This window comes from Daphnia carinata, chromosome 10 (assembly GCF_022539665.2).
Source record: "Daphnia carinata strain CSIRO-1 chromosome 10, CSIRO_AGI_Dcar_HiC_V3, whole genome shotgun sequence".
NCBI classification, from domain to species: domain Eukaryota; kingdom Metazoa; phylum Arthropoda; class Branchiopoda; order Diplostraca; family Daphniidae; genus Daphnia; species Daphnia carinata.
Window position 1 is genome coordinate 1,200,547 of NC_081340.1, and position 143,682 is coordinate 1,344,228.

The window sequence follows — 143,682 nt, forward strand, 5'->3', positions numbered from 1 at the left end:
CTTCCAATTCCTAGATGAAGTTATATTAAAACTTATTTTCTCCTTTCAAACAGTATAATGACTAAATAAACAAAAAAAAAGACGAAATAGAAAAAAGTGGAAATACACCGAAGTATAAAAGGTAAAAGCAAATGTACGCCCCAACTACAATCACAAGTGCGTGTCAGTCGCCCATCCTATCGTCTTACGTCTCGAAGTCTCGTCCGTTCTTTTTCCAGTCCTTAAGTGATATCGTCACCATGGGCAGTGTCATGCTTCCTTCTCTCGTCGTCTAATTCACGAAGCACCCGCCTTTCTGGTGTAATAAGCAGGAGCAGCGTATGTTGTAGTGTAGTACTCGGGCGCCTTTGTGGTGTAGTATGTAGGGGCTGCATATATTGTGGTGTAGTACTCGGGAGCCTTAGTAGTGTAGTAGTTAGGAGCAGCATGTGTTGTGGTATAGTACTCGGCCGTACCAGACAAACATTTGTCTACCCGACGTGAAAAGCCCTGGGAATGTGGCATATATCATTGTTTTCCAATGGTGAAATTTAGGAAGCGGGATCATTGAATTATTATGGTTCACCAGACGCACTGAGCTGGATACAGGACTACGTATACGTGTATAAAGACTAAGTTACGATGAAAGGCGAATGAATAGCCATTTTTTTGCCAGTCTTGATATCAAATTTTACGCCTTAAATTTGATTTAACCGTATAATGTCTGTTTTTAAACGAATATGCGCTATTCACGTGACGTCAAACTTGGCGTGATTTCCGATTTATGGACGCACAATCGAGAATGGAAAGAGCTTCCCTTTGTCGAGCGATTTGTACGTTGTTGACCTCTCTACTATAAGGAGAAAAAAATAGAAAGAAAAAGAAAACTACCTGATCAGCCTCTGCTATTGACATTTGCGTCTCTCAGAAAATTTGAATTTGGCGCGCTCAAATCAATTCAAATATCAAATCCCTCACCCCCCCCCCCCCCCCCCCCCCCCCCCACTTCACGTTGTCGGTAAGCCCCCCCGTTGTTGATTCTCGCGCAAGCGGAGAGATATAAACAAGGGACAGTAAAAGAAAAAAAAAAAACACAAAACATTTGCCCTGTTCGTTTTTATTTGATTTCTTTTGCCCTACTGGCTAGAAGGTCCGTTCTCGTTCTGTGCTGGACATGAATCTTTGACCGGATTATTATTTATATTTTTTATTATTGAGTTTTTTTATTTATTTATTTTTATTTTCAATAATAATATCGAATGGGGCAAACAAACTGCGTGACTTTGAATCTGAGAAAAGAATTTTTTTTGTGAGCGTCTTTTATTTGCAACTATAAAAGAATTTCTTTGAGAAAAAGAAAATGGGTCAGACTGGATTTGAACCTCGCGCCCGTTTGCATGTCATTTATTGATATCGAAGATATTGGGCACGTATTTTGTGGGCTGCGTCATATTTCGAATGGCACACACACACACACACACACACAAAGTACACGGACGTAAAAAGAAAACGAATGTTCAGTTGCATCGTTTTCAAAAACATCGCCTCCACCCAAAGAACTTTGCTCTTTTTATTTATTTCCACGGAGATTTGGAATGGGTCTGTGTTCGTGAATCATTCAACACACGCAACTTTCAACGTACAAGCTCACGAACCGCATCAAAATCTCATTCTCTTTGCTTCAACTGTATCGTTTTTATTTCCACACAAAGGAAAGAAGAAAAAAAATGCATTTGATAGTAGTTTTGTATATGCCATAAGTACTGACGTGCAACGTTCTATCCTTCTTGTTTCGACATCTCCCAGTCCATCCGTCTCTCGCGAAATCTATTCAATGTTACGAAACGTCTATACGTCATTTGTCAGGCCGTCCTTTTTTTTTTCTTTGCCACCCTCGCCCTTGTGGCTAGTGGTGTTAATGCGATACATAGCAGATCGATTTATTGGCCCTTCACTTGTTTTCTCCTCGTTCTTGGCTGTGAAACAAAAAACGAAGAGAAAAGAACGAGATACGTTTTTGTTTGCTACACGCTCTGCCGCTAAATTTCGTGTCGTGTTTTCTTATAGGGAAGCAAAGAAGCCAATAGCCATTTGTTTTATTGAGGCCGGCCAGACACGGCCACATATCTTTGCGCCCTTCCCGATAGCCAGCAACGAACACTTAAATATGGTGTCAACCTTTAAGATAGAGAGCAAAGCATAAGCAGACAACTATAGTTGAAGAAAACGCAATAAGATAACACATATGCGCATTATACATTATTATATTTTTGGCGACCGGGGGAAGGGGCGGGAGGGGAGTGCCTCACTTTTCTGGAGGATACTGTACGTCTTGGGGCATTAGAAGTTATGGTTGAAATCGAGGTCGTTATGGCTACGGAACCGCTGAGCTACTTCAACTGAAGGCAATTCTGTACAATGTTCCAATGTAGATTATCCAGGTTTCTTTTGATCAATAGCAATTTTTGGCGCATGGTCAGCAATAATTTTATGCTGTGCATTCGAGTGCATAACTGTGTATTAGAAAAATACGTACGTACGTACATATATGTGTAACGTGTCGTTCATTTTCCCCCATCCCTACCACCAGTCATAAATTTTGATTATGGATAATTACAAATTTAGATAACTACACCATAATATTATAATCGCATCATAGAAGTTTGGTTACTCTTAAGAGATGTGCTAAGGAATTAAACAATATTTAATGTAATAAGCTTGCTGTATGTGGCGAAAAATTGTTTGCAATCCAGATAAGTAACAATACTTCAGGATACAATACTCGATAAATACGGATTCTGGAATCCATTAACAAGATTAAAAGCATCTTTGAGCAGTTTGTTATGAAGAAATAATGCAGCAAAATGACAACACAAATGGCAATTGTAGATGAATAGTCTTGCCATATTAAAACGTTGGATTAGGTTAGAAAGAGTTGAAAGACAGGCTTTTCAGGTTTAAAAAAATGTAATATTTCTTTCTTATCTGACAGAACTAAAATAGTGTTGGAATATTGGCATGATGCCATGAATGTTCGATGGTTAAACTTGAATGTAACCTTCATGTGCTTGTCGAAATTTACCAAAACGCACTTGGTAGATTGATTGCATTTATATTTACACCACGCTTGCGATCAACGAGATATACAAAAATTATCGGACATACTTTAAATATTCAATCACGTGTCGGAAAATCTAGTAAATCTTGTAACCCTTTCCATTGAAGGGGATGTGAACGGGGGCAACGGGGAGCTCGTATTCATGGACGGGAGCAACTGGGAGCTCGTATTCATGGACGGGGGCCACGGGCAAGTGATCACCTTTGGGCTGGAATCCAGCATCATCAGCGGTCCAGGTCAAAGTGACTTTCTCGCCTTCAGGTGAAACCCAGTAGGAAGATCCCTTGTTGGTGTTGCCCATAACATCTTCGTAGGTGGCCTTTCCGTAAGAATCGTAAGCGACTCCTTGCATCTTCTTCTGGACTTGAGATTCTTCACGGGTTATGTAGTCAGACTGGGCGTAGCTGTGGGGTTAAAGGAATTTCATGTTTTGAAATATGAGAATCTATAGTCTCTTTGTTATTATGCATAAACCATGAAAATGATTTACCTTCACTGGCTGCTGCCATCGATGTTGCGGTCGTCGGATTGGCTAGTGACTGTAATGTCAGCGTATTTGTTATCCTTGTAGCTTGGTGTGGGGTAGGCTGGTGTGGGGTAGCTAGGAGTAGGGTACTTGGGTGCGGAGTAGCTAGGGGTAGCGTACTTTGGTGCAGCGTAGCTGGGAGCTTTGTATTCCGGCTTATAGCTGGAAGGAACGGCAGCGGCACCAGCCAAGACGGCAGCGATAACAAACTATCGTCCAATGTATTAATTAAATAAATATCTAAAATTTTTAGTTGTTCAGAAAATATAAGCAATAAAATGCCTCACGAGCTTCATGTTGTACTAGGAGGGTTTGATAAACAACTGATGGTCTCAGTCCTTCCATCCTGGACTTTTATAGTCGAGTGAGAGGCAAAGACATTCAGTTGACCTAGTTGTTTTGGCAGCTAGATTTCGCTAGAGCAAATTAGGTTTTGGGCGTTGAATAAAATACCTTACTTTCGCTTTTCACGTTAACCACGGTGCATTTTTGATTTTGTTTGGCTGGTGAAGAATTTATTTTGTCTCCTGGTCTATGATGATGAGAAATCAATATCTTGTTATAGGAGTATTCACACGTCTGGGTCTATGGAATACAAATAATATAATTTATCTTACTAAAATCAGGTTGGTGAACGATAATTTGCTCGACTATATAAGGCCGTCTCAAGGTGATAGAAGACATCAGTTGTTCAACTCTTCAACCGCTCTCCACATGAAACTAGTAAATATAATTTCTTTTGATTTTTCTTTTGTTTACAATTTCATAGCTTGTTGAAAAACTCTTTCCGCAGTTTGTTATCGCCGCTTTCTTGGCCGACGCTGCCGCTGTTCCACCCAGCTACAAGCCGGAATACAAGGCTCCTAGCTCCCCTTGCCCCAAGCTACCCAGCACCGGCCTACCCTGCACCAGCCTACCCTGCACCAGCCTACCCCTCACCAGCTTACCCTACTCCCAGCTACAACAAGGATAACAAATACGCTGTTATCACCATCACAAGCCAATCTGACGAGCGAAATCTCGAGGGCAGCAGCCAATGGAGGTAAATCTATTTAATTCTTTGTATTCATTACTTTAAGAACTAAAGATAACCATTCAAAAAATTTTATCGTTTCAACCCATAGCTATGTCCCAGTCTGACTACACCACCCGCGAAGAGTCTCAGGTTCAGAAGAAGATGCAACGAATCACCTACGACTCTTACTGAAAAGAATCGCATGGCCAAGTCCTTGGCAACACCAACAAAGGATCCTCTTACTGGGTGGGTTTCTCCTAAAGGCCAAAAATTCACTTTGACCTGGAGCGCTGATGATGCCGGATTCCAGCCCGAAGGTGACCACTTGCCCGTCGCCCCCGTTCATGAATACGGGCTCCCAGTTGCCTTTGCTCTCCCTTATTCACGCACTGGACCCGCTTACTAAGTTATAAACTTTTCCTCCGTGAAATTTGAATGGCGTGAGCCATCCAAGTGTAATTTATTGATGAGAAATAAGCGCAAATTATCTTTTGATTTCCGTAAAAGCTAATTATCTGAGTAGTCTAAACAAATGTTTCATTATACGAATGGAACTTCTTTACTTGTAGAAGAATGACGTAGCCAGCGCAGTTATTACCTTCGTTTCCACCGATTCCTGTCATTTCCATTCGTCGAAAACAAAGCGACGAAGGTGACCGGTTTCACACCAATTAAAGCAACTAAGCTGCTAATCACGTTTTCTCGGATAATATTGCCAACGTTGCAAGATAGGGGCAGTTACAGGAATGGCAAGGTTTAGTTATGCGTGCTAATCACGTGCCACCTAGTGACGACCGAGGAGAAGCTTTCCGGTCTTACGGCGGGACACAATCCAATCACGACCCGTTATTACACCATCCGACTTTTCTTTTATGGCTTTCTTCGCATGTAATTATTTTTCTAGCATAAAATAAGTTCTATCCAGAAGACATCAAAGGAAGTAAAGAATGAAGTTCATTTATTAAAATTGCCAATTTTGTTTATTTTGTTTCCTAAATTTAACTTTAAACGTCAGCTTGTGCCATAAAGAACAGTAGCCTTTTACATCACCGATGGTACAGTACAAAAGACTTGATAAGACAATTTATGTTTGGTACCGGTGATGGTTCGCTAGCGCCGTTACTGCGTGTATAGGCCTTACTAATGTTTATCTAATTCTAATTGCAGGTCTGGGAATGGCTGGAAAGAGTGACGCAAAGGACGCGGCAGGTAAAATAACGATGGATTGTGACCACGCTGGCTGGCTCCATGGAAAACAAACGCTATCAACTCTAAATGGAAATTAGGTGTCCACATGAATTATAAACGGTGGATTAATACGGATATGGCGGCCAAACCCACTCTTTTCTCATGTTAAAGGTAAATTAAAATTCAACTATATTTTTTATGGTTGTTTAATAATTTTATAGTTGACACTAATGCGAACAATCCATCACGGTACATTTTGTTTCGAATTTAAATTTCAGATAAAACACTTGCCTTCAATTGCGTTAATTAAATCGTCTAGTACGGTTCCATCAGTGCCACATTGTAATTCAACGGTGTCGACTTTTCATGGTGGGATGACAAGAACGGAGAACAGCAATACTTTCGGTCTGGGAACAACAAAAGCATGCCCACTTGTTTATGCGAAATGTTAGCCAGTTTGGTGGTACCGACCGGCATATAGAGCGGGTGCCAGCGGGCCGAAATTGTTCGGTCATTACCTACATCACCCAGTTAGTTTAATAGTCATCATTCAATTGCCATCATAACAGTAGTTTCATACCTCCTTCAACTAGGAACGTGTACGTTTCACCCCCTTTCGAAATGGATTTCGGGAATTAGGAGGTCATTAATGTACCAAGTGATACTCCAAGATGGTTAACCTGCAATAAAAACGTGAATTGAGCGGCCTTATAGCGGCAATAACATTCACCCGACCGACTGACGGGATTACTTGATCAAATTTCTCTTGCTGGGCGTTAAACGAACGCCGATAAGCAACGGTAGTGACGCCGTTTAGCCTCTGGCCGTAAAGCATGCTGACATCGTTGCGTCCTCCTATCCGGCTTTCGGGGCACACGCCGTTATTTTCATCGCACTTCCATTACAGACAAATATTACAAAAATAAAACAGGATAAGGTTGGTGAATGATCGACGATTAACACACCTGTGATTTGGCATTCGAAATGTAATCTACGACGTAGAACTTGTTGTCCGCGCTACTGAAATAGGCGACGGCAACATCAGCGCCAATCATTTTCGTGCGGCCTTCTGCGTGGCTTATCCCGAACGACATGTATTCGTTCTCGTCCATACGATCAGAAAGTCGGAGAATGACTCCCTCTAAGATTGCTTCCAACTGGACCTGCATGAAGCCGTTGAACAATTGGATGCAAGAGTCAAATTCGTGACCCGCTCCGTCCATAGCGCCGGACCACCTCGGGAATTTTATAGTCTAAAAACATACGGGCGAAAAAAAAAAAAATACACATTGTAAGGAACGGCCCGCCGCTACTGTTTCCCCGCACCGACCTTGGTTCCCACGGAGGGCTCTAACCTCCAAGAACCGGCCATGGCCCTTTTCGCACCTCTGTGTTAAATTTACACGGCAAAATACCCTACCCTTCCCGAAGTGTTAATCAAATTGACCTTCCATTTTCCTATAAAATGTTTTCCCTAAAACCCCGTAAAAGCAGTCAATCTTGAGAGTTGAAGTGAACCGGTACTCTGTACTAAGTGTGCGTGTTTAAATACAAACCTTGTTATTATTTTTACCATTGTGTGTTGTGTTACTTCCCCGCCAGTCGCCGCTACTACCATGAGCCCACTGTAAGTAAAACATACTCCTACCTATCTTTATTTTGTTTAGCTTGTCTCCACTATTTGTGGCCAAGCTTTACATTGGTGACAGTGAACTTCGAACACAAAGCCTCCGCGGTAGACATTTTTTCGCCACCCACTTTTTTACTTTGACACATCAGACAGCGCCATCTATTGAGTTTTTAGACACAATTTTTTTCATGAACAACAAAACGCCGCCAAATAGCTAAAATTTAAAAAAGTAGATGGATAATTTAACAAAAGTATTTCGAAGTGCCGGAATCGAAATCGAATCGAATCGGACCGGACTCGCTTCTAAAAGAAACCTAAAAGCCCAAGGGCCAAAAAGTGAAATAATTTATTCCCCAATCCAAAACTCACAAAACACTCAAGAAAGCGACACACCCAACACCAATCTACTAACTGACGACGAAATAGAAGAACATCACCTTGCTAGCCAGTGGAACAAAATTAGAGAGGAAGAAACCTCTCACCTAGTGGTCGACGAACTTGAAACACCCCCTTTGGAGGTCCTAATAAAAGCCCAATCAATAGTAGTAAACGATCGCAAACAGCAAGAAACAAAAAACGACGCCACAGAATTATTTTTTCAAGAAACCTTCTCAGCAAATTTAGACCTAATCGGAACGCCAAGTTTCAATAAACAATACGCCGATCTACGGCTCGAAGACGTCCCAGAAGAAGAAATTTTACTAGAACTACAATTCCTTAGAGCCTTGAATAACCAACCTGAACTTCCGTACGAAAAGACTCAACAGTTATATCGATCGCTCATAAGGGCACACGGAGAAAAATTTAACACGCCAAGAGAGCTCTTCAATTTTTTGAATCTGCGAACACTTCTCACACCTCTATCGGAAAGCGTCTACCCAAGGCCTACACCGGCCAACGCAACAACTCGACCAGCACCGATCGAGCCCACCCCTCGATCAAATCCAGCAGAGTTAGCCAGCTTTAGCTCGGACAGACCACACTCAGCCTTCGCGCCACATCCCATCAGAGCAACAGGAAACCCGTTCGTGCCAAACCAAGAACGAGATACCGGAGCCATTAACAAACCTATCAAGAAAACCACGGAGGAAGAAACCTCAAATACGGGAGCTGTGAACAAAGAAACGCCAAGACCGACCGCAGAGTACCCTCAACCACCGATCCCAAAGAGAGTATCCTTCACCCCTCAACTTATAACTACACGACACGACGCTACAAGCACGATGGAATCGAACCATCGCCCCGAAACCCACAGTAGCAACGACCCAGAAGACGACTTAGTCACAATATTCCGAGCCCTAACCAGGAACAACTGGACAACAGACGCGGCAGCAAGCTTCGTGGCGACCCTAAGGGGCAATGTAAGTCAACCCACGCCTGCACCTCAATATACATCCACGCCGAACCCTGCTCCGTGGCAACGGCAGACAGCCGACCTTACTGCGCCTACACGGCAAGAATATTCCGCTGTGCCAACAAGAACAACCCCTCAACCCAGTTATATGCCCACGAGCGCGTACCAGTCGCAACAATTCTATGGCCAACGTCAGTCAACCATCAGCGATCTCGACATCCAAGCAACACGGCTACTATCACAAATTAGTGTATTCTCCAAGCCAGGAGATAATGTGGACCTCAATTCTTGGATCAGGCATTTTGAAAACACGATGGACATCGGCGATTTCGAGGAATCCAAAAAGATTAAATATCTACGGTCTAAACTGGTAGGACCTGCGGGCGACTTCATGGAACAATTCCAACTCGATCACCCAGTCGAAGCCACCTGCTACGAGACCGTCAAGCGAGCCCTAAAAGAAAGATTCATGGGAAAAAACATGGAACACAAATACAGAACGTCGTTCAACAGCTGCAAAAGAGAGCCTGCAGAATCAATAAGGAATTTCGCACATCGAATCCAAAAACTAGCGAGAGGTGGCTACCCCAATGTAAGCCAGGAAGTCATCGAGCAGTTAAGCAGGGACAAATTCATGAACGGTCTGGCGCCTCAACTACACGACCGACTATTTTGTCTGGACTTCTCCTCATTCGACCAGATGATTGAAACGGCAGAACGACACGACCTAGCGCTGGAACTCACCAACGCAAGGGGCCATTCAGGGAACTTCGACGTACCACCTCCACCCGTAAAAAAGGACGATATCGCATCCCTCGTTAGAGAAGCAATAAGATCAGAACTCACAAAAAACCAGGAAGGACGAAGGTACCCCGAAAAAAAGGAACCACGTAACCCCGAGACTTCGGATAAATATTGCACCTACCATAACATGTACGGTCACGACACCAAAGACTGTGCGGCAAGACAATACCAAATGAGGCTTGCATGCGACAACTGCGGACCCAGGGGGCACACCAGCAACACCTGCCGCATTCCACCCAACCAACCCCCACCGGCACAGCAACATCCGACTGCGAATAACCAGCAGCAAAGAGAATATCACCAGCAGCCACCTAGACAACCACAGCAACAGACGCCGCAGTACCCCCCACCGCCGCCAGGCATCCCGCCAACAAGTAACCCCTTCGGCGAGAAGTTAAACGAGTAACCACCGATAGACATGTCGGGCCAACCGGTGGAAACGTTCCCAAGCCCCGCCAGTACGTGAAAAGTGTGCAGAATAAAGTCGGACCCCCCAGAATCACCCTAAAAGCAGACGAAGTGATCTTCGAAGCCCTTTTTGACAGCGGTGCAGGAAAAAGCCTGCTAAGTAACAAATTATATTCAGAACTTTGTGGAAACGTCGTAAATTTCTCTCCAGAGGTTGCAGTAGATATAAATAACAGGCGCAATATGATATAAATAACAGGCGCTTAAAAACTCAGGGCACAGTCACCCTTACATTTCAACTAGTGGACGAAGAATGTCCCGATCTCTTAATCCAATCGTTCATCGTAGTGGACGGTATCACCGAGAGCTGCGTACTAGGTTTAGATGCACTCTACGGTCACAAATTCATATTCGACGGCAATGAGCGAACGATCTATCGGATGAGAAGACCCGAACAATCGCCTCATGAACCCGTTATGATTACTCCGCAAAAAATCACTATCTCTCCATACACCGCACAAGTGGTGGAGAGCGAACGGGGGGGGCGGGAAGCTACCCCCGAACATCGCCTGCTCATTTATATCTGTGCCGGAACTCCCGAAGGGAATCCGACTCGACCCGTTTGTTTCGAAGAAACAGGGAAATGGATTATTCCGCATAGTTGTCATCAACGAAACCAACAAGCAAGTCACCTTACCCGCGTTTCAAGTATTAGGAAAATTAGTCTTTGGTGAAGAAAAGGCACAACACACCATCGCCTCCTGCTCCTACCAAAACAACCCCGCCGACCCTAACATCTTTGAAGAAACCCTAACAACCATCCCAGACCGAGAAAAACAAGCATTACAAAAATTTCTTACAAATCATACACATTTTTTTCGCTTTCAAAACAGAAGATCTCGGGAAAACAGGGCTAGTCAAGCACACGATCGACACGCAAGGCAAAGGACCCATCCGCTCACGGCCCTATCGAAACTCTCCACGGCAAAAAGAAGTCGCGGAAAAAATCATCCAGGAGTTACTCAAAAACGACATCATCAAACCCTCTGTTTCACCATGGGCATCACCCATCGTCTTGGTACGGAAGAAATCAGGAGAAGAAAGACTGTGCATCGACTACAGGAAATTGAACGCGTTAACAAAAAAAGATTCATTTCCACTACCTAGAATCGACGACGTCCTGGACCTGCTGCAAGGTCAAAAACTTTTTTCCACCCTCGACCTAGCGTCGGGCTATTGGCAGATCGAAATGGAAGAACAATCCAAAGAAAAAACTGCGTTCATCGTCGACAATAACTTATACGAATGGAATAGACTTGCATTTGGGCTAACCAACGCTCCAGGCACGTTTCAACGGTTAATGAACTTCGTGCTATCTAGCGTCCTCGGGAAGAGTTGTCTGGTCTACCTGGACGACATCATAGTCTTCTCGACTACCATCGAAGAACACGTCAGGCATCTACAAGAAATCTTTGGATTATTAGAAAAAGCTAACCTAAAACTTAAATTGTCGAAGTGCAAATTCCTCCAAGACGAAGTACACTACCTAGGACACATCATATCGGCTGACGGAGTTGCTCCCGACCCTAGCAAAATCGAGGCAATCGCCAACTACAAACGTCCATGCACCGTAAGAGAGCTAAAATCGTTCCTAGGATTAGCCTCATACTATCGGCGATTCATCGAGAAATTTTCAACTACCGCGCATCCACTTCTAATGCAAACAAAAGGACAACCAAAGGATGAAATTAAGTGGGGACCAGAGGAGGAAAAATCTTTCGAAGCCTTAAGGAAAAGTTTAATCACCAAACCCGTGCTGGCATATCCAGACTTCAGCAAAGAATTCATCATCTTCACCGATGCAAGCGACTACGGACTAGGAGCCGTCCTCTCCCAAGAAATCAACGGTAGAGACCAGCCGATTGCCTATGCCAGCAGGCACCTGAACGACAGAGAAAGGAAATATTCTACTGTGGAAAAAGAAGCAGCCGCCTTAATCTTCGGAATCAAACGGTTCAAATACTACCTACAAGACGAGCCGTTCGTGATCGTGAGCGACCACCGCCCACTGCAATGGTTACAAACCTTCAAAGACGAAACAGGCAGATTGGGAAGATGGGCAATTACGCTCGGCAACCTCAAGTATACGGTACGATACCGACCTGGGCGAGTCAACGAGAACGCCGATTTCCTATCACGGATACCAGTAGCAGCCGTCCAAGTGCAGCCAAAAGACGCCGACAGCATAGTTCAGGAACAGAAGGACGATCCGCTATGTCAAGACATCAGATCATACCTAGAAAACGGGCTCCTATGGGAAGAAGATCGATGCCGGTTGCCAAGTTGAGCCAAGGAAATTGAATTATTCACCATCGAGAACGAGGTACTCTGCAGATCCTACATTCCACATTCCGAAAAAAGGCGACGATTCGTGCAAAAACAAGTGGTGGTACCAGCATCACTCAGGCAAGCTCTAGTAGAGGAATACCACGATTCGCCCCTGTCCGGCCACCTCGCCTACAGAAGGACCTGTCAAAGGCTGCGTGACAAGTACTATTGGCCCAGCATGCTCGAAGACGTCAAAGAATACTGCCGGAAATGTGAGGTGTGCGCCCGACAACGTCGATCCAACAACCGAGCGCTCCTGCACTCGCTCCAACTTGCTCAAGCCCCCTTCGAAACCCTGGGACTTGACTTCCTGGGTCCTATAAATTCTACGTCCTTCGAAGGGAACAACCATATCCTGGTAATAACGGACTATTTTTCCATGGGTAGAAGTGGTGGCACTACCAGATCAAACGGCCGTAACGACGTGTAAAGCCTTAGTCGACAAGATCATAAACTATCATGATCCACCTAGGGTAATCATCTCGGATCGCGGAACCAATTTCACATCAGAGTTATTCAAGCAACTATGCCGAACACTCCGCATCAAACACTGCACCACCACCGCGTACCACCCACAAACGAATGGCTTAACGGAACGGTTCAATAAAACTGTCGTGGAAATGCTAAGAAAATACATCTCGGAGGGGTATGAAGATTGGGAAGATATGTTGGGACATGTAGCCTTCGCTTATCGACACTCAGTCAACTCTTCAACGCAAGAAACGCCGTATTTTCTAAATCACGGGCGAGACGCAGTAATGCCAATCGATCGATGGTTACAACCAGTCGCTACCGACCCTATCACGCCACAGGACTACAAAAGCGAGACGATGAAACGACTCTTCAAAGCGTTCGACCTCGTTAAAGAAAACCTCGAAAGAGCCAGAACGCAGCAGAAAGAACAGTACAACAAACGGGTAAAAATGTTTGAGTATCAGATAGGAGACAAAGTACTCCTCGACGTTCGAACAGTCAAACCTGGCACTAGTCGGAAATTAAACCCGAGATACCAAGGCCCTTACCGGATCACAAAAATCAACCCCAATCATACGGTAGAAATCCAGTCCACACCAGGAACGACCCCCCAGCTAGTACATACGAACCGGATCAAACCGCTCCTCGAAGCAATGATTTGGAGAGACGACCCTTGCCCTGTTTTCGAAGACCTCAGACTAGACCCTGAAGACAGGACGACCGAAGAACCGACTGAAGAAGAATCCCTAGGACTAAACGACCTGATCCCCGATCCATGGGAACCGTCCACGCTAGAACCGATAACTGAGGAAGACGAAATAAACATCACTAATCCATTTTTCGGATTTACCCCCCCGGAGCACAACGAAAGAATAGCCCGACCTGAAAGACGGGAAGGATTGCGCCCCTGGACTAAAATCCGGGCGCCCCAGAAATTATAAAAATGTGTATATACTTGTAGCATGCGAATGAGCCGACCAAAAGGACCGCCCCAAAAACAAACATCTCATGTATCTCCATCTTATAGTTTTTTTCAGATACTCGTTTTAGCCACGATGTTCAGCGGAACCTTTGCGTTCAACGCCACGGTCTGCGATTGTGACAACGCCCTCCACAAGGGATTCCTCCAGTTCGACGACGAAGGCTGCAAACACAAAATCAGTTCAGCAGCACCCGTTCGAGTACACTACAACGTGTACTCTACACTACCCGTTACGCAGAGATTTCTAGGACATACGTGTGTTATGTGGAAAATGAGTAAAACAGTCTATTGCGACTTCTTTCAATGGGACCACGTGCAAGAACATCGCACTCCTTTGGACGTCACTGCCGACGAATGTCGAAGATTACGCGATTCACGATTGTGCGACAGACAGCCGATGAACAACCTGGGTTCCAATAAGTGGTCCTTAGAAACAACACCCCATGTGCAAGGAAGCTGGCTACAAACCAGCTCTGACTACCTGATCAATTGCCGACTGGAAGAGGTAATTTTGGAGACCGAGTGTGTCAGATTGCGTCATCAGCTCGCCTTTAGGCGACATCCCCGCCTCCGCTAACGGATCACTAATACACAACCTCGTGACAATCGTATGGGACGATTCGCTGAGGGAATCCCAAAAGTGCCAAGCAAAACAAGTAGAAGAAGGGGTGGCCCTGTTGTACCAAACATCCGACCCGAAAATTTTCCGAATTCGTGACTCCAGTAAACAATTGGACTTCGTGGTGAAGAATATCAGTGTCGGACTTTGCAAACCAGCAACGAACTACTCCAACTACCGCCCAGTGTTAGGAATGGACCGCGTAGTAGCCTCCTGGATCCCCTTGAACAATTCAAAAAGTGAAGCAAAGCTAAACAACAAAAACTTAACCATTCCGACAATGCTCCGCGCCGAGATAGACGCAGTGCCACACACACAATATATCCGGGATATTGCCGTAGAAATGTCAAACGGACTAGCAGAAGAAATTCGAGCACTTCAGTGTCAGATTCGGGAAACAGCGCACAAAAACGCCATCGCCACGGCACAGTATAATGGTTGGCTAGCCGCCAGCTACTTGAATCTGCCGAAATGCACCAAACTCCAACCAACAGGCAAGAACTTCGCCGTTCTCCAATGCGCTACCCGAGAAGTAACATTTGTAACAACCATCACGGCCTGCGGACCTCAGCCAAAGGTAGAGAACTCCACCATCAATATAGAAGGATGGGAACTAACAGAGTAACGTTCTACTCAGCGCTTACGACGCCCCCCGCACATATCCTTCATGGCCAGATTGGGGAGCTGGCTTAGGAATTTCGGATCCATTTCAGGCATAGGCATTGTCATGGCACTAGCTTTCCGTTTTTGCGGATTGGGATCCCTTCTGTCAAGATTCATCCCATGTTTGCCGTGCTTATCGACGTGCAACCCCTTTAATTGGTTAGCAACCGGGGCCACAAGAGAGACCGATCTAGAGTCTGGGGGCCATGGAAACGCCAACAACACACCCTCAGCTCCGATAAATATCATCAACGTACCACCCGCAGTGCAGCATATCGAAGAACAAAAAAATAATAATAATAATAAAGGGTCAAATCTATAACCTAAACCGGGGCAGGTGGCGCTAACTGCAGTAGTGCCCACCAGCCGCAGGTGGCGGTAGTAGACATTTTCCCTTCAAAAAAAAAAAAAAAAAAAAAAAAAAAAAAAAAAAAAAAAAAAAAAAACAGAGAGTACTCCCCCTTTGGAAGACTCCCTGTTGGGTTTTTGAAGCTGTGGCGCCACCAGCGGCACTCCGCTGGCTGGAATTACTCCAAGCAACAACGCTTGCCCACTGAGAGGTAGCCTCAGTGTTATTTTGGCCCGCAACCTCCAACGCGCATCTTTCCCATACCCCCCGGCGGCGGGGAAGCAGAGGCGATTACACATCGTCAGTTTCGGTTTTCAGTTCAGAGCACTCTAGCGGCCGCCCAACCATGTTTCCATGGTCGCACCAGAGCACTCCTCCCCTCAGCACAGGTACCCGCAGGAACATTTGGCCGGGATTTGAACCCGGACCGGTTTTGTCACCAGAACCCATGTCAACTTGGGTGCCTTTGCATCTGGGACACTCCTCCAAATTCTGGAAACCTATGCCAGTCCAGTCTATTAATATTTACCTAGACAGGCCAATTATTATGATTTTTTTCTATTTCGTTCTTTCCGATTATCATGGTTGTCATGCTTTGGCCCATGTTTAAGCCCCCTAAAATGCGGTTTTTAGCCAATACTCCTCCCGCCATTGATTATTATGGATACCTTCGGCTCTTCTTTATATTTTTTGCGTTCCCTTGTGGTCTGAGGTGCATTTTTTTGCATTTCTTTGTATAACTCTTTGAATTTCTCGCATATTCTTGCATTTTTTTGCACTTGTTGCCTGATGCCTAAACCTACCCCCTACACCCAGGTCGACTAGGACCTACACCGACTCCGGCATACAGTACTACCGACCTAGCAGTAGTATTAGCAGCCATAACTTGAAATATCACGCCATAACAAACAATCAGTTTTTTTAAAAATCACAGTGTCATTTTGTGAAAGGGTAGTCTTGAACCCACCATCTCCACGCAACCTCCATTTCATGGTGTCCCGCCATTTTTGTTTTCTTAAAAATTCGTAATGTCGTTTTGTCGAAACTGAGTCTCGAACCCACAACCCTCCCGCAGCTTATCTTCCGCCAGTTTGCTTTCATTTCCCACGATCAACCGTTTTTCCCTTTTTTCCTACGATCAACCCCTTCGTTGACCTTGGCCACCATCGTTATCCTTTTTCCCACAATCTATCACCTTTTTCACCATTGGTCAAACCCGAAACAATTCCCTCCTTGCCCCTACCTGCCGTGTTATTTAAGCTACAGCCTGACGTCAGCAGAATCAATGTATCTTCAACAGCAGGAAGAACCATGGCAAACGCTTACGACACCTGCCCTGTTTGCGGCCACAGCCACACGGAAGAAACCTGCCCCTGGTGCCAACCCGCTGAAAATAATAAACCAACCGTCTCCTACCACCGCACTACCCTCGGCTGGCGTACACCCCAAAATTACCGGAACTGTTCGGGAGCCAGTTTCGTCTTCATCCGCTACCATGGCGAAGGAACCGAAGATGACGACCCTCAGCTTCCCATTGCCGGCCGGGACCTGCATACGGCAGCGTTGAACGACAGCATCGAGCGACACCGCAGCAAGAAAAGGTAGTTGGACGGAGCAGAAGAAGACCGGGCATCATGGCGTGTCGGAGTTACGCCAGGACATTTCGTCGCCGACGACGACGACCATCGCATCAGAGAATATATCCCCACCCAGTATTACGTAAACACCGGATTTCAGAAGGGGTACGACTACGGCGACCACTTCCCGAGGTGCTCCACCCCGACGTTCGGAGACTACAGGCCCGAAGAACCCCTCGACGAAACCTTTTTGGCTCCACCAGTATCACCTGGTCCAGCGCAAGAAGAAAATTGGGCGCATAACGAAGTAGAGGTAATCAACATATCCGACTCTCCAAGTGAGACATCTGGATATCACTCCTACGACAGCGAGTCAACTCTACCCCTCGTCATTACATCGTGATTGCGGGACGCAATCTCCCACGGCCGTAAGATATGTAAGGAACGGCCCGCCGCTACTGTTTCCCCTCACCGACCTTGGTTCCCACGGAGGGCTCTAACCTCCAAGAACCGGCCATGGCCCTTTTCGCACCTCTGTGTTAAATTTACACGGCAAAATACCCTACCCTTCCCGAAGTGTTAATCAAATTGACCTTCCACTTTCCTATAAAATGTTTTCCCTAAAACCCCGTAAAAGCAGTCAATCTTGAGAGTTGAAGTGAACCGGTACTCTGTACTAAGTGTGCGTGTTTAAATACAAACCTTGTTATTTTTTACCATTGTGTGTTGTGTTACTTCCCCGCCAGTCGCCGCTACTACCATGAGCCCACTGTAAGTAAAACATACTCCTACCTATCTTTATTTTGTTTAGCTTGTCTCCACTATTTGTGGCCAAGCTTTACAACATTAATTCGAATTCGTAAATGAAAATGTTTAAGTTGAATGTACTTTTAAAATGTGAATGAATTATCTTTTCTACCGATTGGTACCACCGAACTGGCTAACATTCCGCAGTAGATTACGTACATGGAACCACAGCCACCTAACGTACAATCTAAACAATATGTCGTAGAAAATGTGGGCTAACTTGTTGAACTGAAGTGTTTACCTGGGATATCTTGCACTCCAATGTATTTTGCTTTGGGATACTTTTGTTTCAATACCTCAACAAGTGATGCCTCTGCAGTTGGGATAACTCTCGGCTGATCTGTGTCTGAAAATCTAACAGCCTGATTTGATAAACCTGTAACATCAAAATGTTAGACCTATGAAAAAGACATTCAAGAACGTTCTGAGGAACCTGAGATGATGGCGCATCAAGCGGTTGGCTGCTGATCTCAACATCCCAACTGGCTGGAAAAAAATTTCGCAGAACTATACGCTAAGAAAAGTACTTAAGGCACCACAGAACTTTGGGAAAATTCCGGCAAAGTGTTTTGATTTAATTATTTAACAGACAACGGCAGAAGGCACCAGCCAACTAAGAATTCTCTTTTTGCCGTTCGTTGGTTTGTTTACTTTCGTAACACGTTTCATCGTCTGCTTGAAGTCTAGATCGTTGCCAGATCCAAAAATAATGAAAATAATTTCCTCTAATTTTTAAAATCAAGGCGGGGTTCTATTAACTTTAATACACACATTACCTAACTTGTTACTGTTGTTAGTACAATTCATGCCCACACGAAGCAGATTGAAAAGACGAGCCCGTATCTTTCAACTCTTTTTAAGACTACTTAATAGGCCGAAAAAATTCTAAACAGCCATTTCGTGAAACGAAAACATACAACGAACCTAAAAATGTAATAAAATCTAAAATTGAAGATGAAAAAATGTTTTGGTGTGGGTCCCGATTCGAACCATTGACTGGCGATCGTCTGGATGGACATAACATTGCAATTTACCGTAAATTATTGTTAATTATTAATAACATAATTACGTCGAAATGCTAATTTTCACATTTTGCTTTTTCCTTGTTTTATTTTATTTCTCAAATGCCGTTAATTTGCAAAAATGTGATCATCGACCGTAGACTCGCGCCCCAAGTTCAGGTTCCATGTCCCATGTTTCCATGTACATTACTTTAATCCCTCTAAGCCTCATCTAGGGTCATTGATGATCACCGGACGCCATAACCACTAGGCTATGGACGCCAAAATTAATGTACTTTCGACGGACTTTTAACGTTCCTTCCACAAAGTACTTTAATTTTGCAAAACCCGTTAGAACATTGTCAAATCCATTTCATTGGTTTTCAAATGAGTTTTATTTGCCAATTTATAAAACAATATTGTTTTTTAAACAAATGAGAAAATAAACTTAATTTCACAACTGTTGTGGATTTTAGACTTGGTGCTAATAGTACATTTGTTTCTGTTTGTTGAACATTTTTCCAGGTTGACAGAATTTTGAAAAATAGCGGGGTTCCCGCCGTTGCCCCGAAAACCCGCCCCGCTTGAAAAGCATGCATGTTTTCCCCGAAACGACCGTGTTTTCGCGATGCCCCGCGGGTCAAGCTTGAATATTACATTGCCCCGAAACTAAAATAAAACAATTGAATTAAAGTGAAATTATCCGTCCTAAGGAAAAAGGAAAAAGGAGGTTGAAAACAAAGTCTGGCAGGACGCACCTTCCTCTTGATAAACATTTAACACCAAAAATAGTTTTCGTTTATCGCCTTGGGTTTTAGAAGCAATCCGGCTATACGATACGAAAGTGGTTTCCGTTTTTACGCAAAGAGCAACGGACAGGCTTTGCGGAAAAACGTACGAGCAAAACTTTTGTTTAATTTACACGGGTTATGCTGTGGAAATGCATCACTCAGATCAAAGAATCAAGACAAGGAAGCTGTAGATAATAATGATGTTGGCAGACTATTAATACTTGTAAGCTTAATCAATACAGCGGGACTCGAACCCGCAATCCTCGGCTTAGGAGGCCGATGCCTTATCCATTAGGCCACAGAAGCTGTAAAATTATACCTGCCTTCCAATTTGCAAACCGCCAATTTTTCATTTGGATCAGGTCTGGGTTTATTTTTATTATTGCCTTTATTCCACAAACTATCGCAAGAACCCAAGCGCAAATATGTCCGATTTCTTCTGGTTATATTAATACACTGGCGGATACATTTACAGAACCACTTATTAGGTTAATATTTCTGTCTCCAGTTGCGCAGCTGGTTGGCGAATGAAACTTATACGACAGTAATTTCATTGTGTTTCGGGATTGAACGATTCTCTAAGTAATGCCGAGGCCGCGAGTTCGATCCTCGCCTGGAGAATGTGTTATCTTTAACCTGCCCGATCCCGACAGGTTTAATAAAATAGAGGAAAGTAATTGAAACTTCGTTTGCTAACCAACTGCAACACTCATCTTCACACATTCACAACGCAATTTTCACAATTAATAGTACTTCGGAGACTCAGTGTAATAGTTGGGAGTTGCATACGTTGTCGTGTAATAAGCTGGAGCCTCGGTGTAGTACCTGGGGGGTGGGGGTGGCGTAAGTGGTAGGCCTAGTGTAGTATTTGGGAATAGTGCTTTGGTGGCTCGCTGTAGTAGCTAGGAGTGGCAGGTGTTGTTGTGTAGTATGTTGGAGCTTCAGTGTAATAACTTGGTGCCGCGTACGTTGTGGTGTAGTACTCGGGAGCCTTTGTAGTGTAGTATTGTGGACCCTCCGTCTTGTAATACATGCGAGCCTCAGTATAGTAAGCTGGGGCAGCGTGTGTGGTAGGCGGAGAAGCGTAGCTTGTCGTGTAATAGTCAGAGGCGTATAGTAGGTGGGAGCTACGGTGTAGTAACTTGGAGTGGCATATGTTGTTGTGTAATACACTGGCGCTTCTGTGTAATAGCTCGGTGCGGAGTAGTATTTCAAGGCCTCCGTATAGTAAGTCGGAGCTGCATACGTAGTGGTGTAGTATTCAGGTGCCTTATTGCTGTAATACTTGGGCGCATCGGTGTAGTAAGTGCGGGTCACATATGTTGTGGTGTAGTACTCGGCCGCCTTCGTAGCGTAATACGACGCAGCAGTGGTTGTCTGGTATGAATAACTACCGTATCCACAAGATGAACCCATCGGCACACTTAAGGTCGATCTAGTCATCAGAAGACGACAGCTAGTAGCAGCATAATGCCATCATAATTTGACGAAAAAAAAACAAATGTTAATTTTCATAATTCCATCATGACATTGAAATACTTAAAACGACAATAAAGAATCATTTCACCTCGTTCAAACATAAATTTAATCAAAAATTGCATCATCACATTAACTAAAATCATTAAACAAGTTGAAGTGTGTACGTTACCCATGATTGTAGGTTGGAACTGGAAGACACTATATGAATTCAGCTATTGGTATTTGAAAGACTACTAAGTACTTGAAAGACTATACGTACTAGTTTTGGTGGTCGGTTTTTTGGTAGTTACTGGATAGTCGTCGGTTTTTTGGTCGTTGTAGATTTTTTAGTGGTCGTTGGTTTTTTTATCGTTGACGGTTTTTTGGTAGTAGTGGGTTTTTTGGTAGTTGTGGGTTCCGTCGGTGGTTCTGTCGGCGGTTCCGTTGGTGCAACCGTAGGGGAGTCCGTAATAGGCTCCCCGTCGTCCGTTGGAAGAGTGACAAATTGGATTTCTGTCACTGGTTCACCTCAACACCAGTAATGTGACGTCATTCATCTGCAAATTAACGGGAAATTTAATGAACACGATAGTCCATTAAACAAAAAATGATGAGTAGATCACCTGGGAGTCGAAAGTATGTTTCGCAGACAGAAGAATCAAATTAATCGTTAAACATTTCGAATTGGATAATATAGTGGAAATATGTCCATTTTTTTTATGGCAAACTTGTAAGCGTGCTTCTAATACTATGCTAAACACTCAAACTTGCCGAAGGAAATTGAACGTCGCATTTCTATTTTGGCATTTAGCTTTAAATGATCGCAAATAAATGTTTCAAGTAGGAATCAGTTTTCTTTGGAAACGCTTACCTGAGTCGCATCGTCGTAAACTTCGTGCATCACAACTGACGATACTTGTCTGCTAACGGAGCCCTCCCCTCCACCAGAAATTGACAACGTGTTAAGATACACAACAAAGCCGGTAGCATAGGCTAAACTAAAATCAAAGTGGATCCACGCGAAGGGGAACCAGTAGTTCGAAAAAAACAAAACAAAAAAAAAAACAACAAGCATGCATTAGAAATTGAAGTTATTGCTGGAATATTTCCTCAATATGCATTGTAAAGGGTTTTCATCAGTTTACCCATACAGACAATGAGCCGCTGTCAGGATATGTTTTTCTCCAACCAAAGTTCCACCGCATACATCTCCATTCAAATCCAGACTGGCTTGGCAACGAAACAAATACATAAATAAATTTTAAAATTACATGACGGTGAACCGTATGGAAAAAAAAATATTAACATTTAACTGATTAAAATAAAAAATTGCCATCAAAATAATACAGTTGCATTGCAGGCTATTAGCTTACCACGTGAGGGAATTCACCGGCGTCAGCGGGAGTTCCACCGACGATGTAAGCTATACGGTTGGCAAACCAGTCCCTATAGTCCAACGAAAATTATTGTGGGTTCCAAAAAACTAGGATTTCGAACAAACAAAATAAGTTTGAGCTTTTTTAAATGTTTCTACTTCATATAAAATACAAACAAAACATAAAAAAAAAAAAAATGTTGCGAATCGCGCACGTGTACTGTACATGTGCTGAAATTCTATTAGACATTCTCGTAACACGCAAACATACGCGTGAAGAACAAAACAAAGTGTGTGAAACCAGTAAATTGGAAGAACGCACATGTGTCTCCCTCCTGTCAGTTTGGCCACTTTCGCTGACGTAGATGTCAGACAGTATGCAGAAGCTACCTAAGTGCAATGGTTGGAAGTTTGGTTACATTTTCAGTAGAGTTTTAGATTTAGGACTTTGATAAGACGGGAGTGAGGGCGGAAAGAGAACGGGTAATTTTCTGTGTACGAGGCGCGGTTTTCGAAACACTTGGACATATGCGTTCGCGTTTCGGCTGTGTTTCTCAGAAACAAACGACGAGCGACGAATGGAGGCATCCAATGGTATTCGAGGAGTACGGGACAAGTTCCACCCAACCACTACCTTCTCGAAATTTCATTGCATATTTTATTGGCTTAGTTATACTGTATCGGGGGTTCACGTAAGTCGTGTCTTCATCACTTTCCGGTCACGACAGGTAATTTGTATCTGAAATGGAAAACAAGGTAAATGGAACTTATTCATATAGGTACTGTATGAATAAGAAAAACATCTGTGGAACGAGTTCTTGCCCGAGTGCAATCAATGGGCATGTTGCAATCATGCTGCAATCACAACTATAATTAATAACCGTATCCTTGAATTGAATGATGGCAAAGCGATGTCTCATCATCAACTATAGCAAACGTGCATATATTTGTCTACAAGGGTTGCATAACCGAGCTGCAGCGGCAAGGTCAGTTCTTTTGCACATCATGTGTCCATCGATGCCGAACACTTTGGAGGGCCATTACAAGCATTTTCACGCAGGGACATTCTGGCACTGTCATTGTAAAAAGCGTGCAAATAAATTTCAACAATCTTTGATACGATGTTTGGGCTGATTGCGGGTTTATTACGTACAGTAGATACAGATACCAGCTGATGAAATATGCATCCTATTTGGGTACGGCAGTATAAACTGCCGATGGGCTTGCATTGTGAAACCTGAAATCCCCAAATTCGCCCACGAGTCATGGTTGGAAAAAAAATGCGTAAACAAAGGCAGCACTATTTAAAAGTACTCCATTATTTTTCGACGTTTTAGCGTAGAGAAACAAAACACGGTAGTGAGGCTACTCGAAAAACAAAAACGAAAATCAAAAGCGGATTTTCCAAACAAGTTCAATGGAAACGCTGAAAGTCGTGCCTTAGAAAATTTTATTGGCAAACGCCAACGAAAATATTTAGGACATTGAGCCAAACTGTTTCGCTTCGTGTTTTGCAATCCAGCCAACGTAAGTGCTGACTCGTGTATAAACAACGGCATAGTTGGGGATCAGCACAACCTCTGCCATAGGACCGCCACTGTCACCCTTAGATTTCAAATTGACATTTGAAACCATTGTCTGTACATGAAATGCAACGGGAATTTATATTTTAATCAAGAGAATAACCTGGCAGGTATCTATTCCGTCTCCGCTGGCACACAAGCAAATGGTGGCATTGAAACCTCCGTATTGACTTTTGCAAACTGTGTTATCCAGATCAGTAACGTCGGCCTTCAGCAATATGTTTGACCCCCCGATTTTGCCTATTGAGCCAAGGAAAGAAGAAATCGTTCGTTAGGACAAGGCAATGGCAAATAGATTTTCCAGTAACTTATCAAAAGGAACAGGAATTGTTTAACTCGGAGTGGTTGATCCCCATCCAGCAACGACGGCCGCCGCGTTGGCGTAGCCTGGGAAAGCTCTCCTGGCTAGTTTCTTGGTGGTCTTAGGTTTTGTTGTTGTCTTCACTGTTGGTTTCTTGGTAGTTTTTGGCTTTGTTGTTGTTGGTTTCGTCGTTGGTTTTTTGGTTGTCGGCTTTTTCGTAGTCGGTTTCTTAGTTGTCGGTTTTTTGGTGGTCGTCGGTTTTTTGGTGGTTGTTGGTTTTTTGGTAGTAGTTGGTTTTTTGGTAGTTGTGGGTTCCGTTGTGGGTTCCGTCGGTGGTTCCGTCGGGGGTTCCGTCGGGATCCCGTCGTCCACCGGAAGCGGGGCGAACGCGAGAGTAGTAACCGTTTCATTCAAAAACAGCAGCGCGATGTCGTTTTTCCGGAATCACGTGATTGTTAGCAAAAAGGAGACACATTCAGAGATAGGAAATATTCTTCTAGACGTGCTTCTATTAGTATGGCGTGAAAACTCAGAGGAACTCAAACATCATATTTCTTTTTTACGAATTCACAGCTTTAATTTCAGGAACATTAGAGTAATCCAGCAATCGAAGGTAGGATAAATATTTCACGTTTTTTCTACCATGTTCCAGGATAACCACTTTTGGCACAGCCTCAGAGAATGTACTGCCATTGCATCGTACGTATCATTTTACATTTGTTTTTGTAAATATCTGATTATATATTCGTTTACTTGTTTCAAGTGACCTGGCTTTGTTTCTGCTTTCAATCCAAGAATCATGAGGCCATTCTCTAACCACAACCTGTCAGCCTATCGAGAATTGGTATAGTAGAATTCTAGTATATTTGCAGAGGCACTAGTTTTTTATTACAGAATGATCAGAATTACAAAAACATTGGAAACATGGCTCAGAAGATGGAAATGTAATGCTTACTTCTTTAAAATTATGTAAACACACAGTCAAATTCTAGGCATATGTAATTACATGTAAATATGTACAGTATGTACACACAAAATTGCTTAGTTTATCATCCTTACCATACCTAACTCCTCCCCGTTTCAATTGACTTGGTTATTTTGCGCTCTAGTGTCTCTCATCTGCTCCCCGTCTCGTCTTCCATGCTGCCCTTTAGTGTTTGACGAATACACAATGGTCCGAACAGTATTTGGAATTGTGGTAATTCTCCCTGCATCAACCATTGAAAATTTGAGTGTGCTTCAAAAATTTTCACAGCTAAATTAAGGCCACAAGCTTTGCAAGCTAGATATTACTGTTTTAGGTTTTTGATCCACTTTATGGCGCAATTGTTTTTAGAAGTCTAGCGTCTGCAAGACAAGACAATCTGCATATTCCATTTCTGAAGGCATATCTCTACAGGTTATTAACCCAGCGGCTCACAAATTCATTTTAGCTGCCATTTAAACGATATTCGCGTTTTTCACCCTGTTTTTTTCCGGAGAAAAAAAAACGTAGACGAAGAAACGAAAGAGAACTACAGTAACTGAGTTTCATCGTCTGCTTACAGCAGTGCTTCAATGACTGCATGGAAAGCGTCTCTGGCAACTGAATGGGTTGACTGGAGTCACTGCTATTCGAATAAATTTTTACTTAAAGTACATTGAAACTGTCGTCGCAAATGTTTTTATGTTCGATGATAATAGATAGAATGCGATAGGTTTTAATTGTAGAACATGAAATGGGGTTAATACCAGATATGAATTATAAATATCACTTGAATTTTCGAGACAAAGGCGCGAAAATATCTGAACAAAAAAGAATTTCCGCATACATGAAATTTGCAATAGAAGACAAAAAGGCGTGCGTACATTCAGTTACATTCAGTTACATACAGGTATCCCATTCGTCTGTCATTTTGAACACTAGTTTCTCCCTGCCTTTTTATTTTGTCCACTATTGAATCGCTCACTTGAAACGCCCACTGTAATTTTGCTACTTTTCTTTTAATTTGCCTTTAATTCGCCCACTAGCATCGCTCACTGTAATTCTGCTACTTATTTTTTAATTTGCCTTTAATTCGCCCACTAACATAGCTCACTGTTATGAAAGGAAATTTGATGGGCTACCGATTGCTTAATTGAAAAAAAAATATAAAAGTGATATTGACAACTACAAAATGAAAGAAATTTTTTTTTTTGGCACAAACTACCGTTCACTTTGTCTTTGTAAGAATACGAACAACACTTTTTCAAAATAAACTTGGCCAGCAATAAATAACACCCTTAATAGTCAACGCGACTAGCGACAAGATTGTAATGGGCGTTTGTTTCAGTCGGTGATGTCCGACTTTGCCTTTGACAAAACGCCGTGGCGTCAAGTTTTATCAACCTCTTCCTCTCATTTTTTTTTTTTGTGTGTCGATTAGCGCGCCTTGCAAGGGCGAATACGCCCACCTAAAAAATATATATATATAGTTGGACCTCTATTCTTCTAATAGTTTAAAAACAAATCCCGCTGTATACCATTTTTTTCAAATGAAATTTTGGCAAGGCTCCAGGTTTTCCAGTTGCATATATGGCGTTATAGTTGATTTCCAATCATTCATGACTATTCCGCACAATTTTCAAAGGTTAAGTTATCCATTTTTTCAACTGTACTTGTACTATCAAATAATGATTAATAATCACCACCGCTGTGTAATATAGTTACAACGTAAAGCGATAAATAAATTTTTAAAATTCTATTAAGTTGATGCCAAGTAAAATTATGGCGCAAAAGTGATGCCAATATACAGACACAATCCTCACAATGTTGTCAGGTGGGAAATAGTGCTGACGTATGCAGTCCGTAGCCCGTATCTCCCAACACAGTGTTTTTTTTAATTTTTAGCTTTTCAATCACGCCTTTTTTATTATTGTTAATTGATTATGCTTTTCTGAAAGGAGAAAGAAATTGCGACAAAGTTCATTTTTTGCTTTTCCGTTTAATTATCTGTATTCCACGAAAATAAGCATCTTTAGTTCGGGCTGGCATCAACGTGATTCCGATGGAAATAACATGGGTATATAAGACTTGATGGGGACAGACATACTTTGAGGAGTGTCAGCAATGTATGGTCTAGCGAAAAATGGTTACTTCACTAGAAGTAGGCGAAAGGCTGGAGAAAATGGATAAATCTATCAGGCTGGATCATAATATGTGGTCTGTTAAGGTGTGGTAGGTTCGATGCCAATCGTCCCCGTCGCGGCCGCTTGGCCATTCCATGGTTGGCAAACACCAACATGGTTTGGCACAAAGTTCAAGTTAGATAGGTGGAGCTAAAAATAAGCCGAACAGACATTGCTCGCATTCCTCTTTTGTCATTTTTGACTGGCCGTTTCACTTATTGCTATTTAGATTAGATATGTTCCCGACAGAATTAACTAGATGTTACCATCTCCATATTTTCTCTTTATGGACGGTCAAAGCTACGGCTGCGATTAATACTTACACGTGGAACGATGAAACGCCAAATTATTCAAAGCCCAAATACCTTTGGCGTGGAGGGACAGCCTTATCAGGTCATCTTGCACAAGTTTAGCGTGAGGGGTCTGTTTCCTATGCTCTTACCATAGCCGTTCATTCAGGAGTTTATCAAAACGCTTTCATTCGTTTTTCTTTTGCAATGCGATTTAACTTTGTTTACATTTTGTGCCTCATAATTAAATTTACCTTATAACGACTACAATTTTTTTTAGAAATCTGCATTCACCAGCATAAAAAAATTGAAAACTAAGACTTTACAATTTGAGACAACGCGCAGAAAGTATTGGCAACCAAGGTCAGCGCTTACACTAATTTATTGAGCAACGACTAACAAGGCAGAATCGAAGAATTGTTGAACCTCACGCTAAACAATTTGATTTTGATTGAGCTTTATATGCACGATTGGTTTGGGCTTGGAAAAAAAAGGATTGCGTATAGTTTTGGCGTCACTGCTGCCATAAACTACCTCCTCTTCAAAATTAATAAAAGTGCGCATCTCTTAGCCACTTAGACAACCATAATGGATTTTTTCTTTCTTTCCTTAGGTACTTACTTCTTACTTCCCTAGATACCTTAGCCTTGAACTCTGATGCAGATTGAATGCAAAAGGCCACATATATCCGTCTTTGCCCTAACGCAAAGTTCCAAAATTATCCCTTTTTTTCTTCTTCTTCGGCTGTAATGCGAACGCCTATGCCATCGACCTGCTGATGACGGGCCTGTTCTTTCTCTTAGACACAGCGAAGGAAAAAAAAAATGGTTTCAATCTTGGCGAGTTGGAAGAAAAAAAAAATATTTGTTTTGTCAACATATGCGCTTGTGTTGAACGCAGCTACTAAACCCCGTTTTCATTTTTTTTTCCACATTATCTCCAATAGGCAAAAAAAAAAACAAATGCGTGCGCTTCTTCAAAAATTCAAAACAGGGGAAAAACATGGCCTCGTCTTTTCTTATTTTTTTTAACGACACATATAGTCCGAAATTTTTTTTTGCTCAAGGCATAAACTGGATTCAAGCCGAGAGTTAGCCTGATCCTGATCACAATTTGCCGCACCTTTTCATCGGCCAAAATTCCAATAAAGTCTTCAAACTGATTATCGTCTGGCCCCAGAAAAAAACAAACAGGCGTACGTGACAAAATAAGATAATAGGAGTGGGATTTGAAAACCATGTTGGTTACGACTGATCGTATACGTCGCTAGTAATGGACGTTAAATTTTGGCTATACAAAACGAAATATTTCCTGACTGAGGTACAACTGCGAGTAGCGCAAAAGACGCGCAACGTTCCCCCGTAGTTTGTTCTTTCGCGAATGGTCGTATAAGGGAAGTGAACGGTGCGAAATGATTAACGACTTTGATGGTCTATATTACATTTTATTTATTACCATTATTTTTATTACAATATTACATTTTCCTGTTTTACACCAACAAAATGTAATATTCTTCCCCAAATCCGCCAACACCGTAGCAAAATACTGGGTTTATTAGAGCGGTTTGTTTGTAAGAATTTAGACCATTTCCTCTGGAGCATATAGCAGAAAAAGATATTGCTCCATTGCTACTTTAAATAAGTTCAGGCGAAGGAGTGGGTTTCTAACCAGGAATGGTAATTCCAGGTGAAAATTTAATTTTTCATTCGGTCTAGAAGTGTGTTTGAATTAAAATATACACTGTAAATCTTTTTGTGCTACCAAATACCTGCTAAATGGTAGATAAATGGAAACCGCTACCACTAGGCAACCAGAAAAGTAGAAGTATCTGCCAGATTTCCATTGTCTACCATGTAGCTACCAACCAGAAGCAGCTACCACGCTTTTAGTGGGATCTACTAGATATGTGGTAGATGTATCAATCAAACCAAATAGAAATCCCAGTTTTATTAAGTTATTTGCCTGTTTATACACAGGCATTCATATAAATAATGAAACAAATTTCAAATTCCACCGTTTATTTCCTTGGATACGGCTTATATCCAAAACACATCACAAGAAAATACAAATATTCTTGATTGGAGGGAATATTAGGTTCCAGTTCAATCTGAAATGTCAGATGAAGATTTGTCCACAACATAATTGCAAAGATCAGTTTGTAAGGTTGAAACAGAAGGGAAAACAATGTTTGGGATCTTGAATACAAACATATCAAAAAATTTGTAGAACTGCCTCAGAAATTTAGGATACTCCAAGTTAAATGCGTGGAACGACGCGTAGAGCACTTGAAAAGCATGGGACAGGTCACTTCCAACAGGAACAAGCGTGAAGTCAAGAACCACAGTGTAGTCCATAACGCTTTCAGCGGAGCCGCGGCAGATGATAAATGGCTGGGAAAGATGCTTTGGCTTCTTTTTGATGAACTCGTCCAGGGAAGCATTTTCCTGCAAAAAACAAACTGATATTAAGATTAAGCGCAATGCGATGGTGTAGTTTCTAATTACCTTGAGATACACGATGAAAGTTTCCAGAATGTCTTCAATTGGGGTATTTTTAACTTTACCAACGTCAGGGGTAAGTTTGATGAGGTAGTACAGCCCGGCAATTATCCCTGAAAATCAAAATATGTACTAACGCCCATACAATTTGAAATGTGCAAAAATTACCTATTGCGTTGTTTTTTGGATTAGGCTTGATGGACAGCTGTTTCTCCTTGAGAGCTCCAATTTTCATGATTTTGGGTAGATATATCTGACTGAAGTTCACGTCGAAACTTTCGGAAGAAGGATAACGAAGCCTAAAGTCGTTGACAATCTAGGATAGAAATATAATTAGAGCATATATTATAACATATTTTATGTTAATTTACGAGTTGGCCCTTCTAGAAGTCGACAAAGCGTGGGTAGGCGATGAGGTAGTCAGTAGCAGACTTCAGTACTTTCCGTTTGCCTTGAAAATCGCGGTACTTAAAGGTGAATTCCATGTACTCCAGAATTTGTTTTGTGTTCGATGGAATAGAACAATGATCGCGGAGCCAGATTACCTGAAACAAACAGTAAATTAAGATAGGTTATTAACAAAATGTTTGTACGAATAGCTTTCGTGCTTTTTGTACGCCAAATTTCGCGTCCTCTTTTTCAAAACTTTCCTCTTCTTTTGCCTTTTTACTTTTTTTGAATGCTTCGGGGCTTGAGTGGTTGCTGCGTCTTCTTTTCGACCGCATTGTTTTCAAACGGACGTCGATGAAGCCCGAACTTCGGTTATTGTGTAAATTTAGCCATTCCGGATGGTTTTCTTGATTGCTCTTCAGGCTGGGGAAGAGGCGGACGATGGCAACCGACAGTTTTTGTTTTTGATCAGACGTTGGATTTAAATGACCAACGTCTTTACAAAGACTGTCAGTGCAAATTCTTACCAAAAGGCTCTTTTCCTCGAGAGACATGACCACTTTCTTCTTCCCCGAATACGTTTCCAGCAGTCTCCTACCATCTTCCGTTGCACTTAGCCTTTCGTGAACATTGTAGTTTACCTAGAATATTAGAAGAAGTTTATAAGATGTTATGTAACTAAAATTCTATCACCAATACTTCACCTGACTAATGTTAAGTGGGGAAAACGATGCAGAAGATCCCTGTTTTGAGGCGTTGGCAAGGCTAGCTACAGGTGTTTCAAATGGTGGTTATGGTGTTGTCAGAGGAGTAGCCTGCACAGTGTATGAGGAAGACCTCCCAAGCTCTTCAAAAAGTGGCTGCGATGAAGTGCTATCCATAAACTGTGGAGAAGGAGTAGCCAATAGGGAAGGATGGTTTTGTGAAGAAGCTAGAAACTGTGAAGAGAGTTGCGGAAACTTCAAGGATTTAACCAGTTTCCTAAGCTTCAGTTTTTGTCCAAAGCTCAACACATTCATTCTCTCGATGTCATCCTCAGTCATCTCTAGGAGAGCTTCACCATCAATGCCATTATCTAATACAGAAAAGAAATTAATAGACACTTAAATCATACAATACAACAATTGTAATACTTACCAAATAGCTGATACACAAATTCTTCATTGTATCCTTTACTCAGTAAATGGTCACTTAGTGCAGCCTTGCTGAGCGTTTGAATGTTTTCTGACATTCCCTACTAATTTCTCCCTAAAACTGCACAATCACACCACACTGAAATTACTTCAAATACAATTTAAAAATTATGGAACAAACTCACCTCAAATTATGCGTTGCAAAATTCAGCCGAAGTGTTTGGTCCATACGTCGAGATGAAAGATTAAACGTGTACTGGCCGCAAAAAATGGCGTGGGGGCGTAGATACACATCAAACTTAAAACAAAAGAAGCACACTAGTCGCCAAAAAAATGCGGGGGTGTAGATATACATCAATGTTAAAACAAAGGATAGATGCCCTACCAACCGTAAAATACAACACTCCCCCCCCCCCGGCGGTTAGTGCCAAATGTGGTAGACTTACATCTACGACACTAGTGGTAGGTATATGGTAGATATGTTCTACCACGTTGGTATACGAGCTACCACATAAAATATCTACCAAACCATATACCATCGTAAAGGTAAGTATATCAACTAAAATGGTAGCCGATTGGTAGTACCAAAAGTTTTACAGTGTGATTGCACCTGTTTCAGTTTCTATTGTAGCATTTTTTGCGTATTAAAAGTTTTCTAGCATAAATTAGGTTCCGTATAATAATAGGACACAGCAAGTCGCGAATACAGCTCATTTTTTATAATCGTCAAATAGTTCACCGTATTGGCGAAATTTAACATTTAAGCTCAAAAGACGCCATAACGTGCAGCAGCCTTTTGTCAGCGATGGTTGAACAGTATAAAAGACTTGATGAAACAACTTCTGTTTGTAGATGTAAGTTAGATATAAGTTAGATGTAAGTTAGATGTAAGAAAAAGTCAGGTTGGTACAGTGGTTCGAGTGATAGGCGGCAACATGGGCCATGCAGCCTATCACTTGTGAATCCAAATCACGAACCAAGCACACGGTCATTCCTCCAATACTGTGACCGTACTTAGTGCTCAATGCAATGCAATGTCCTGGCTTTTTGCGTCAGCTTGGCCAAATAGGTGCACGGGCATGCCTAAAGGGTAGTTCACGGCGGCGCTTAATTTTGGTTAATCTAAATATTTTTTTAACTCGTTCCAAGACCATTTAAGTGTTACGAAAAACTTAATGCTGTTTGGTCTCAGTCTCAGTCCACCATAATTTTAGAACAAAAGCGAGGAACCAAACGAGGTTATTTACGTAGACATTTTTGCGTTGCGCAGTTCACTTGAACCCAGTTGGTAACACATTGCATTCGAACGGATTCGAATGCAATGTCCTGACTTTTTTCGTCGGCTTTGGGCTCGACCTACGGGCAAAAAGAAGCACGACCATGGCCAGTTCCAGACAACACTTAGCCGTGATTTGTCTAATTGTTTTTGTTTTTAATCCGAATATCTTTTGAACTTGTTATCTTCTATGACTCTGAACCATTCGGGACAATTTTACTGATCGGGAGATGCATTTCGGGGTTCGGGTCGTCAAATTTTTTCCCTTCCATTTCGATTTTGATCGGAGCCTATTATCGGGAATGCAACGCCGATTGCGACGAACCAATTTAGGCAGGTTATAATGATTATTGAGTTATAATGGATTATTCCAATGAAATTGACGCTTTACATTTCATCTGAACATCACATCTTTTTGCACTTAATGCACAATGCAAGATAGCAACCTCGCATTGGGAAAAAAATGCAGAAACTCCCGAAACATACTTTAGTCTTGCATTCAAAATGTATCCTGACGAACGACATCATCTTTATTCATAAATCATCCGCCTTTCACATGTAAAAAAAAAAAAATCTTCCTTAGAGGATGTAGTAGTCATTTTGTAGAATTATTTTTGAAAAGCATCAAGAAACGGAGCCTACTCCTAATGCTTCCGTTGGTATTTTTGCCCATCCCTCGAGTACGGAAACTTCCGATAAGATAAAAATTTTTTCAAATACAATTTTGGGGAAACAGTACATTTTAAAACTTACACCAGGACTATTATCGACAGAAGAGAAAAAACATGACAAACGCTTCGAATTTAGAAAAGAATGAAGTATTTATGATATTAAAATTTAAGTTGAAATTAAAATTAAAATTTAAGTTTAGTTACCCTAGCGGGTAATCTATGTACAGTACGAGGCGCGGTTCTCGAAACACTTGGACGTTTGCGTTTGCGTTTCGGCTGTGTTTCTCAGAAACAAACGACGAGCGACGAATGGAGGCATCCAATGGCGTTCGATGAGTGCGGAACAAATTTCACGCCAACCACTACCTTCTCGAAATTTCATTGCACATTTTATTGGATTAGTTATTATTTATATATATATATATATATTGTATAGGGGTTTCACGCAAGTCGTGTCTTCATCGCTTTCCAGTCACAACAGGTAACAGGTTTTTGTTTTGGACTTTTTTGAGCTGGCAACGGATTTGAATCGCCCGGTATTGCTTCTATCAGTCGCATTTTAAGCTGCTGTCAACAGATATCAGCTGTTGCATTGTTTTGTGATATTAGGACTTCATATACTCAGTCTGACTAGGATTCACGCGTTTACAAAAAAGTTTAACGCTATTGATAAGCCGAAAAAAATTGTGTAACAGAACATTCTAATCTTTCCGATAGTTTAGGCCAGTTAGGTATTGTTAAACATCCGACTAAAACAATGTTGAATATTGCCCGACAGTATCGTAATGCATCAAAATTTATTCCTTTGATAAGTCGTACATTTTCCAGCGATAAAAGTGCCCCAAAGAAAACGTGTCTTAATGATTTGAACGTTAAACATCATGGGAAAATGGTTGATTTCGCTGGGTACTTGATGCCTGTGCAGTATGCATCTGAAGGAATCGCTGCATCTCACAAACATACTCGTTCACATTGCAGTTTGTTTGATGTGTCTCACATGCTACAAACCAACATTCACGGGTAACCATACACACAGCTAGTACCTCGGTGATTGTCACAATCCATATTTTCTTCTAGGAAAGACAATGTTAAATTCCTTGAAGGCCTAATGGTAGGTGACATTCAGAGTCTTCCAAGCAGCCATGGGACTTTATCTGTTTTCACCACAGACGATGGAGGAATTGTTGATGATTTTATTGTTAATAAAACCTCGCTAGGTTACTTGTATGTAGTTTCCAATGCTGGCTGCAGGGACAAAGATTTGTCACTTCTTAACTCAAAATTAGCACAAGCAAAGAAGGATGGTCTTGATGTTGATATAGAAATTTTGGAAGGAAGAGGATTGCTGGCTGTACAGGGCCCCTTGATGATGTCTATACTGCAACCTCATGTTGATATTCTTCTTGAACAGCTATACTTTATGACAACATCTGTTGCTACTGTTTGCGGGGTCCCCAATTGTCGAATTACTCGCTGTGGTTACATTGGAGAAGATGGCGTAGAAGTGTCTGTTCCACCTGATGCTGCGGCAGATATTGTTGAAAAGCTCTTGGATTCCTCAAAAGGAACTTTAAAGTTAGCTGGACTAGGTGCTCGGGATTCTTTAAGGCTCGAAGCTGGCCTATGTCTTTACGGAAGTGACATGGACGAGAAAATTGATCCAATTGAAGCATCCTTGGCTTGGCTGTCGCTAAACGCCGAAGATTGGCTGCAGATTTTCCCGGAGCAACCAACATTCTCAAAGGTCTGCAGTCTGCTTCTGTGATTTAAGCAGCCATTAATGCACCCAAACAAAATTGTAACTACTGATTACCTAATTTGCAGAACTTAAATCCACTACCGGCCGGCGCCGAATGGGTTTTGTGTCTCGTGGACCACCAGCTCGAGGACACACCCCTATTCATTCAAAAGACGGTGAACTGATAGGAGAAATCACCTCAGGATGTCCGTCACCTAGCTTGCCGGGATTAAACGTGTCTATGGGCTACGTTGATCCCCCTTTATAAAAAACGGAACCGAAGTGCAGTTTGAAATTCGCAAAAAAATGATTGACGCTCAAGTAACGAAAATGCCTGTCGTGCCTACCAAATACTACATTAAAAAGTGATTAATTGTTGATGGCCCCACGCCTTAGTTAAAAAATTTATGTGTTCAATATAGATTATATATCTTTACTAACGTTAACCTAGCTTGCTTTTATTACTACGTAGAGATAAACCTAAGTGGAAGCGGACAGTTTTAACAGATATTTCCCTCAGTTAGATAAGCCCCTACATTCTTAATTACGGACATGCCAAAGACATGAAGTATGTCAAGTGACTGGAAAGAAAAATAATGAATAACCTTCCTATCACATAGAGCACAATATTTTTTTTTTTTTGCTGAGTTTAGTTACAATCCATCTTCCAGTATCTACAGTGGAGAGAGTTGAAATTCGACGAAAAAGTTAATCAAGTAACAGGTTACACGGAAGAGGAGTCCTTTTAAAGTATTTGCAGAAAAAAGAATGCAAAAAAAAACAGAAATTTTTATTGAACCTTCCTTAAAATATGGTAAATTCATTTGAAAAAAGTCCTGTGGGGCTTCTTTTTCTTTTGACGTTCGATTTTGTCCTGCTGGCCAAAATATTGAAACGATGACTCGTCTGACGCATCTATCAACGGCCGTTTCTTCTGTGTTCGCTGATTAGTTCCCGCCAACCATAGTGAGTTCCGGCGCATTTTGTTTCGATAATATTGTTTCAATATTTCTCGCTGTTCATACCATTTGTTTCTATCGCGGTAGGGTTCCTCCTTTGCTGGTTGATGAATAAAATCTACAGCCTCTGTGAAAAAGCATTACATAAGGTGAAAAGTAAATGTTTTATCTCATGATTACATATGTATTTCAAAAAAGGTTTAATAAAACTTTCTTTTTACCTTTGAAGCGTGTATCTCCAGTGGAAAAAACAGTGGTTCTGTCCACATTCCTGCATTTTTCCAGTAGCTTTGTTGCTCCACCTGGCTTGGTTCTTCCCTTTTAAAGGTTATTCTGTGTGCTTTCTGAGCGACTGGTTCCTATGGCACATCTAAGCATTGTTCTTCTGGTTCAACGCCAAGATTGTTCTGATCGAACAGGGCTCGCAGCGAGAACTCTCCGCCCTTGCCAATGTCTACAATGTACATAAAAAAATATCAACGTGTCCAGAATGAAAGAATGAATGAGTTTTGTCATTTAATAGGGCTTTTGATGTCATCACTATGTTTTGTTGATTAGGTGCATGTGAAAGGTTTAAAACAACGTGACACACTAGGAACGTAATCTATACTCTATAAAAAAACAAGGAAAAGAGGAGGAGCCTGTGTCCGTCACATTGTGCTTTTGTTGTGATTGGCTGGTGCAAACTGTCGTCTGCTAGAGTGAATTGGTGGGATGGGGATTTGGAAAACTAAACTACAGTATGTTCCAAAAGAATCCGACTACCCCCTTAAAAAAAAATGCCCCCTATCAACACTTAGTTAAGTTACTTAGTACTTTATGTGGGTTATGCTAGTATATGGGAAAACGCGGAAAAAACTATACTAGACGTTTCTATGGAAACCAGACATGAATTAGCTCGCGTCCTTACATCGCTAAGGGGTAAGGCAAATTGCCGTTAGGCAAAGACAAAAATTTTTACAAATCTACTACAAATTGTATTTGTATTAGGCTACGAGAGACAGACTTCGGAATGGGAAGTCTCGTCTCCATGGTAACTAATTTAATGAATCATAGCATACGCGCCTTTTTCAAAATCTTTGTTCTTATGCGTTAAATTAGTATAAAAACGGGGATTGAACTACTGAACTGACACAGTTCATTAGTTATTCATCAGTTCATTAACAGTTGTGGAAAGAAGGTCTGTGGTATCGTTCGGCCTAGCCGTGTACTCAATAAATCATTTTTCCCGAAAATTCATTGTTTGCGCTATTTTCGCGAAACATTTATATGAACTGTATCAGTTTTATAGTCGAACCCCCGTTTTTATACTAATAAATAAAAAAAATAAAAAGAATTAAATTTTGATCATTTAACGCATAAGACCAAATATTTTTAAAAAGGCGTGTATGCCATGATTCGTTAAATTTGTTACCATGGAAACGAGACTTCCCATCCCAATGTCTGTCTCCCGTAGCCTAGTGCAAATACATTTTGTAGTAGAGTTGTAAAAATTTTTGGTTTTGCCTAATGGCAATTTGTCTCACCTCTTAGCGATTCAAGACACTAGCTAATTATGTCTCGTTTCTATGGTAACGTCTACTGCATTTTTTTCCGCATTTTCCCATATTCTAACATAACCCCCCTAAACTAGTAAATAACTTAGCTATACGTTAATAGGGGGCATTCTTTTTTAAGGGGGGTAGTCGGATTTTTTTTGGAACATACTGTACGGTTGGAATTACGGATTTGGGCAATTTTTCAGTCTACGGGCTTTGCTTAAAACGGGTGGACGCTACAGTAGGTAAGCCGACGGGCAGAGACTGTACGGTGGAAGATGGGCAACTACAGCGTTTTTTTTGGTGGGCAAAGGGGGTTTACGGGCAGAGACTATTCAAGAAAAGATGGGCAGTGGGAAAAAGTGGGTGGACGGGCAACTACAGCTTTTTTTTGGTGGGCAAAGGGGGTTGACGGGCAACTACAGCGGCCGTTTTCCTAGCTGAGACTGTGAGGGAAAGATGGGAAAAAGCAAATGAAAAGGTTAATGGGCAACTATATCGGTCGTTTTGGCAAGCTGCGAGTGGGCCGACGGGCAGCAAGTGAGTCGACGGGCAGCGAGTGGGTCGACAGGCAACGAGTGGGTCGACGGGCAGCGATTGGGTCGACGGGCAACGAGTGGGTCGACGAGCAGAGAAGGGGCCGACGGGCAGCGAATGGGTCGACAGGCAGCAAGTCGGCGGGCAGAGAGGGGGTCGATTGGCAGCGAGGGGGGCGACGGACAGAAATGGGCTGACGGGCAGTGAATGGGTCAACGGGCAGCAAGTGGGCCGACGGACAGCGAGTGGGCCAGTGGCCAGAGAGAGGGTCGACGGGCAATAACAGCGGGCTTCTTAGCGGGCAGAAGCAAAAAGTGAGTGGACGGACAACAATAGCGGGCGTTTTGACGGGCGGCGACTGTGACGAAAGGGTGGGCAAATGCAAAAAAAAGGTAGATGTCCCCCAGCAGGCAATTTTGCGGGTACAATGTGAGTTGACGGGCAGAGTGTGGGTTGACGGGCAGAGAGGGGGTCGACGGGCAAATAGTGGTATGACGGGCAAAGAGTGGCTTGACGTGCAGAAAGGGGGTCGACGGGCAACTTCAGCGGTTTTCTTGACGGGCAGAGAAAGTGAGGGGATGGACGGGCAGAAACAGCAAATGGGTCGACGGGCAAGAAAGGGGTATTTTTGATTTGTAAAACGAATTAAGAGTAGATGGGCGAAGGAATTACGTGGATCAATTTTCTGATAATAGCTTAAGGATAGGCTAGCGCCACCTAATCCCCGGCCCTGGACGGGCCCAAAGGTACTAGTCTATACTCTATAAAAAAACAAGGAAATTGGAGGAGGAGCCTGTGTCTGTCACATTGTGCTTTTGTTTTGATTGGCTGGCGTCAAAACCGTCGTCTGCTACAGTGATTGGCTGGCGCCAAAACCGCCGTCTGCTACAGTGAATTGGTGGATGGGGATTTGGAAAAGTAAACTGCGGGGTGCGGATATTGTAGGAAAATTGGTTTGTGTGATTTCCCAGCTACGCGTGTTGCCGAAACTTAAAATATTACCCGCCTACATATGAACCTTATTGTAGTGTGATATAATGTGAATAATAAATATATGAATTTTAATTTTGATTACTGGTTTATTGTTTATGGTGGTTATTACATTAAATTTTTGTGTTATTACAAATTATTATTTATTTTGAGCCATTTCCTTCTTGGCTTTTGCAAGGGCTTTTCTTGCGTCGACCATCAAGTTGTGCGCAGTTAGATGATTTCTCTCCGCCCTATAAAGATAAAGACATTAATTGTAAATTAAAACAACTGAACTGCAGAAATGTAAGTATCCATTTAGTTAAAGCAACAATTGTTATGCCATGGAAACGGTTAGTTCAAATTTCTCAAAGTGCAAACTTTTGTAAAATTTTTAACAGGTTTCATTCATGTTATTGATAAAAGTAAAATAGAAAGGAAATTTTTTTAAAATTTTCTCCATCTGCCTTACATCAATACTGAATGGCAAACTGTAAAAAATTTTAGGAAAGACTGCGCTTTCAAAAATTTTGTCTACACGATACCATTTCTAATATACATAATAATATATGGATATATAATATGGAATACAATACTTACAAATTAACTGCAACTTTGGCTAGAAAAGCATTCTTCTTTAGTGCATTGAATTTTTGTTGTAGTTCTTGCAGTTTTTTTTTTTTTTTCCATTTTTTTTCTTTTTTGTTCTTCTCTATTGTTTCCTCTTCTGTTACAATTATATGTTGAGACATGGAGAGCTCAACGTCCTCTTCTATTACCATAATAATTTCTAATTCTAAAACGTTAAAATTATTAATAAGTTAATTAACGTTAATTTTTAAGAAATAAGTAGGCTTACCGCTGGTCATAGGATTGGCGGTGAAATAGGACTGAAACGAAATAGGACTGGAGAAATAGGACTGAAAATTTCCAGTCCTATTTCTACCGGAGAAATAGGACTGGGAGAAACAGGACTGACTTTTAAAATCTTTTAGGACATTCCTATTTCTCCTCGGCATCAGTCCTATTTTTCCTTAGAAATAGTCCTATTTCATGTACCTTGTTCCAAGAGGAACGATGAGCCTCCAATCTGGTGGGCATTGTATTGCGTAAGAGCGCCGGCTTATATCCATTTCTCTTTTTAAAAAACCGATGGCGTTTACTCATTATTTAAATGGTTCACAAATTTTTTATCTCTTATCCTATTTTAATTTGAATTGCTGGGGAACGTGAATTATTTTGAATCAAATAGAGTTCATTTAATAAAATACTATTTAGAGCAAAATCAGAATATGTAAGAGCTGTATATAACGATAGATGTATGAAATAGTAGAACATTAGTTCAATTGGAAAAGTTGGTTATGACCACATAAAGTGCAATATGAGTAATAAATATTTCTGTAGTATGTCTAATAGTATTTTGTTAAATGAACTCTATTAAATACAATATAGTTCATGTTCTCCTGTAATTTAAATTAAAATAGGATAAGAAACAAAAGTTTTGTGAACCATTTATCTGATGAGTTAACACCATCGGTTTTTTAAAAAAGGAAATGGATATAATGCGGCGCTCTTGCGCATGGAGGCTCATCGTTCCCCTTGGAACAAGGTAAATGAAATAAGACTGTTTCTCACGAGAAATAGGACTGATGCCGAGGAGAAATGGGACTGTCCTAGATGTTTTTAAAAGTCAGTCCTATTTCTCCCAGTCCTATTTCTCCAGTCCTATTTCGTTTCAGTCCTATTTCACCGGCTACCGGCCATAGTAGACGATTTTAAGTTTTTAATGGGCTACTGCTATTCTTTACCTTAGAAACTTTCACCTAGATGGCGTAATGGAATGAATGTTGCGCAATAGTAACGGTTTTTTTTTGAACTTTCTTTTGTATTCCCACTGACTTTGCTTTGTATGCTCATTCAAACTGGCTTTGCCTTTGGAAATATTATTTCATTGATTCCAATTTTCAATTTAAACGTGAAAGTTTCAACAATCAACTACAGCAAGTTTCCTCTGTTCCCCGTACAATTATAAGACGGTAATAATTAATTTAAGGTAGCACAAATAGATACTGAAATTGCCCTGACCGTTCCTGTTTTTAAAGTCCATGTTACAGACTCTCGTGCAAGAGCTGTAACAGAGACAGATGATGGATGTTAGATGAAGGTGAATAAAGATGACGATGATGTTTTAACAAAGGAAAAGGGCTTTATTTCTGAACTAGAAAACGCTTGATTAGAGAGTACAACAAAGGAAAGAGAACAAAACGGATTCGGGACTTTGAAACAAACTAGACAAAAAAAAGGAGCGAGACAAAAGAACGAGACGACTTGTCTGGGTGGTTACAAAAACGATACTACCCTTTCCCGTAGAAAGGGTTAAAAAAGAAAACAAAAAAGGCACACAATACATGTGTAGGCCCGTGCCGCTGGCAGCACCGTAGGTGACAGCGGGACCCACCGTTCTAACAGGTGCAAAGAATAGACATAAATACCGACTTCCCACGTACAAACAAGGCATTTCTAATGGCTGGGAAGATCTTTATACGTCTTCTTCGTGCCGCAGAGGATTTGATGATGGTCGCTGGTGTGACATAGTCCGCACTGACGAGGGTGTGAGCAATCCAGGAGTCTCGTGTGCCCAGCCACGGACGTCGGCACGAAGCAGCCGAAGCACCGACGTTGTTGGAATAAGATTTCCAGCCGATCTTGGTTGGTGAGGAGCATGAACTCCTCACACTCAGCAATCTTTTTCTTGCATGGCGTCAGCCCCGAGACGTGCGATTTTAAAAAGCACCAGATGTTGGGAGTTTTCGACGGGACGATTTACGTAGGACGTTCTGGAATGGTGGCCGGCATGGTTACCGAAGCCTCGGTCGCCTTTTCCCGATCCTTACGCAGGAGGGACCCGACGTACTTGCTCAGCAGGGTCTCTCTTTCCGTCTTGAAGTGCACGTGGACGTCGACGAGGTTTTGCTGCATCTGGCTGAGCTCTTTGTCGATGCGAAGAATCGCACTTTGGTACGCATAAACCTTTTTCACGAGTTCCCTTTTTCCCTTTTCCAAGTCTTCCATTGCCTCGTTGATGTTGGACACACATTCTTGCTCACGTTCCCTACTCACTTTTAGTTTGTCTTTCACGGATGCGGCTGATGGAGGTGGATGTTCTGCCATGTCAAACGTTTGACGTAGGGTTCGCACGCGTTGTACTTAAATGAAGTTGGGTCGACTGAATGCCGTCTGCTAACGTAATAGGTTAAAAAGTTTCCAATTTTTCAGTGTTACTAAACAGCAAGCGAACTGACTTTCGCCCTTTGCCCTATATTTGAACTTGAATATAGGTGGCGTTGAGGGCAAAGGTACTTGTTGACTCTTCCACCAGAGTTTAAGTTGCGATTTTCCTACGTTGCTTACATTTGTGTTTTTACATTACGATTTACTTTTACAAGGGGAGCTACTAATTGTAGCTCCATTACAATCAGTATTTACACTTTACAATACTGGAATTGAATTTACGCTGTTGAAGGTTCCATTTTTTCTTCTTTTGCGTAAATTTGTTGTTTTTTGACTGGTACCATGATACATAATTTGGCCACCGGCCGAATACATGGTTTCGGATGATTGGTAAGTTTTACTTTTACCACTCGAACAACATTATCCGTTGCACTGGGGATAACTTCCAACACTTTACCCATCGGCCACTGCCCACGCAAAGTATTTGGTTCGATTACAAGCACGAGATCGCCCACGGTGACGTTAGGCCTATTTTCTTGCCACTTTCTTCTCTCGGTTAAGTGGGGAACGTATTCACGTAGCCATCTGTTCCAAAAGTGCTGAAGGATGGCTTGACTTTGCTGGAACTGCTTGTTGGTTACGTTCAGGTCTTCCACGTCGGCCAATTGCAGGGGCACGTATGGCCGAGCTCCACCGTGTAGAAAGTGGTTTGGCGTTAACGGATCCGGGTCTTCTGGGTCCATACTAAGATGAGTTAACGGACGGGCATTTAATAAAGCTGCCACTTCAGCAATTACAGTTCGTAGCACTTGATCCGTGACTAGGCAATTTCCGATGCTTGTCTTCATTGCCCGTTTGCAGGATTGTACAATCCTTTCCCAAACACCACCAAAGTGAGGCCCATGGGGTGGAGAGAAATGCCACTCAATCTGTTGACAAGCCATTAACGTCTGAAGTTCTTCGTCCTTGGCAACAAGTTCTTCTAGGGCTTGTCGTAACTCTTGCTCGGCAGCGACAAAGTTTGTCCCATTGTCGCTGTAAACGACTTTGGGTTTTCCCCGTAGGCTAACGAAACGGGAGAAGCAGAGTAAAAACTCCTCCATACTGAGCCCGTTGGCCATTTCCAGGTGAACTGCTCGTGTGGTAAAGCACGTGAATAGGCTGATCCAACGTTTTTCGTGTCTTCTTCCCCGACCACCAACTCTTACGGTCAAGGGTCCGAAATAATCGATCCCTGTGTACGTAAACGCCACCAGATGTGGTGTCAAACGATGGACTGGTAATGAAGCCATTAAAGGAGGACTAGGTTTTGCCGACGTGCGCTTGCAGGGCCAGCAGTTGTTGAGGACATATTTTACTACTTTACGTCCAGAGAGTATCCAGTAGCGAGAGCGGAGGTTCGTCAACAATCTCTCCGTCTTGACGTGAATGTTTCTAACGTGATAATCCCAAATTATCCTTTTCGTTAGGAGTTGAGATGCTGGCAGAAGAATGGGGTGCTGGGCTGCATAGTCGATCGGCGCGTGAAGTATACGTCCGCCAATTCGCATCTGTCCAGCCTCATCCAAGAAAGGCTGGAAGGTGCGAAGTTTTGATCTGAGTGGTAATTCCAGATTCTTGCGAAGGGCGTATACTTCCTCAGCAAAGGCCAATTCTTGCGCTCGTACGATGCATTTTGTCAGCGATGTTACCATTTCTTCTACTGTCAGTTCTCCGACAATGGGTTTTACATCACGAAGTTTTGCTCTGGCGTTGTTGGTAAATCTTCTACTCCAGGCTAGCACCCGTTGAATCTTCACCAGGCTGGAAAAACGTGCTACGACTCGGTCGATGACATGGTTCTCATCTTCCGTTTTGACTACCAAGACGCGAATCACGTTTACGTCTCGTTCCTCAGGCTCCGTAATCTCTTCCCAAGTGTACCACTCTGAAGGGTCTAGGTTCAGGAACGCAGGTCCTTGGTGGAAATAGGCCAATTCGTCGACGTCTCTTGGGTCGATACCCCTGCTACAAAGGTCTGCAGGGTTTAAATCTCCGGCAACATGACGCCATTGTCGACGAGCCGTGTTTCGGAGTATCTTTCCGATGCGGTTGTTGACGAAGACTTCAAATCGGCACGTCTTCGAGTGGATCCACCGCAGCACTGTTTGCGAGTCTGTGTGGAAGGTTACTTGCCTCAAATCAATTTCTAGTTCACGACAAATCGTGAGAGCAATGTTGAGGCCTTCTACTGCCGCCTGTAACTCCAGGCGTGGAATCGTGAGACCTTTTACCGGAGTGACGTGCGTTTTTGACATGACGAATGACACGGTGACGGAGTGGTCTTCAAATACAGTGCGGAAGTAGGCTACTGCTCCGAATCCTTTGGAGCTTGCATCCGTGAAGACGTGGAGGTGCTGTTGAGTCCAACGTCCTCGTTTGAAACGGAAGCATCTCGGTACTGAGATCGACTCCAAACTTTCCAGATGATCGTACCAGCAATAGAAACGTTGACTCAATGTTTCCGGTATGATGTCATCCCAACCGATCCGTTCTTCGTTGGTCCAGATGTCTTGGAGTAAAGACTTCATAACGAAGATAACTGGTGCAACCAGCCCCAACGGGTCGTAGACGCTAGAGATGATGCTTAGGAAGGCTCGCTTCGTGAGTGTCACGTTGTGTGGCGGCTTCCGAATCTTGAAAATCAGCACATCTCGTTCGCTGTCCCACATTACTCCCAGCGTTCTTTCGACGGGGAGTTTCTCCAAATCCAGATCCAGAGTTGGTGACGCGAGGCCAAATTCTCGTAGCGCAGCTATCACCATTCGCGATGACGACGTCCATTTTGTCAGATTGAAACCGCCTAACTGGAGAAGGGACTTCATTTGGCGGGACCGTTTGATGACCTCGTCTTCGGAGTCGAATGAGTCGAGATAATTGTCTACGTAGAAATTACGTCGAACGCTATCGGCTACGTCTGGAAACTGGCTGCGGTAGTCGTCGGCTGTCCTGTTGAGGGCAAAGATGCAGCTCGTTGGGGATGAGATAGCTCCGAATACGTGTACCGTCATCTGGTACGTTAACGGAGCTGAATTACTGCCAGGCGTCCGGTAGAGAAATCGGAAGGCTGCCTGGTCTGCTTCCGGGACTTTCACTTGGTGAAACATTTTCTCAATGTCCGCTCCGACTGGTACAAGGTTACGGCGGAAGCGGATGAGCACACCAAGCAGACTAACGAGTAGGTTAGGGCCTCGAAGCAGGTTTTGGTTTACCGATGTGCCACCAAACTCAGCAGCTCCATCGAATACGACACGGACTTTGGTCGATGAGCTGGAAGGGCTCACGACCCCGTGGTGTGGCAGGTACCACGTCTTGTTTGTCTCCGTCTGGGCTTCTTGGGTCGTTAGGAGCCGGGCGTGTTTTAACCCGATGTACTCCTGGACTACTGCATCGTACTTATGAGCAAACTCTTCATCCCGATGAAAACGTTGTTCAAGAGCGTAGAGCCTCTTCAATGCAGCTGCCCGATTGTTTGGGAGATTTACTTCGTCGGCTTTCCACATTAAGCCAACTTGATACTGGTTGCCAATACGTTTTACTGACGATTCGAGGATGCGTTTCCCACGTAGGTCATCCTCCGATAGAACAGGTGGTTCTATTTCTACTTCGTTGGCCTCAAGGTGCCAAAACTTCTTCACCAGCTCGTTAAGGTCTTCGGAACGTTCCTCGAAGGCCAGATGAGCGATGAACGGGCGTCCGTCTTGTGGTGGACCTGTTTGTCCACCCAGACACCAGCCAAACGGCGTCTTGAAGGCGATGGGCCCAGTCCTTCCAGCCGGCGGCTTGATGGAAGCTACATGATCGTGTGCCTCTGCGACGTCGATTCCTATCAGCACGGTCACGTCCTCTTCTTGCACGGTTGGGACGTCAATACCACGTAGGTGTTTCCATGATTCCAACTGTCGAGGGTCGATCGGCGAATTCGGCGTCACCTTCAAATTATCGACGGCGTAAGCGTGTTTGACTTCAAACTGGCTGCTACCATCACGAGACGTTAAGGTGAAGTTTACTACGGAAGCCGTTACGTTAGACGTGGCTCCGTCATACGAGACGACGTTGATGCGTTTTGATGGCCCAACGAGTCCCAACTTTCTTACTAAATCGCTCCGAATCAGCGTGGTGTCGCTTCCAGTATCAAGGAAACCGAAAGTGTCGACCCACGTTTTGCCAACTCCAACACGAACCGGTACGATCTTGAAACGTACACGTCGTTTTACTGTTTCCAGATGGGTCAAGGTCCCAAGGAAAGCTGTCGAAGGTGGCGCTGATGGAGCAGTAGGATCCGCTAACCTCCTTAATGGGATGAATTCGGATCCGTGAAGCAAGGTGTGGTGTCGGTTTCCAGTACAATCAGCGATAGTACAACTGACGTCCCTGGGACATTCCTTGCGTTCGTGTGTTCCCGTAAGACATAACAAACATCTTCCGGACTTGAATACCTTCTCAGCCCTTTTCGTGGGCGTGAGAGACATGAAGACGTTACAGGTTGAGAGATGGTGGCTCCTGCCATTACATACAAAGCATTTCCATCTTTCCGTCTTCTCGGCTGGCATCTTCCCCGATGTTGATCGGCTCCTTTGGGGCATGGTTGCGGAAGATGTTGATGCCGTTACTTTCGAACCTTCCATCGTCGTTACGTGTCCAATGGTCGACGTGTGTGGGAAGCTGGGTCTCTTGACGGGCTTCCTTTCGTCGAACTTTACGCCTTTGGATGTCGACGTGGGTAAAGACTCGAATACATTTTTTCCATGTTGCTTGCTCATGGATTTTAACGTCACCCAGTCGTCTAAGTCTAGAACATTTAGTTCTACTCCTGTCTTTTTACGTTTCTCGTTCCACTTATCCTTGAGGTAGGGCGTAAGTTTCGCTTCAAGGGCCATCAACGTTGTACGGCTGTGCAGCTCATGGGCATACTTCGACTTGGAGAGCGTGGCTACTGCACCATGAAGACGGTTTGCGAAAGTCTTGAGGCTGGCAGCATCTAAGCTCTTCAATGGCGGGACCTGTAGAAGGTCGTCGAGGTACGTCTGATCCATAATTTCCGTGCGACCGTACACCGCGTCTAAACGTTCCCACACCACGGAGTAAATCGTTCCACCTGGAGACATTCGCCGATTTCGTTTCGTACCTCTTCGGCTAGCAGTTCCTCCAACATAAAAAGAATTACCGGAGAATCTTCGTACTCTTCATACAAGGCCTGGAATTTAGCCTTGAATCGCGCGTAGTTCTTCGGATTGCCGTCAAATGGCTGGATCTTGAAGTTGGGAGGTTGTAGTCGGCTGCAACAGCTGCTGTGAGGACGATTTATTTGACTGTGGGGGTGAGAACGTTCGGAGTGTTCATCTTCGTCGTGATCCGTAGGGTCGCAACGGGACGTCATCGTGGCCATCGCACCTCGCCGCGGGTCTCGTGGAGATGTATCGGCGGCGACCAATCTTCTGCGATGACGTACTGCATCTTCCATCGTTCGGAGGGGTGACAGGGTAGAAATGTCTTGACGAGTTGGTAGGACTGTTGATCGCTCGGAAGGTCGTTGATCTTGAATCGGTCGTGGTTGAACTTTCATGACGTCTACCTCCGATCGAAGGTCTTCGATTTTGGCGTTTAACTCCACCTTAACTGCATCAATTTTCTGGTCTAACCCGTCCAACGTGTGGTGTGCTTCTCTGACTAGCGTGTTGTTGGCCGCGATATCTTCGGACGTGACTCTTGAACTATCAATGAGCTTACTAAGTTGTTCGCTCATACTCCTTAACGCCTTGTTGAGGGTTTCTGTGATGGAAGTTGTATTTGCTTCCATCTGGGCCCTTGCCGTTTCCAACTTCAATTCCAGCTTTAGCATATGTGCTTCTTTCTCCAACTCCCCTTGGGTTGCTTGTTGTAGAAGGCTGGCTGGTTTAGAGTTGGTACGCCTTTTTTCAGATAGCGTGGTACTACATGTGATGTCCGAAGCTACTGTCCCAATCGAGCTGGCGGACTGACTTGAGGAAGTGGCGTAGCGATTTGCGAATTTGATAACTTCAACGTGGTCGGTTTCGAAGTCTACTTCCCACTTGTCACATGCTTGACGTTGCTGCTCAGTGAGGTCGGATATACTTTCTGTATATTGGTGGTGAATTGATTTTACTTCGTCATAGATACGAATCAATTCGTCGCGCCATGCTGCTACTTGCAATTTCTTTAATCTGATGGCTCCCATCTTGTGGTCTTCCACTGCTTTTCTGAGCTGTGACGTTAACTTGGTGTGGGCCGCCTTTCTCTTCCCACGTTTCTTCTTGAGATCGTTTTCGGGAAGTAAGGGCCGTTCACTCTTCTGCCGTTCAGGTTTCGATACGTCTACCTTCGGGTTGGGGCCGTGTTCCCAAATGTGGCCAATTTCCATATTTTCGGCTTTGGGGGCGGCTTCACTCATGACGTAGAAACTTTATTTGAGGCTGATGGAGTCACACGTTAACGGATGTCGAGGATTCACGTAGATACACCGATCTTCTTGTCAGATGGCAAACGCGTGGTGGACAGGTGGGTGCCTTCAGGCTGGCGTGGATGTCTGCCAAAGGTTTACAGGGAGAATACCCGACAATTTTACAATCAAGCGAGGGTTTGTTACTAACGGGAACGGGATTTGCACGTGTTCGTCAAATCCCGGGTTTCGGCACCATTTATTACAGACTCTCGTGCAAGAGCTGTAACAGAGACAGATGATGGATGTTAGATGAAGGTGAATAAAGATGACGATGATGTTTTAACAAAGGAAAAGGGCTTTATTTCTGAACTAGAAAACGCTTGATTAGAGAGTACAACAAAGGAAAGAGAACAAAACGGATTCGGGACTTTGAAACAAACTGGACAAAAAAAAGGAGCGAGACAAAAGAACGAGACGACTTGTCTGGGTGGTTACAAAAACGATACTACCCTTTCCCGTAGAAAGGGTTAAAAAAGAAAACAAAAAAGGCACACAATACATGTGTAGGCCCGTGCCCCCTACAGCCCTGCCGCTGGCAGCACCGTAGGTGACAGTCCAGTTTTATTGCTTGTAACCTTTAAGTTATTTAAATAGTTATATGATATTTCTATTTTAGATGTAATTTAAAGGTATATTATAGTTATCTACATACATATATATTTTTGGTAACTGTATTGAAACATTTTATGTACTAGGTGTAACGTTTTAAATTTTTACCTCACCGTTACCTTTTAAAATCATTGTTTTAAAATTTTCCCTCATTCCTAATTTTAAAAATGTTAACAATGTTATATGTTATTTACAAACTCTATGTTATTTACGTGCCTATATATATATTTTATTGTAACTGTACCATTTTCGAGAAACCTTCTATTTACAATGTATAATGTAGTTAAATTTTTTCCTCTCACCGTTCCTTTTTTCAAATTATGTTTTTCAAATTTTTAGTTATTCATTAAATGTAATCATAGCCATATATTATTTACAAAGTTTATTATATCTATGCATATATATACATATATTTTTGACAAGTGTGTTATTTAATTTGAAAAACTTGATTATCAGTGTGTAACGTTTTCAATTTCTTCGTTCCTTTTTTTCAAATCAAGATTTTCAAATTTTTATTCATTCTTATTTATGAAAATATTAGCAAAGTTATATAATATTTACAAGCTTTATTTTATTTAAGTCATACAACATATTTTTTGTAACTATTATTGACTCGAAACATTCTATATACAAGGTATAACATACTAAATTTTTTCCTCTCACCGTTCCTTTTTCCAAACAAAGATTTTACAATTCCAAACAAAATATTTAGCTCATGACTTATTTATTAAAATGTTACATAGTTATATATTACTGACACAGTTAATTTTATTTATGTGGATATATGTATATTTTTTCTAAATGTATTAATTATCTTTAAACACTTTTTTTAAATGTGTAACGTTTTCAATTTTCATCTTCGTTTCTTTTTTCAAATTAAGTTTTTAATATTTTTAGTTCAATATAGTTCAATACTTTTTTTCCAATGTTATCAAATTCATATATTGATAACAAAGTTCATTTTGTTTATTCACATATATATATATCTTAGTAAGTTTATATTGAACTTTAAACATTCTATCAAGGTATAACGTTTCCAATTTTTATTTCACTGCTTACTTTTTCAAATGACTTTTTTAAAATTTAATTGATTACTTATTTCTTAAAATTTTATTTAAGTTATATATTATTTACAAATTTCATTTTATTTATATACATATATATATATTTTCTGTAAATGTATTGTTCATTTTGAAACATCCTATTTACAACGAATAAGATTTTTAGTTTTTTCCCTCACCGTTCCTTTTTCAAATGAAATTTTCAAAACTTTAATTCTTTACTTACTTCTTAAAAGTTTATTAGTCATATGTTATTTAAAAATTATAATTCATTTATGTACATATATATATATTTTCTGTAAATGTATTATTGATATTGAAACATATCTATTCACAAGGTATAACGTTTTCAATCTTTTCTCTAACCGTTTTAAATTTAAATATTTTATTTACAAAGTTCCCTTTATTTATGTACATGTATATATGGTTAGTTTATTTATTTATATCCTGGTACATTTTATTAGCATTGTAAAGCATTTTCATATTCTCCCAATGTTTATTTTAAAAATCAAGTTTTACAATTTTAGTGGACACTAATTTATTTAAATCTTATATAAGTTATTTATTATTTACAAATTCAGATGCTATGCATTTATATATAAATAAATTTGGATTTAATATCTCATTTGTCATTGAATATTCTACCAACAAGGTATAGCAACAGACACACATTAATTTTATTTATATTTTTGATTACAGAGCCATTGGCCGTCCTGTATATTAACGGGAGCTACGAAAGAACTACGAAGGATCTGGATCTAGGTTTCCAAACAAGGTAGTATTCAAATATTCTTTCCCTTCCCCACCGCGTTTCTTTTTTACTTTCTTTCATTACCTTCCTTATGTTAGTCGATTAAGGTGTATTACATTTTCTTTACGTAATTCTTGCTGGTTCTTCAGGGGTGTTCAAGTGTTTTGAGTTATCTTGCGGTGTTGTCTTATGTTTAATAAGCCTTGGTTTACGTAATTCTTTGCAGTGTTTTTCAGGTCGATAAGAAAGTGTTTAAGGTTTTGTTTTCCCGTGTTTTCAGTTCTGACGTGATATTCGTGTTAGAGTTTAAGTTAGTAAAGTTTAAGTTGTTAGAGTTACGTGCGTTTGGTTATACTTGCGTTTGAAAATGCCTCCAAAATGCCCTTCCCTCACTGAAGAACAAAAAGCAGCCAAGAAACTTAATATGAGTGAAAAAAGGGCAGCTGAATTGCCTGAAGTCAGAGAGAAGAGATTGCTGGAAAATCGAGAACGGATTAAAGCAAAAAAACCAAGACTTGATCCTGTAGAACAGCAAACGGCTCTAGAAGCACAAACTGTTGGTCAAAGAAAAGCCCGCGAAATCCAAACTCCAGAAAAGGCAAGTGTTTCGCGCATGAAAGATAGCTTGCAACATCAGAATGTTCGCTGCAACCAAACAACAGATGAAGCAGATGAAAGACGAGAAGTTAACAGACAGCAAATTATTAGTTACGGACGAGTTGAAAATGACGAAGATATAGAACAACTTCAAGAGGAGACTAGAGCAAGGATGGCTCAGATTTCTTTACAAAGAGAGGAAGATAATGATGAAATGCTGCATCTACAACAAGCAAATGAGGCTGAACACCACGCAGAAATGGTTATTGTTGAGACAGAAGAAGAGCGACAACATCGATTGGAATATCTTGCGCAAAATCGAACTAATCGAGCAACTAGAACACACCAAGCTGCTCAGAAACAAATAGCCAACGAATATTTTGTACCAGTTCATAACTGTGGAAAAATGGACGAGATTTGTCTTTACTGTGGCGCAAGACATTTCAAAGGAGAGAAAACGTCTGATTGAAAGTTCCGCATTTGTTGTTCAAGAGGGAAAGTCATTCTTCCTCCACCTAGAGAATGCCCTGAATTGCTTTACCATCTCTTCACCGACAGTCATCCAAAATCTCCTCATTTCTTGAAAATGATAAGAAATTACAACAACGCTCTTGCTTTCGCATCCATGGGAGCACAAATCGACAGTCCACCAGGTCGCGGCCCCTATTGTTTTCGAATCCACGGGCAGATATATCACAATACAACAGCTATTGAATACCAACACGAAGACAATGCTCCAAAATACGCCCAACTGTATTTCATTGATTCTTCTCAGGTTAACGAATTTCGTGCCAGTAATCCTGCCAAAGTTCGCTGTGACCGTTTCCTGATGGAACAATTGGATTGTCTTCTTCGTCAATGTAATCCCTATGCTGCCATGTATAAGAATATGAGTCAAATGGCAGCCGAGGACGATCTTCTTGCCGAAATGGAGGGTAGAAGACCCATGGAAATTGGAATGATTATCCGTAATGACCGTCGGACACAGGATGAGAGGCGTTACAACAGCCCCGCAGGAGAAGAAATAGCAGTGGTTTTCAAAAGCATTGATGGTGCTCCACCCGAAAATAGGGATATACGCGGCCATCTCTTAATTCCACGAAGAGGAAATCGATTCATTCTAATCGACACTCAAAAACCAATGTGCGATTCCATGACATATCCATTACTCTTTCCTAATGGAGACAATGGCTGGGATCAAAATATAATTCACACCAATCCAGCTATTTCAGATAACTACCAAAATAATGAAAGCCATTGCTCACAAGAAGATGATATGATGGATTGTGAAGCTCAAGTTCTATGTGATACTCAAGATAATCCTGTACCAGACGTTGTAGAACCGGAACTGGAACCGGAAGATGCCCTTGATATAGACCCTGATGCACCTGTAGTGAGAAGAGTTGGTCATCGCTCAAGAATCACACAATGCGAATTCTATAGCAGCAGAATGTCCATTCGTGGATACTTCAACGCAGCCTTATACGGCGGTCCACTCACTCAGCAGTGGATAGTTGATTCGTACGTTAAAGTTGAAGCTAACCGAGTGAAGTATCTTCAGACACATCAGGCAGATCTACACGTCGCGCAGTACAATGGACTTATGGATTATTTGAATACTCGATCGGAAAGAGAGAACATGACAGTCGGGACTTCGGTCATCTTACCATCATCTTTCATTGGTAGTCCAAGGGCCATGAAGCAGGGGTACCAAGACACGATGGCTATTTGTGGAAAATTTGGAAAGCCCACCTTTTTCCTTACTTTTACCTGCAACCCGAAATGGCCAGAGATCACAGAAAATATTGAAGCTTACCAAATTCCACCGAATAGGCCTGATATTGTTTCAAGAGTTTATCATCTTAAACTGAAAGAATTAATAAAGGATATTCAAGAACGTCAAATTTTGGGGATTATTGTTGCGAGGATTCATGTCATCGAATTCCAGAAGCGTGGTCTTCCACATGTCCATCTACTGATGTGGGTAGATGAGAATGACGTTCCAACAACTGAAGAAGGTATAGACAAGACGATATGTGCTGAAATTCCGCATCCAGAAGTGAACCCGATACTTCACAAGATTGTAATGAGCAACATGATTCACGGCCCATGCGGGAAGGAAATTAATCGCAATTCTCCTTGCATGGATGGTGATATATGCACAAAATCGTTTCCAAAACCATTTGCGGAAGAAACGATCATCAATGGAAATGGATATCCCACTTAACGAAGGAGAAATAACGGTCGTAGCTACTCGCTCAACCACAACAGCAGCAGTCACCGAGTGGACAACAGCTGGGTCGTCCCCTACAACCCTTACCTTTCACTAAAATTCAATTCGCACATTAATCTGGAGTTTTGCGCTTCCATAACCAGCATAAAGTATATTTTCAAGTACATATACAAAGGACATGATTGCGCAAATATACAGTTAAGCAGAGGAGAGAATCAAGAAGGTCAAGACCGTATTGTATGGGATGAAATAACAACGTTCTTGGACACAAGATGTGTCAGTGCCCCTGAAGCCACTTGGAGGATTTTTAAGTATCCGCTTTCTTACCGTTCACACGCTGTTATTCGTCTTGCTATTCATCTTCCTCAAGAACAATCGTTTTTTTTTCATCCGGGAATGGAAGAGCAGGCTGTGATCAATTCTGCCTCACAATTAACTACATTGACTGCTTGGTTCAAATTAAATTCTGCTCATCCACCAGCTAGATCTTACCTCTATCGCGAAATTCCTCGTCATTTTTGGTTTGACAAGACCGCAAGGAAATGGAAACCGAGAAAAAAGAGGATGAACGTTATTGGACGTATTTATTCTGTTTCCGTCAAGCAAGTCGAAAGACACAGTCTTCGTTTGCTACTTATAAACGTTCCTGGGGCAACCAGCTTCGAATATTTGAGGACGGTCGACGGGATTCTTCATTCAACATTCAAAGAAGCTGCTATAGCAAGAAATTTAATGTCTGATGATAGCGTTTGGGAACGAGTAATGTCGGAAGCAGTTGAATTTGAAATGCCCATCCAATTAAGGCAATTGTTCGTAAACATTTGCGTTCATTGCTCTCCAACCAACGCTCAGTTACTATTCAACAACAACCTGCAACATCTCATGGAAGACTTTACTAGACGAGGCCATGAAGATGAAATTGAAAAAAACCTAGCGCTCAAATGTATTCAAGATATGTTAAGGCAGAGTGGTCATAATCTTGAAGAATTCCAATTGCCTGTCCCCGATTTTCAAATGATTCAGCGGCTGATTGAAGATGAAGCAGATGAAGGTTCGGATGAAGTGCGTGCTCAGAAGAGGAGACTAGGAGAACTAATGGTTGCCCAGCTGAACACGGAACAGCAAGCGATCTTCGACCGAGTTATGGCGTCAGTGAATGATCACGCTCGTTCATCTGCAAACCATCAGTTCTTTTTGGATGGACCTGGTGGTACCGGGAAAACTTTTCTCTACAATGCTCTCATTAATGTGCTTGAAGGACAAAGAAAATCGGTGATTGCTGTCGCTTCTACCGGAATCGCTTCGATTTTACTGATTAATGGGAGTATTTACCATTCCCGCTTCAAAATCTATCCCCCAATTACGGAAACAACAACGTCGAAAATAGAAGAGCACCATGTTGAAGCAAACAACATCAGGAAAGCCAGTCTCATCATCATTAACGAGGTCACTATGATGACCGTACATGCGTTGGACGCCATTGATAAACTTTTCCGAAAGGTTACGAAAAGTTCAGTCGCTTTTGGTGGTAAGGTGCTGTTGTTGGGAGGAGATTTTCGTCAGTGCCTTCCTGTCATTAAACACGGTAACAGGGTGAAAGTTGTTGAATCGACCATTAAAAGCAGCAGGACTTGGAGTGACATTTTAAAGCTTCGTTTGAGTCGAAATATGCGAACCGCGGCCGACAGTGTCGAGTTCGCCAATTGGCTCATTCATCTTGGAAATTCAACTCATTCAAGAACGGGAAGTCTGGGACCGGATGCGATAGAGATACCACAGGACTTTCTTCTTGATGGCCATTCAGAAGAGTCACTGGTTAATCATGTTTTTGGTGATCCCGAAAATCTATTGCTTCCGCAAGTAGAAGAGCAAATTACCACTCGCGCTATTCTGTGCCCAAAAAATGATGACTGCTTGAAAATCAACAATTACATCAGACAGATGCCAGGCCAGCGACGGAGATATGCCAGCATGAACTCGATTGAATCGGAAGACCCAGAAGAAATTGCAAACTTTCCGACGGAGTTTCTTGACACCCTAAAGGTGTCAGGGATACCACCTCACGTTTTGGAACTGAAAGTCGGTGCCATCATCATTCTTCTTAAGAACATCGACTCGCGTCAAGGGCTCTGCAATGGAACACGCTTGATCATCAAAAGTCTTAGGGACAACCTCATTCATGCAACAATAGCAGCTGGGAAAAATAAGGGCCAAAATGTCTTCATCCCACGAATGATATGTCACCGAGTGATTGTGATCTTCCCTTTAAGCTAATCAGGAACCAATTTCCTGTGCTTTTGGCTTTCGCAATTACCATCAAAAAGTCACAAGGACAGACGTTCGATAAGGTTGGTATCCATCTTCCTGAACCTGTCTTCAGCCACGGACAATTATATGTTGCATTTTCCCGCGCTACTTCTCGCCCTGGAGTAAAGGTCCTATGGACGGTAGGACGAAAGCAAGGGAAAATGCTGAAAGACGAAAGAGTTTTTACACCAAACATCGTGTTCAAAGAGGCTCTTTCGTAAAGTTATCATCAGATAATTTTATCTTCATGATATAAAACGAGGAACTAACTTCCGCCTCGGTCTACGGACCAAAAAGGAGCACGGGCATGGCCTAGGGGGAAGTTCCCGACGGCGCTCAACCGTGAACATGTTTGTTCTTATTACATAAAGCGATGACAAATATAAAATAACCATTCATAGCATTAGCCCTCGAGCCTGATTATCCTATAAGACAAGGCTCTGAACCGAAATGTATTGGTGCGAAGCTGAATTATAAAAAAAATTTTGACATATGTCGCGCCAGTACCTTCCGTCTTCTTAACAAGTAACAAAAAAAATGCGCTAGCGCCACCTATACCCCGGCCTTGGACGGGCCCAAAGTTACTAGTCTATACTCTATAAAAAACAAGGAAATTGGAGGCGGAGCCTGTGTCTGTCACATTGTGCATTTGTTTTGATTGGCTGGCGTCAAAACCGTCGTCTGCTGCAACGGGATGTTGTGATTGGCTAGCGCCAATTCTGCCGTCTGCTACGGTGAATTGGTGGGATGGGCATTTGGAATAAACTGCGGGTGGAATTGCGGAATTAGGCAAATTTTCAGTCTACGGGCTTAGTCTAAAACGGGTGGGCAACGGCACGTAAGCGGACGGGCAGGGCGTTTTATTATTATTATTCTAATTAATTTTTAATAAATCTTATTTCATTTAATTAGTTTTATTTATTATTGTTATTGAACACTATGGCAGGCGTTTTGGCGGGCAGAGAGGAGGTCGATGGGTAACAATGGCGAGTTCTTGGCGAGCAAAGTGGGTTGACGGGCAGAGGCAAAAAGGGACGGGCAACTAAACGGGTCTTTTGACGGGCAGATACTGTACAATAGGATGGATAAATGCAATATTTTAGTCTATGGGTTTGGCTTCAAAGGGGTTGGCTCTAAAATAAGTAAGCCGACGGGCAGAGACTGTATGGTGGAAGACGGGCAACTACAGCGGTATTTTTGGTGGCCAAAGCGGGTTGACGGGCAGAGACTATTCGAGAAAAAACAGGCAGAAGGAAAAAGTGGGTGGACGGGTAACTACAGCTTTTTTTGGTGGGCAAAAGGGGTTGACGGGCAGAGATTATTCAAGAAAAGACGGACAAAGGGAAAAAATGGGTGGACGGGCAACTACAGCGGCCGTTTTCCTGGCTGAGACTGTGAGGAAATGACGGGAAAAAGCAAATGAAAAGGTGAATGCACAACTATATCGGTCGTTTTGGCGGGCTGCGAGTGGGCCGACGGGCAGCGAGTGAGTCGACGGGCAGCGATTGATTCGACGGGCAACGAGTGGGTCGGCGAGCAGAGAAGGGGCCGACGGGCAGCGAGTGGGTCGGTGAGCAGAGAAGAGGCAGACGGGCAGCGAATGGGTCGACAGGCAGCAAGTCGGCGGGCAGAGAGGGGGTCGACGGGCAGCGAGGGTGGCGACGGGCAATAACAGCGGGCTTCTTAGCGGGCAGAAGCAAAAAGTGAGTGGACGGACAACAATAGCGGGCGTTTTGACGGGCGGCGACTGTGACGAAAGGGTGGGCAAATGCAAAAAAAAAGGTAGATGTCCCCCAGCAGGCATTTTTGCGGGCAAATTGTGAGGTGACGGGCAGAGTGTGGGTTGACGGGCAGAGAGGGGGTCGACGGCAAAGAGTGGTATGACGGGAAAAGAGTGGCTTGACGTCCAGAAAGGGGGTCGACGAGCAACTTCAGTTGTTCTCTTGACGGGCAGAGAAAGTGAGGGGATGGACGAGCAGAAACAGCGAGTGGGTCGACGGGCAAGAAAGGGGAATTCTTGATTTGTAAAACGAATTAAGAGTAGACGGGCGAAAAATAGGAATGGATCATTTTTTTTATTATAGCGTGAGGATACGCTAGCGCCACCTATACCCCGGCCTCGGACGGGCCCAACGTTACTAGTCATAGATAAAGACAACGTTGTCTTTATCTATGACGTAATCATCAGTTCGTCTGCAGAAGCCGTAAAGCGTGTTTCGGATTGGCAACACTGTTACGAAATTTAACATGATGGAGTACGAACTTCAGGATTTAACTACTTTAATTCCTTGTTCCTTGCGTGTTGCCTGTTGAGGCTGTTGCCTCCTACGATTATCACGTAACATTATATTTTATGACTTCTTTGTAGTGTCTTTTATGATTATGCTTCAACTCCTTAATTCAGCTTATAGGCTGGGCCGCTGGGGTCTACCGTCTACATACTTCAGTTTTCGAGCTCCCGGCTCGATATTCAATTCGTGTCCGTATAACCAACAACTATTTCAAAGTAAATATGGTATGAAAAAACAATTTTAGTAATTATAGGTGCAAGAAATGTTGTTCCTAAGTAACGAATTAATTAAATAAATGTTGAAATGCATAAATTTTGTTTTCGACCTGAATCAAGCTTTTTTTTGGCGGAGACCCATGGAGCAACCCGCTTTAAACCGTCAGTGCCGATCGGTAACTTCAGGAATCGCCATACATCTTTTTTTTTTTCATGAAGTTTCAAAATTATTCTATATTCTTTAATGCCCTTGTCATTAGCCTTGTTTTTTTTGTTATGATTTGAAAACTCTGAATTTGCTTTAAATTATTCTGTAATTTAACTACTAGAACACATGTATTCGCTGAGACAACAGTTTGATTTTCAATATATGTTGAGACTTCAGGCCAAGATGAAACGTGTTAATTAATGTAAATGCGCAAAGGTGAGTCTTGCGTAGTGTATCGTTGACGCAGTGTACTCAAAACTCCTTTGTGGCAACTGAATATCGATACGTACGAATTGGCAGCACAAGCACGATTGAATTCATTGAAATCTTTATGACAAATTTTTCTAAATGTCATGATAAGCACATCGAAATAAAATAATAATACAAGCCGTACAGTATCAATTGCTAAAATGGGCAATCAATCGAATTCTTGAAGTGTCCATCATGTGACACTTTAGTCCGTTTACCAGTTGCGTTGTGGCGAGTAGTTTTAAGTAAGATTGCCGTAGGCGCCGACTTTTGGCTGCGAGTAATAAGACCTTTAAAATCGAGGAATCAAATAAAAAAAAAACCTTGTGGTTACAAAAATTTATATGAAACCCAGTAGTAAGACTGAATTACAGTAAAATTTGGTATGCGCGTTGTCTTCTGTAGCTCCGTACATTTCACAAACATACTTGCGCAGTACCGGGCAAATGTAGGCACGCGTGACAGGATGGCACAACGTATGAGACTCTACCTCAATAATTACAAATCAATTATACATTTACAACGCATACCTTGAGGTGAGTTTGTTCCATAATTTTTAAATTGTATTTGAAGTAATTTCAGTGTGGTGTGATTGTGCAGTTTTATACAGTTGGAATAACCAACTTAGGTTTCAAGATTTTAGGATTGGACAGGATATCCTAAAATTGTTAAAATCTTGAAAGTGGGAGTTGTCGCCTGGGAAGATGCATCTAATTGAAAAAAAGATTTTGGCATACAGTTTTGTGGAGGATTCAAGATGCACCATTTGATTTTAAGACATCCAAAGAAGGTGTCACTGTCAACCAAATTTGGTTTTTCAGGTGACTATCCTCCACATTGTTCCAATGGGTTTTAGAAGTAAAAACTTAACCAGTGAAAAAATTAGGCTTATCGAACAGCTATCGCTTCACTACTTTGAACAGGAGCATCCTGGTGGATTGTTGGCATCAGAACGCCTGTGGAGGGGCATCAGTAAAGCAATCGACTGATGATGATGAAGGGTATTGCACGTGTTCCCCAGCAAATCGACAGTTAATAGACAAAGTCGTCACGTTTGTGAAAACTCCTCTTTGCTCCGCCATTCACACTTTCAACACGGTTTACAAGACGAATGGTCTGACTTGGGAAAGGATTTAAATCGAGCACTATATATGCAACTGTTGACTGAACGTTGTGGGACGAAACCAACAGAATTGATTGCCAAAGTTACCGTAGGTAATACAATAGGTAAGTTCTGAAGGTAGTGTCAACCAAGGCATAGAAAACTCCCATACCTTGGTTTCAACTATCATCTGTTTACAACAAAACTAGCCATGTAGTTAAGGCAGAATACGCAAAATTCACATCTTTATTAGCCTATCACTCTTGATATCTTTAGCCTTACTAACTTACATGGAATAATACGAAAAACTGGAAGAAGCTGAAGGCTAAACGTGACAGCACTTTTAATAACAGTGAATACCACAAGCATCTAGCGGAGCAATGTGGGACTACGTAAGTCTTGCTTAATAATTTGTATTAGGATAAACGATTTTATCAAACGCGGATGACACAATTACATACGGTGCTTAGTTTAACATGTTCTTCGTGTTTACATTGGTGATATTTTAGTCATGCGATGAGTTCCTGTAGCTCTACTACATGTATATTCCTGAAAGCATCTTTACTAACCGCTTGGAAGTATTTGTTCCAGACAAATTGTATATCTTAACTCGCTTCTTTTGTGAATCCATTTTGGTTTGACTTATGATAATCCCGTCGCGGCCATAACGCTACCATGAATATATCGGGAGTAGTAACCAACATAACAACTTGAGCTGCGCATCTTAAGCTCCAGAGATGGCCTCACCAAATCGCCAATGGGTGTTTAACAATTTCGGCCTGCCAGAATGCCCTGGTAAATTGAAATCTTGTTAATAGATAAATGTCGAATACCGGAGCATACTGGCAATTTTGGAACTGAACAGCCGCGAAGCCATTTATGGAGCTTGACGTGCGGAACTAGGCTTTTCCGTGCAACGGATGCCCTTGTTACTACTCCTGGCATGCCGCTACCGCCATTAATAGCGAAAGTTGAGCATTGGATGCAGAACACATTTTTCCATGTAGGACTGTACGGGTTCCCCACTACCGCTGATGAAGGACCGATGAGTCTTGTCATTTCAACTTCTTCGGGCGATTACGTTCAGCGTGTGGAAAGGGAGTTAACATTGAGGGCTGTGTAATTAAACCGAAAAAATAAAACAATGAGGGCATACTAGTTCGCTTTGGATTTCCTACAATTTTTTGTCCTCCTGTCTTCTGACGACAAATTCCATTGCGAAATCTTTGCGAGGTAAATGAATAGGGGCACTGTTTCTTCGCGAGTTTTCGAATATTTGCTTCCCCTTCTCGCGTTGTATTCTTCTTAAGCTCTTTATAAATAGGTACCTACAGCAACAAAACAGACGGTATCGCAAACTTAATCTGTTCTTTAACCATAATACCTCTATAGAAAACGAAAGACTCCAGTAACCTTTATGCATAATTTACAAAACTATTTTGTACTTGGCCTCAACGTCTTGTTTAGCTCTTCGTATTTTAAACACGTCGTTCTTCTCGATAGAATCAAAGAGAATAACATGGCTTGCGAATTGTTGCACACTGTTAGTAGATTACTGATATTCGTATGTCTCATCGTTGTTGTTACCTGATAAAATTTATCTCACCCTTGGACCCAATTATATTTTTCTGGAACCAATGTTCAATTAATATATACTTTACCTTCTTGATAATTAATTCCAAAAGTTCTTCTTTGGCCTGATCCAGAGCTGCCGTAATCGCGATTGAAAATTAATCGCGATTGCGATTTCGATTAAATTTTTAATCGGCGATCAAATTATTTCAACAGACGAATGATCGCCGATCATTTTTTTTGCGATAATCGACGGCTACCGATAATCGCTCAAGAAATAATCGGACGGCAAGTCTGGCCTGATCTACACTGAATGGCTCTCGGATGATTGTCTGTCAGGAATGTTGATGATGACCCCAAGCCGATCAACGCGTATGTTGAAAAGTTTTCGATGTTGAGTACTAGTGTGACGCGAATTCTTTCTACTTCATCAACATGTTCTTCAACAGTTTTTTTTAATAATCACGTTCAGTAATGGAAATGATGTTTACCAGCAAACAATTTCTGGCAATATTTATCAAACAAATTTGGGTGCTGTGGAACATTTTGCGATTCACCAACATTGAAACTGTCTCTAAAGCTTTATAGATTCCTCAAATCTAAGAAACAGATCTACATTTTAAAAAAAAGGAAAAAAATCAACAATGACCTTCATGGAAATCTGGCATGCATTGTGCTGGCAATATTTACCTTATGCTTATCATGGTTTTTTTCCCCAGTCAGATGATGGAGGACCATTTTATAACTTGCTTTTACAACATGTGAAGCAGTGAGGAAGGTAGATTCAAAAGCAGCTTGACTTGGAAGCGGTTTGCCAACTGCTTTTTTGTCTATCATCCCAAGGATTTATAGTAGGCCACCTATGACATTTTATGGACAATAAGAGATGAATGTGATTGAATAGTCTGTCACGCTACAGAATATGTGGAGTGATCTGAAAGTCCCCTTACTGGTTTGAACATGTGTAAAGGGTAGACATGAGAGAAAATATCAATATTCCAGTAGCTAATGGCTACTGCCAAAGACCAGTAGGAAAACATTAACATTAACCATACTCAAGAAATAGGTTTTTGGCTGAATAACTTGTTCACAGCAACAAAATATAAGGGAATCATGATTTTGAAACATATATGAATAAAACCCTATTCACCTTGTTGATGGAATGCTTCTATGTTGTTTAACTTCCTCGTTCCTCATATATAAGAATGAAACTAAACAAAAGAAAATATTTAAAATAGACAAAAGCAGGTTAACTGACAGTGCAGATGTAACTAAAACCGCAATATCATCGGAATGGGTTTACTCACTAGTACTTTAAGTCCCATCAGATAAAAAAGTGTGATGTTGCTGCTTATGATAGGATACATGGTTGTATCCACAATCTAGTCATTTGCAACTAAACAGATTGCACTATTTTATAATTTGAAAATTACATAAAAAATATTATACAGTATATTAATGTGTCATAGTGCAGTATCTGGTTTAGAGATTCTTAAGATGGAGAAAAATACACCTTGGAGATATCAAATAAGCCAGTTCAGATCTTCGGTACCGTATCGCATTTAACTTATGAAATTTATCAGGCTAATTCAGTTACATTTCTCGTCACTTGAACTAGATTCAGACATTTAAGGCAGAGAAAAGGATTGTAAATCAATTAAGTGAGTGAACAGAAGCAGAAATTTCTAGCAACGGCTAAAACTCGTGTTTCACGACTTGTTCCCAACGCCATCTAAAGACACTTTTCTGCTATGTTCCAAGACAATTTTCCCATCATCTACCCAACAACTATTTGAAGGAAAGAAACCTTTCAAACATTATGCAAAGTATAATACAACGAGTCTTCATTATCTTCAACTGCACGCTTTCTCTGTAGTAGCAAAAAGATTTGGTATTCAGCAGAACTATTTGGAATCATCTAGATAAATAAGTAACGCCGAAGACACCCCTAAAACACCTCTCTACTCTAGAAATTTTGTCCTGAATTGCGATAGATGCGCGCGCCATCGTGTGTGGGTCGGCGATAAATTCTATACGATGATTTATGACTGCCATCTAGCGGAAAATTTGGAAGCAACGGAAATTCTTTTTATCTATATGGATGAATCCCTATTGGGAAACTTATTCCGAATACCATGGGTTTATTAAGGTGCCACGCTTTTTAGGGCGGAACTCCGTGTATACGTTACGTTGCATATTTAAATAACCTTTTGGTCTTTGTAGGGAAATTTCGTATAATTCGACGGCAAGGAAGAAAGTTTTGTCCAAGGAAGAAATCGAAAAAATGGTACTGAAAATTACTTGTCGGGTCTAGTCTTTTGTTCTATCAATAAGTTTAATGATTAGGTGTCGGATGCCGAGCGTTATCGTTCTGAAGATGAAAAGCAGCAAGAACGCGTTGGAGTCCTACTGCTTCAACATGAAATCCACTGTTGAAGATCAAAAGTTCAAGGACAAATCGTCCGATGCAAACAAGACGACTATCATGGACAAGTGCAACGAGATCATCAAGTGGTTGGATGCCAATCAGCTGGCTGACAAAGAAGAGTTCGAACACAAGCAGAAAGAAATTGAACGAGTCTGCAATCCAATCGTCACTAAGCTTTATCAAGGAGCTGGAGGAGCTCCTCCAGGCTTCCCTGGTGGTGCTAGAGCTGTCCCAGGTCCTGCCCCTGGTGCGGGATCAGTCCCAACCATCGAAGAGGTCGATTAAAACATTTCAAATTCACTGCCCGCGAATTCTATACCCAACTTTCACGTCATCTGATCGTAAATTCAAGTAACGTATTCATAGTCATCACGGAATACAAGGAATCCATTCTACGTCTGGTATTTTAAAAGGAAATTTTTTTTCGTCTTCTAAAGATTGACGAGGCTCGTCAATCGAAACAATGGGTTTTTCATACTACAATTTGGTTATTTTCAAACTTAAAGTAGTTTCGATAAACATCTTCAAAATCGTAGAACCAATGTTGGGCGGTAGTTATGTCCTTCGGTCTTTGTTGTAACGCATTGCAATGCTCGCTAAATCAATTTCTGACTGGAAATGAGACTAGTGCAAGCAGAAGCTTCAGGACACGTACATAAAGGTCCTCTTCCGATTCATCAAATGTTAAGAACAATATTGGAATAACAAAAGGATACGGCAGTAGAACATCTACTTGCATAAAGTGGCGGTATCATTCTAATCGGAAAAGTTAATCATGAAATGTTCTTACATACGTTTTGACGAAATGGACTGTTGGCTGAGAATACATCGGAATTTACAAAAGAGGAAAGATACCAACTGCTTCCTAAAAGCAAGTTGATAACGTCGGTGACGCAATCTCAACGTAAAATCATTTAAGACTTTTTCTAAAACAGACGATTCAGCCATGCTAAGCAAAAACTAGCTTGCGCCATCGCGGTTAAAGCAGAATTACCTGACTAGTCCTAAACACGGTTGAATGCTCTCATTTGAGCTAAAACACTGAAATCTAGATCATTCTGCAGACGAACATGACGTCGGAAATGACCTTGAATAATAGTGTCGACATCTGCCGCTAGGCTTCGGATGCGACCTACATTCATCTCGCATGTCCATGATAAAAGTCGTTTTATATTTTAACATTAAAAAAATTATCTTTATTTCTTGACAGAAGACTAAAGCTTAAGTAAAAAAATAATGTTCACTGTTTCGTTTTCATATTTGTCGAAATAATTACACAATTATAGCCATTAACTTACATACCTGGTGGCCATGTTGTCAACAGTGTTTTGATCCCAGAATTCACTGTATATAAAGGTTGAGAAAGCCATTTGTTGTTGAGGTGGAGTAGCTAGTGACTAAGGAACCTTCCTTAGTACTATAGGCGGCTGAGTGTAGCATGAAAGGTGGCTGGATGGCAGGTCTGTTCGCTAAGTACCCTTCATTAGACATTCGAGTCATACAGCCGGCTTGAACCAGCAGTTGAGCCTACAGTATTGCATGTGTGTCGTGGTAAGAGTCATGGTGCTGGCTAGGTCTGGAGCCGTCCAGGTGGCCTAGTACGGAAGTTAGATACGAAATTGTCGCCGAGCATTTCCGTGAGGATGGTCCCCCATCCATTACCATGCTATTCGTGATTGTGTACCCCATTACGGAGTATTACGCATGGATAGGATGGTATAAATCACGTGACTATGCGAGACAGTTAGAGGAACGTTGGAGCGCCGGGTGGACGTCCGTAAGAAGAGATCCAATAGATCTAATCCGGTAGGTTACAGATTCATCTGGGTCAGGTGACTGCCGAGAGCCGGGGTTGGGGATACCCCGGTAAACGGCGGATCCTGTGACGACTATTACGCACACACTACGGTGGTCAACTCAACAGTTGCGATCAAGTTACACTAGCTACTCCACCTTTTTTTTCTGTAAAGGAAATCCCCTTCATTCTTCATTCCCTGCCTATCTCAACATGAACAACTAGGATTATTTCGGCCAAAAGGTGATTGAACGACAGACACAGGTAGAATAAACTCAGCGATAATTTAACTATTTATTTTGTGGATTTCTTCTTCTTACGTACCACTATGCAGTTAATGCAGTTAAGAGAAGGAAGTCTCTTGAATGGGAATGTGGGACAGTGGAATTTTAGGCATCTTGGCTGTTCTGCATAATAGGACGTAGCTTCGTGCTACCTTAAACTATCGTACTGATTAATGCAATCGAATACAGAAATGTACAGTCTTTGTCGTTGTTACCTTCTGTGTAATCACATGGAACCAATAACAATTGAGGGTCAGCATTCAGTTTGTGAATTGATGGCAGGAGCAATGTTGGCTAGTAAAATTCTTGCTGCACAAGCGTACGGAAATGTTTTAGCAACTTGGTACGTTACGAAATCGTACCCGGAGGCATGAATCCACACAGTTTGGCCCAGCCCCACACCGTTTTAATTGGCAGTTATGTATTTCGAAAAAAATATAGGTGAGACAGAAGTATGGCGAGGCCGGTTGGATGTGTTATTGTTGCGCCATCTGAAAGAAATTTTTGTTGCAATTTCTTGCATGCTGCCTATGTTTCGATAATTGTGTTGATAACGATTTTTCCTTGTTTTAGTCCTCTACGGCTTTCTACTTCCTACCCATGTAGAAATTCTTTATAAAAATCAGCCTATGGATGTCTAGTTCGGCAGTAAGCCTTCATCCTCGTGACCCGGCACGTCAATCTAGAAAGTGCTCCAACAATGTTTGGTAATACTTCAGAATTTTAGGTAAAAACGTTCAAATGTTCATTACCCGCTACGATGCTTGATTTTCGTAGCTTCTGCTTTTTTTTTACGTTTTCAAATAACTGTGTTCTTCTTTCATCTAAAATACTAGTGGCGAGTGATAGTTTTGTTGGTGGCCTTTCAGGCGTTGGCCGTTTTGGACATTGAACGGGGCCACGTCGTCGACGCTACGTTTTACAAGCGCGTTTATAAAATCAGTATTCAAACATAATAATCTTACGTAACTTATATTTGACAAGTTCAAGGGAAATTGGTTAAAGCTGCGCCACTAATGCGGTAATGATTTTAAACAATTAGGACGTCTGTACGATTATGGAAGTCGACCCGTGAACATACCGGATGGAAACAACCAGGGTTTGGCAAAAAGACCCACGCGTCCCGATCAAGAGTACCAGTATGGACCCGACGAAATACCTTTTATTTATTACAGTAATTAGAATAGGTAATCATTAAATTAAGCTGTTACACATAAAGCTATTGCGTTATTACAAATTTCGAAGTCGGTAGAATTGAATTTGTCCCTCTTGTTTGAAGGAAGAAAGGGACATACTTTAACAATGATGGGTAGTCATCAGTAAACTAAACCATTTGGAGGAACAATTTAAATGGTATTTTGTGTTTTACATTCTTTGATTGGGATTACGTCAGCGACACTACGGCTAAAAGGAGAAGGAGAAACGTATTAAAAGCCTGCTGGATGCATTACCTACTGTCTCGTAGTTTCTTTTCATCAATTGGCCTTCAGCTTGTTGTCGTCTTTAAGGTTATTGCATGGATGGTTGCTGGACGTCATTAGTGTCCGTAATGGCGTATTCGATTACATAAACCTATTTAAATGAAGTAGTGAATGAAATAGAATGCGACATAAGTTTCCTTAAAAGGCAGAACTTCTTCTACAAAACGGGTATGTGCAATCGGTTCAAGGCGAAAATCTATTACCGTATTGCGGAAAGCGTAGAAGGCGAATTTATATCCACTATAATCCGCGGATGAAGTTGTAGACGACCACGACAACATCATTGCATAAGCTCCCGGATTTTCCGTGGTGAAAACAGGTTTCCTTGTCTTAAATATTGCACGACGAAACGGGAAAACGATTAGTATTACAGTTAAGGTATTTGCTGTTTTTGATTAGTAAACAGTATTAAAGCTACAAAAAAAAAGTGGTTAATCTTACTTCAGTCGACCAGACGATTATTTTAGCATTCATGTCCGCTGATGCCAGAAATCGCCCGTCTGGTGAAAAGTCGACCGAAAACAATGGTTCGGAATGAACGCGGGTTAGAGTTTGTGGCTTTCCTTCGTTTTCCAACGCATTCCAAATAAAGATGTTTCCATCCTTCGTCCGCTGAATTAAAAGAAAATCAATGATAAAGGCGTAATGTTTTAAATTACAAAGACACGAATGACCACATATAATGTAGAAAAATAAACGAATAAACGTTAAGTTAAAGCTTTACCCCCGACTTGGTTTCATGAAATTTAATTTGCCTTGATTCAGGCTTTTCCGAACCCACAAATAATAGTAAAAAAATAAAATAAAATAAATGCCAAGTCAAACTTGAAATACAGGGAATATTATGCAATGCTAGCGCGCCAGTATGCTTTAGCGCTGCGATGAGTAAAAAACAATTCTCTTGAAATTCGCTGAAACTTCCCTATGATAAGCCAAATTTGACGCTGCTAGCGAATACTGATATTTCCAGAATCGAAACCTTTTTTACGATATTTCTGTTAACAGATGGCGCCGGCGACGGTAAACAAACAAAAATCACTTAAATTGCGCGTTACGTGTTTTTTTCTGAGATTTCACACAGTCAACATTGTGTTTGAGAGGCAGAGAGCAGCCAAAGGGTCGTGTGAAAGAAAGATACAAAAAACGTTACTGAAAAAAAAAACAACATTAAAAAGATCACATTTACGTTTCATTCAGGGGGAGGCAAATAATTGGTAACAACAGCAGCAAAGAGGAAGTTCTAAGAATGGAAGAAACTAAAAAAAATATGGAAAAACGTATGACGTCATTCATGGACGTCCCTTTACCACTGCGTAGTATCGGTGAAATATGGAAGTTGACTTGTAATGTTAGAAATTGTCTCTGACGCCGTTTTCTCTCATTTTGTAAATCCGTCCACAACCAAGACAACAAGGATTATGCAAACTTATCTTCATTTGTTTTATCAGTATTTGTCGAAAAAACTTTCTATATGTTGGTTTCGTATCATGCCATAAAAATTTCAACCAAAAACAGACAAAAATCATGTTATTTTCTTTAACAGGTAGGAGCATCTTGGAGTTTTCCCAAATTCCAACAAAGGACACTGTTATTTCATCACTCATAATGCAAGGAAATTGGAAATTATTTGCTGAAAAGCTTAAAGCTTTTAAAGGTGGGCCTGATCAGGAACCACAAAATAGTCCGGGATGTGGATTGAAGGTTCTGGAAAGTGTTGTACAGTGGGTATTGCCAATGGATAGGAGAAGTTTCCATTCCAATACTGTTAAGAGGTAAAAATTTGTTTATCATTATTATGCACGTTAAAATTTTTAAAACCTTGTAACCTTTTTCTTTTAAGGATTCAGTGAAACTGAAATCAGCTTCTGAACCTGTTCACAACCTCAAAGGGCTGTGGGAAATGAATCTACAATCAGTTGTAATAGAGATGGAGAATTCTCATTTTGCTAAACCCTCAACCCTGCGCCACTATTCGCGCTTGACCCTTACGTTGCTGAATATGGGAAATTACCAAATAGCTACGGTTCTCATGAGCAACATCTACATGATCTTATTCGCTGGTAACGTTATGGCTTCACTCGATATCCCTGTTTTGGCTGCCTGTATTGATTTGATGATAACGTTCGACGAAGAACTCGTAACGAAACATCCACGACGACTAGCTTATCTCTCAACTCATATGAAAGAAAAATGGAAAAGTTTCCAGACTGTATTCCAATTGTTAAGCCTTGTCCTACCATTGCTGGACGCGCGACCATCGGAACGCATTCCAGACACCGCAGCTTTATGGTATTACAGCCTCTGTCTTCATCTTACCGGTTTAATTATACCATCCACTACACCTGAAGCATACTTTGTTGTAGTTTGCTTCATTTAGGCACACAATTACACAGGGACATTACACAAAACACAGACATACAAAATATCAAATGACATAATACATACACAAATACTATATACAACAATACAATCGCGAAGGGAAGCCAGCTTTCCAGCAAAGCTCCTTCTTAAAGGACTTACACGAGGGCGGCCAGCCAACGGCAGAGCCCCCTCTTAACGTCCTGTCGGATCTCGGGCCAAATCCCGAGTCCCAGACTGAATAAAACAGAGGCCAGAGGTCGACGAGGTTCGACATGACCTCTAGGGGTGGAAGGGTGACAAACATGGTTATGACGTCAAACACAAGATGGCAGCACAAATCAAAATACAACAGACGAAAGAGGGCAATAGTTGTAACACTCGGCCTTTCCTGACTCGAAGTTTGCCAATGATACAAAAATATAACATTTTGAAAACTTCGAAATCATACACGAAAAATTCGGGAAAAGTGTCCTCTTCAAGGTTCCCAAGGTGATCGCTAACAGGTTCTGTTGTTGAACGTTGCAACTCGATCACCTTCTGGACTTCTTTCGTCCGATGGCAGCAACTACTACTTCCAGACAGCATTCTCAAAGGGGTAGACCAAGATGGCGGCGCCAAGGCAAGTCGAAATTGTCTCCACGCACGCGGCACGCGGGTCCGATGTAGGCGACTTTGTAAAAGTCGTTCGATGGCCTGTTGAGATCCCTCTTCTGACACCAAATGTTGTAGTTTGCTTCATTTAGGCACACAATTACACAGGGACATTACACAAAACACAGACATACAAAATATCAAATGACATAATACATACACAAATACTATATACAACAATACAATCGCGAAGGGAAGCCAGCTTTCCAGCAAAGCTCCTTCTTAAAGGACTTACACGAGGGCGGCCAGCCAACGGCAGAGCCCCCTCTTAACGTCCTGTCGGATCTCGGGCCAAATCCCGAGTCCCAGACTGAATAAAACAGAGGCCAGAGGTCGACGAGGTTCGACATGACCTCTAGGGGTGGAAGGGTGACAAACATGGTTATGACGTCAAACACAAGATGGCAGCACAAATCAAAATACAACAGACGAAAGAGGGCAATAGTTGTAACAACTTGCAGCTTTGAAGCTTCTAGTTTCCAGCGGCGATTCCAGGTTGTCGGATGCACTTATCAGCCAACTCACTAGTAACTAATTACTTATAACTATTACTTAATACATAAACTAATAACTTAACTATTTAGGACGAATTTAAAGAATAAACAGCGTAGTACAAAGAAATGTGTATTTGAGGACAGAACCTCCGACACTGGATTTTTATATGAAATTCAATTTTAAAAATTCGGAATTACACCGTACGATGTCACACCGAATTAAGCGATTGATTTAAAAAACTTGCCTTAGATTCGGCAGAGTATCAGATCAAACTGAATCTCTTTTCCGAATGTTTTGGACATAGCAATGGCATTTAGCACATCCTGAATTTTTTGTGCTCTGGTTCTTTCGTTTATGGTTTTCAGTAAGTTTATCCAGGACTGTAAATACTTTAGCCAATTGTCATAAACTTCCGTTAACTTCCCGTGGCAAGTTGAGTTTCTAGCCTCCATAGCAGTGTTTAGAAGTAGCGCATTAGCTCTTGGAGAAGCACGGTTTGGGAGATAATATCTATTGTTTCTTTGTTCACCGATCATAAACTTCAAGTTGACAAAGGCATCATGACTCGCTGATGTTGCACGATAGTTTCCTCGAGTCAAAAACCTACGTAGAGCGGGTCCCACGTGTCTTAAAAGACAAGAATATAAGATGAAGCTGAGGCCGAATGCACCACGTTCATCGTAGGTGGCATTAGTAAGGAAAAATGCCTTGCCATCAATGGCATCTTGATAATGTCCCCTTATGATGCGCTGGTACACAGTCTCCACGTCAGCGGAACTACGCTCATCACCTACACTTTGGCAAACTTTCATCAAAATTTTGAAATTTTGTGACCAATTCTTTTTCACCTCAGGTAGGCCGATGTGGCAAATCTCGTTACGCCCAAAGGTCGCGGTGGTGATTTCGGTGTAGCTGAGACGGCTGTCAAAAAAATCTCCGTCGATATTGTTGTGGTACTTTAGTTCCTTCATTAGATCAGTATAGTCGTGGTTTATTAACGTAGCTGAAAGGAGACCTTTTCCACACAAGAAACGGCGAACAGCCGGAGTCACATGATAGGTTAGACAAAAATACAAGGCTTCGGCTACGTAGATGGAATTTTGATAACTTACTTCTGGTAAAACCGGTTGGACTGCTACGGGTACGGTAGTAGGTGCGTTTTTAGTTTGCGCTTCAGGTATTTGAATGCGTATAGTGCGGTTGTGGCTTGCAGTAGTAGCAACTTGATGAATGTCTCTGCTTTTTACCATCTTGGATTTTCGTATGAAAGCTCGTCAAGAGGTAAAATAAGAAACATTATAAATTTTAATTATTATTGTAGCTTTATAGAAAAGGGCGAATATCCTGTCTAACCGCAAGTCCAATCGTGGGTTTACGACATAAAATCTATGTTCATATCATTTTTTGCTGCAAAATTAACAGGAATTATTAATGTTCCAATTTTTAGAAATGTTGTTCAATGATATTTAACCAACTTTTCTGAAAAGCAAAAACAGAAAAGATCATTTAACGCATCCCTAATAGGGCTGGGCTTGGGGTTACCTGAGATACCTGAGATCTTGTTTCAATTGCAACTTCGCGCATGCGCGTCCCGTTTCTTGCAATCTGGCAACGGCGCAACCCTGCTTTTAAAATTTCTTATTTTGATAAACATCGTCTGCTGAGGCTTGTACACACCGTTTGCTACCTCTGCTAACATTTTAAAAGTATTTTTTTTACCACAAAGGTTAAACTGAATAGTTAATAAAATTAAATTGGCTTTTATAACAGTTGTGAATCTTGTGATATATGGTTGAACGCGCAAGGTATGTTCTAATAATAATTTTTTTCTAATAATAAGTTTTTATACTAGTAGCCTTTTTCCTTTATGAGTGACTACTCTAAAGCTAATTTAGAAAATTACCAAATTTAATTACAATGATTGACTGATGTTTTAGTTTATTGTACTGTACAGCATACAAATATCGTATCAATTCAAATCCTTCACATATGTGAAAGCATAGGACGATTTGTTGTAAAATATTCCACATATCAAACACAAAACAACTGAATACAATCAGACAAGCATTGTACGATGTTTGTCTGGCAAATAAGAAAAGTAACTTCACCATTAAAAGTGCTGTAGGTTTATTGGACTATGGAAACACATCAGGACCAATGAACCAGCACGAAGACGATATACAAAGACTACAACTATGCAAAGATAAGTAAATAAATTCAAAATTTACTAATAAAAGCTTTTATTGAGGCAAATGGGGAGTGGAACTGTGAAAACCGAGAAACTATCACATAGACATTGGTAATTTCTGGAAGGTAAAGCAGAATAGTTGCCATTTTACCATAAATCTGGATCGTCTTGAATCGGAACGTGCCGGTAAACAAATAAACGTTAAGTTAAAGCTTTACCCCTGACTTGGTTTCATGAAATTTAATTTGCCTTGATTCAGGCTTTTCCTAACCCACAAATAATAGTAAAAAAAATAAAATAAAATTGTCATCGGAATGGGTTTACTTACTAATACTTTAAGTCCCATCAGATAAAAAAGTGTGATGTTGCTGCTTATGATAGGATACATGGTTGTATCCAGCAATCTGGTCATTTGCAACTAAACAGATTGCACAATTTTATAATTTGAAAATTACATAAAAAATATTATTCAGTACATTAATGTGCCATAGTGAAGTATCTGGTTTAGAGATTCTTAAGATGGAGAAAAATACACCTTGGAGATATCAAATAAGCCAGTTCAGATCTTCGGTACCGTATCGCATTTAACTTATGAAATTTATCAGGCTAATTCAGTTACATTTCTCGTCACTTGAACTAGATTCAGACGTTTAACGCAGAGAAAAGGATTGTAAATCAATTACGTGAGTGAACAGAAGCAGAAATTTCCAGCAACGGCTAAAACTCGTGTTTCACGACTTGTTCCCAACGCCATCTAAAGACACTTTTCTGCTATTTTCCAAGACAATTTTCCCATCATCTACCCAACAACTATGTTCCGACGAAATCGTATCGCCCGATATGGCAACCAAGCCTCTCTAACTCGCGCTGTGCTATTGTCCCCATCCTACCTCCGTCTAGTCTAAATTCCCTTCCTCCTACTGTCTGGCTTTAACCCCCTCCCTTTGCTGTCTAGTTTTGATCATTCTTTGCAGTATGATAACCAGTTCGACAACGAGAATCCGACACTTAACACGCGTCCGTCTCGCTGTCCATTTTCCTGACTGTTCTCAGTCTACCATTTAACTTAGTCAAGGTTTCTACCAAAGTTATCTTCCTGTACTGGAAAATACACGCTGCTGCCTACAACAGCAGTTGCCCAAACTCAAAGTGTTTAACACACTAGATTCCGGTTCCAATAGCGGGATCATTTGGTCCTTCGAACCGGAGCAACACGTTGTTCCACGGTTTCACCTCAACTGTTACGACTGGAATTCCGGCGATCGTCTAGCTACCACCTCGGGCACATTCTTTGCAACCTTCTTCAACAACGCTGCCCAGCAACCCAGGCCCTCCTGCAGCAGTTCACCAATACAGCCCACAGAGCAAGATCCCTAGCAGCAACGTTTACGATCAAGGACGAGAAGCCATCGCATTCTTCGACCATCAGTATGGCAGAAGCTACGAGATCGTTGGGTGACCACGAGATCATGCGAATCGGAAGTTCTAACATCTTATCAGCTAAGATCGATATCGAAATACGGAAAAGACAACGACGAGCGATACGCGCGCAGGTGACTACAGCCTGCCGTCAGATCGCTTCGCTAATCAACTCCCACGGCTCACGAGGAGCCATCATAGGATTGATCGATCATCTTGGAACACTAGCCTCTACGGCAACCCATCTGCAAACCGATCTGCTGAACACAGAGACAGACCAAACGGAGAATGAGAGACAAGATGCCATACATCTACGTTACGTTCAGCAAATAGGCGAAACCCGGGAAGCAGCCCGGGAATACCTGGAATCGAGAGCCGAAGATGCGCCCTCGGAAATACGGGTACTGGGGGCTCACACAACTCAACCGTCTGCCGGACAATCGGTTAGTGATAGACAAGAGAGAGCTAGAAGAAGCGAGATCGCAAGTGCCCACCAGAGAGTCGAAGAGGCCCGAATGCAAGCAGACGTCGCACGTGCGGCGGCAGAAGATGCGGAGAGAGATCTGCAGCGACTAAGCCTTGACGACCAAGAACCCTTCAGTTCAGTCGACCACTACAACCCACCCGTCGCACCACACGTCGCAGACTGGCTCTTACGACAACGTTCAACGTACAGACAACCTCGGGCCGTTGGCTCAGAAGCACCCGACGACTGGATAGACCAGTACTGTTCCGGCACACTGCCACCGAACATCGGTCAACGTGGATTTCGCTCGACGGTGTCAGTAGACCTAGAAGTATTCCACGGGAATTCGCTAGAATGGTTCTCGTGGATTGACTTATTTCGTGCACTCGTGCACGACACGACGAATTCGTCAGATGAGAAGTTGGCAATGCTGAAACGGTATCTGCGCGGTAATTGTCTGGACGTGATCTACGGCCTCGGCGGCGGAGAACCAGCCTACATGGAAGCCCTTACTCGTCTGAAGCAGACTTGCGGTCGACGAGACGTTATGAGGGCCGCTCATCTTCAAGCCCTGGACCAGTTAGAGATAAGGCAAGATCCAGCCACGCTCAAGAGGTTCGCAGAAAGGGTGCGAACTCACTTTTTCGACCTCAGCAGAATTGGGGAAATATCAACAGCGGACCTGATCGAAAGAATTTGCCTGAGACTCAGCCTGCACGACCGTCTCGCATGGAACGAAGGGAGACGGGGACAATTGGAGCACCGAAGCCTGAACGATTTCGGATCCTGGCTCTGCAATCGTGCAGCCGCCTACCCAAACGCGTACAGCATAGCTGCTGAACAATCTGCGCCCCCGAGTTCGGTTGGCCGCTTCCGAAAAGCCAGAACACATCAGAGCTCGTCGCACCTGACGGGGGAGGAACTACCTAAGAGGACCAGCTGGGCCTACTGTTTCAAATGCGGAAAGGAGCATAAGCTGTCCGACTGCGGGGACTTTAAGACGCTCTCAATTGGAGAACGTGTAACCTTCTGCATGAAACATCGCCTGTGTTTCAGCTGTTTGGGGCCGAAGCATTCCGTTAGAGACTGTACCACTAAGAGGCCGTGTAAATATCAAGACTGCTGGTATTCGCACCATCCGCTGCTACACGACCCCATACAAGTATCAACTAAGCAAGCGCGTTCCACTACTGCACGCATGGGTCGACGACAACGTGTGGCCTTAGGAATGATGCGTCTAGAGATCCAAGCAGCTGATGGAAATTGGCGGATGGCCAACGTCTTCATCGACGAAGGGAGTGATTCTACACTCATGAGAAGCGCATTCGCTACGTCTCTAAAGATTAAAGGCACAACTCAAATTCTCGAGATCGACGGCGCAGGAGGCGTGGTAAACCGACACAGATCCAGGCGTGTCCAGTTCCAGCTACGCACAGAGTCTGGCGAAATCGTCACGTTAGAAGGTTCGACGATGAAGATAGTCGCTAGCCCTACGCCCGTTACTGATTGGAATCGGATGAAGAACAAATGGCCACACTTGAGAGACTTACCGACCGGAGAAGTAGGTGGGAAGGTGGATATATTGATTGGCACGGATCATACCCACCTATTAGGAGTGAAAGAAACGAGAGAAGGCAAAGATTATGAACCGATTGCCTCTCGAACGAGACTTGGTTGGATTCTTCGGGGAGTTACCACCAAACACACGACAGTAACGGCCGTTCGAGTTTGCACGATCTCGTGCCGCATCCCCTTAGACGGTCTCGCAGTTCAGATGCGTCGATTCTGCGACACAGAGGCTTTCGGAACCGAATTTCAAGCCGGTTTCCTCTCCCCAGAATACAACAGAGCCCTCGCGATCATGCAAGAGAAGACCCGAAAGCTAGACATCGGCTATGAGGTGCCCATCATTTGGAAGGAAGAAGAGCCGAACCTAATCAACAATCGACAGCTGGCCGAAAATCGGCTTAAGAGTTTGCTGAAGAGATTCGAGCGTAACCCCAAGTTTGAAGAGGACTACCGTAGGGCAATGCAGAAAACACTTGACCAGGGTTATGCCTCCCGTCTTCTAGACCCGGCTTCTGCCAAATATTTCCTTGCGCACCACGGAGTGTACAAGGGACCAAAATTAAGAGTCGTCTTCGACGCGGCCGCTCCTTTTAGAGGGAAATCCCTGAACGACGCTATTGTCAGCGAGCCAGCCCTACAGCCGGCATTAGCGACCGTCCTCAGCCGATTTCGGCAAGATGAAATTGCCTGGGCCTCCGACATCGAAGCGATGTTCAGTTGCTTCCGCCTAACTGCCGAAGACGCCAACTACTTCTGTTTTCTTTGGCGAGACAAGGAAGCACACGAACCAGTAGTTTGTAGGATGGACCGACTGCCCTTCGGAGCAAGTTGCTCGCCCTTTGTCGCCATCCACACGGTTCGCCAAATCATACGTGACGCCGGAGTAGAAGAAAGGATAATCACTGCAACCCGAGATCAGATGTACGTAGACGACTATTTGGGTTCGGCTCCATCCGTTCCAGCAGCCTTAAGTGAAGCCCTCGTCGTCAAGACCGCATTGGCCAACGCCGATCTCAACTTACAGCGATGGATCTCCAACTCCCGCGAGTTCATGTTAGGGATATCCACCGACATCCCTGAGGATCAACCGGCAACTCACCCGTTGATCGGAAGAGCAGACGAAAAGGTGCTCGGCGTAGTATGGAACACCCGTTCGGACACGATTGGGTTTAAGGTAGCCGACCCTCCCGATATCGGGTTTACTCGAGTGGATCTAGTCAGCCATGTCGCCAGCGTTTTCGACCCGCTGGGAGCCGCCTCTCCTCTCATCGTGAAGGCCAAGATTCGACTTCGAGAGTTAGGCTTGAAGGGCCTGGACTGGATGGACGTGGTGATCGACGACGACCATATCTGGTGGACCAGGTGGTTCGAAGCCCTCAGTCAGCTGAACGCAGTGGAAATGCCGCGTTGTTTATTCCCGAGAAGACTCAACATCCTGACATCGGAACTACACACCTTTTGCGACGCTTCCGAGGAGGCCTACGCTACCGTCATCTACATCCGCAACACTTATTCCGACGGGCAGATAATTGTTCGACAAGCGAGAGCAGCCAACAAACTCGCACCAAAGAAGGTGATATCGGTGCCGAAATTGGAGCTTAACGCTGCGCTGTTAGGATCCCGACTGACAGCAGCATTTCAAACCGCTTTGACGATTAAGATCCATCGTCGGCGGTTTTGGACAGATAGCAGCACGGTCCGAAACTGTATTAGATCCGCCGCTGCTCACTATCAAGTTTTCGTCGGCAATCGGATCGGCGAAATCCAGACGATCACGGAGGCAGAGGAATGGCGATTCGTCCCAGGCGTGTTCAACCCAGCCGACGCCGCTACCCGCTTAACCTTGAACGGGGAGGTATTCCCTCCTACTTGGTTAGCGGGACCCAGCTTTCTCGCTCGTTCCGAAAAAGATTGGCCGGTAGATCTTCCCTGGACGGCTATTACAGAAGAAATCAGAACGAGCCGCACCTATCACGCTGCTGTTCAAGAAGTGGAATTCGACTGGAACGATGTAGAAGTCCAGCCCGGCGATGTCGCCACCCTAACAAGAATGAGTACGAAGTTTCTCGACCTCGTCAAGCGTTGCCAAGACGAGGTCTATACTGAAGAGCTGAAGCGCGTCAAGAAAGGGAAGCCGCTGCAATCAACCTCGAGTTTGCTGGCGTTGGCGCCGATACTCGACGCAGACGGAATCCTACGACTTGGAGGTCGAGCCAGTCGAGCGAAGCTACCTTACGACCAGCTGCACCCCCCTCTTCTCCCAGGAAAACATCCGTTCTCGGAAAAGATCATTCGTGCTTTCCATGAGCACCTTAAACACGTTGGAACAGATTTCTTGCTTGCCTACCTACGGCAACATTTTTGGATAACCAGCGGACGTGAGGCAGTGAAAAAGGTCCGCCGTGCATTACCTGCCGTCGCGACCGAGCCAAGCCCGGGGAGCAACGTATGGCTGATCTACCAGAGTCACGTCTCGATTCCGGCTCACTCCCCTTTACCAGAACCGCGATCGACCTATTCGGTCCATTCGACGTGGGCCTTTATCGAAATCGAACCGCCAAGCGCTGGGGAGTTCTGTACACCTGCATGGTGACTCGCGCCATATTCCTCGAATTGTGCCATCCCTTTCGACAGCGGATTTCCTGCTCTCGATGCGGAAATTCATCGCGATGTATCGAAAGCCCGCTGTCATCCACTCCGATAACGGAACAAACTTCGTGGGCGCCGAACGAGAACTACGTGTGGCAGTGGAGGCTTTACACGCTTCCGACGGAGTTCCAGAATTCATGAAAGAATCTGGAATCGAGTGGACCTTCCAGCCGCCTCGGTCGCCGCACTTCGGAGGCTCTCATGAATCGCTGGTGAAGTCAACCAAAAGAGCGCTTTATAGCGCACTGGAGCAAGAAAACAGTAGCCTTCGGTATTCATCAGAAGACCTGCTCCGGACCTTGCTATACGAAGTCGCTGGATTGCTGAATACACGTCCCCTCACTTATGTGAGCTCCGATCCAGCCGACTTCCGCCCGTTAACTCCGAACGATTTCCTAAATCGTTCCCCCACCGCCTACCCGCCACCCGGATCCTTCGACGACGCTCCACCGCGATACCATTATCGGTATCTGCAACGCGTCCTCAATCTTTTCTGGGATCTGTTGAAAACGGTTTACCTGCAATCACTAGCCGCCAGAAAGAAATGGAGGACGGAACGCCCCAACTTCAAAATCGGTGATGTAATCCTCGAGATCGACAAGAGTCTTAGTCGAGGAGTCTGGAACATCGGACACGTCGTGCAGGTGTTCCCGGGACCGGATGGCCGAGTACGCGCCGTCGACATTCAACTACCCTCCGGAATCTTCCGACGCGGGATCACCGAACTATGCCTGTTGGAATCCGGCCCGATCGACTAGCCGGATTCGGGGGAGCATGTTCCGACGAAATCGTATCGCCCGATATGGCAACCAAGCCTCTCTAACTCGCGCTGTGCTATTGTCCCCATCCTACCTCCGTCTAGTCTAAATTCCCTTCCTCCTACTGTCTGGCTTTAACCCCCTCCCTTTGCTGTCTAGTTTTGATCATTCTTTGCAGTATGATAACCAGTTCGACAACGAGAATCCGACACTTAACACGCGTCCGTCTCGCTGTCCATTTTCCTGACTGTTCTCAGTCTACCATTTAACTTAGCCAAGGTTTCTACCAAAGTTATCTTCCTGTACTCGAAAATACACGCTGCTGCCTACAACAGCAGTTGCCCAAACTCAAAGTGTTTAACACACTAGATTCCGGTTCCAATAGCGGGAACAAACTATTTGAAGGAAAGAAACCTTTCAAACATTATGCAAAGTATAATACAACGAGTCTTCATTATCTTCAACTGAACGCTTTCTCTGTAGTAGCAAAAAGATTTGGTATTCAGCAGATTTTGGAATCATCTAGATAAATAAGTAACGCCGAAGACACCCCTAAAACACCTCTCTACTCTAGAAATTTTGTCCTGAACTGCGATAGATGCGCGCGCCATCGTGTGTGGGTCGGCGATAAATTCTATACGATGATTTATGACTGCCATCTAGCGGACATTTGGAAGCAACGGAAATTCTTTTTATCTATATGGATGAATCCCTATTGGGAAACTTATTCCGAATACCATGGGTTTATTAAGGTGCCACCCTTTTTAGGGCGGAACTCCGTGTATACGTTACGTTGCATATTTAAATAACCTTTTGGTCTTTGTAGGGAAATTTCGTATAATTCGACGGCAGCCTAAATTGAAATAAGCATTCTGCTGAGGTGTTTCGTTTTTATACACAGTTCTGACTGGCATTGGGTATTCACGCATTTAAACGTAAAGCATTTTCCAGCGTACGTGCATCGAAACTTCTTGAGAAGTATGCCTTTAATTATGAATTCACAGATAGTATAACGACAACACCTCATCTGTCAAATCCAACAGCCCGTATTTTACTAATACATATTTTGCTGTGTGGGGATGGATGATGAAGCGTCCCTGCCTGCTCAATTTTCTCTGCCTGCTAAAGTCAACAAGAATAGGACATACAAACAAGTGGCGCCATTACGTTATCCATCAAATGACAATTACTACAAACTTTAGTGAATTGGTTAGGGAATAAACGGCTGCTAATTTTTCTTGTAAATTTACTTGGTATGTTGCTTTTAGGTTGTGATCAAACGAGTTGTTTAAAACGTGTTATTTCAAAATACAAGACAGTGAACACGCCGTTAGTTATTCTGCCGTGGAAGGGATGGCCGTTAGCGATGGATGTAGCATCGTCAATAGATGGTGCTGTGATACATCTAAACCTATTGCTGGAAACCGAACTAGCGATCGTGCAGATCTTCTTAAGAATGGGATCAAACGACGTTTTAAATCACGTCGCATGTGAATTGTGTTTCCGGCTTCGATAATTTGAAAACAAATTGCTTTGAAAAAAAAAAAAAAATTTCCCGGGCCTTGCCCTCTGTAGGCGAAGCCGTGGTTCGCGGTTATTTCGAAGCACCAGAAGCAGAAGGAAAAAATGAGGATACGTGCATCGTCTCAACGACATTTTCGAAGAGAAACGTAAGTGTTTTTCAAACCTTTATTCGTTTTCTTAATTCGTTGTTTCTTTAACCTAGCAAACTTACAGTTTCGGACCTTCCTTTCTTCCTTCGAGGATTGGTTGTCAATGAACGGTAGCTGACTGTCGCAGCATTTGACAAATGACCCGTCAGCTGTGGACAAAGAAACCGCTCGTTGTCTCAAAAGAAAAGAAAAAAAACCGGCTCCTAAAAAAAACATTCCTTAGTTTTCCTGGAATGGTTCAGAACTCTGCATTTAATAGTTAATCACGAGAACAAAAAGTCGAATTTCATCGCGCGCACTACTTCTATGATCATTTCTCTTTCTTTCCCCTTTGCTGGTTTTCAACATCTCCCGTACTACCTATTTATTATTCCTGTTCTTTCAGTTTGTTCTCACATTTGTGCAATGCACGCCAAGTATTTAGACGAAACGTCAATAAGAACCAAGTCGAGCATGCAAAACTATTGTCCTACTTTATTTTTCTTCCTTCTTCTTTCCTCTTTCATTCAACTGCATAATATTTTGAATGACACATGCTTCATTCTCTTGTGTTCCCATGTATGAAACACATGAAATGGTTCAGCAACTAAATCGAATTTGCTAATGTCTTACTGGCTATAAAGATTCCTCGAACTTGTGGAACGCCATTTGCTTGCAACGCAGCAAACTGCACAGTCTTACGCATCGTGACACATTTTACGGTTGCAGCACAACGTCATCCGAAGGGTTTCGAATGCGATTTTGAGATTAAAGTTAAAACATTATTGCTTGATCGAATCAAAATCCTCTGTTTAACTCTTCCGAGGAAAAGAAATGACTAAGATATGATGAATGAGCAGCGTATTAAATCGATCGGGTCAGCTTTATGCCTCTGGGTTCGTTTTCTGAAATTCTTTTTTCTTCAAGGGGATCACAGAAAAAAATAAAAATATAAAATAAAATAAAAAAAGGCTGCGGCTTACTACTAGGAGACTGGACTCTGCACTCAACCAGGTCCTAATCTGATTTCGTCATGAAATCAGTCTAAGCCGATCAGGAGCCGCTTACAAGTATGGCCCAGAATTCTAATCCCTTTTTCTTTTTGAATTTTGCGCACTCCAAACTATTGTTTGTTTTTTTTTTAATCTTGACACGATCTTTGATGTACGTTAGAAAGGATGCGTCTTACGAACACCAAAATAGACGATTGTCATGGCAGCATGTAACAAAGATGCTTGTTACAAGTTTCTCCACTGAGCACGCTGAGTTTCATTTGAATATTTTGACGATAAAAATGAAACTCAGCGTGTAGCCTTCTCAGAACCTCAAGTAAATATGGTATGAAAAAACAATTTTAGTAATTATAGGTGCAAGAAATGTTGTTCCTAAGTAACGAATTAATTAAATAAATGTTGAAATGCATAAATTTTGTTTTCGACCTGAATCAACCTTTTTTTCGGCGGAGACCCATGGAGCAACCCGCATTAAACCGTCAGTGCCGATCGGTAACTTCAGGAATCGCCGTACATCTTTTTTTTTTTTTCATGAAGTTTCAAAGTTATTCTATATACTTTAATGCCCTTGTGCATCTCCTGAAGTTGGAAGTTGGACATAACTCTTGTGGAAAATGGATACAAAGCACCGGCTGTTCATTCGATTGCTTTTAGCAAGCGAAGTTTCAATTTCTTTTCTCTGTTTTACTAAACCTGTCGGGATCGGGCAGGTTAAAAATAACACATTCTCCAGGCGAGAATCGAACTCGCGGCCTCACCATTACTTGGAGAATCGTTCAATCCCGAAACGCAATGAAATTAGTGTCGTATAAGTTCCATGCGCCAACAAGCTGCGCTACTGGACACAAAAATATTAACCTCAAAAGTGGTTCTGTAAATGTATCCGCTAGTGTATTAATATAACCAGAAAAAAACGGACATATTTGCATTTGGGTTCTTGCGATAGTTTGTGGAATATTGGCAATGATAAAGGTAAACCTGGCACTGATTCAAATGAAAAATTTGCTATTTGCAAATTGGAAGGCAGGTATTTAAGCTTCTGTGGGCTAATGAATTAGGCATCGGCCTCCTAAGGCGAGGACTGCGGGTTCGAGTCCCTCCAGAGGTTTATTAACTTCCACGGTATGGATTACGCTTAGCCATATTAATAGTCTGCCACCATTATTATTAATAACAGCTTCATTGTCTTTGTCCTGTGATCTGAGTGATGCATTTCCACAGCATAACCCGTGTAAAGAAAACAAACGTTTGTCTCGTACGCTTCTCCGCAAAGCCTTCCGGTTGCTCTTTGCGAAAAAACGGGAACCACTTTCGTGTCGTATAGCCGGATTGCTTCTAAAAGACAAGGCGATAAACGAAAACTATTTCTGGTGGTAAATGTTTTTCAACAGGAAGGTGCGTACTGCCAGACTTTGTTTTCAACCTCATACGAAATGCTAACGCGAAACCATGCGCATCGGCTGTCCGGGAAGACAGGCTTGCGCAGTCCACCTCTAGCAATACTGCGGTGACAACCTCTATGAAAAATATGATGAAATTTCAGCCAAGTTGCATATTAAAATCTGAAAGAAACGGCCAGCGGAAAACCTATAGCAAGCCCACAGCTGTTGTATTCCCCTATGCAGAGTTTCACTCACTTTGTCGTTTTTTGTAAATTTCCATAAGTTTTTGTTTCATAATGAAGTCGAATCGTATTCTACACAATATTTCGAATGATGTTGATTGATGACATTTACCTATTGTTATCTCATTAAATATTTGAAATGAGATTGTTGGCGGAAAAGTGCATCATGGCGTTATTACCTGTGTTTCGGGACCCAATTCACGGTACACAGTAGGGTTGTAATGCGACTCTTCATGGTAGTGGCGCTTCCAACGAACGGGTGTTGCACTCATCCCAGCATTGGGCTTGCTAGACAGCAATTGCCACTCTACGTGTAGTTAGTATGGCTCGTACAGGTGGCGGCCGATACCAGTACCATCCAACCAAAACTGGTTAGAGAGGTAACAGCTGTCATGCAAGACTTAGGGAATCCGAGGTAGAGAAGTGGTAGCTTGTTGGTTAAACTTCCACGTCCAACAAGGTGGGGTAGGCAGTGATGACCCACTTCGAAAATTGGATACTCGGTCTTGAGGATATATCATGAATATCAGTCATGATTGAAAATCATGAGGATATTTTAGCATGGAGGAAGTCCGCTTTTTGATACAAGGGTGTAAAGTAGCTTCCAATTTATTTTAATAACTATTACAGATAGCTTTCCCGTTTTTTATTGAACACATATAAGCTGGCAAATAATGCTTAAATCCCCGCTTCGATAGTGTACCACCCCAATTACAAATTTGATTTAAAATTCAACATATAGATAAGCTTCCAACATCGATTACTATTTCCACATGCGTCAAGTGGCCAACAAAGAAAGGTCGGGGTAATTTTTGATCAGTTTTCTCCAGTCATCCTGTATGCATATTTCTCTTCCATTTGATTCCACGAAAATGAGTGCTGCTTTTTAAGGGAACTGATGGAATGAAAGTGCGTCCACGCCGTTAGATTAACAGCGTGCTCCGATTTGATGCAAGGTAAAAGAATTGGACACATTCGTATTTCAAGTCGTCAATATCGTTCGTAGTCAATATCGGTGGCAATAAATAAAGGCCGAGATATTTCCTCTGATAATTTAGTCGATGGTCGACCAAAGTAAATGTATGGAGCACTAATTGTTTAAAATGATCTCGTTTGATTTCTTTGATGCAACTTTTCACGTGCTCGTTTCTCGCATTTCTCTCTGGAACATGTCACCGAAGCCAATCGAATAAACCAAGCGATTCCAGTCTTGACATCGCGTTGTCATTATAGGACATATCTAATTTCGCCTAAAAACTGGTGAAAATCAAAGCAAAAGTGTGGTTGTGCTATCAGTTGAGAATATTCTTGTTTTCACTGGTTATGTGGATTTCAAACGCAATCGCCAACGTCGAAAAGAGAACACAATGTTATCAGGTACGTGACAACGTCATTGAAGTGGGATAAGAATACTATGTTTCATTGTTATTACCAATGCAACAGGCAAATGGCGTGCATTGGGAATCAGGGAGAATTCAAACAGGTACTGTTATAAATGAAATCTTCAATACAATTATAATGCCGTTACCAAATCCATTTTTTTTATTCTGCATCACACAAAGCGGATGAAGGCTATTGAAATTTTTGTGTCATATCCGAACACAATTATTCATTAGGAATAGTGAGAACTATATCACTAAATACGTTATACTCAGTTGCCTAGCAGAATCGCATTGATTCATTGCGTTAGTTCATAGGCATTGTTTCGTTTGTGTGGTTAAAATCCATTTTCTATTTGTTATAGAATAGTAGTATAAATTTTTTTTTCAGGTTGCATTTACACCGCTATTGGCAACTATTAGTTCCAATCTAAAATTTCTATGTTAAGGAAATGCTCAAATATTCGGCAGAGGTAGAAGTTCCGGTTTGTCAGTTTTGATTTTAATTGATGGGAAAATAGCAAAAATGTTTGCGCTTAGCACTTGACTGACATGCTAGTAACCTCCAGACCTGTCATGATAGAATGAATCGTATAGTACAGCTATATTTTCAATCTATCATTTGACATTAGCTGAAAGCTCTTACATCTCTATTCAGTTTTGCATTGGAATGGTGGGCCAATCCCATACCAACGCTTGACGTTTCGAGTTGTAATTTCTTACAGACTCTTAGCTACTAGCAATTCCAACATCATTAGGGTGCCATACCCAGTCATTTCAAGTGCCGCTACGTTAAGTTGCTCACGCAACTATTATGTACCGTGAATTACGGCACCAAAACATGTTGCTGACGTTAACGTGGATTTTCCGGCATAAAACATTTCCCATTTAAATTCGGCGAAACTATTGTACAATGTAATTAATGAACTGTATGAAGAAAATAGCGATAAATATCATCCAAGGTAATTATAAAACAAAAAACTTAATTAAATGTTTCAAATTTTCAATTATTATGTAGCACTCACGAATTAGGGCGTGGCATCACGCACCGTGAATGATATGCGAGAATCCTCCATATCACCTGGCGGCCAACATTGAAACTAACGTGTTCACGCATTGGCTGAGTATTATTGTAGTTGTGCCGTGAAAATATAAGTTAAAGCCAATGAAAGATCGTAATTACTTATTTTTGGCATTTGTTGTTAATCCTGCAATTCCAATGTTGACATCGCGTAGTCATCGCAGGGCATCCATTTTCCCCTACCAACTAATGAAAATGAAGACAAAACAGCGATTGTGCGATCAGTTGAAAATACTCTTGTTTCCACTGAGGGGCCAAAAGGGAATAGGATGTCACCAGGTACGCGACAACGTCATTAAAGGTGGGGTAAGAATGTTATATCTTATTTGTTAATATGCCACAGGCTAGTGGCGTGCATTAGGGGCAACAAAAAGTTCGTATAAATAGAAGGCAAAACAGGTTTGAAATCAGTCGAATCGACTCATCGAACAGCAACGGTAGCAAATCGAGCGTCATACATCCGTTCCCTATCAAGTCAACATTTTACGGTCATGGGTAAGTATCACATTTTCAAGCTTAATAACATATAGTGATCATATAACTACATAACATATAACTACATGACATATAACTATATGACATATAACTACATGACATATTAATGAATTCGCAATAGATTCGTTCAATAAGTTGTGATATTTTCTTAAACTAATTGCTTCATTTTGATAATGCTCTTTGTTTTAATTTATCTTTAAACTGCATGTTTTTTTTTACTTGTAGCTAACTATGCCACAATGCTGCTGTTGGCTGCTTCTTTAATGGCTGGACAGGCCATGGGTGGACCGATGGGTTCGTCTTCGTCCGGGTACTACACCACCCCGGCGTCCTACTACACCACCAAAGCTCCTGAATACTACACAACAAAGACGGCCGAGTATTACACGACAACATATGCTGCCTCTAGCTACTACGCCGAGCCCCCCAAGTACTATACGACCAAGGCGCCCGAATACTACACCACGGCATCCTACTACACAACACCGTATGCTGCTCCAACGTACTACACCACTCCGTATGCAGCCCCCACTTACTACACTACAAAGGCGCCCGAGTACTACACCGCAACATATGCGGCTTCAACTTACTACTCGGAGGCACCAAAATACTACCCCGCACCGAGCTATTACACAGAGGCGCCAGTGTATTACACAACAACCTACGCCACTCCAAGCTACTACACCGAAGCTCCCGCCTACTATACCACAAAGGCCCCTGAGTATTACACCACAACGTTCGCTTCTCCGTCTTACTACACTGAGGCCGTAAAATATTACTCAGCTCCGAGCTACACAACAACTGTGTCGTACTACACCACGACAGAGGCGCCCAAGTACTACGTGGCTCCAACATACTACACCACAGCTGCCCCGTCTTACTACGCTGAGCCGACATACTACACTGAAGCCCCGAAGCCTTACGCTGCCCCTAGTTACTATACTACGGCTGCCCCTTCGTACTACGTGGAACCTACCTACTACACCACTGCTTATGCTGCTCCAGTTTACTACACCGAAGCTCCGCAATATTACGCCACAAAGGCTGCTGAATACTACACAACTAAAGCCCCGGAGTACTACACAAACAAAGCTGAATACTACACCACCACCTACGCTGCTCCAACTTACTACGCTGAGCCCAGAAAATACTACACTACAAAAGCGCCAGAGTACTACACTACTACCTACGCCGCTCCCAGCTACTACACCGAGGCTAAAGCTTACTACACAACAACCTATGCAACCCCATCATACTACACTCAGCCTTCCAAGTACTATTAATTTCGAGTTATTCTTACTGGTTAAGCTCGAGGACGAAATCTTCTGATTATGAAAATTATTTTTAGTCATCGTTCCAAAATGAATATTTCCCTGCCATATAATTTACGCATCCATAAGTTGTTCCATGCGAATGTGGTTTCCAAATTTAATGTTGAATAGAGATATTACATCGTTACCAAATTCTATGATTATGTTTCTCATTATTATCATCATTTTGGTTATGCTATCGGGAATTTTGTCAAGGTACTTGATGAATTTCCTTTTTTTGGAATTTCCTTTTATTTGGCACACATCCATTGAAATCGTTTACGATAAACATTGTTAAATCAATCGAATCATATTGCTGTACCATATGATACACACCGTGACGTCAGCTGATTAGCTTCCTTCCTCTATTCAGTCTCACATTGGATGGTCGGCCAGTTCCATACCAACGCTTGACGTTTCGACTTTTAACTGCTCACATACTCTTGGTTACTAACATCGTTTCAAGTGCTGCAATACTTGGATGTGCATGCAACTATAAGATACAGTGAATCGAATCACCAAATCACGTTGATAAAAGACGTGCGCATTTTCTGTCGGATCACTGACTCTTATTTAAATTTTGTGAAACTATTACAAATTGTGATAAATGAACATTATTGAGGAAATAGTGGCGAACAGGTACGATTTTACAGGCTGCAATAGAAGTAGTAACGTAAAAATTCGAAAGCAATTAGTCCGAAGTGCGAACTTGTAGAAGAAATTGATTTTAATCAACTGTATTATGTAGCATCCTTATTAAAAATACTTCCGCCAAGATAATGGCAGCTAGCATCAATGATGGTGTTATAATAATAAGACATTTCTTGTCGATTTGAAAATCACGCATATATTTTGAATCACCGCAAAAAATCAAATAAAGTTCATTACACGATTTTACCTGAAATTCATTTTTAAAAACTAAAAACGCGTCATGGTCCGGGAGTCCCGCAATTTCTTACCAACGCAGTTTTCGTGCAAAAAATCAAGTATAAAGTAGTTGCATGTGCCTCCCTCTGTTGGAGCCGTGGTGATCATCTCGTGATTCAGGTGTGGGTCCGCCGTTCACATCTCACGAGACCATCACGGTTCCCATGAGTAGAGTTTCCCTCTGGCGCGTCCTATGCTACGCTTTAGTGACGTTCCACTACCTCTGACTACGCTATTACGGAACCCTGCAACCGGCATTCGGCCTGTCGTAATGGCTAGCATTCACGTAGTGGGACATTGCACGTCACATGCATATCGGAAATACAAGCTCATGAAGAGTTAGGTTGACGAAAGCTAACCTAACTTTTTTCCCTTTTTGTGTGTATTTTAAGATCGGAGACTGGAAATCCATTTTTGCAACCCAATTTTTTGTCTATAATTCACGTATTCATCCATCGAACGTCAAACATTATCCGGAGTGACCAATATCGCCAAGATCATACCCGTTTAATTAAGATTTCCTTTGGCTGCGTTCTACTTGCCATTTCGCAGTCTGGAGCAAAGCGAATCAATTGAATGTATGGCCATGTTTGATGAACACTATTCACATCAGAATAAAGACGTCGAAGAGATATGTCGTCATGGACATTGAGTCGTCATAAAGAGTTATTTACAGACGTCCGCGTATTCCGCCAAGGATATAGGGATCGCATTTTAGAACAAATGGATATTTGCCTTCCTAGAGATGAGGCTTCTGCGAAAAGAAACAAAGCGTTCTGCTTCGTCTCAGATAAGGGTCAAAATAAGAAAGTTACGGTTGGCGTTGTTGTTTCCAACCGATGTACCTGAAAATACCCTTAATGCCTGTGGATGGCGACGTTTGTTTTCAATGCACCGTAATCCTTAAAACAAGAGGGCTACCGTTGATTTGCTGTCATACAATTTTATCAGTCAAAGTAAGTACTATCTTAAATAACCAAAAAAAGCCGTTACGATTGGGTTACCGCTCCCGGCGATGGTACGGAAGGCGTGAAATCGGAATCGGGCAACGTTAAGCCAAAAGCTTTAATAGTTGCTCCGTTTTATCCTATTGAATTTTAAAACATTGCTTTCCCTGATACTATAGGTAAGCAGGAAATGGGCAAAAAGGAAGCTCAGGAATTCTAGCGGTTGGATGAGAAAGTCAAACACCACACAACTTGGGAGGAGCCAGATCGCGGACAAGTGGGTGACCCAGCAGCTGCATTGCACACTCCAAGTATAGCAACAAACGTCCGTTTATTTTCAATTATGCAAGGCATCGCCAATTAATTACTACTGATATTCCAACCAGGAAACGAGTAAATCGCGGAAACCAGGGAACGATGTCTTCAAGGAGTCTCACAGAAGAAGTCACCTGTAGCGCTTGATATTTGATGTTTTTTTTATTGCTTTTAGTTGGTAGGATTCGACGATAATCTTCCACTTTCATTAAAGAGTATCTCGTAAGAAATCACGTGAAATCACTTGCATGAATAATTCGATATGATACAGTTTAATATGTTTTCCTTCCAAAACAGATGATGATATGGCTATCGCAAACAGGTTCGTTACCGTAATGGCCAACTCCTGTGTACGGCGTAGTACGATGTTACATGAGTTTGGCTTGATGCATGTAATGACGATTTATATTGCGTTATAATGAGCTCTAGCGCTTCTTAGAATTACAATTTCTATCCGCTAGCAAAATACAATACGCAAATAAAGTTTAATAAGTTACAGCTGAGAGTGTAATTGGTGTTATGCTGATGAGCAAGAATAATGGTGGCTACCGTCAGTGATAGTGTTATTATGAAAATACATTACTTGTCGATTTGAAAATCACGCATATAACCTATTTTGAATCACCGCAAAAAATCAAATAAAGTTCATTAAACGATAAGTGCTTATCTCTCCGTCCGTTCCTGCTCAATATCTAGCATGGTTTCAAATCATGTTGCACCTACATATCATTCAGTCTCATCGCAGTACTCTGCCACAACAAATCAACGCCGACCACCCAGCACTGATGCAACAACCCAATTTCATGAAGAACTACATTCAATTTCAAACAAACAGGTTTGCTAGATGCTATCGGTTTTATAATTACACGTTTTTACACCGAAAGCAACAGAGGCGTAAGGCATGGAATACATGACTTCAAATTATTTAATCAACTGAGGTTTCATTAATTTAATAGATCTTGTAGCCCTTGCCGTTGAAAGGGATATGGACTGGGGCCACTGGAAGTTCGTAGACGTGGACAGGAGCAACGGGCAAGTGGTCGCCCTTGGGGGCGAAACCGGCCTCATCGGCAGCCCAGGTCAAAGTGAATTTTTGGCCTTCAGGAGAAACCCAGTAAGAGGATCCCTTGTTGGTGTTGCCTAGGACTTCACCGTACGATTCTTTGCCGTATGAATCGTAGGTGACCCCTTGCATCTTCTTCTGGACCTGACCCTCTTCACGAGTTGTGTAATCAGAGTGGGCGTAGCTGTAGGTGAATAGAATAGAATTTAATTTTTTTAAATATGAATACTTTTAAACCATACGTTGGTGAGTATAAGGTAATGCGCCTACCTCCATTGGCTGCTGCCATCGAGGTTGCGCTCGTCAGATTGGCTAGTGATGGTAACGTCGGCGTATTTGTTATCCTTGTTGTAGCTTGGTGCAGGGTAAGCTGGTGCGGGGTAAGCTGTTGCAGGGTAGCTTGGGGCAGGATAGCTGGGAGCTTCGTATTCCGGTGTGTAGCTGGATGATACGGCGGTAGCAACAGCCAAAAATGCGGTGAAAAAAACTGTCGGAAAATTGCAGCATTAGTCTAAAGTTAGAAATTTTTCCACTATAAGAAGAATTAAAAATTAAAGCCTTACCAGCTTCATGTTGTACTTGGCTAGTTTGGTAAACAACTGATGGTTTTTTGTTCTCCGTTCCTGGGCTTTTATAGGCATGTGGATGGTAAATAACATGCAGTCGGGCATTCAGTTGACCTAGTTGTTTTGGCTGCTAGCTTTCGTTCAAGTAGTATAGGTTTGGACGTTGTGCAAATATTTCTGCACTCTCACTTTTCACACTAGCCATTTTATAAAATGTTTCTTTTCCTTACGATAGTCTCTTCCGCCATACCGTCAATATTTTCACGTTTTAATAGCCAAACTTCAGCCAAAGGTACTAAAGCGCATCAATGCATTGTATAAAAGTATTGAATTTCTTGAAACCGGGCATTTTAATTCCGGTACTCCTTCAAAGTGAACGTCTTTACAGAAATCAAGAGAAAGGTTGTTAATTCTTCAATAAACAACAGCAAAAGTACAAGCACAAGTACGTCGATATTGCTGCCTATTCGCTGCATGCAATCACTGCATTGCAAGAGCTATGGCCTGGAATGTAAACCATAGTTAACCACTAAGGGGCCGTGACCATCGGTTTCAAATGTAGGTTGAAGAAACGCCACACCCTTTTCGATCGACTACATAAGCTCGTGCGATGGTGATTCAAGACATTAATTGCTCAGCTCCTCAACAGTACTCAACATGAAACGAGTAAAAGTCATTTTTTTTTCAACTTGTCGGGGACAATGTCACTTAATGACAAATTTCGATTTCTTTTTGTAGTTTATCCTCGCAGCTTCCTTGGCTATCGCTACCGCTGCACCTTCCAGTTACAAGGCGGAATACAAAGCTCCCAGTTACCCTACCCCAAGCTACACTGCACCAAAGTACTCTACACCTAGCTACCCGGCAAACAGCCTACCCCGCACCAGCCTACCCTACCCCCAGCTACAACAAGGATAACAAATATGCAGATATCACTATCACCAGCCAATCTACGAGCGAAACCTCGACGGCAGCAGCCAATGGAGGTAAATCAATTTAATTTTTTACTCCAAAACCACAGAGATTAATAATAGTCAGATTTTTTAAAAATTATTCTTTCATCCGGCAGCTTTGCTCAGTCTGACTACACTACCCGTGAGGAGTCTCAGGTCCAGAAGAAGATGCAAGGAGTCACCTATGATTCTTACGGCATAGAATCGTACGGTGAAGTCCTAGGCAACGCCAACAAAGGATCATCTTACGGGGTTTCTCCTGAAGGCCAGAAATTCACCTTGACGTGGATTGCTGATGTTGCCGGATTCCAGCCCAAGGGTGACCATTTGCCAGTCGCTCCCGTCCACGTCTACGAGCTCCCAGTTGCTCCTGTTCACGAATACGAACTTCCAGTTGCCCCTGCTCTCCCTTATGCGCGCACCGGACTCGGCTATTAAGATATAAGTATTTCGTTAGTGATATCTGTGTGATGCGAACTATGCAGGCCTAACTTATTAATGTTCAAATAACCTGATGGAAACGGAAAAAATTTGTAACAGAAAACTTTTGTATCATATTTCTATTTGAATTTCGAAAAAGTAAAATCATCAGCCGTTAGGTAATTAGACAAAATATTGTCCCGTACACAAACAAGACATTAAAGAAATTTTAGAACCGGTGTCCCTGGCCGGTAATACGACTGTTCCCACTTTTTTTCACATTTAGAATTCACCCTGCAATGTGCGTGCGTAATAAAATATCGTTACAAAAATTTGATCAACGTACGACAAGATCGATGTTACGCTTTATTTATCCTTGATTTCACAACTTGCTCGGTATGAAATTTATTGCCTGGCAAGAAAATATCCCTAGATGGTTTACTGTACATAACGTGTATGTTAAGTAGACGATTTGTTTCGTTCCAGCGAGCAGCTTTAGGGGTAGCGGCTGAAAAGTGAGAAAGAATTGTAAGAAATAGAAAGGCAGCGGCCATCATGGATTTTTGATCCCACATTTCTCAGTTCCGATGTGCGAATGTTTTCTCTACCTAAAAAAAATGCATCGTCGTGGACCTGTCGAGCGTAAAAAAACAAAAAAAATAAATAATGGTGGGTGTGATGAAAGAAAATAATCACCGGAGGCGCTAAAACAGGTGGAGTAACACAAAATCATGATCAGCTGAAATGTTGTTCATGGTTTTTACGAACACTTCTTTTCGTCGTTCTTCTTTTTGTCGCAACGACTGTCACATTTGAAACAGAAAATGTCACGCACAAGGTTTTCATTTCTTGTTAAAATCAAGTTCTTTAAACGATGATGAACGTTTTTACTTGTATCCCACATGTTTTCATCCTTCACGGCTAAAATAAGGAAATACTACCAAGATATATTTTCTTTTTTTCTGCCGCCCTTTTCTATTCCATATGTGTGTCCTGAAAGCATCTAGACATTTATTCGGTCATCGTTTCTCTTTCGGTGGGTGGGATGAACCCTCTTCCCCGACCTACGGTTATGGAGCCATTCATTTTACTCCCGTCTGCTAGTACGTTCTTCTGCATCGCTACGATCGACGGAGGTCCCTTACCATAAAACTAGGGAATTCATAATGGACTTTTGAAAGCGGAGCGCATAGCAACAGATATCTTTATTTTTTTTTTTCTCCTCCCAAGCTGTGGCATTTCCGCTACTGGTCGCTGCAAATGATGAATGGATTTCCGACTTTGATTTATTATTTCGAGATCCGAGGGCCGCACTTTTAGAAGGCAATTCAAAATACTGCAAAATAAAAAGCCTTTGATTTCAGAACAAATAATACGATCAAAGATTGAATAGTCCTGGACGATATTCCCTTTACACGATAAACATTATAGCCGAACGCAAACAAAAAATAAGAAAAAATTATGTTTACCATTAAATTGGATTGCCCCCCAAGTGTTCTACGATGCGAAACCCTCGTGATCGAAATAGGAACAAACACTGGGTTGCACAAAAGCGACCAATAGAAAAGAAAATGTCGTCTACATAGATAATGTACATAGACAATATTGTATAGCTGGAACAATAAGCGCCAGACTGCATCAAAACCATATTTTACTGCACTACATGTTAGCGACGCGTGTCGTGAAGACGCAAGTAGATTGGGGTCGGCAATAATACTGCGAATGAAAAACCCTTTAAAAATATTGGTCTTAACCCGAGCACAGAATTTGGGGGCACGGAAAAAAATCGCATGTAAGCATGGAATGAAAGAAAAATAAACGTGTAAAGTTACAAAGAGAGTAGATCAATACGGAAACAAGTAGGAGGGCACTGCAGTCACCTTTTCAAGTCAAGAAAAAACGGAGGTCCCAAATCAAACATTATTTTCTTTTACTCATGCATTTTCATTTATGCCGTCGAAACATTGTCAAATATACCGCGGGATTTTCAAAGCGCCTATTTTATTCAAAAAGAACGACACATCGATCTGGCAGTCAAGTAGAGCGTTTTATTTCCAGGTATTCACATTTGCATCGCACGCGTGCACCTTCCTATTTCTCGCACGCTACGTTATTTAAAAGATTCTATATTCTCGAACTCTAAAGGAATGGACTGTCTTTTGCCATTTCTCAAGTTGCCCTTTGCACTATTCTTCGTTAGCCATCAACAGTCTTTACCAACATTTCAAAAGAAAAGCCGTAATTTGGCTGGAAGGAATAAAATAAAAACTGTACAGATTCCAAAAGTTGACTTGCACCGTCACCAGCGATTACGACAAACCGTAAAAGAGCTACAACCTTGTTTTGTAGTAGCGTCCGCTCGTCGAGAAAAGACAAACACACCCCCCCCCCCCCCCCCCCCCCAAAAAAAAAGGCGGAAAACAAACAGAACATGGTGGCAATCGAGTTAAGCCTTCCACAACCCCTTACTATCTCCAATCCGTTTACAACCGTGGTTGTAACAAATTGACTTATTATGTAAATTTCGTGTGGGGCGACCATTGCTGACAGGACCATCGTCGTTCAACTTAGATTGGCACTTGACTTTCATTGACGTCTTGTGGTCTTCAAAGATTCTCGAATCCTATTCGTACCACCTCATATTCCCCTTATGAATGAGCTATACACTGTTTACACGTAGGCACTCAGTTTTTATGGGATCCCTTTCTTAACCCGTTGATGTTGTCAAACTCTCGCCTCCCATTCGCAATTCCAAGACGAGATTGATCCCCTCTTCGATTTGATTTGTTGGTTTATACGAAAGACGCGAAGAGAAAAGGAACAAAAGATATTTTCTAAAAAAAACAATTGAGCCCGTCAAAACTCGGCCGTTGATCTCTCACAACTTTTGACGAAAAACAAGAGGGAAAATTGAAAAAAAAAAAAAAGGGGGAAGACATCGGGTTATGCGTTTCTAGCGTTCGTATTGTTGCTCAACTCCGCCGCATACATAATAGGATGCGTATACATAGGGGAAATCAATATAGGGATGATGTTCGTTCTTTTTGTGTGCGATGTGTCTTGTTTTCTCTTGGTGAACTCAGTTTGTTTTGTCTTTAATTTAGTTGTTGGCCTATGACACGAAATCCACCGCCATTTTGATCGTTTTTTTGTTTTCCCCCCTTTTATTTTATTCAATCCTTTGATTTTCTCGACGAATACAAGGCGGGACTCCTACGTCAACATTCTCGAGGATGCAATCCATGGACCGTGCTTTGATTGATTGATAAGGGGACGAGAAAGGGGAAATCTGAAAAGGGACCAAAGTTCAAGTGCTGGACTGATGATTACTCTGACGCTCATCACGACAGACACATCTATTAGGTGCCTGAATGTCGAGTGGGTCCCGCCCTTTAGACACGTTCTGAACCCTTTACGTTTATGAATCGCAAATACAAAAATTCTGAATGACAAATTAAGTTTGAAAAGGAAAAACATCTGATTACTGAAATTCGTGCATCCTCATTAAAAAAACCGCTCTATACTTTTCAATTCAGCAAGTGAAAAGATAGCACCCAAGATTTTTAAAAAAATTGCAACCATCGATCCTATACTGCTATATATGGGGGCCTTCCCTACGGCGGAATAGCTAGAAATCAATTATGTTTCCCTCCCTTGTTCCTCATGTTTTCCTGTTTACGACCAATCTACTTTGTTTACCTTCCCATCATTCTTCGTTACCACTATGGTAAATGAAAACGCATAAACTCATGACATTCCCTTGAAATCAAACTGAACGTTTTGCTTCACGTGACACGGGATTACTCACGATTCAAAAAATCATCTAGCGATCAAAAAGACACGAGGATCAATTAGCGGATTTTTAAAAATAGACATTTACGCTTTTGTTCGGATTCATACTACTACGGTCCTTAAAAAAATTTTTACGTTCGCTTCATTGATCATGATAATGGGAACATTACGCAAATACAGAAGAACGAATGACGTATAGGTCTCGGTGGGAGCATGACTGATTTATCACGAATGAAAAGTTTTTACGTTTACCCTCCCCACGCTATATATTTTCCTAGCATAAAAGCCGAGAGAACAAAAGAACGTATGCTGTAATACTACTTTTCTACGGAACAGATTGAGTAATTCTATTAATACTATTACTAACTTATTTATTTTTTATGACTTACAATCTAAAGAAAAGAAAAAAAAAAAAAAAGGAAAGGGCGGGGATATTGTAACACATCAATTACCGTTGAGGACGTGGACGGTGACGGAAGCTGCAGTGGCTCCAGGGCCGGGCACGCAAGTGTAATTGCCAGAATCACGCGGTACCGCTCTGGCTAACAGCAGACGACTCTGACCATCGATTGTGTCCGTCGTCACGCTCATTCCTCCGCTAGCCGAATAATTCAGCACCTAAAATGCGAAAATGAAAATAAAAAACATCAACGCCGTCGTCTACACAAAATGCTTACAATTTCTTGGGGGGAGGCGGGGATTTTCGTGTGTTGGCTTGTTTGCTTACCTGTCCGTTGTGTTGCCACGTGAAATAGTGCGGCGTCTTGTTGACGCCCACCGGCGCATTTTGCGATTGCGGTTGATGTTCTTCCGTCACCGTGACGCAAGTCAAATTGATGTCGCTCCCCTTTTTGACAAACAGCTCGGCGCTGCCGAGAATCGACGCTTTTGAAACTGCCGGCCAAAAAAAAATAAAAAAATAAATAAATAAATAAATAAATAAATAAAAGAACAACATTGAAATGCAAGTGGAAACCAATTAAGAATCAAATAAGTTTTCTTGTTTCTCCGAGACGAAAGGCAAAAAACTTGTTGCGATTAGGAAAGACTCGGCATCTCCATGACGACGGAGATTTACACAATGACGATAAGGCCCAACAAAAAAAATAAGAGTGAAGCGCTCTTGTGTTGACTTTGATAACGAAGTGAGAGCGAGGCGTTTCCAAACTTGACGAATCAATAATTTTCCAGGGAAAAAAACCTCAACAAAGAAAAAAGAAAAATGGAGGCAAACGTTAAGACGATCTACGTCCGCGTTCGTCGACGTTACTTTCTAATAGCAAATCAAGGCGAATTAGAATATCGAGTTTTTAGTGTCGTTTTCGTTTAGTAACAATGTCACGACTCGTCTTACCCCACGCACATCACCGTCAACTTAAAACAAAAAAACAAAACAAAAGAAAAACAGGCGAAATGAAAAGGCGGCCGGATGGCGATCAAACAAAAATAAAAACTCGAAAGAATCGAATTTTCTTTTTTTTTTTTTTTTTTTTTTCTACATCGTTTAATCATTTCTCGGAATTTTCCCACGAAACTATTGCACAGCGATGTGCGTCAAAACGTTCCAAATAAAAAAACAAAAAACAAACGCGCCTTGAAAAAGAATCGAATTCGTTGGTGAACTTGACGGCCGGTACTTGGAAGCCAATGAGAAAATTAACAAATGGGACGGCGGGATTTGCCGTTTTAAAACATTACCTTCGCTTGACAAACGCACACGCCGCTATCCATCGTATCCAAACACCCCCCCCCCCCCCCCCCACACCGAAACTCATGTTAATCTCATTCAAGCCATGCAAGACGCCGAGGCACGCCACTCACTGGTATGTTAGCTGGCTAATTCCAGCTATCTCTTTAGATTTTGTGCATGCATCACCTATTATTGTTTTCGCATCTCACTGAGCGTAAAGTTAAGCCTTTCCCTGCACGCCCGAAATTCCAGGCTTGGTTCACTATTTTCAACGCCAACGGGCTCGATGAATTGTGTTCGAAAATCTGTGAAACCTGTTTGGAAATTCGCGATGATTTGCTTTTTGTTGAAATTTATGTGTCCCTTACGATCCTTGATTAATCAGTACAGTATAGACACACTACCCTCGTCTCTTCCACACTTTCCCTATTTTCTCTTGGGTTTCTTATATTAGGTGCTTCGTGAATTAGGCGACGAGAGAAGGAAGCATGAGCATGACACTGCCCAAGGTGACGACATCATTTAAGGACTGGAAAAAGAACGGACGAGACTTCGAGAGGTAAGACGATAGGATGGGCGACTGACACGCACCTGTGACTGTAGTTCGAGCGTACATTTGCCTATACCTTTTATACTTCGGTGTATTTCCACTTTTTTCTCTTTCGTCTTTTTTCATTGTTTATTTAGTCATTATACTGTTTGAAAGGAGAAAATAAGTTTTAATATAACTTCATCTAGGAATTGGAAGTGGTGGCTGTTGGTCTCGAAAGAGAATAACTGCCAGTTGGAACCGACCGTTTGTCTCGCTTCGGCTTAGGCCGAAGCATCCGCCACAAACTGGGAGAATTGAACAATTTGGTCCAATCGGCTGTGGCAAATGCAGAGAAGTATGTTATCCAGCAACCTGCTCACACGATAGCTGGACGATTGGAGCAAGCTCGCCGTTGGTTGGCCAATCCAAGCGTCGATGATCGTGGATTGCTACAACAGGCCATTGCGTTGATTGTTGAAGAAGGAAGAAAGGTAGCACAGTTTGATTCTAAAATCCTCATCACTTGCATAATACGTAGCGCAAACTTGTAGGTTGCCCAAAGGACTGCAATGTGAACAACGTGCAGAAATTCTGGCCCTTTGTAATCAAGTTGATTCCCTGTCTCCTCAGCTTGGGGACCTGTGCCGTCCTGGACAATGCAATTCGCCTCAAGCTCAAGCTTTTGCCAAGTAAAGAAAAAAATTTATGCTGGTTAGTTTTCAACTTATTTAAGCTATCGTCCTCTTTAGGTTGTTATCACAAAAACTGGACGAACTCAAAGATAAGATTCAAGGAGCTTTGGTCGATCGCGTAGTTGAAGATTTTATCGATATCACAACACCATTGAAACAGTTTACCGATGCAGTATTGGCTCCGGAAGGTAATAGATTACAAAAATTTCACTATTTAAAATTATTATGACTGATTGGCCATATCGTTCAGGAACTCCAAATCGCGAGGAGAATTTCAAAAACAAGGCTGGAGCATTGAAGGGATTTTCCGCCCGGGCTGCGCAAACGGCTCGGATGGTTGCTGCTAGTGGTAGCAATGGTAAAAAAAACTATCAGAGGTTTTGAACACCTCGGCCGGCTAAGTGGAAAGTGTAACGCCACAACTGATTAACGCTTGTCGAATCAGGATGACCTATCCGGCCAACAAGGCAGCCGATGAGCATTTTGAGAACTTGCGCCGTCAGTACGCCGATGCTATCGCCCGCACTCGCCAGCTGTGCGACGAAGCTATTGATTCGGCCGCCTTTATCCAGCAGTCGGAAGAATTGATGCGCCGTTGCACGGCAGAATGCGAAGATGCCATCGGCCGTCAGAAGCCCAGCGGTTAGTCGACGGCACCTCGCAAATTGCCCGTCTGGCTAATCGTGTGCTGATGGTAGCTAAGCAAGAAGCCGATTACTCGGAGGATCCAAAGTTTATTGGAGAAGTGACTGGTGCTGCAAACCTCTTGCAAGCAGGTATGTCTGCGAATCCTATTTTCATAAATGTCTAGACATTTCTTACGTTATTCTGAATTGCAGATGCCACCCCAATGGTTCAGGATGCTAAATCAGTGGCAACTAACATGAGAGGTCAAGGTTCAATCAATCAGTGGCGCGATTCGAACAAGAAATTATTGGAATCGGTTGGCAAAGTACGCAAGGCCGTTGCAGGACCTGATCCCATCCCGCCGCCTCCGGCGGGATGTGTCCTCACTCAACCTGAGTAAGTAAATATTTTCAGTTAACTTGAATCGTGTTTAACGAATTGTCTTGGTAACAGATGCGCCACCCCATCCACTATTGCCCGGTGGTGAACATCCTCCACCAAGGCCTCCTCCTCCAGAGACGGACGACGAGGACGAAATGTTCCGACACGCTCCGCAAGGAGACCAGCCCATCTTGGTATTATATTTTCGCCTCAACTGCAATAACTCAGAACTTGAATGATCTTGTGAATTACCAGATGGCTGCTCGTGGATTGCATCAAGAAGTTATGCAATGGTCTTCCAGAGATAACGAGATCATTGCCGCCGCAAAAAGGATGGCTCTTTTAATGGGCCGTTTGTCTCAACTTGTTCGTGGAGAAGGCGGCAGCAAACGTGATTTGATTGCTTGCGCCAAGGCCATCGCAGAAGCGTCAGAGGAAGTGACAAGACTGGCCAAGGAATTAGCCCAGAATGCACAGACAAGCGAATGCGCACTGTACGTCGTTAGCAGAAGTTTGCGCTTAGCCATAAATTGATTTCTCTTTTTTTATTTTGTTTGTCTGTTTGGTCAATGTCAAGGCTTTACTTCAAGTCTGCGAGCGTATCCCGACCATTGGCACTCAGCTGAATATCCTGTCGACTGTCAAGGCTACAATGCTGGGAGCTCAAGGAACAGAGGAGGACCAGGAAGCAACTGACATGTTGGTTGGTAATGCTCAAAACTTGATGCAGACAGTCAAGGAAACCGTGCGCGCAGCCGAAGCTGCTTCAATCAAGTTGCGCACAGACGCGGGCATTCGCATGCACTGGATTCGTCGCAACCCCTGGTATCAATAAACAGAAATCAGGAGTTTCATAACCCTAAAAAAAAAACGTACTGCCATGGGGATCTTTTCGTCATCCATACAATTTATTAAAGTTTATTTCTTTGAACGCTTTTGGCGCAATCATTCTCATTCATCCAACCGCTTTTACTATACATTGTTATCGTGCAAAGTCACATAAAAATTCCTCTAACCACTCTTGAACCTATCATCATTTGTTGCTCGATTTTTGGCGTAGTGTGGTGCTCTTTTTTATTATCATCGGCCTTGATAGAACTTTAAATCTTCCTGTAAGGGCTCCATTTTCAATAATCTTTTCTTTAAGAACATGAATTAAACTATATTCCTTCCGCGTGAGCTGAACCAACATAAACCAAAAAAAAAAAAACATCAGCCACTGCTCGGACGTGCCAAACTTTATGAGTGCGACGAGTTTTATTATAACATTTTGTAGATCCACTCTTTTTGGTACATGATCTAATGTCTTATTGTAGCTCCAAATAATACACATGGTGTTTTTATATCGATGGGGTCCCAAACTTGTCTACACCGGAATCCTTGCACGATAAAGTACATAAGGTAAATTAAACATTTGATGAGGGGCAGAGACAGACATGGCAGCCGCAAACTATGCCACAACACTTCATATGCGACTTAGCATTTTAAACAGGTCGCAGTTCAAGAAAAGTTAATTTACGGTAATGGCACAGTGGCTATCGCCATTCCGTTGTAATCAGTTTCCCAATGTTCGGTTTCCATTAATATCCAAATTCCATGCCATTCCCTCCTTAGGTTTATATAAATATGGCTGAAGATACTTAATTTGGTACAAGATTCGAATAACTTGCGACTTAGATTCGTAACTTTTGCATCAGATTCAAAACTATTCTTGCACTGAGTGTGCGAAATTCAAATGAGTTGCCAACCCGTTTTTGGTTTAATCAAAAAAATAAAATTGAATTTTGAACTGATCATGTATTAATGTTGATCAGAGGACCAATTTATCCACGTGCTAACAACATTACAAAAAATGTGTTTTTTCGTACAAGAGAAGAGATAAACAGGTTTTTAACAAACATCATTCTGCAAAAAGCCAATTTCCTGCAAAAAAGAAATTAAGCTTTTATACACCGTCTCGATCTTGTGGGAAGAAGTTTTTGCTCCCAACAGGTTACATACATCTATCCATGAAACAAAGTACCGTTGCCAATTATGTAATATCATAGCAAGATCTCCATGGCATACCTTATTGCGCCCCTCTCGGGCTGTCTCTATCTTCGCGATGTCAGCCTGAAAATCATGATTGTGTTCGTTACTTAGCTTCCATGCATCCAACAAGTCAAACAGTAAATTTTGGGGATCGATTTCCGAATCTGTCCGGATTTGGGCTTGTAAATCATGGTCTCGCAGCGCTGGGCCAAAAAATTTAGTCATACATTTATACAACTTTAGGGTAATCTTTGTTGACGTAACATACGCCGCTGTTGACATGTCTCCTGGTCTTTGCGGTCTGCTGCCCCGGTTGAGAAACGCTGGTGCTCTAAAAGGAAGAGATGTCCACATCTAACGGTGTCTTTTGTTTTGAAACTAGTTCCTCATAAATGCTTTTTACCTGTTCAGCCGAGGTCCTGTCCTCAACCAATTCCAAAACTTCTATCCATGCCATAAGATAACTCACCCAATGCTGTGAAACTTCGTCCAAGTACCCGTGAATTACGGATTGCCTTCCAGTCATCGACATTTCTAGATTGTAGAGGTCTGATGGCCCGTTGACTGCAAAAAAGGAAGGATCGTTTTTCCGCTTGGCGATCATGGTTTTCAGGTGATCGTAGGTATCTAGCTGATTCGTTTTTCGGCCCAATAAGTTTCTTCCGTCCATAAAATTATACAGACTTGGGCCAAAATGTGCGGTCATGATCGAAAACAATACGTACGATAAATCAATGTTTAGTGATTCTTTCCTCAATGACATGACTTTCGATGGCTTACTAGGTTGATGGTAAACTTTCCTTTGTTTCGACCTTCTTTGTGACACCTTCTTTTGCGATTTCCGGCTGTTTTGCTTGTTGTTGGCCATTATAACTAGCAAAAGTAGTCAACTGTACGATATTACCATGAGCACAACTTTGTCCTTTATCAACGTTTTCAACAGAAAATTTGGCAAAAAAAAATAACTTACGGTTCATTTTATTTAGTTGTCGAAAAATTTACCCAATTCCACTTGAATGTTTTATTACTAACTTGAAAATCGTTATTTTACCCATCTTGTTCAAAAAACACTTGATCGAATTTCTATGCCATATATTTTAATTTGCAACTATCCCATATCGTGTTTCCCCCTTACCATCATAAATCCCGAAGCGCAAAACTATGTTCTGTATGGTTTTAGTTCCGCAAGCCCCTCCCACTCTTTAGTTTGCAATAGAGAATTAGCTGAAAACTGATTTGGCTCCTCCCCCTTTACATCCAATTATACATTTAATCAATTAATACTACAACTTTATCTAGGTTTATCGTAATCATCTAGAAGGCCCTGAAAATCCAAATAATGTTCATTTGATAAGTATAAAGTAATAGAATAATATTTTGATTTAACGTGCTAAACAGGAGATCACTACCTGTTTCTTTGTCAACGTTGTTTTGAGCCCGAAAAATACGGTATAAAAGGCCGAGGTTTCAATTATTGCATTGGTGGCGTAGCTGGTTAGTGAATATCGGTGGCAGTTGGTCTCGAAAGAGAATAACTGCCAGTTGGAACCGGCCGTTTGTCTCGCAAGGGATGAACGACAGGCAGGAGTTTGCGTGGAACTCCTGTTGGTAACTCGATGGCTCATGATCGCAGCCATACCTGGATGAGGAGACATCGTGTAGGAAAGGAGAAGAATTCCTACAGGAGTGTGGCTCGTGGTGATTACAACCGTAGTCATCATTCCAGCCTCAGTCAGAAGACCCTCAGAGTTGAAGTCATGATTTAACTTAAGGATTCAGGGTTAAGATAAGCAATTTGGCATGTGAAGCTAACACTGGCAGGAGCGCCCATAGGCGACCCATCAGTCTACCTGGTAGACTATGAGCGAAACCACCAAATTTTTTCCCTATTCGGCTATTCCATGGTTATCGCATCATCGAGTACACAATAATGAGTAAGTACGACAATTATAAGAAATGTTTGGGATTTTTTGTGTAGGTTCATGTAGGTTTACGGATGCAGCAGCTAATAACCGATCCATGTGACCCCCTCCGATGCCCGTAAGTTTTTGTTGTATCCTTACTGCGTATAACACCAGTACGGCGTACAGTAGTGCGGCTAGCAGGTCAGCAGGTAGCCAGGCTAGTGTTTAACTGTGATTCAAAACTTCACTAGAAAGGGCAAAATATGCTAAAAAAAAAATAAATCTTAGGATTGCACCGGGATTTATTAACATGTAACAGGAGTCAACCAAGAACGTAAACGACAGAAATCATGCAATGGAGAAGCTTCGGATAAATACACCTCATTGGTAAGCACAAAATAAATTCATTCTTCGTCGCTGGAGGAACTGCTGCTACTGCTGGTACTACAGCCGCACGATAGCGGTGAAGGTTTTGGTTCTGGCTCCGGCTCACGAAATTCCAAGTCCAATGCAGTCACAGCTCTTCGTAGCCAAAAGGAATCAGCAGTTGCTCCAGCGTCTGGCTTCGTTACGAATTCTTCGCTTACAAAACTGGCGTCCCACCCTGTTGTTTACATGTTTCATTACAAACCGTAACTACGAAAAATAATTTTAAGTAAATAATAAGATATCTCACTCGCAATCCAGATCTTTTTTCGGCTCCTTCCTCGGCGACTGAGCAGGGCGATAATAGTCCATCTAAGATCTCGTTTATCAAATATGACCAAAGCCATCGTATAACACATTTAATAGCAACTTGCATCCAAAATACTGGATACCATGCATGAATTCTGCACGATCAATAACGCGGAGATGTTGAATATCCTGTCTACAAAAGTGCAGATGCTGAGAACGTGGAGGTTTTCAAGTGGACATTATTTTTTGTCAGCTTTATTTAGTAAATGCGTTTACTAGTTTTTAGTTCGTTAGTTTTGCGTTAGGGTAAGCGGCTTCCATAGTAGAAAACCCGTTTAGCCATCCTCGTTTGATTTAGGTTCGTCTTCATTAGAACTGCGTGGTGCGGTTGGTCTAGTATTAAACTTCAGGGAACTTCTACAAAAACGTAAGAAAACAACCAAGATTAACGTGTATTTGTTACACACGCAACGTAAACCGAAAAGTTATATTTAGTGGTTGCAATTCAGTCTAAAATCCCACCTTTAGGTAATACTGACATGTAGAAAACTTCGATAACACCGGCATATAATGTAATGCCCAAATTGATTGGGAAGCAGAAAAATTCTTTTTGTTTGAACAATACAAACTAGATGACACAACTGGCCGCTACACATCTCAAGGGTTCTTCCACCGAAAGAAGAGAGGTAGAAAAATCAAAGTTAGCTCTTGTCTGGATCCATGATGGCCGCCTGACAAGTTTTCCGATTTCCCTAAGTTACACTGTTTATATCAAATAATGCATTATTTCGCCAATGAACTTAAATAATAGGTTTTTTCAGGGCCACAATATCGTTTTGACACGCGTTTTACGAACCGCTCCAACCCGCTAAGGCGAGAAGACTCGATCCAGTGGATGCTATATGTTTCAGAATCTATTGTGTTCTAGTGGGCTTCACTCTCGTACGAAGCGACCGAGTTGTTGGATTTGAGTTGTGTTATCTTGAAGTCCTGAGTTGACGACACAGTGGCAATCTTATTTCGATGACAAGCTATACTGCTACCCTTAAATCAAATTTTTCACTGTGCATACTCTTTGTTGATATCTCATTTTATTTTAACCACACTTCACCAAATTCTTGTGATGATGGCAGCTAATAATGTGAATTCAAACCATAGCTCAGCTCCCTTGTCGAGATCAAATGCCAATTTTACTACCAAGACAAATGAACAAACAAATGCCATGGATATAGAGCAGCTTCAGCACATGATTAATTGCACAGTGAAGGTTTGAATCTAAACATGTTCTGGAAGCTGGTCTAATGTGTCATTAAACCTATCACTCTATTGTGTTATTTATTTGTAGAAAAACCCCAAAGCGGAGCTAAGCAAATCTGACTTGCTTCGTTTACTGGGCTACCTTGAAGGGGAGCTACAAGCCCGAGATGTAGTGATTGCAGCCCTAAAGGTAATAAGTGGAATGTTTAAACGTGATTTATTGCTATATGATTTGGATTTAGGCTGAGCGTGTTAAACAGCAGGTCAGCCATGCTCGTTATGGCCGTATTTTACCCGTCAACGACCCGTTCGTCGCCCTCCAACGTGATTCACGCTCTGTCACCGTTGGCGGCTCGTCTACCGATGATACGGCTCTTTTAAAAGCTGTTACCGAAGGGCCAATGGCAGCTCTAGAAGCCCTCGTAGTCCAACACCGAAACTCTCATGTTAATCTCATTCAAGCCATGCAAGACGCCGAGGCACGCCACTCACTGGTATGTTAGCTGGCTAATTCCAGCTATCTCTTTAGATTTTGTGCATGCATCACCTATTATTGTTTTCGCATCTCACTGAGCGTAAAGTTAAGCCTTTCCCTGCACGCCCGAAATTCCAGGCTTGGTTCACTATTTTCAACGCCAACGGGCTCGATGAATTGTGTTCGAAAATCTGTGAAACCTGTTTGGAAATTCGCGATGATTTGCTTTTTGTTGAAGTTTATGTGTCCCTTACGATCCTTGATTAATCAGTACAGTATAGACACACTACCCTCGTCTCTTCCACACTTTCCCTATTTTCTCTTGGGTTTCTTATATTAGCTGCTTCGTGAATTAGGCGACGAGAGAAGGAAGCATGAGCATGACACTGCCCAAGGTGACGACATCACTTAAGGACTGGAAAAAGAACGGACGAGACTTCGAGAGGTAAGACGATAGGATGGGCGACTGACACGCACCTGTGACTAGTTCGAGCGTACATTTGCCTATACCTTTTATACTTCGGTGTATTTCCACTTTTTTCTCTTTCGTCTTTTTTCATTGTTTATTTAGTCATTATACTGTTTGAAAGGAGAAAATAAGTTTTAATATAACTTCATCTAGGAATTGGAAGTGGTGGCTGTTGGTCTCGAAAGAGAATAACTGCCAGTTGGAACCGGCCGTTTTTCTCGCTTCGGCTTAGGCCGAAGCATCCGCCACAAACTGGGAGAATTGAACAATTTGGTCCAATCGGCTGTGGCAAATGCAGAGAAGTATGTTATCCAGCAACCTGCTCACACGATAGCTGGACGATTGGAGCAAGCTCGCCGTTGGTTGGCCAATCCAAGCGTCGATGATCGTGGATTGCTACAACAGGCCATTGCGTTGATTGTTGAAGAAGGAAGAAAGGTAGCACAGTTTGATTCTAAAATCCTCATCACTTGAATAATACGTAGCGCAAACTTGTAGGTTGCCCCAAGGACTGCAATGTGAACAACGTGCAGAAATTCTGGCCCTTTATAATCAAGTTGATTCGCTGTCTCCTCAGCTTGGGGATCTGTGCCGTTCTGGACAATGCAATTCGCCCTAAGCTCAAGCTGTTGCCAAGTAAAGAAAAAAATTTATGCTGGTTAGTTTTCAACTTATTTAAGCTATCGTCCTCTTTAGGTTGTTATCACAAAAACTGGACGAACTCAAAGATAAGATTCAAGGAGCTTTGGTCGATCGCGTAGTTGAAGATTTTATCGATATCACAACACCATTGAAACAGTTTACCGATGCAGTATTGGCTCCGGAAGGTAATAGATTACAAAAATTTCACTATTTAAAATTATTATGACTGATTGGCCATATCGTTCAGGAACTCCAAATCGCGAGGAGAATTTCAAAAACAAGGCTGGAGCATTGAAGGGATTTTCCGCCCGGGCTGCGCAAACGGCTCGGATGGTTGCTGCTAGTGGTAGCAATGGTAAAAAAAACTATCAGAGGTTTTGAACACCTCGGCCGGCTAAGTGGAAAGTGTAACGCCACAACTGATTAACGCTTGTCGAATCCGGATGACCTATCCGGCCAACAAGGCAGCCGATGAGCATTTTGAGAACTTGCGCCGTCAGTACGCCGATGCTATCGCCCGCACTCGCCAGCTGTGCGACGAAGCTATTGATTCGGCCGCCTTTATCCAGCAGTCGGAAGAATTGATGCGCCGTTGCACGGCAGAATGCGAAGATGCCATCGGCCGTCAGAAGCCCAGCGGTTAGTCGACGGCACCTCGCAAATTGCCCGTCTGGCTAATCGTGTGCTGATGGTAGCTAAGCAAGAAGCCGATTACTCGGAGGATCCAAAGTTTATTGGAGAAGTGACTGGTGCTGCAAACCTCTTGCAAGCAGGTATGTCTGCGAATCCTATTTTCATAAATGTCTAGACATTTCTTACGTTATTCTGAATTGCAGATGCCACCCCAATGGTTCAGGATGCTAAATCAGTGGCAACTAACATGAGAGGTCAAGGTTCAATCAATCAGTGGCGCGATTCGAACAAGAAATTATTGGAATCGGTTGGCAAAGTACGCAAGGCCGTTGCAGGACCTGATCCCATCCCGCCGCCTCCGGCGGGATGTGTCCTCACTCAACCTGAGTAAGTAAATATTTTCAGTTAACTTGAATCGTGTTTAACGAATTGTCTTGGTAACAGATGCGCCACCCCATCCACTATTGCCCGGTGGTGAACATCCTCCACCAAGGCCTCCTCCTCCAGAGACGGACGACGAGGACGAAATGTTCCGACACGCTCCGCAAGGAGACCAGCCCATCTTGGTATTATATTTTCGCCTCAACTGCAATAACTCAGAACTTGAATGATCTTGTGAATTACCAGATGGCTGCTCGTGGATTGCATCAAGAAGTTATGCAATGGTCTTCCAGAGATAACGAGATCATTGCCGCCGCAAAAAGGATGGCTCTTTTAATGGGCCGTTTGTCTCAACTTGTTCGTGGAGAAGGCGGCAGCAAACGTGATTTGATTGCTTGCGCCAAGGCCATCGCAGAAGCGTCAGAGGAAGTGACAAGACTGGCCAAGGAATTAGCCCGAGAATGCACAGACAAGCGAATGCGCACTGTAAGTCGTTAGCAGAAGTTTGCGCTTAGCCATAAATTGATTTCTCTTTTTTTATTTTGTTTGTCTGTTTGGTCAATGTCAAGGCATTACTTCAAGTCTGCGAGCGTATCCCGACCATTGGCACTCAGCTGAAAATCCTGTCGACTGTCAAGGCTACAATGCTGGGAGCTCAAGGAACAGAAGAGGACCAGGAAGCAACTGACATGTTGGTTGGTAATGTTCAAAACTTGATGCAGACAGTCAAGGAAACAGTGCGCGCAGCCGAAGCTGCTTCAATCAAGTTGCGCACAGACACGGGCATTCGCATGCACTGGATTCTTCGCAACCCCTGGTATCAATAAACAGAAATCAGGAGTTTCATAACCCTAAAAAAAAAACGTACTGCCATGGGGATCTTTTCGTCATCCATACAATTTATTAAAGTTTATTTCTTTGAACGCTTTTGGCGCAATCATTCTCATTCATCCAACCGCTTTTACTGTACATTGTTATCGTGCAATGTCACATAAAAATTCCTCTAACCACTCTTGAACCTATCATCTTTTGTTGCTCGATTTTTGGCGTAGTGTGGTGCTCTTTTTTATTATCATCGGCCTTGATAGAACTTTAAATCTTCCTGTAAGGGCTCCATTTTCAATAATCTTTTCTTTAAGAACATGAATTAAACTATATTCCTTCCGCGTGAGCTGAACCAACATAAACCAAAAAAAAAAACATCAGCCACTGCTCGGACGTGCCAAACTTTATGAGTGCGACGAGTTTTATTATAACATTTTGTAGATCCACTCTTTTTGGTACATGATCTAATGTCTTATTGTAGCCTCCAAATAATACACATGGGGTTTTTATATCGATGGGGTCCCAAACTTGTCTACACCGGAATCCTGGCACGATAAAGTACATAAGGTAAATTAAACATTTGATGAGGGACAGAGACAGACATGGCAGCCGGAAACCATGCCACAGCAATTAATATGCGACTAAGCATTTTAAGCAGGTCGCAATTAAAGAAAATTTTGGTTGAAATGTACGGTTATGGCACAGTGGTTATCGCCATTCAGTTGTATTCAGCTTCCTCGTGTTCGAATCCCACTCATTTTCAAATTCCATGCCATTCCCACCCTGCTCCTTAGATTTATATAATTATGGCTGAAGATTCTTAATTTGGGACAAGATTCGAATAATTTGTGGCTTAGATTTGTAACTTTTGCATCAGATTCAAAATTATTCTTGGACTGTTATTTGTGCGACATTCAAATGAGTTGCCAACCCGATGTTGCTTTAATAAAAAAAATAAAATTGAATTTTGAATTGGTCATGTATTAACGATAATGGACTACCAATTTATCCAACTGCTAACAACATTACACAAAATGTGTTTTCATAGGAGAAAAAACGGAGGTAACAGATTTTATACAAACATGGTTATGCAAAAGCGAAGTTTCCTAAGGAACTACGCTTTTATACACCTCTTCGATCTTGTGAACGGATGTTTTTGCTCCCAACAAGTTACATACATCTATCCACGAAACAAAGTACTGTTGCCAGTTCTGTGAAATCATAACAAGATCAGATCAATGTATATACGTAATTCCTATCTTAGGTTGTGGTGGCTTCGTGTTGTTTGATTGTAATTATGGCCGAAGAAAAACCACAGCACCATCCATCTAGACAAATCTACTTAACGCCCCAGCCGTTTAAATTTGCAAGTATTTCCCATTACCTTACTACAATTATCGCGGACAACCCGTTATGATGCCAACAGGAAAAAACCTCACTCCAAACGTGAATGTGCCTTACATTTATCAGCCCTGGTTGTCAGGTATGTTTTCAAATTTTTGCTTGCTTGACCGCTATTGAAGAACGTTTTCACCTCTGTAGAAACTTTGACACAACATAGCGGTTACGTACAGTTTTTTTTTGCGCTTAGGTGATTCCCACGTTGAGAGGAAATATGGGAGTCCAAGCGCAGGTGCAAACATTTTTTACGCCCACGCGCAAAAGGTAACTTACCAATTAATTTACTGATATGAACGTTCCGTTTTACTTCATTCTATTTTTTACATTAGAATGTCTTAAAGATAATGCTGCAACTGATGGTGGCCGCACTTGCAAGGCAGCACCACGAGCAAGTAGGGGCTCCATAGAAATAAAATTTAGCGAAATTAATCAAGTAGCTTACGTCGATATCACGGCCCCAAAGTATTTCAGTGTTACGCTAATTTTTACGGACGTAACTGATGCTGCAGTCTTTACTAAAATAATACGTATATTCAGCAATTTTTATTTTTTAAAATCTAATTACAGCGAGGTGGTCAAAATCAAAGAAGCGGCTGATACACCAAGAACACAAGCTGGCTACATGAGCATTGTATCGACTAGTACGGCAAACACGGGCACATCAAAACGTTCATGATTCTCCCGTCCTAACTAACACTACAACGCATTTTCTATCAAAATTGCATATCTCCTGTTCTCCCGCTGATTTTGGCATGATGCAATTTCATATGTGGATTCGAATCGTTAATAAATATTTACAGCACGTATGACGTAGATGAACACCTGCTAGCTGACGCATCAATGTGTCATCAGAAAATAAATACATTTTGATGAGTGTCGCACGAGCCGCCAATCAAAATGTGTTTATAAGTGGCGTGAAACTGATGACACATAGATGCGTCAGCTAGCAGGTGTTCATCTCCGTCACACGTGCTGCCTACGTTACGATACGAAGAAAGGGAATATCGGATGAAAACGTACATTGGCTTCGTTAAATTTGCATTGTGGACACGCTTTACCTATTATGATTTAGCGCAATGGTATATAGAACAACGGATCGATCACCTTTCTGCAGTCATATCGTTAGAATCCTCTGCTTGGAATCCAGCCCAATATGACACGCTCCAACTCCGCATCCGTGTCGTCGTTGATGGCAATTATTTTCAATTGTTTTTCCCTTTCGTTAGCAACATTGATTTTTGCTATTCTATAGCGCAAATAATGTGTTACGTAATTGTATTGTTTTTAGATGATGGTAATGGCCTGTTTCCTGGTGTTGGCTTCAGCCGAAGAAAAATCTTCGGTTGTGGATGAAGATCGCCAATCTAGGCAGATTCTGGTGACCCCCTAATCGTATCATTTTCCTAGTGGCTTCCCATTACCTTACTATAATCCTTACGGACAACCGTTGATGGTGGCAATAGGAAATACTTTCGCAGATCCTAATGTGCCATACGTTTATTCACTGTCTTCATCCGGTATGAATCAAGAAATTTTTTAGTTTTTGTTTTAGCATTTATGCAACTAAGGCGTTTAAAAACTAAGCAGGAAGCATTGCGATAACACCATCAGCTACAGGTATGAAATTATGTTTTCTTAAAGAACTATATTGTTCTTACCGCGTTTGCAACTGAGGTTGGACGTACAGTGAAATATTTTTTTCTCTTTTCTTTATGCTCTTTTCATTTTTGCAAACATTTTTTTTTACCTTTTCCTTCGGTAGAATGTCTCTTAACCAATCTTGCTACCGAAGGAAGCGCTCGTTGTCGTCTGGCCACTCAAGCGAGACGCGGAGATATCACTATGAAATTCACCGCCCAGGACCAAATAGCTAATTTTTCAATTACCGCACCGACGAATTACAACTTTAAGCTAACATACAGCGAAGTAAAGAACGTTAAGGCTTTTACGGTAAATCTATTGTGAATTTTAAACAGTTGAATAGAGTGTGTTAGTTTGATCGATGATACTGAGGTCATCTCCGTAGTCAAAATATTGTTAACTTAAACAATATAAACTTTATTTTTATTTTATTAATTTCCTAATAGTTTTACTCCTTTATTAGACAAATGATGTCTTTTCCTTTAGCTTCTTTGGAAAGCTATTGTATTCATTTGATTCAAATCGTTTCATTTGTCTTATGGGCTCATAGCAAAGCCTTCAAATCAGTGCAACTAGGGATACGTCTGTGACGGAAAAGAAGTACATGAACATTGCGGTGCGTAGTACAGCAGACGGTGACATATTGAAATGCAGTTGGAAGTCCAGTCGTCAACATTCCCAGGACGGTTGTACGCCCCAATTGATATAACAAATCAGCATTAGCATTGAATAATCACGAGGCACTGTGTCGTCCTTATTAGTCGGTGTGTACAAACTGAATTTGGGGGCGGATATTTGATCCTATGTAGTGTTACCCGGTTAAAAAGTACAACTTTAATTTAAACAATCTTAAATATTGAATACACCTTTATTATGCTGAATCAATGCTCTTTCATCTTAACATATGGCTTTTAATTATCCATATGATTTCTTGTGGTTAGCAGACTATCAGCACGTGAGCTATCGACTTGATCTTACAATTCGACTGGATAAAGTAGAGGTTCTCATCACATCGTCAATCAAACGACGTTAAACAGATTTTCCCTATAAAAGTCTTTATTAAAGGATGGTATTAAAGTCCAGGCAATGATTATGATTCACAGTGAATATATACAAAGTTTACCAGTATTGGATCTAACATAATCCTTTCTATATCACCTTGCCTTCTCATTAGCTTGGCATTAGCTTCTTAACAATTCCAGAGTCATACATTCAGTCTTTCCAGTCATAGCATCTATGAATGATAAATAGTGCGCTTTTTTTTCACACATCGAAAGCAGAACTCTTTAAAAGCAAAAGGCTCTGTTTCAGATGCCTAAAGGGAGGCCATTGAAGCATCGATTGACCTGCGAGATCATTTTCTTTTTGCGGGTATTGTTTTTATTTAAAAATTCATTTAATGACTAAAGCAGTCAAACTGCATGCCACTATACCTTTTCTGTAACGAGTCGGCATAAAAAGATGCCACACAAGATGTGAAACATGTCTCTTAATTTCTTAGCCTTTCTGATGAAAACAAGCGATTTCAACAGCCATTGCTCTTTAGATTTTGGTTAGTTCCTGTATGGTGCCACGATGATAACAAGAGGCGTTCTTGTGACGCGCTTGCCAAAAAATTTAAAGATTTTAACTCCTTATGCAGATCATGAAGCACGAGCCAATCTCGTTTCATTCTGTAAAACGTCAAATGACACTCGTTTCACTAACTTCCCTCTCGCTAAAACATTTGTTATTTGAGAAGATGCTTGCCGGCATAAGGTTATTGTTAATAATTATCGATGCAAACCCGACAAACTAACAACAATAATTTGCGCAGTGCTATTTTTGGCCGGTAGATGGGGATTATTAGATATTTTATCGATAATCGTATCGTTATCTAAAAGTGGGCGTAGATAATTTGTGTCTAACAGAACTAGATAATCGCCAACACTAGCTATATTCCCGTATAATACGCGGACTGCGGACCGTTGTGGTATGGATAAACTGCGGATTACTATCAACCATTTTGGACCAAGTCCGCAGCTAAAAGTCCGCAGATTGTCCAGTCCGCATTCCGCGTCCGCACTTTCTTTTTGCCCCCCAGAACGGAAGACAAAATTCACAAACTCTGAAGTGTTATTCTGAGAAACTATGGGATTTGTGTGTTGTGATAGTTGCAATACAAAACCTTAATTGATTGATATTCGGCGATGATTGTCCTGAGTTTGTAGTTTTAAACATTTTTATTGCCTTATTTCGTTGATACATTTTCTGCCCACTTTAACGAAATCGTTTAAATCTATTTTCTAGTGTCAAAAACTAAAAATGAGAGAAAAATATCCCCAGTCGTGTACTGTTTTTGCTGGCAATACCCCTCTATTTCAAAATCGGCATTCAGTTAAACTAAATTTTCGGAACTTTTTCTTAGGTTTTGCATATATTTTACTGTTCATTTTCCTAGTATTATCAATTTTTCTGTGGGTATCTTATCCACAAAACAACATAGGACCTTCTGTTTTATTGGATAGAGCTTCCCTTGAGCATTTAACAGAATATGTTGTTCATAGTGATTCATTGTCTTTTCCATCTCAAAAGAATTGCACATACTACACATGTTTTGATGTTTATAAATGCAGCCACACACATAGTGGGCGGATAGGTGTCTATTTGTATCCTTTAGTTGAATTTGTTGATGAAGATAAAGTACCGGTAACAAAGAAAATAACATTAGAGTTTCACAATATGTTGAAAGCTATAATCAATAGTGTGTATTTTACCCCTAATCCTGACGAAGCATGTCTGTTTATTCCTACTATTGATTTACTAAATCAAAACCGTATTCGTCCTAAAGATGTTGGGAAAGCTTTGGCTTCATTACCATAGTAAGAATCTAGATAAAATTTTAAATGTATTTTTGTGAAATAACAAGTTCTTTTTTCTGCTTTGTTTTTGCCCAAATATTAGTTGGAATGAAGGTCGGAATCATCTTATATTTAATATTCTCCCTGGATCCATGCCAGAGTATTATCCATTTTTGGAGGTTGATATAGGATATGCAATGGCGACTAGTGGTGGATTCTCATCTTTGACATATCGCCCTGGGTTTGATGTCTCAATCCCAGTGTTCAGTCCACTGGCAGCTGACCTAAAAGGCCAAAACACGGGAGGAGATCGAAGGTGGCTAGTCATTTCATCGCAACCCAATATTCATGAAGATTTTCGTGAAGTTATTTCGGAAATGGCCGCCGAGCACCCTAGATTTCTCGTGTTAAACGGCTGCACATCTTACTCATTGGACACCAAGATTCGCTGTCGAGACAACGAGATGTATCGTTTCCCAGAGATATTACTGGTATGGTGTTACTAAAACTTTTTAGAAGCCATAATTTCACCAGAAAAACTGGGATTTAGGTTTACGTGTTAACACTATCTACATTTTTTCGATAGAATGGCACTTTCTGTTTAATGGTTCGTGGCGTTCGATTGGGGCAACCTACGTTGATGGAATCTCTTGCTGCTGGTTGCATCCCAGTGATTGTCTCAGACTCGTACGTGCTTCCTTATGTGGAGGTGATTGATTGGAAAAGAGCTGTTCTGCAGGTGTACCAAGGCGATCTTAGCAAAGTAATGGACGTGCTAAGTTGCGTGTCATCCGACCGCATCAGCGAAATGCGTCGAATGGGAACCTGGATCTACACTCGATATTTCTCCTCTGTTGAACGAATAACGCTTACAACGCTGCGCATTGTTAACGATCGCGTTTTCCCACATGCAGGACGTTCTTATTCTGATTGGAACGATCCTCCTCCTGATCGACCTCCGTTGACGTCCAACACGTTTGCCCTGCCAATCGGACCACCACGCTCGCAAGGGTTTACGGCAGTGGTACTTACTTACGATCGCTTGGAAAGCTTATTCCATGTTTTGGAACGAATTTCAGCAGCACCTAGTCTTGCGAAAATTGTAATTGTTTGGAACAATCAGTTTAAGGATCCTCCGTCCATCTCGTCTTGGCCACGTCTTCCAAAACCACTTCAGGTAAGTTGTTGAATGGTAAATGGGTTCAGTTTTACTCACATTTTCGTTAAACTGTTATTCCGAGTAGATTGTGCGTACCAAACGCAATCAACTGAGCAATCGCTTTTATCCCTTTCCCGAAATTGAGACGGAGGCTATATTGGCAATGGATGACGATATCATGTAAGGCTAATTGAGAACGAAATGCCTTTCAATCTCGAGTTTCTAATTTATGGTTCAGTTTTCTCAAGAAATACTATACATTATTTGAGAAATCATAATTTATTTTAATCTTTTATTTTTTATTTATGTAAAATATAGTATGCTTACTACTGACGAGCTAGAATTCGGTTTTGAAGTCTGGCGTCAGTTCCCTGATCGTATCGTTGGCTTCCCATCCCGTACGCATGTTTGGGATGGACGCAGCCATGGTTGGAAGTATGAATCGGAATGGACTAACAACGTTTCGATGGTACTAACGGGTGCCGCGTTTTATCACCGCGTTTACAACTATTACTATACCAGTGCTATGCCTGGTGATATCAAAAACTGGGTTGACGACCATATGAATTGTGAAGATATGTAAGAACAAAGATTTTATGATATTACTAATAATGGATGGTCGTGTTATACAAATCTTTTCATAATTTTTTTTTCTAGTGCGATGAATTTTCTTGTCGCAAATTTAACAGGAAAAGCACCTATTAAGGTAGCCCCTCGAAAGAAATTCAAATGTCCCGAATGTGTCAACGCTGACTTAATGTCTGTCGACCTCTCGGACATGACTGCCCATATGACAGAACGATCAGAATGCATAAATCGTTTTGCCCACATCTATGGGGGACTTCCTCTTCGTAGCGTCGAATTCCGAGCTGATCCTGTTCTTTACAAAGACAATTTGCCGGATGCATTCAAAAGATTCAATGATGTTGGAAGCCTGTAAAATAATAGAATTTTACCATTTTGACGTAACTTTTTGAACTTCCTAGCGTTCTCCTAATGTGCCATATTTTAACTATTATTTTTTTGTGATTTTTGCCTTTTTAAAATACATGTCGTGTTCGAATTTGTTACGGGATTCTGTTGTTCACGGGGAAAAAGACACTAAAAAATATATTTGAATTTTTTTCTTTGTGTGAATCGGTAATGTTTATGGGAATCAAAACGCTATTTGATGGGCAATGAAAATTTTTGTGAAAACAAAAAACCCGTGTCGTTTTTACGAACGAGAAAAAGCTTTATCTGTCAGGTGGGTGGCTTTGTAGGTACGTACAAATAAAATGACAGGACCAGCCGCGATTTTGCTCGCTAGAGATCGCTAGCATTTCTGGAGCTTTATGTTACCTGTTCTTACAGTTTTTTTGTTTGTTTTTTTACTATTTTTCACTTAAAATTTTTCCTCCTCTTGTCAAATTTTTAATGGGCTTTAAGGGATTCGATTTGTTCCTGTGGTTGCATTTCAATATTTTGATAACTAATTCGATGTCTTCAGAACACATGTCTATCTAATCTAACATACCAAGCATATCGCTGGTTTGTCCGCCTAAAACGTAAATATGGTACGCTTTATCTTCGTATAATACTCGGATTGCGGGCTTCAGTAAAAAATTTTGCAGCTCTACGTCCGCAGTTTATCCAGTCCGCATTTTACTCTGATCTCCACTAGCAGTCAAAGAAAGCTGAGAAGAATCGGCTGAAGCTATGCTCGATCTCGACGCCAGATGTCAGCCCTCACCAATGAAGGAAACTCCGGCTATTTTCCCTTTCCCATACTGACTACGTGCTGCATACAAACGGTGTTAGTGGGTAATCTACATCATGTAACAACACTACTTCCATTCCAGCCGTGCAACATGCAGGGCATGATCCATCTGAAAAGTGTACGTTTATCTGGATGGTTACCCTTTTTAATGGTTGATACCCTGCATGCACACTGAGGAAATCCAGCTAATATACCATTGACGATGAACATTGTGAAAATAAAACGTTATTCGTTAATTACAAATGCCTAAACTATTGTTGGTTATATATATACACGCCGACTGCTCTTTAGGAAGCAGGTACCCAATCTATATTTCCATAAAACCTCTTTATCTGAATGTGCAGGTGTTTTCCAATCAGAATGGATGGAAATGCCATGTTCGCTATTATGGCTGCCGCGTTTTCGATGTTGATCTACATCCGTAGTGATATCGAAACTTTAAGTAATAATCCGCATTGCATCAAATGGTGTATTGACAACGATTCCAGAGTTCACAAGCCGGTTTTACCACACCTATTCGTACGTGTCAGCTTTGAATAGAAGTTTGGTCAACCAGATTGAGTCAACACTTTAGTTAGGTCTAAAAAAAGCATAGGTGCCTGGCTATATTTGTATCTTTCTGTTTAGTTTTCAGGCATAAAATCTGGAGCCGCAACTTTTCGAGGGAAAGCTGGTCTTAAAACTTAAAAGGCCTCTAGTCATTAATTAATCACGTGGCCTGTCGCCTTCACGGGAAATGTTGGAATAATTTATCAACAAGGAGTGTTAGGCTTGTACTCAACGTTTGAGCCTAACTGAAAGTTTCATCAGTGCGTGGCTCTGTACTACGCTCTCTACCCCGTATAACAGCCACTGTAAAAAGCCTTATCACCATTCCGTTCTTTTAAGCCCATCATAGACATAATGGCGGTAATAGCTGCTAGTATAGTATGAAGAAGAAGACCTGGATTATGTGAGGACCCTAAAGACTTCGATATAGACGGGAACGCATAGTTTCGCCTGCCATTTTTGACGTTTTTACAACTGTTACCGTGCATAGCGATACTTGCATGGTGATTGTTTTCAGTAGCTTTTTTAGTCATCTGAAGCTTTCGTCGGAAACCCTTACATAGTTTTAGAAACGGTTCTAAACTGGTCTTCTGGGCGGGGTTGCTTTGTTTTTCAAAGTTTTCTACATCAGTACCACCTTTTGTTAATGAGCCCGTTAAAAAGGTGATGTGTATCACTAATGTTACATGAATCCAAATTTCGCAGTTCTGCTGAAAATTAAATTGGGGCGGCAATCTTGCAAGTAACAGGAAGCTTTTTTTGTTTGTTTGCTTTTTGTTTGTTTTTTTGCCCATCCTTTGACAGCTTTTTCAAATGTCTTTTCCTAGAGAATTTAAATTCTTGACGTCTGACTATCATTACGAAGCATCTGGCCTGCATTCTTAAAACCAAAGCAGTGAATCTATTTTCGTCGACAGAGAAGAAATTCCCTAATTAGTGCGGTTTTCTCAGTTTCTTTTTCCATAGGTACACGCTAAGCAAGTGAGTCACCTTAGTTTACACCAAATACCAGCTGAACGTTTTCCCAAAAGGTATTGTCTATAGAACCCATTGTTAATTACGGTTCTACGGCATGTCGTGAAATTTTAATTCATAGGATCCCTTATTGACAGTTGAAACCTTAATCGCATTTAGCCTACCTACTTTTTATTTATTAATTGATTTTTTTAGTTTCGTTTTACTTTGTTTTTGTTTTTTACTGTTGATATCGTTCTTCTCTTCATACAGCTATAATGTACTATAACGGGAATTTGTTAAGTCTAAATTCGCTAGCTGCTCCCGGATAGTATATACTGTATAACTTTCTTTCAACAGTTAATTAGCCTTGCTTTGGCTACTATACTCCGGCTCAAGCACAAACTTTGCGGTAAGCGTGAACGGTTTTCAGAGAAATTCTCTTCTAATTCAGATTCGAGCTTCGCCAATCAATTTTCAATTATTATCAATCTACCAGCAGCGTAATTTCTCTCATTTCAATCATTGCCAAGAGTCGCAAAATTCGGCCATTTAGGTCTAAAAAATATGCTAAATCAAGTATTTTACAGCGAACAATAATCCGTTGAGAGCTTTAACGATATTTAAACATCTAAGGATGAGACGTATTACCTGTCGGAATTCTTCCTGATGCTGCTAACATCCTATTGACATTGGAACGTTACCAAGCAGGCGTTTAAATGAAGGTGAATGTGTGATTCCTGATTCTTCGCATTCGTTTAGTATTGGTACTGTGACGAGTTACCAGCTGAAAATGTGCCTCTGTGGGATACCTTTTAAGGGACAAAATCAAGAGCGAGGTGTGTCAACCAAATCGCCTTACACTTTAGCAAGGTACAAATACACGCCTCGTTAGTAAATAAAGAATTTTCCACATTTGCCTTAAACACTACCAATTGAAGTGACAGCTTACCTGAAATTGCGCGTGAAAAATATAGCAGCTCCATAATCTTAGTGACCAGCTGAAAGGCTGTAACACTTAGCATCTATACACTGTTTGGCATCCAGAGCTGTTTAAGGAGTGTCTATAGGATGGGTAAGTTGAAAAAAATGGATCTGAAGGGCCATAAAAATCACAGCTCCATTTGATTGGCCAATGGGCTAGTTAAAGGAAAACGCCTTAGTCATCCAAGAGCATGTTAACGCATTGCTTGTATTTATTAGAACTTGCACTATGACGTCATTTAAGTGCAATAACAATAAGCCGAAACGATAAAAGAGAAGAAAAACAAATTATGTGATGACACGTTTTTTTTTTTTAAAGAACTTCATTGTATTGGGGGAAAAAAGATTGCAAACGATGGTATACTTATGGCCTCGAATATTCCGTCAGTGATAAAAGGCGATTTAAACATATCCCCGTTTGAGGTTGGCGGTCACCGTAAATCCTTTCACCAGTTCCGAAATCGTAACCAATAGTTATTGCAACTGATGAGACGGGAACACAGGAACCGAAAAACCAAGCGAAGGGGAAAGAGTTGACTCTTAGCTTGACCCACTTCCATTTGTTTTTCTTTCTTTGCGCCACCTTCAACATGTAAACAAAATAGAGGAAAAGCAAAGAAGAGAGGAGGACACCCAAGTCATGGCTCGATATGCGAGGATGTGCCAAAACCAAATTCAAGCCTAGCGGAAAGAAGCCAAATGGTAGACATGCATCGTTGCCTAATGACATCATTGAATTATTTTATTTCTTACGTCTGTGTGCTGCCATGTAGGTATTACTGTAAATACAATTTTCCTTTCCTTGAAGCTTCCCAATTTTGCATGTGGCCTCGGAAGCACCTCGGGGCAGTTCACTAACGTTTTCAAAGAGAAGCCCTATGGCCTCATTTTGCTATTTCTAAAAAAGTCTAAAATCAACCGAATTCGCACGTGGTCCTCGTAACGTGGACGCAGATCGCATAAATGCGGTACTTTTTGGGCAGGACGTACCATTTGGTGCGACATTGACCCACTTTGCAGTCGGTTTTGCAACTTGTCAGAAACATTCCTTCCTGGCTGTTTATTTGGTGCCTGCGTTCTGCAACATATTACCTCGATGGGGTTGTCAAGATCAAGTTTCTTTATTTCCACAACAACATTGATTTTTCCTTGAGCACCAGTCTTCCTGGACTGCTATATGGTTGCAAAGTTACATAAATTATTGGTAGGGTTTCTGCGTGGTTTATCAGTACAAAACCATCATTTCCATCTGTCTTATCAAATCGATTATATATGGCTTTCTTTTTTGAGACTGTGTGTCAAGGTGCATAATTTTTACGATACACCCCTCTCGTTTAATCTTTGCTTTTCCATTTTTTTTTTTCACTGTTTTTTATTCATTTATTTATTTATTTATTACTTTTTCTTTCTTTTTCCACTGAAATCTTGAATGTAAGATCTAACGGTAAGAGGTATACTTTGGCTGCATCGTCTTCCACAGGAACGTGTTGAACACCTGGGCTAGTTTCCCGAAGCGATCCAAAATCCGTTCGACTAACACGTTTTTATGCTCTTTGGAGAAAGGGGCTGTCGCTGATCACCGCAGCCCGTACGAAAAAAAAATTATCGAGCGACATGATTAAATTTCGCATTAAAACAGCTTTTAATTCGTCTTTTTGTTTGTTGAGGTCTATGCAAGATGTGGCGCAACGGATACTTTACCCAATTCAAGAGTTACGAGTCTGCATAAGCATAGTTGCGAAGTTCAATCATCAATTCGCGTACTGGAAATGCAATGTTTGTGGATACAGCGAAAGAGGAAGGCGCATCCGTGGGTATTTCGGCATTGACCTACTAATTGAACCGCTCCTCCTTACAGTAAAATTTTCGCCACTATCCTTTTTTTTTTCTTCTTGTGCGCAACATTCTATTTCTTTCTTGTTACAATCCTCCACTGTATGACCATTACAAAACATTGGCTCGTGTTTGTTTACATGGTCTTAATAGCATAATTGATTGGTCTCTCACCCCAAGGCCGTAATGCAAAACACAGCTTTAACATCGAGTGCGTTTCTTTTTCCACGTAAGATAAGGAGACTAAATAGAATTTGATAGGCTTCGTTGAACAAGTAGAAGAAAGAGATGGCTCACAAGCGATAGGGATGGACAGGCTGAAATGAAAACGACAGCACGATTGGTTAAGATGGATTCGGTAAGGTACCAGATGAAGACAGTGCGTTTAATTTAATGTTTAAGAAGTGATTCCTGTTGACCTCAATTGAGATAAGAGAATTAAAACTCGCGTGCCAAAAAAGGACGAGATGCCGGCGATGTCCTGACTAATCGACGCAAAATGGGCCGATCCTTACATTTACGTCAAGGCCTCCTTCTCGAGACAGTTAACCTTGGAAGCAGAGGTCGCTTGGGAGTTTACAAAATCAACAAAACAATAGTCTCACGCTTTTCATCGCGAATAACCTTGCTGTTGAAACTTCAATGGACCTGCATCGTCATTTATTGTACGTGTTCAAATCGCAGATCTTTGAAATAAAACATTTCAAATGCTTTGTCAAATGTTCACACATCAATTAACATTGCGGAGGAAGCGCACCCTAAAAATATCCATCCTTTTGTTTCGCGTGACTTTGAAATTTGCAAGCTAAACGGTTGTATTTCCGTATTACTAGCTGCGTAAGTGGTCGTGTCCTACAAGGCTAATGTGCTTTATTTTTGGTGGATGTCCGCCGTCTTCCTGTCCGTTGCGGTGGTCCCCCATTTAGGGGACCCCAAATCGATGCTTTCAATCTCCTTATCATCCTAAATCCTCCTTTAAAAAAAAAAAAAAAAAGAGAAGAAAGCGGAAAAATCATGTTTTTACTGCTCACCCACTGAAAGGTCTAATCGCGAAAAGTCTTCGCGTTATACACACACAGACACACAAAGCGCAAAAATCGTTTTTCGTGGTTTTGATATCTCTTGTTTTCTATACATGGTGCTGTACCGGAAGTAAGCCGTCTCTTGAGCTAGGCTAGCCAAAAAAGCGAGGCGGGTTTCAAGCCCAGTCAATGAAATGCTCACTCGCCAAGTCACTATCAAGGCCGAATACTATTTCCAAGTAAGAAATACACAGTATGGGCTATGAGTCAGCGTAACGTCAGATTTATCCTAGACGTTTTGTACGACACGGATGGCCGGTGCGTCATTTAAAACATCCAACATGGTTAATAAGGCATTTGGTTGCAGTGAAAGGTTGATGGCATCTTGCGATACAGCGAAGGCGTTCTGCAAAAATATGCTCATGTTTATTTCAACCTTAACAACAATCACATTCGTTCACCAATATCGTTGTTTTCTTCGCAAGGCAAACAAGACGCGGGGTAGAATTGGAACCAAGGCTGAGGTATTGGCGGACTAAAGACTCAGCTAGAGGTTAAGGTAAGGTGCAAGAAGGTCATTACTTATTTATAATATGCGGATGGGTTGTCTACAAATGACAGTCGGTCATGGTCTCTTCCCTTGTCATCTTATTGCTTCGCGTATAGAAATCCCCATGATGAATGTGTTTATTTAGTTCCAATAACTACATCACCGTTTCTTCACGCCGCACTTTCACGGAATGCGTGGGAGATTCGGTCGCGTATCGAGTTTCGCTATTTGCATAACGATAAGTCAAAAAGAAGTTGAGGCAAAAATGTCTTATCGCGCAAGCACTCAATCCTTTCTGGATAGTGCACGATAACGATTAGTGCTCCAACCGCAAGTAGAATTATTATTAAATATTTTTTTTTTATATACAATATGTATTTACAAAGGGAAATCACTCACACATTTTACTTGGGGCATTTAACACCAACACAACGAAACTAGTATTTACGAGTTTACGTACGGTGATAGGTGAAATGAAATTATCTGAATAAGCTTCACTCCTTTTTTTTTTTTTTTTTTTACGGAAGAGTGGTGTGAGCGGCAGTTAGTGCGCATCCATCATGTCAAAGTTTGATTTGTGTTGTTTTCCCGTGTCGTGATGCGTAACACCTGCGTTAGCATTAGTATGCGATTTGCTGCACCCAACCTGCTTAGAATTTCAATGAAATGTAAAGCCCATTAGGAGTGTTTTCATCTCTTTTTTTCTTAACTAGAACCTTTAGAAAGTTACATTTTGTATGAATTTTCCCCGTGCGTGGGTAGTTTCCCAGGTGCTGCTTTTGTGCCGGCTTGTTAACTTGGTCATCAAAGTTCTGCAATGTGTAAGCACGAAGAAAAAGAAGAAGCAACCACATCTAATTATGCCTGCGTCACTGGATTAACATATAGCTAGAACGGCGGACGAATTTCGTGTGGCGACAAACTTTGAACTGCGTTTGCCGTGTAGAAAGTTCCCTTGGACTGGTGCCAGTTTTCTTGCTGCTCTCGACACAATTTTTGTTAGTCTTCTGCAGGCCATGACGTTATTTGATTTTTTATTTATTTATTTTTTTTTTTTCATTTTCTCTTTTCCAGTTTTTTTTGTATGTCGTCCCTCCTATTTTCTTTTTTAGGTGTCATTCTTTTGCCTAAATCAGAGGCGCCAAGCTGTCTAGCAACAGGGCAGCCGTAGGGATTAAATCCTTTTTGGAGGTGACAATCGCACTTTTTCCTCCGCCTTCAGTTATTTCCAGCCTAAGTTCAAAATTTATATTATCAAGACTGGTTTATGTCTGTAAGCAGTCGCACCCAGATGTAGGAAGGTATACAATGAAGTGTTACGGATATGGCGCAACGCAATGGTGAAAGACTAGACGTGATACTGAGACGTAACCGAAGCGTTGCTGAAATGCTTGTCAGCAGTCTGATTTTTCACGACTATAGACGAGGCAATGGCATACCTTCTTTTGCATCTAGCAGACGGCTCTATCGATGATTTCACATTATTCATCTACATATTATTATTATTATTATTCATTATTATTATAATTTCCTCCTTTTTGTTTTCAATCCCCGTCGTTGGGTTTGTTAGTTTTTACCTCCATTTCCGGTACGATCGGTTATCGATTTAATCTAACTCTTTTTTCGATTATTTTCGCTGACGGATGACTGTATTATAACAGCAGATTACATACGGCGAAAAGGCGTACAAAGACAGATAGGGTAAGTGGAATAGAAATGATAGATGGTACGTGTGCTGAGGGGAAATGACGAAGCTCGGGCCAAGCCCTTGCCTACGTCAGATTTTTTTTTTTTTGTGTTGTTGTTGTTGTGGTTGGTTGGTTGGATCGTTCAACGATAAAGCTATTGTGGTATGAATAGAAGGAAAAAAAAGGGCGCACCGCAGTCTGTGGACTTTGTGCCTACATTCGTGTAGGCCTGCCCTTTTAAATTGAACATTCGAGAATTATGCTACGTGCTGCATTAAGAAAAGAAAAACATGATCATTTCGTCTCTTCTTATATGGAAGTGTAAAAAAAAAATAAAAGTTTTTGTCACAAAAGCTATAGCGAACATAAGAAAGAATTTTCAAGTAATGCTAATCAGAAGGAAAAAAAAACAGATTCTATTCGTCAAGCCTCTTCAATGAACTCGCCTTTGGCACGGAAATGAAGGATGCGTGAAAATAGCGTGACTAGGTATCCTATGCTTCGTGAACCACAGCTCTTTTAATGGGTTGTGTGGCCACTATCCGAGCTCAGTCGCTAGCCAGACGGCTTGCAAGTCACACTGATACTTTCTCCTCCTTCTCTTCCAACCGTGTCAGCCTGCAAGGGTTTACCAACTACGGCCAACTCTATTGAGAGATCGTCCGTCTTTTAACGTATTCTATAATGTGGTATGTTGTCAGAACAACAAGCCATGTGCTTACATTCCTGGTGATTTTGCTGATCGTCAGCTTCGCCATGGCTAAGCCACGATCTGGAAAAAGATCCCCTTCGTTTTCGTCAAAGGAGAGGAGTCCTTTCCTTTGCGATCCCGACAAGTTAATGGTATACAAAGTGACACTTGCAACCCATTGGTCCCGGACGTTGTTCCCCAAGCAATATCCGGAGTGGCGACCTCCTGCTCAATGGTCCAAAGTTATCGGTAAGTTTGCTTTTGCGATCACAACTCTTTAACAGTTTAGATGTGTTATCAATGTCAAGTTCGTTTCGGCCTTGAACCAGTTCCACTTTTAGAAAAGAAAAAATAAAATATCGCACGCAAAATGCGCTTTGCTCTAAGAATTGTCGCTTTCTAATTCGTTCGTGAAAACACAACGAATTTGGCTCACGAATTTTTGTTTTCCTACAGTAAAAGAGAAATCACTGTGTACACATACACAGTGATGGCTATCGCCTTTTAAATCAATATAGGGAAACTGATTTTTGGCTAAACCTCTGCTCATATCGCAGACGGGAAGTTTGTTAAACTTTAGTTTTGTTCGATATTTACTTGATGAAGTTACAATACAAGGTCGGCTTTATTCAAGGACACCTACAGAATATAACATCTGGAAAACTAATCAAAAGAGGTTAGGCAACATAATGAGGTCGGCTTGCCGCTCCTCTGATTTTGAAAGCTTCCTCTTGTAAATTGGCTTGCAATGTACGTACTTGCCGTCTGCGCCGCGGAGTTCTACTTTCTATGATATAGTACCTTTAAGTAATTACATCTCACAACACCCGATGATTCATGTGTTGATTCAAGAGCTCCATTGCATCGCTCGCTGCTTGATTTGATTAAGCTGCAACCACAATTTTGATTCTTCTTTTTTTAATTCGAAAACGAACGTTAAATGTAGGCTTGTTTTTTTTTTTCGTTTTACTAAATTCGTTGGTCACAAAATAACAGGTCGGTCTCATGACTCAAGCTACACACTCTTCCGTATCAGTCAGTCCTCTAGCGAAGGATTTAAGGAGTTTACTGAGACTGGGAGAAGCGACACCTTAGATGCACAGTCGCAAGGAGAAGGAGGAATCTTTGATGAGTTCAACGCTCCCCCTGTAACTGCCGGTGAGGGGAAGACTGAAGCGGAATTTTTTGTAGATAGCAATCATTCTAGGGTAAAACAAAAAACTAAATTTTAAAGTAATCCCTATGCCTCATTTTCTGTTACACCGTTTCTTGATTGATGTCATTCAGGTATCCCTAGCATCGCGGATCGTTCCTTCGCCAGATTGGTTCGTGGGACTCGACAGTTTTAATTTGTGTATCGATGGCCAGTGGGTTGACAGTGTTGCAATCAAGGTATGGATGAAAACATTTCGTTACATCAACTTTATTTTGTGCTGGTGCAGGAAAAAAAAATTAATCATCAAAATCGCTGATTAGTGTTATTGAATGGCCTCAAACTACTGCTGACATAGAATCACATTATAAGAAATGTTTATCGGTGCAAAAATTATTTACTGGTTTTAACTTTCCTAGGTTGGACCAATGGATGGTGGAACAGATAATGGATTCACTTTCACATCCCCAAACTGGCCATCAGATCCAACTGAAAAAATTTTCCGGATTACATCGCACATGCCAAATCATCCGGCAAATTCGTTTTACTATCCAGATCTGAATGATCTGCCACCTATTGCGACGTTTTTCTTCGTCAAGGTAATGCTAGAAACCTTACGAAAGAAATTTAGTTGATTGCCTTAAATCGTTCACCGCAAAAGTGTAGGGAAGAATGACCGAGAAAGTGTAGGGAGGGGCTAGTCTTTTGCAGCTAAAATGGAGTTGGGAAACTCTCGCAGAGAATTTCGAAATATGCGCTTCCTACTCGTAATTAAGGGTAGAGTTCTAGAATGTGTTACGTGACAAGCCGAATCCATGCTAATTAATCGCCTCGTAATTGAAATTCAATGGAATAATAGCGACGTTTGAACGTCATCCCTTAGGTGAAGGAGTATGCTCTGGCTGAAATATTCGATGCTGTAACGATGGCCCCCACCAGCGAAACTCAAACGCCAATTTTGGAAGACACGCTTCTTCAAGGAGCAGAAACGCCAAGTTCCACAACCTCGTCGTCAGTTCCCTCCGAGAAATACATCGAACAGTCTGACAGAGACGAAATCGAGGACATAGAGGAACAAAACAACGAAACTCTTCGGAAGAAATCAAAGAAATCCGGTGTCAAATCCAAAGGAGAATCCACTAAAAAGTCTTCGTTACTCAAGTCGTTGGTGACAGAGTACAGTCGGGACGAAAGAGCAAAGAAGAACAGACGCGGACGCAAGTGGACCAATTTAAGTGAGTCGAAATCTAAGCCAGTCTAAAAAGTAACTGGTTGTTCGGTAGATTCAGTTTTTTACTGCCATGCTTTCACCGATTAAAAATTAAATTGTTTTTGTTTTGTTTTTGTTTTTATTTTAATTTGCTTTCAGTTCGTTTCACAGATTCAGAAACTGGTTAAACATTTTAAAATTAGACACGTTCACTTTTAATATAAATTTAAACTTGACGGGTGAAACTTAATGTAACGCTTAAAACTAGCTTTTTTTTTGTTCCGCTCGTGTCCTTGTGTATTACAAGAAGATTGATCATTTACAGTTGAATCAAAATACTTATACCGGCACTGTCATCATGTTGTTTCTTTTTTTTCCTTCTAAATTTTATAACCAGGTGGGCCACGGCATTGCATGGTCAGTGAGTGGGGACCTTGGTCCGCCTGTTCGAAAAGCTGTGGAATCGGGGAATCTACACGCACTCGAAAAGTTTTGACACACGCCCGTCGAGGTGGAAACCCTTGCCCTCCCTTGGAGGAAAACAAATGGTGTGGATCCTCGCGCGATTGTTCACATGCTTATTTTGATTGGTAGTGAGGACTATTATTTTTCTATTTTAAAGCTGAATCTTGAAAACGTAAATCCCAAGAACTGTGTGAATCTCTTTCTTGTTAACAAAAGAAAACGGATAGCAGAATCTTCGGAATAATTGGGTGTGAAATTATTTAAGGAAAATGGACGTGTACGATAACTACTATCTAATCTTTTATAACCTACTGTTTGTGTTGTATTTATGAGACTCGTTTTTTAGCAAAATAATCGCGGTCAACGAACTCAAATTACAATTCGCTACGACCATCAGCATGCACCCGTTGGATTTGTGAATAGTCGTTACCTTCTTTGATAGTGCACGTCCCTTCATTTTTGGAATGAACATTATTACAAAAAAATTACTTGTGTGAAGCAAGTTAGCTAAACCCATCGTAAAAACGCAACAGACGAGAAGTCGATCTGCTATCCACGCCTGATGGGGTTCATCGCAGTTCGAAATGTTTCGGAATCACAAAATGACTGCAACATATCCGAAGGTTTCCAATGTAATGCGGACGTGGCCATTTCACTGCCATAATATTTGATTAAGCGAATATTTTTGTCCTTGTTCGAGTTCTACGTTGTTCGTAAAAAAAATTGCACTGTATGACTAACCACAAACGTCCATAAATATATACTTGTACCAAACTGTTACTTGCATGCCAACAGTGTTCTTCTTTCCCCACTTTCTACACGCTCTCGCACACTAATTCAACGATTTATGCTACGAAACTTAAAACTGCATTTACCGGACATGAGTCGTTAGCGAGACACAACTGCTAAAAGCTACGGACCACATACATCGATAAGTTTGGATGAGAAATTTCGGTCGGCCACAGGTTTGCGTATGAGTTAACCATCCCTTTTCGTTTGAATTGTTTTAGCATGAAAGAAAATGCCGAAACAGCACTTGGAGATCATTACACTACAGAAGTAGAACTTCTACGTAATTCACCTAAAACTTCGACATTTTTGGCTGAAGTCCGTATTTTTTTTTTTGTTATCAATTAAAACAATAAAACACAATGCAAAATTTCGAAATTCAACTGTGCATTTGATACAGCTTTGTCCAAATTAAAAGGCAATTCGAGTATTGAACAGTAATCTAGACACATATAGTTAATGAAAAAGAACAATCATAAAAAACGAGCACAGGCCAATTATCATATTTATTTGTTATGGTTCTTGTAGAGCTAGAATCCAGGAAAGAATTGCCAGTGAGAGATATTTGCGGAACGGATAGAATGTTGAAGTTCAGTCGGCATTCTCGATATATTGCCCGCTAATATGACTTCTCCACCACTTAGATACGCACTCCAGAATCCGAAGTTTCCATACGATATAATAGAATGGTTGCAAGCTACCAGCAATGCCATATCTTCCGCTGGACTTTCAATGTTCCGATTCCCAGCGTAAACAATGTCGTTGTTTTGTGGCTTCAAGTGGCTTCGGCACCAGTCCATGTCATCACTGGCCACAACAAACAAGCTTGAAGGAAATTTCTTCCGAAAATAATTCATGGCCCGTGTGAAATAAGTCTCTCCGACCAGCTGTGCTTGGAAACGACCCTGTAGGAACTGACTGTAATCTTTGTAGAACACGAGAATTTGTCAACTTTGAAATAGTAAAATTCTTATGGATCACAAGGACTTACCTGTTCGGCGAACATGAACACCAACCTTCCATTTAAGAAAAATACTAAAATACTTTAAGGCATGAAATTCATACTGTTGGAAAAATTTACTTACAAATACAACATCTTGGCGATTTTCTCGAAGTCGATGTAATTCCGCTTGTGCCCTTTCGACGTAGTGTTTTTTGAATCGGAACTCTTTTACAATATCCTTTCGGTGGCGATGAAAAAGGGAGACGGATGTTGGATAACCATCAATGAAAATCCCTTCTTCCGCGATTTTGATGCGTTCCTCTTTGTGCAGATTGTTGTATACATGAAGGTTCATTGAGTTCCATTTTAATGAACAATTTAAGTTGGTAATGACGGGAATTGAAGTGTCAAGAAAGTATTTTGTCAGTGTGATATAAGTCCGCTGTTGCAGGACAGGGAAAAATCCATCTCTTTTTGCAAGAGCCCATAGAGTGGCATATTCCCCCATAAGATTTCCCAGTCGGCCCCCAGATTTCACTGTCAGTATACCTCCATTTTTACAAATGAAAGTAGAATTCTGGAAGTGCAATTGGTGAATAAGGCTGGGATTACCCTGATTTAAAGTTAAAATATTTGGATGGGAAAACTTAATGGCAGGTTTCAAATGGAATGATTGATTATTTGGGATTTGTCTAAGTGGGATAACTAGTTTTACTTCCTTCTCTTTTAATTTCCATGGATCATGTGTTAACCAATCACTTGATCGACAAGAATGTATAACAAAGCAGGTGAATCCAATAACAAGAAGAAAAAGCACTGTGCGCTTTACATTGCATCTAGGCATTCTTCTTCCATCTGTGTTACCATACTTTTTCTATACATATATTGGTCGTTGGCAATAAATCAAGGCTACCTGCAATACGCAACTTGATTTTCAACAAATTTTATAACGAAACGGAGAAGTTTAGGCACGTTTTACCTCATTTTTCTTTGAAAACGGCCAAAGAGACGGGAAATTCAAATCATTATGGTTATCTTCTGCAACGCCTCCTTCTCTTCACACATTACTTGTGGGTGTATATTATTATTCTAGTCTCTATAGTTAAATCCTAGTCTGTTGACTTCGTCAAAGCAGAACTACGGGCAAAGGCACTAGGGCAGGAAACAGACTCGTTGACACAAATGATCAGAAAATTAACAGAGAGGAGGATCAGTTCCTTAGGTTTTGCCTCTGAGCTCAAATTGTAGTATGCTACCATCTGGTGGTGCAAAATAGACGGAATCTTTCAGTGAAGAGTCTTCGTAATGTTGCGATACGTTTCCCTTACAGGTAAATTGGTAGTTACCATAAATTCAACCATGAATACAAAATGAATTCAAAAATTGAAAATCTTCATACTAATTTTTTATGCCCTTAATCTCTTATAAATATTCGAGGACAACAGGATCCAGATCCCAAATTGTAATTTTAATTCAGAAAAAAATAGGGAGGCATTCAGCTCTAAAGATTCATTTTACATATTTTTTGTAAAGTTAACATTTTTAAAATTTAATTTAATTTAAACTACCTCTTCAGTTTATACCGGTTTGTACTTCAACACTTTATGGCCGTGATTAACTGCCGCTCCCGGTTAATCGTAATAGTAAGAGTATTTGATTGGTTAACCAGTTAACCAGTCGAACCCATTTTCCTTCCTCGTCATAAACACGGAGTAAACATGGCGGCAGCAATTGGACTAGGTCTGAAAAGGGGAACTGTTTCATTAATTACTTCCACTCCGAAGTCTTTTTTACCACATGGCCCTCTTGCAGTCTTTGCGAAGTATGACTAAGTATTTTAGCTATCCGTGTATCTATTGGTATAGATTTTTTTGTACTGGTGGACATTGTCGGTGTTCAAGGGTTCTTAAGGTGTATTATTTCAGATTCTGTTATTTCATGCATTTCAGTCTATTTATGCCATTCATGTAGTTTACAAAGTTGTATCATTGTTGTGTTATGATTGGGAAAACTTCTTTTGCAGCCAGCGGCGACATGGAGCAACCTGGAGCCCTGATATGGAATATTATAAACAGTATGATGTACCCGTTCTGATTCCCCAAACGAACAAGAATGCATGGAAAATGCCTCCATTGAACAACTATGAGCCTCCAGTTGAAAAAACTGTTACCAACATCAACCTTAATTTTGGACCTCAACACCCAGCTGCTCATGGTGTACTACGCTTGGTCTTGGAATTGGATGGAGAAGTAAGTCTTTCAAATGAAACAAAAGTTGTGTAATCATTAATCTTTCTGTTGGTTTTTATATGAAAGACTGTGGTCAGGGCTGACCCTCACATTGGCTTGTTACACCGAGGAACAGAAAAGCTGATTGAATATAAAACATACACCCAAGCTCTTCCATATTTTGATCGCTTGGACTATGTTTCCATGATGGGCAATGAACAATGCTATGCTCTTGCTGTTGAGAAGTTACTGAACATTGACATCCCACTAAGAGCCAAATATATTCGAGGTAATCAGGCAGTTTTATAATGTAATTAAGCTCTTTTGACTATTGCTAGGGCATATTTTTTAAAAATTGTTAACCAACGTTTAGTGCTCTTCGCTGAGATAACACGCATCTTAAATCACTTGATGCAAATCGGGACTCACGCCTTGGATATCGGTGCTTTGACCCCCTTCTTTTGGTTGTTTGAAGAACGAGAAAAGATGATGGAATTCTACGAGCGTGTCTCTGGTGCACGCATGCATGCTGCTTACATTCGACCAGGAGGAGTGTCTCTGGTAAATTTGTTTTTTGTACTGAAAATTCATCCTAGTGATCATATCATTTGATGCCGGCAGGACCTTCCCTTAGGTCTTATGGATGACATTTATCAATTCACCAGTAAATTCGGTGAGCGCATAGATGAAATGGAAGATGTTTTGACTGCCAATCGTATCTGGAAACAGCGAACAGTCGATATTGGTATCGTTTCTGCCGAAGACGCCCTGAATTATGGTTTTAGCGGTGTAATGTTGCGCGGCTCTGGCATCAAATGGGATCTGAGGAAAACTCAACCATACGATGCATACGATTTAGTCGAATTCGACGTACCAGTAGGAGTCAAAGGGGACTGTTATGACAGGTAATTGTAAAAGAGTCACCATTACAATCATCTTTATCTCTGATGTCGATGAATGATTCCGTGAATTTCGTAGTGCTAACAAATGTATAGCTAATACCAGCTACTCCCAGTACCAAACTTTGCATTCTGATTGTATTTAAAATGAGATTCATTGAGTTTGCAAGACGCAACTGGTATATTCTTCTTGTAGGTACTTGTGCCGAGTTGAAGAGATGAGGCAATCTCTCCGGATAATTGAGCAATGCCTGAACCAAATGCCAGTGGGTGAGGTTCGTGTGGACGATGCCAAGATCATGGCACCGAAGCGATCCGAGATGAAAACATCGATGGAGGCTCTGATTCACCACTTTAAGTTGTTCACTCAGGGCTACAACGTCCCGCCTGGGGCCACCTATACAGCTGTAGAGAATCCCAAAGGTATGTCGTCTTTTATTCCGTTTTAACCACACGCGCAAAATATTTTACGATTCTGTTACTGCCTGCTGTATTCACCATTGTCATACGACGCGTTTCTTTTTTCTGACTCCCAATCCGTTTATTTATTGAATTGTTTTTTTTTAGGTGAATTTGGAGTGTATCTTGTTTCTGACGGTTCGTCACGGCCCTATCGCTGTAAAATCAAGGCGCCAGGTTTTGCCCACCTTGCTGCATTAGAAAAAATTGGTCGGAATCACATGCTTGCTGACATCGTCGCTATAATTGGTAGATGCCTTTACATTTGAGCGTTTCTTTTTTTTTCATCTAATTGCTGACAATTTATTTTAGGAACATTGGATGTGGTTTTCGGAGAAATTGATCGTTAAGTGTTTTCCGTCCCCCTGTACACATACCAGTGGCTGAACTGAGGGGTGGGCTTGTACATGTAAGTTCGAGTTGAATTAGGTGTTTGTAATACACACAGTGGCTGGAATGAGGAAAGCCAAATACTGACATTGTGTGCCGAAACCACTGCAAAAGTTAATTGTAGTCTAATGTTTCTATGCCCGGATGCCTAGTTCAATTGGGAATCCCAGTAACAGCTAAGTGCGGTAGTGGAGACGTTGTTAAAATAATTCATACATTGCTGCACTATCCTTAAATGATAAATTAGAATTTGTGTTTCAAAAACATAATATTTCTCTCTTTTTTTGGATTTCTGATTTTAGTTTTTTTTTTTTTTTTTTTATTCATACCTTATGGCTTGGGTTTCTTTTTGGCTTGCCTTCAAGAGAGTCACATAATCTAGATAATGGTGCCTTTTAGCTTTTTGAAGTGAGAGTCATGTGAATTTTTCCTCCGTTATTTGATTCCGTGACACCATTAAGGCAGCTCGCTGTTATTACCATTCGCAACAGACAGATCGTCACTGGATTGAGCTCAATCTTGACGTTGGTCTATAAACGTTAGCGTTGCGCTTCTACTATTTATTCCTGCCATTCTTTGTGTTTTATATTTGGAATGCAGGACGCGTAGTGGGTGGTATTTCTGGAGTTTAGTTGTCATGTGAAAATCGACCCAAAACGAAAGGACCGTTCACGTAGAGATTCTTGGTGGAATCGAGAGGTACTAGCATACACTAGGCTGTGTTGAGGAGCAAGATGCTGTGATCTGTCAGCCTTTTGGGACAATTCCGAGCTTTGGCGCCCAAGGGAACATGTTCGTGGGATCAATACTAGTTCAACCAAGTCAACCGAATCATATCCAAAAGTCCCACTGTCCAGTGGTATGACGTTTTGATCGAAATTTGTGGGATCGGCGGAAAGTCTAGCACACGTTGTTGTGTACGGACGTGTACAGTTTGTATCCAGAACGAACGTAGAAAACGAAAAGGTGATGTATCTGTTTGTTTACAAGGTGTGATGAACAATCGAAATAAAAATGAATTGATTTATTGTAGTAGCTTCTGATTCGTCTATTGACTCCTTGCGTAGGCATTAAGTTGTAGTGCTGGTGTGGTGGTCGGTTTCAGATGGTTTCCAGCCTGGGGATGCGTATCGATTTTTTTTTCTTCGTTGCTACAATGAAGGTGAGGGTGAGTCTGGACGATGTGAAGCTAAGCTATCTTATTTAACGAGATCGCCTATAGAGCTCAACACACACACAGGATATGGAAGGTGGACTGCGCTAGATTGTAGGGTGAGAAAGTGTAATTACTACATGTAAAAAAAAGAAAAAGGGCTGTGGAAAAGGCGACGATGTAATATGCCAAACGCTATATCACCGCACGAGAAAGGTGGTCCAATTCCGGGGCTCCCCCTTTTTTCTCACCACTATCTTGTTCTTTTGATGGCAGAGGAGCGTTTCGACCCAACACGAGGACGACCGAGATAATAATACAACCCCTCTGCTTGGATGCTTTTGAGCTTGTAAATTGTGGTAACTGTTTCATTATCGTCTTTAGAACCTTAGGCGACTCGACACCCTCCGAGATGTTGGCTTATACTACGTTTGATGGTTCGACCGGAGCTGTAGAATTTGGGCGACGCTCGGTCTATTTTTTTTTGTGTTGGGTTAGGCATTTCATTTCAGGGCCGCTATCGCGATAAGTGCGAGCCCCTTCTGCAACCGTGATTTAACGAGTTGGTGGCTACGGAGGCTTGGCATAATGGTCCCCGAAACACCAATTTATACAACGACTCGTCTGAGGAGGATGAATTTTTTGCTTTTATTATTTTTTCTTTCTTCTCCTTTTTTTTTCATACTCTCTCTGCACCGTTTCTTGGGGGGGAAAGGTGGTAGGTAATGGTGCTATTGCACGCAAATTTACATGTAAAATATGGGAAGGCTCTAGGCAATCTGTGCGTGTATATGGCGTCTCTCTTGCCAAAATAGCCATTTCGGCATGAAAATGTTTCAAAATAAGAATGCAGACAAAATGTTTGGTGATCCACCTTTTTTTTATGAACAATATTAAACTTCGAGCAGACGAAAACTTATTACTGTTGTCGCGAGATTGCTCGGTTCCGATAATTCGGTTGCAATTCCTTTTAAGGTAAGACACTATTTTTCGATTTCTCTTCGTCTCGTGACGAGCATTTTTGCCAAAATTATAGTCCAAGCCAATCGTGTAAAAAATTCTATTTAATGTCGCAAATCCAGCTGATGGCTGTCTCCAGCGTGCCGGTCTTACATTATATCGATATCTACTGTATCTATATGCCAGACATTGCCTGTAGTACAATTTCGGGGCTGGCAAGTAATATGGCTCATGACTCTGGAGAGCAAGTAAAAAAAAAAAAGAAAACTGTCGGCTCAACATGGGGAAAAGAAAGAGGGTGCGACTCGAACCTGACGATGGATTCCTTCTACCCCCAACAACCGTCTGTCCGTCGCGTTCGAAACAAAAGAAGTTGAGACAGCAGACAGTGCCCTTATTGAATAATATAACTCTATTGGTACCGCTGGACTTGGTACTTTGTACCTCCGGCACCCTCCGACACTTAATTCGATTGAGCTAGTGTTTCTTTGTCTTTGGTTCGTACGTTTCTTCCCCTTACCATCCTAAATAACGCAACGCTGTCTGTCGTACATACCAAGTGTGACGCGGCTGCTACTATAGAATTGTTTATCGTCGATTAAATGAAATCAAGCATCCCCTTACGAACGGATTCCGTACGTTCATTGAAATGTTCTTTTGTTTCTTTGTTTCTTTGTTTTTCCAATTTTTTTTTTTTTTTTTTTTTGCCCCATAAAACAGAAAGGAACGTACGTAATGTCGTAGATTTAGTACCGATTTCCGGCGAATTGATTTGCCAAAGTGGTTGCGCTATTTGATCTCTGCTTCTTTCTTTTTTTTTGCCACGCGTTTCGGTGAAGAACAAGGCCGTACTCTCGTCTAATTAGTTCGCCCTTAGAACTTCACCAACGAAAAGCTGCGTGCTGACTGTAATCTTCTTGGGTCTAATCTTGGATTGGGTGCTGATAGCCTTGTAAGAAGCTGCCATTTCTACTCTTTAGGACTCTTTTGTTTTCTCATCCTACTAACGTCCATTTGATATTACGGCGCTTATATTAGATGAAGATCGCAGCTGTGGCCCTACTCTGCACGCGCCCAACATGGCGGAGCATTCGGTAAAGACGTTGAGCAACAGCCTACACGAAACTGCCGTCGTACAATAAAGATAGATTACAATAGTATTGCATCCACACAAAACGCACCAAGCACTGAATCAAAGTGTTGCTGTAGCCCGATGCGCCTTCCTTCAGCTAACCCGCGATGCTTCTCCCGACGTGAGGGCGCGGCTGGCTGCTGCACGAGTGGCATTTGCCGTCAATCAGCTCTTCTTCCAATGCCCTAGTCAATTGCTTTCGGACATTGCGCGTTAGGCGAGACAGCATTTTATTAGATATTTTTGATTATCTTTCAACGCCAAATGGATCCATCCAACCCTGCGCATTCACACCCACTGCTGTTGCTCAGCGCCGTCCTGGACTAGATACAAAACTTGCGTGTATTTGAGGTAACACATCATCACCTGCTTATAATGGTGTTTGCCTCCGCGAGAGCTGTCTTTTCTAGTTCGCAATTAGATGCCAGGGCAGACAGAGTTTGCATACCACCTCCGCGTGAAAACGTTTTATGAAATGTTATTCCAACTCTTGTTGGTATGCTCTGATGATTTTGCTTATCATGTGTACCGTCGCCGGAAAGTCCTATCGAGTTCAGTACCAAATTTGAATAAACAGCCAGAGCTACGTTATGTAAGCTTAATCTAGTTCTCTGTTAGCAGTTATGCCGATGAAACTTTTGTTTTGTCTCTCAGTCGAGTGGCTCTTTTTTTTCCATATGCACTGGAACAAGGCATACAAGAGAAGCACGTGGGCCGATCGGCTTTCAAAGCTTTTAAATGGCCAGAAATGCGATGAGTTGTACGGATGAGTTTTGTGAGATTGGTATGATGGATCGGCCGTATACAGAATCATCATCGCTCACGATACGGTGCCCGTCGATGCGTAACGCCTATTCAACGCGGTCGTGAAAAGGCTAACGTACCCGTTGTCGTCCCAATCAAATCAATCACCATTTCGAATCATTCATGCCCCACGATTCCCATGTATGTCCCTTATGCTGAAACCAACGTGTCCCTTTTTAGTCGCTTTTAATAGTCAGGCCGCGAGTATACACGTACCTTTCGATGACTTATGGGACTCGATTCTGCATTCAAAAATGTGCAAAGTGCAATAAGAAAGTGAGGGGGGGGGACTGGGGGGGAGAGATGTCGCCATCGATGTCAGCCAGCCAATGTTTGCCTGTTTGGTATACAGACACAGACACACAAAAAAAGTGAGCGACGTGCAGCTTCCTGTTTTGGGTAAGAAAGTACACTGCGGGGAAGTTCCCAAAAAAAAAAAAGATGGGGTTTTTGAATAAGACGAGTTGTATGTCATCCAGCACGGCGATGGGCTAAAACGTTTGGTGGAGGGAGCGAAGGCTGAGAATGGAGGAAAGCGTCGCTCTGCATATGGAACGAACAGACTAGCTGCGTCTCTGCGTTACTTGTGTTAGCCGTGACGTCATAAGCGGACTCCAAAGTATATTTTCCTTTCCATCATCGAGTCGGCCATTGCTCGTAAAAGCATTATCATATGGTTAGAACTAAAAATTGTCAAAGTTTATTGAAAGTCAGCATCTGCATCATCCATTCACAGACGGACTGCCGTCCGACAGTCTTTTGTTTACATGACATTAAATGGGCTCCTCTCTATTCGTTGAGAGTAGAGTGACAGAAGCGACCAGCGGTCGCACATACGCCCAAGCAAACACTTCCAGCAACGTAGGAGGTGGAAGAAAAGAAAACAAAGAAAAGGAAAAATAAAAAAAAGACGAAAGATGCATACACAATGCGAATAACATTTGTGTACTTTAAAGAGTAGTGACGTTAACGTTAGAGGCCAAAAAGAAAAAAAAAATTCATTTGGGCTAAAATTTTTGAATTTTGCTGATGCGATAAGTTTCGAGTGGGCGATGTGATGAATGTAACGCGTGACAATGGGCCACGGCGTTCAAAGACAATTGCCACCGGAAATGTTGGAAGAGTCAGGAAATTGGGCGGGCATTGATGAAGGAGAGAAATGAGAGGGGGGGGGAATAAATGGGAAACGGGGTTGGAAAAAAACATAAGCCAAAAAAAAGGGTGACAATAAGAGGAAAGAGTAAAGATGTCTTTGATTGAAAACCGCGTGAGAGGAGGGGCTAGGTGACACTGGCTGGCACAGTGAATTCGAAGTCAGGGGGGGGACCAAAAAAAAAGGGGTGGAGAACGACGCCGTTACTTTGATCAATCCCAACAAAACGGTGAACGGCAGTAGGTCGGAGAAAATGAATGAGATCAGCTGTCTATAGCAAAAAAAGGGGGGGGGAGGGGGTAGACACACGAAAGAGAAGTAGAGTAGGGTGTGTATACACATTTGGCCGGGTTAAACGCGTGCATGAATGCGTGTGTGTGTGTGACTGTAGAAAGGGTGGCTGGAATGGACCCCATAATTGAATCGACTAATGGAGGTCATCGTCCGTCGTCAGGGTGGCAACGAAACGGAGCGAGAATAAAAGTGAGAACAACGGAAAAAATAGTGAACAAGAGAAGAAAAGCAACGGAAAGAAGACTATATACCAGCTATATAAAAGAAAGTTTAAAAAAAAATAATAATGAAAAAAAAAAAAAAGTAACCTCGGCTTATAATTGTTTAAGCCCTGACTGTCGAGAGATTAGCCGAGGACGGCCCCGGCCGCCGTCCAATTAATGAACTCGGAACGAAACACGATCCCCATCGTCGTTTTGGTTTGGATTTCACGTCCTTATTTTAAAAGGATATATTTAATTGAGGGTGGGTGTCCACGTATTCCCTACTGCTTTTTCATTTTTTTTTTTCTTTCTAAATTCATAATGGATGCGTTACAAGAGAAGATAAATAATGGACGGGAAACTAATATGTTCGCCATCTCCTACTTGATTAGCGTGCAAAAGGTAATTATAAGTTTGCCAAATCCGTGAGTAGAAACGTCATGTCTAGGGATCGGACATTGCCGCAATCGATCAACATATCCATCCGATGAGCATTGACGAGAAGAAAGAGGATTTCTATGGCCCAACACTGGAATAAACGCGGCCCATACTCAACGGACAGTAATTTTCCCAATCCGGAAATGCATATATCATGAAGCTTTGTCCACATCTTGCTT

The 143,682-nt window shown here is 41.7% G+C and overlaps 10 protein-coding genes, 3 long non-coding RNA genes and 2 pseudogenes across 14 annotated transcripts; 11 read left to right on the forward strand and 4 right to left on the reverse strand.

Moving 5' to 3' along the window:
* Window positions 1-3,101: 3,101 nt before the first annotated feature.
* On the reverse strand, window positions 3,102-93,289 carry LOC130702208 (larval cuticle protein 2-like). The gene is made up of 2 exons (XM_057523876.2): window positions 93,085-93,289; window positions 3,102-3,501 (listed from the first exon to the last, which is right to left on the reverse strand). Exon 2 carries the CDS (start codon window positions 3,447-3,449, stop codon window positions 3,174-3,176), a length of 276 nt encoding a protein of 91 aa, XP_057379859.2. The 5' UTR covers window positions 3,450-3,501; window positions 93,085-93,289; the 3' UTR covers window positions 3,102-3,173.
* LOC130702304 (aminomethyltransferase, mitochondrial-like) lies at window positions 34,334-35,969 on the forward strand. Its single transcript, XM_057523977.2, is given in 5 exon segments — window positions 34,334-34,815; window positions 34,873-35,477; window positions 35,480-35,539; window positions 35,620-35,787; window positions 35,790-35,969. Coding segments are annotated over 5 exon segments (1,209 nt in total). The 5' UTR covers window positions 34,334-34,552; the 3' UTR covers window positions 35,903-35,969.
* On the reverse strand, window positions 59,651-60,296 carry LOC130702343 (uncharacterized). The gene is made up of 2 exons (XR_009004296.2): window positions 60,163-60,296; window positions 59,651-60,080 (listed from the first exon to the last, which is right to left on the reverse strand). It is a non-coding gene; the product is annotated as an uncharacterized LOC130702343 (long non-coding RNA).
* On the forward strand, window positions 67,569-68,152 carry LOC130702322 (uncharacterized). The gene is made up of 3 exons (XR_009004291.2): window positions 67,569-67,698; window positions 67,808-67,913; window positions 68,014-68,152. It is a non-coding gene; the product is annotated as an uncharacterized LOC130702322 (long non-coding RNA).
* Window positions 88,472-89,537, forward strand: LOC130702314 (uncharacterized). The gene has a single exon (XM_057523989.2). The coding sequence runs from the start codon at window positions 88,492-88,494 to the stop codon at window positions 89,533-89,535; it is 1,044 nt and encodes a 347-aa protein (XP_057379972.1). The 5' UTR covers window positions 88,472-88,491; the 3' UTR covers window positions 89,536-89,537.
* Window positions 93,290-94,037: 748 nt separating the features above from the next.
* On the forward strand, window positions 94,038-94,771 carry LOC130702197 (cuticle protein CP14.6-like). The gene is made up of 3 exons (XM_059497293.1): window positions 94,038-94,046; window positions 94,119-94,222; window positions 94,450-94,771. The coding sequence occupies exons 1-3, from the start codon at window positions 94,038-94,040 to the stop codon at window positions 94,769-94,771; spliced, it is 435 nt and encodes a 144-aa protein (XP_059353276.1).
* Window positions 94,772-98,954: 4,183 nt separating this feature from the next.
* Window positions 98,955-100,057, reverse strand: LOC130702188 (uncharacterized). Its single transcript, XM_057523858.2, has 3 exons — window positions 100,045-100,057; window positions 99,273-99,439; window positions 98,955-99,163 (listed from the first exon to the last, which is right to left on the reverse strand). The coding sequence occupies exons 1-3, from the start codon at window positions 100,055-100,057 to the stop codon at window positions 98,990-98,992; spliced, it is 354 nt and encodes a 117-aa protein (XP_057379841.1). The 3' UTR covers window positions 98,955-98,989.
* Window positions 100,058-100,309: 252 nt separating this feature from the next.
* LOC130702336 (uncharacterized) lies at window positions 100,310-100,986 on the forward strand. Its single transcript, XR_009004295.2, has 3 exons — window positions 100,310-100,368; window positions 100,690-100,794; window positions 100,974-100,986. It is a non-coding gene; the product is annotated as an uncharacterized LOC130702336 (long non-coding RNA).
* A 126-nt stretch (window positions 100,987-101,112) lies between these two features.
* LOC130702178 (vinculin-like) lies at window positions 101,113-103,493 on the forward strand (annotated as a pseudogene).
* Window positions 103,494-107,777: 4,284 nt separating this feature from the next.
* LOC130702277 (CTTNBP2 N-terminal-like protein) lies at window positions 107,778-109,445 on the forward strand. The gene is made up of 5 exons (XM_057523941.2): window positions 107,778-108,344; window positions 108,423-108,524; window positions 108,577-108,828; window positions 109,150-109,254; window positions 109,432-109,445. Exons 1-4 carry the CDS (start codon window positions 108,201-108,203, stop codon window positions 109,219-109,221), a joined length of 570 nt encoding a protein of 189 aa, XP_057379924.1. The 5' UTR covers window positions 107,778-108,200; the 3' UTR covers window positions 109,222-109,254; window positions 109,432-109,445.
* Window positions 109,446-109,570: 125 nt separating this feature from the next.
* On the forward strand, window positions 109,571-112,272 carry LOC130702171 (vinculin-like; annotated as a pseudogene).
* Window positions 112,273-116,924: 4,652 nt separating this feature from the next.
* On the forward strand, window positions 116,925-119,866 carry LOC130701222 (exostosin-2-like). Its single transcript, XM_057523187.2, has 6 exons — window positions 116,925-117,662; window positions 117,745-118,132; window positions 118,228-118,818; window positions 118,886-118,980; window positions 119,119-119,379; window positions 119,458-119,866. The coding sequence occupies exons 1-6, from the start codon at window positions 117,106-117,108 to the stop codon at window positions 119,738-119,740; spliced, it is 2,175 nt and encodes a 724-aa protein (XP_057379170.1). The 5' UTR covers window positions 116,925-117,105; the 3' UTR covers window positions 119,741-119,866.
* An 8,815-nt stretch (window positions 119,867-128,681) lies between these two features.
* Window positions 128,682-132,432, forward strand: LOC130701213 (spondin-2-like). The gene is made up of 6 exons (XM_057523174.2): window positions 128,682-129,079; window positions 129,827-130,038; window positions 130,118-130,222; window positions 130,403-130,582; window positions 130,867-131,218; window positions 131,591-132,432. Exons 1-6 carry the CDS (start codon window positions 128,824-128,826, stop codon window positions 131,785-131,787), a joined length of 1,302 nt encoding a protein of 433 aa, XP_057379157.1. The 5' UTR covers window positions 128,682-128,823; the 3' UTR covers window positions 131,788-132,432.
* A 385-nt stretch (window positions 132,433-132,817) lies between these two features.
* LOC130701243 (galactoside alpha-(1,2)-fucosyltransferase 2-like) lies at window positions 132,818-134,562 on the reverse strand. Of its 2 annotated transcripts, XM_057523204.2 has the most exons (4): window positions 134,370-134,562; window positions 133,533-134,303; window positions 133,439-133,463; window positions 132,818-133,372 (listed from the first exon to the last, which is right to left on the reverse strand). In XM_057523204.2, exons 2-4 carry the CDS (start codon window positions 134,232-134,234, stop codon window positions 132,978-132,980), a joined length of 1,122 nt encoding a protein of 373 aa, XP_057379187.1. In that variant the 5' UTR covers window positions 134,235-134,303; window positions 134,370-134,562; the 3' UTR covers window positions 132,818-132,977. The 2 variants fall into 2 exon arrangements, with proteins under 2 accessions (XP_057379187.1, XP_059353165.1); XM_059497182.1 differs by lacking the exon at window positions 134,370-134,562 and having other exon boundaries at window positions 133,533-134,334.
* Window positions 134,563-135,055: 493 nt separating this feature from the next.
* LOC130701632 (NADH-ubiquinone oxidoreductase 49 kDa subunit-like) lies at window positions 135,056-137,433 on the forward strand. The gene is made up of 8 exons (XM_057523567.2): window positions 135,056-135,212; window positions 135,414-135,639; window positions 135,706-135,907; window positions 135,992-136,179; window positions 136,240-136,523; window positions 136,714-136,940; window positions 137,085-137,225; window positions 137,289-137,433. The coding sequence occupies exons 1-8, from the start codon at window positions 135,109-135,111 to the stop codon at window positions 137,324-137,326; spliced, it is 1,410 nt and encodes a 469-aa protein (XP_057379550.1). The 5' UTR covers window positions 135,056-135,108; the 3' UTR covers window positions 137,327-137,433.
* Window positions 137,434-143,682: the final 6,249 nt, after the last annotated feature.

Coding starts and splice junctions, on each gene's coding strand:
- LOC130702208 (XM_057523876.2), bottom strand. CDS start 3,449: ATGCAAGGAGTCGCTTACGATTCTTACGGAAAGGCCACCTACGAAGAT.
- LOC130702314 (XM_057523989.2), top strand. CDS start 88,492: ATGCTGCTGTTGGCTGCTTCTTTAATGGCTGGACAGGCCATGGGTGGA.
- LOC130702197 (XM_059497293.1), top strand. Junction 94,223..94,449: donor CCAAGCTACACTGCACCAAA/GTACTCTACACC, acceptor TTCATCCGGCAG/CTTTGCTCAGTCTGACTACA.
- LOC130702188 (XM_057523858.2), bottom strand. Junction 99,164..99,272: donor CGTGGCAACACAACGGACAG/GTAAGCAAACAA, acceptor TTCGCATTTTAG/GTGCTGAATTATTCGGCTAG.
- LOC130702277 (XM_057523941.2), top strand. CDS start 108,201: ATGATGGCAGCTAATAATGTGAATTCAAACCATAGCTCAGCTCCCTTG. Junction 108,345..108,422: donor TGATTAATTGCACAGTGAAG/GTTTGAATCTAA, acceptor ATTTATTTGTAG/AAAAACCCCAAAGCGGAGCT. Junction 108,829..109,149: donor CCGAGGCACGCCACTCACTG/GTATGTTAGCTG, acceptor TTCTTATATTAG/CTGCTTCGTGAATTAGGCGA.
- LOC130701222 (XM_057523187.2), top strand. CDS start 117,106: ATGAGAGAAAAATATCCCCAGTCGTGTACTGTTTTTGCTGGCAATACC. Junction 118,981..119,118: donor GCAATGGATGACGATATCAT/GTAAGGCTAATT, acceptor TGTAAAATATAG/TATGCTTACTACTGACGAGC. Junction 119,380..119,457: donor CATATGAATTGTGAAGATAT/GTAAGAACAAAG, acceptor TTTTTTTTCTAG/TGCGATGAATTTTCTTGTCG.
- LOC130701213 (XM_057523174.2), top strand. CDS start 128,824: ATGTGGTATGTTGTCAGAACAACAAGCCATGTGCTTACATTCCTGGTG. Junction 130,039..130,117: donor TAGATAGCAATCATTCTAGG/GTAAAACAAAAA, acceptor GATGTCATTCAG/GTATCCCTAGCATCGCGGAT. Junction 130,583..130,866: donor CGACGTTTTTCTTCGTCAAG/GTAATGCTAGAA, acceptor GTCATCCCTTAG/GTGAAGGAGTATGCTCTGGC.
- LOC130701243 (XM_057523204.2), bottom strand. CDS start 134,234: ATGCCTAGATGCAATGTAAAGCGCACAGTGCTTTTTCTTCTTGTTATT. Junction 133,464..133,532: donor ATCGCCAAGATGTTGTATTT/GTAAGTAAATTT, acceptor CTTAAATGGAAG/GTTGGTGTTCATGTTCGCCG. Junction 133,373..133,438: donor TGTTCATGTTCGCCGAACAG/GTAAGTCCTTGT, acceptor TGTTCTACAAAG/ATTACAGTCAGTTCCTACAG.
- LOC130701632 (XM_057523567.2), top strand. CDS start 135,109: ATGGCGGCAGCAATTGGACTAGGTCTGAAAAGGGGAACTGTTTCATTA. Junction 135,213..135,413: donor CCTCTTGCAGTCTTTGCGAA/GTATGACTAAGT, acceptor CTTCTTTTGCAG/CCAGCGGCGACATGGAGCAA. Junction 136,180..136,239: donor GACCAGGAGGAGTGTCTCTG/GTAAATTTGTTT, acceptor TGATGCCGGCAG/GACCTTCCCTTAGGTCTTAT.